Source organism: Neoarius graeffei, chromosome 22 (genome assembly GCF_027579695.1).
Source record: "Neoarius graeffei isolate fNeoGra1 chromosome 22, fNeoGra1.pri, whole genome shotgun sequence".
In the NCBI taxonomy this organism is placed as follows: domain Eukaryota; kingdom Metazoa; phylum Chordata; class Actinopteri; order Siluriformes; family Ariidae; genus Neoarius; species Neoarius graeffei.
Window position 1 is genome coordinate 20,912,802 of NC_083590.1, and position 144,179 is coordinate 21,056,980.

General features: G+C 42.3%; 1 protein-coding gene across 1 annotated transcript; it reads right to left on the reverse strand.

Annotated features, from left to right (window-relative positions):
* Window positions 1-4,904: 4,904 nt before the first annotated feature.
* rims3 (regulating synaptic membrane exocytosis 3) lies at window positions 4,905-103,309 on the reverse strand. The gene is made up of 6 exons (XM_060903932.1): window positions 103,069-103,309; window positions 9,460-9,601; window positions 9,206-9,318; window positions 7,355-7,456; window positions 6,979-7,118; window positions 4,905-5,117 (listed from the first exon to the last, which is right to left on the reverse strand). The coding sequence occupies exons 1-6, from the start codon at window positions 103,307-103,309 to the stop codon at window positions 4,905-4,907; spliced, it is 951 nt and encodes a 316-aa protein (XP_060759915.1).
* Window positions 103,310-144,179: the final 40,870 nt, after the last annotated feature.

Below are 144,179 nucleotides of genomic sequence, written 5' to 3' on the forward strand. Positions count from 1 at the left end.
TGGTGGACCTCAATCTCAAATATGCTGCAAAATGAACTGAAAAGTAGTGGAATAAAAATTAAACCATAATTTTATGATGACCAAATCGGTCTGTGGAGCTGGAATGTGCTTAATCATATGCAGAGATGGACAAATCTTAAAATTCATTGTACATCGTCAATGTACTGCCCAGTTTCATGATTTGGTTGAACAGAAACCTACAGGATATTTAAATAATATTGGCTGTATTTCGTCATACAGTATATCAGATATATTCCATTCTGCTAGCATGATATTGAACAAGTCGAAGATGAGTAGCTGAATGGAATATATCTGATCCACCATGAAAAAAGCCAGCCAATACTATTATTATTATCATTATGATTATACATGCACATTCCTTTTGGATGTTCAATGCATCTTTCTCTTTCAAAATTCTCTCAAAATCTTCTGTATTTAACGACGTGAACCTGGCAGCCATGTTTTTTCACAAATTGTCACAGTCGCTCGCTACCACGGAAGTTTTACTTCTCCGACGTGTGACGTCATGCTGTCTTGACAACCATGCAATATCGTAAACCATATTCAACACTCTCCATTGGGCAGAGTGACGTAATACACGTCGGATAAGCGATATGCTAACAATATTACATGCTATCAAACCAAATGAACGAAATCTGCTAGAAGGGAATAGAACCAGGGCTTTGAACCGGTTCAAGGAACGAAAACGAAAACCGGGAACTTTTTCTATTTCACATGGAACAGAAACGAAACCAGAAACTTTATTATTTTTTATGTTCCGGAACAGAAACGCTTATTAAAAATAATGGTAACCGGTTAATACCGGTTTTTATTTCGTTCCTCAAAGTTTCTGTAGCCTACAAATAAGTCATTCTTCTCCTGCGCAAGTTTCTATGACCCGCTGGTGTTCACTTCCTGTGTGACGTTTGCTGACTGAATGGAGAGAGCGGGAAGGTGGACTACTATCACGTCTCCACGTGATAATAAGTGAGTAAGTGCATTACTGAGTGTCTGAGCAAAGAAGAGCCTGAACGTTGCAACCTCCCTATTGGCTGTTTATTGGCTGTTTGTAAAAATGTATCAGTTGTTGCCCTTCCCACGGGAATCATCGCGGGCTCGAGAGACGAGACCTGACGAGTTAGTTCGTTGGTAGCAGAACAAAATGTCTGGACACAAATCGGGTTTTCAGAAAAGGAAAGAAAATAAACAGAGGGTCGAAAATACAAAAAAGGAGGCAGAAAATGCAAAACGAGTTTTAAGGTAGGACAAATGGTTACTTTTTAAGGCAGCCCGCCGTGGCTGCAGGCCTTCAGTTGTGTCATTGAATGGTTACTTTTCTGAGGCAGCCCGCCGTGGCTGCCTGCAGGCTTATTTATTATAGCCCATTTAGTTAAAATAGTTGATCTAAAATGTTTATAGTTATAGTTATGCGATGGTTGTCCTGATTTAGACTGTTTTTTTTTTGGGGGGGGGGGGTTGCGCGATGTTGCACCCGGGTCCAGATTAGGGCAGAACCGGCCCTGGCTACATTTCAGGTGTAGTTTGTTTTATGAATGTATGTACTTGCATAGATGTGTACTTGGTCTTCCAATATGGCGCCTAACAAAATCTCGCGGCGTGGTAACGTCATGCGGTAGCCCTCTATAGGGCCTGACTAGCCTTTGGTAACACACTAAACGAATTCTCTTTCATTTTTGGCACTTTTTCTGTTTGTGTAGATGGGAAGACATACTGAGAATCCAAATCGTCAACATTTGAAATAATAATTGTTTTGAATTATTTCTTATCTTATTTAATGAAGGTTGTAATAGAATTAGCCTACATTTGGCTTAAGCTGGATGAGACAGAGACATAATTTTATAGCCATTTGTTAAACAGCTGACAGGGAACGTAATTAACCGTTCCGGGAACGACATTTTTTTTGTTCTAACCGGTTCGGGAACGTCTATTTAATGGTGGAACCCAAAACCGGAAACGTTAAAATTCCGTTTCTGTTCGGAACGAACCAATAGGAAAAAAATTCTGGTTCAAAGCCCTGAATAGAACACACTTTTATTCCATCGAAAAAGAGTCCTGTATGTTTAATAATGTAAATTAACGATCCAGCTCACTGCACAAAATAAGGAAAGTTATTGAATACTCAAAATTCTTCAGAAGATTTTGCGTAGCCATAATCCTCAAGTGCTCCCGGTAATGTATGTTGCTGGACGCGAGTTGCACGACAGATTTGCACTGATGGAGCTATATTTTTGTAAATAAGTCATCTGTAAAAAGTCAATTTATTCAAATAGTTTCGACCAATCAACAGAAGAGAACTTGAGTTGATTAGGTCAAGTAGTGCATCATACATACAGTACCAGTCAAAAGTTTGTACACCTCTACTCTACTCATTCATAGCTTTTTCTGTATTTTCTACATTGTAGAACAATACTGAAGATATCAAAACTATGAAATAACATCTCATCTCATCTCATTATCTGTAGCCGCTTTATCCTGTTCTACAGGGTCACAGGCAAGCTGGAGCCTATCCCAGCTGACTACGGGCGAAAGGCGGGGTACACCCTGGACAAGTCGCCAAGTCATCACAGGGCTGACACATAGACACAGACAACCATTCACACTCACATTCACACCTACGGTCAATTTAGAGTCACCAGTTAACCTAACCTGCATGTCTTTGGACTGTGGGGGAAACCGGAGCACCCGGAGGAAACCCACGTGGACACGGTGAGAACATGCAAACTCCGCACAGAAAGGCCCTCGCCGGCCACGGGGCTCGAACCCGGACCTTCTTGCTGTGAGGCGACAGCGCTAACCACTACACCACCGTGCCGCCCCATGAAATAACATAAAGAACGTATATGGAATTATGCAGTCAACCAAAAAAAGTGCTAAAAAACCCAAACAAACTATGTTTCATATTTTAGATTCTTCAAAGTATCCAGCATTTACCTTGATGATGCTTTACACACTATTGGCGTTATCTTAACCAACTTCATGAGGTAGTCACCTGGAATGCTTTTCAATTAACAAGCACGTCTCGTCAAAAGTTAATTAGTGGATGAGTTTCTTTCCTTCATAATGTGTTTGAGATCAAACAGTAAATAATAAAAATACTAAATAAATAAATAGCCCTATTCGACAACTGTAGTCAAGAACCGAACAACTAAGTAAAGAGAAACGACATCCATCATTACTGTAAGACATTAAGAAGCGTCTTTTAATTAATAAAAATAAAGAAAACACACTGAATTAGAAGGTGTGACCAAACTTTTGACTGGTACTGTAGATAGCGAGTAAAGATTGCTTTGTGAAAGTCAGTCGAGCATTTTTTAATTTCTCGTAAAGCATACATGTCCACTGTAAATAAAAAATGAATAGCGCAGACATGAGACATCTCCCAGGCTTGTGATTTGTCCAGCCCTGATATCATACATCACAACATACAGCACACACCATAGTTATATATCACGGAGACTTGATGATATAATATAACTGTTTCATTTAAGAAAGAGGCTACTTGGCAAATCTTTTGGGCAGTGTTTGTGCTTCCGAGATAAAATCCTGACCCATTCCGGCAGCAGCACAGGGACAGTTGTCTTCTCAGGGACTATTTTTTGACTGTTTTGAGGGCAGCATTGCAGGCTCGGGGAAGGCAATCACATAATGTTGTAAACTGTGCTAAAGGCAATTACCAACGTTACATCGGGACACGCCAACTCTTAATCTGATTAAAGATGTTTCATGGGCTGAAGAAATCCAAAGGAGACCTTCTGGAAAATTCTGGGTAATTAAAGGGAAAGGCTCAGTGCTGGTGTGCTTGTTGATGGATGTCGCTCCATGTACAAAGAAAAGTGTCTGTGTGACAGCTGGACTTCTGAGGAATAAAATTAAAATGTATTTTGATGAGATTTTAAAACGCCATCTGTTCTGTTTATTTTAGACAGCTTTATCTTTATCAAGGGTGAAACAATTCCGGACCTGACTGTGTATACGTTAGACTAACTCTAAGTTGTTGTTTTTTTTTTTTCTTTTTGCATCTCACCTAAGTCGTTGACTCTGCTACATATCCATACTCTACAAACACTACATATAAGAAGAATTGCTTTGGTTTTAAAAAATAAACATTTGAGCAGGTTTGGCATAGAGTTTCAGGAAAACAGAAGTGAATTTTTTTTTTTTTTTTGAGTAAGCCGGGGTGGACTGTAAGCATGATGATCATAAGCATTCTGCTGTTTATGGGTTGTGCACGTTTAAATGCTACATCTTCTGGAAAACTTCTGCAGTGTGTGTGTGTGTGTGTGTGTGTGTGTGTGCGCTTGAACTTGCTACATATTGAGGACCAGAACACGTTTTTTGCCAACAGAGTTAGGGAAGTGAGGACATTTTGGCTGGTCCTCACGTTTTCAAAGGGCTGTTTGAGGGTTCAGACTTAGTTTTAGGGTTCAGGTTAGAATGAGGTTTATGTTAGGGTTAGGGTAACGGGTGGGGTTAGGCATTTAGTTGTGATGGTTAAGATTAGAGTAAGGGGCTAGGGAATGTACAGTATTATGTCAATGAGTCCCCACAATGATAGAAGTACAAGTGTGTGTGTGTGTGTGTGTGTGTGTGTGTGTGTGTGTGTTAGTTAGTGTTTCTGGATTAGCAGCCTTCCAGCTTGTGGGAGAGTTAGACAAAAAGATGTTTGTGATTTAACACTTATCTCTTGCTATATTTTAACAAAACAGGAAGAGACAAACAGACCGAATGAAGTGTGTGTAGTGTGAGCGCTGGACAATATAGCGATCTATGAGTGGATATATTTCTACTCATGGTGTCGGAGAGCTGCGCTTAAGAATGAATTGCACAAAAAAAAAAGAGAACGGGACCATAAAGACACAGAGAAAAGATGTGGAGGAAGGGCCTTAGGGACATGAGGGGCTGGTGGCGCTCTCGAGTGAGGACTGTGAGAGGCGTCGGGTCAGCTGGCCGATGCTGGGCTCGGCGAGAGAGGAAGTGGGAAACAACTTATACCAGCCGCCAATCATGGAGGACAAATCCAGCTCATCCAGGAGGATCTGGGCCATTCCCATGAAGCACTTGGTGTCCATGCGGCCGTAATCGCCCCACACAATCACCTAATGGACAGCGAGGCAAATGATTAGTGCTGGGGTTTCACCTCCAACAACCTCAGAAGAACTTCAGTTGTGTAACTGTTTGTCTGGTGATATTACACTACCGTTCAAAAGTTTGGGGTCACTTTGAAATGTCCTTATTTTTGAAAGAAAAGCACTGTTCTTTTCAATGAAGATCACTTTAAACTAATCAGAAATCCACTCTATACATTGCTAATGTGGTAAATGACTATTCTAGCTGCAAATGTCTGGTTTTTGGTGCAATATCTCCATAGGTGTATAGAGGCCCATTTCCAGCAACTCTCACTCCAGTGTTCTAATGGTACAATGTGTTTGCTCATTGCCTCAGAAGGCTAATGGATGATTAGAAAACCCTTGTACAATCATGTTAGCACAGCTGAAAACAGTTGCGCTCTTTAGAGAAGCTATAAAACTGACCTTCCTTTGAGCAGATTGAGTTTCTGGAGCATCACATTTGTGGGGTCGATTAAATGCTCAAAATGGCCAGAAAAATGTCTTGACTATATTTTCTATTCATTTTACAACTTATGGTGGGAAATAAAAGTGTGACTTTTCATGGAAAACACAAAATCGTCTGGGTGACCCAAAACTTTTGAATGGTAGTGTACATTCTAAAAGAAAAGAATAGATGAGCCAAAATAAATGTTTAATGGGACCTGAAACGTTACAAGTATGAATAAGTGGGCCTTAAAGTGGAAAAGGTTGAGAACCGATGGTAGCTATACACTACCGTTCAAAAGTTTGGGGTCACTTTGAAATGTCCTTATTTTTGAAAGAAAAGCACTGTTCTTTTCAATGAAGATCACGTTAAACTAATCAGAAATCCACTCTATACATTGCTAATGTGGTAAATGACTATTCTAGCTGCAAATGTGTGGTTTTTGGTGCAATATCTCCATAGGTGTATAGAGGCCCATTTCCAGCAACTCTCACTCCAGTGTTCTAATGGTATAATGTGTTTGCTCATTGCCTCAGAAGGCTAATGGATGATTAGAAAACCCTTGTACAATCATGTTAGCACAGCTGAAAACAGTTGAGCTCTTTAGAGAAGCTATAAAACTGACCTTCCTTTGAGCAGATTGAGTTTCTGGAGCATCACATTTGTGGGGTCGATTAAATGCTCAAAATGGCCAGAAAAATGTCTTGACTATATTTTCTATTCATTTTACAACTTATGGTGGTAAATAAAAGTGTGACTTTTCACGGAAAACACAAAATCGTCTGGGTGACCCCAAACTTTTGAACGGTAGTGTATGTACTGCAGTTAATTTTTACTATACACACTATCGGTACTGAAGTTACTTCCTGGATTCTTCTTCATATGTACCGTAGTATATACATGTAATGTTATTTTCACAGATTTTCTTAGCCAGCTAGCTACTATGAGCTAACCTGACAGGATTTCTGAGAGAATTTATGCCATACTTAGACATGTAAAGAATTGCTACTGCTAATATAAACAAGCTAACTAATAAGCTACCATGACAGGATCGACACAGTTATATTCCAATTACATTTACATTTATAATCTTATTTATAAATGTAAATAATCTTCACGGCTATTATGAGTCAGTAAACTAATATGAGCTAATCTGACAAGATGCCTGAGATTTTTTTAAGCCAAATTTATAAATGTAATTACTCTTCACTGCTAACGCAAAAATAAGCTTGTTAGCATGAGCTAATCTGATATGACTATTGAAGGGATTTATTTTTATTTATAAAAGTTACACCACAAAGAGACTCTTCACTCAGGATTCCCAAGGGACTGGAAACTGAGAAGGTTGGAGAAGAACATTGTTATGCAGTGAACAGGACAGCTGCTTGTGGTTCATTTTCTCACCTGTAACACTTTGCCCTGAGGGCTTTCATCAAACAGCAGTGTTTGCTGGTAGGTTGGGTCCAGAGTTTTCTTCACCACTTTGGTTTTCTTCTTGGAGAGACACGCTCCATTCTCCAGGACATACACCTTTGCATATGTTGCTGCAGACACAAAGTTTAAACCCATTCTTATTCAGGAAAAAAAAAACAGTGCCATATATTTCTAGATTTTGTTCTTTCTGTGGAAGCTTGGAGTTTTAAGTTATTTAAATCCCAGGGCTACATTGTTGGACCTGTTTGGATTGTGTTCTACCTTGCACTGAATGCAAATATACGCTTTATGAATTAAAAGGAATGCGAGTTGATGAGGTTAACCTCTTGAGACATCATATTTTTACCTGGAATGTTCTTTGAGCCTGGTTTAGGGGTTAAACCCCTGGCTTGGGTGATTTCCACCTCGATTTGACCACCTCGATCCATCACGCTGATATGAACATCGCCTACACACGTGGACATCATTATGTAATAGTACAAATGCAGTTTAGGTTCAATAAAATATCAATACATTAGCATATGAATGTATGCTTTTAATGGAGCACTGAGCTTCAGTGCTCCTATTTTGGCTTTATCATCACATAATATTACAGATTATACATTTACACGAAGGACTTGTTAGTAATGTAAATGATACTTGAACGAGATCTCATCTCATCTTATTATCTCTAGCTGCTTTATCCTGTTCTACAGGGTCGCAGGCAAGCTGGAGCCTATCCCAGCTGACTACGGGTAAAAGGCGGGGTACACCCTGGACAAGTCGCCAGGTCATCACAGGGCTGACACATAGACACAGACAACCATTCACACTCACATTCACACCTACGGTCAATTTAGAGTCACCAGTTAACCTAACCTGCATGTCTTTGGACTGTGGGGGAAACCGGAGGAAACCCACGCGGACACGGGGAGAACATGCAAACTCCGCACAGAAAGGCCCTCGCCGGCCACGGGGCTCGAACCCGGACCTTCTTGCTGTGAGGCGACAGCGCTAACCACTACACCACCGTGCCGCCCTGAACGAGATCTCATTCACACTAATTTTTTTTATACAAAAAAAATTTCTGGATGTCAGTTTGTATGGTAGGCGGCACGGTGGTGTGGTGGTTAGCGCTGTCGCCTCACAGCAAGAAGGTCCGGGTTCGAGCCCCGTGGCCGGCGAGGGCCTTTTTGTGCGGAGTTTGCATGTTCTCCCCGTGTCCGCGTGGGTTTCCTCCGGGTGCTCCGGTTTCCCCCACAGTCCAAAGACATGCAGGTTAGGTTAACTGGTGACTCTAAATTGACCGTAGGTGTGAATGTGAGTGTGAATGGTTGTCTGTGTCTGTGTGTCAGCCCTGTGATGACCTGGCGACTTGTCCAGGGTGTACCCCGCCTTTCGCCTGTAGTCAGCTGGGATAGGCTCCAGCTTGCCTGCGACCCTGTAGAAGGATAAAGCGGCTAGAGATAATGAGATGAGATGAGATGAGTTTGTATGGTTTTATAGTCAATTTTATTGGCTGTGATTTCCCCTACTGAACAGCAGATGGAGACACAGGATATTGTAGTTTAATACCAAATCATTAGTAAACTAGAAGGGCATTTGGTAGAGTGCAAACCTCTGCCAAGCCACATGTTATCAATAACAAAATCAAATCACTTGAACCGAGGATTATACTAAAGCTGTGCACCAAATTTCATCAAAATCTGTTCACTACTTTTTGAGTTACGTTGGGAACAGATAAAAAAAAATCCTGGATCTGAATACATATCCGGATTTGCATCAAAGTCTAATCAACTGTTCCTTGGCTCATGGCTCACCTTTCCTCCAAATTTCATCAAAATATGTTCACCACTTTTTGAGTAACGTTGGGAATAGGAAAACAAATAAACAAATGGAGGCGAAAACATAACCTCCTCCAACACAGTTGGTGGAGGTAACAATGACCAAAGTACTAAGTGTACTACTAATGCAAAAAATAAAAAATAAAAATAAAATTCTGATGAATTAAAGTTGTAGCTTAAAGAAGCAATCCACCTTAACATATATTCCTGAAGGCTTTGTTCAAGTTAAAAAAAAAAAAAAAACTCTCAGCTTTAATGTTAACCCTTGACAAATGAAAAATGTGATTATTGGGTATCAGGTATTCAAAGTTGATTTGACGCAACACATTTGGTATGTCTTGTAATAGGAAATACATTCCGTGCTTGAGTCTTACCCATTGGAGGTGTTGCTAATGTTTGACGGCCAACAATCTGGGCGGGGCCAAGGCCATCCAGGAAGTCGCTGAACTGGCTCTCTGGGCCCAGTCGGTTGGTAGGGAAGATGAAACTATTGGACATGAAACATTTTTTCTTGTAAACACAACAGAGCAAAATGCACAAATACGAGTCATACAGCACCAGTAACAGAACACAGACTCTGAATATGAGCCACTGTACACAGTTTAAAAATATACGCCTCTCCACTCACGTTCCTTCTGAGCTGTTACTGTTAGTACTTCCATCCGTTGACTCCTTACTGCCCTGCCGCGTCACACGGTTCCTCATCTCCACGGCGATGCCCGTCTCCGTGCTCCTCCTGATCGTGCTACGTAGCTTCTTGGTTGCTCCATCTGCAGAAATAAAAGAATATAGGTGTTGAAAAAAACTTCAACAAGCATCACAGATCAAACATGGGGAAGCCATGGCCTAATGGTTAGAGAAGCAGCTTTGGAACACAAAGGTTGCTGGTTTGATTCCCTGGACCAGCAGGAATGGCTGAAGTGCCCTTGAACAAGGAACCTTGCTCCCCAGGCTGTTCTGGATAAGAGCGTCTGCTGAATGAAATTATCTTAATAATCCATTCGCAATCAGGGAGGGCGGCATGGTGGTGTAGTGGTTAGTGCTGTCGCCTCACAGCAAGAAGGTCCGGGTTCGAGCCCCGTGGCCGGCGAGGGCCTTTCTGTGCGGAGTTTGCATGTTCTCCCCATGTCCGCATGTGTTTCCTCCGGGTGCTCCAGTTTCCCCCACAGTCCAAAGACATGCAGGTTAGGTTAACTGGTGACTCTAAATTGAGCGTAGGTGTGAATGTGAGTGTGAATGGTTGTCTGTGTCTATGTGTCAGCCCTGTGATGACCTGGCGACTTGTCCACGGTGTACCCCGGCCTTTCGCCCGTAGTCAGCTGGGATAGGCTCCAGCTTGCCTGCGACCCTGTAGAAGGATAAAGCGGCTACAGATAATCAGATGAGATTCGCAGTCAGGGTTGTATTTGTTGAGCTGACATCGAGTCAAGTTAAGCTTGAAGATTTGATATCAAAATTGTGTGCATCATTACTCAGACCTCTGAGTATTATTCAGAAGTCATGCAATAGTTCCGTGCTCAGGGTGGAGTTTGCCGAAAACAGAGCTGTATCTCAGTCATGCACAGCTTTTACCTCAGAATTCAGTTTGAGGAAAAACACTATTTGTTTCTTCAGTCCATATTTTCTATCCCTGATGCTTTTTCAGCTTAAAAGGCAAGTGCCTGTGTTACTACGCAAGAAAAATCTACCAACCTTGAAAGTGCACAGTTGCAACTGATTAGCATAGAATACCACAACCAGAAAATCGTCTTAAACAAGTGCCTAACTCTGAATACGCCTGACTCTCGCCACGTAAATAACTTTTGGACTTGAACTGCAGACGCGACCCTTAGATTCCAACTTGTAACAGAAAGCCAAGAAGCCTGTCCAGTTTACACTACTCAGACAGACTTAACATCAGCATGGGGTGAAATGTTAATTATTCAGCAGACGTGTTCAGCTTGGCTCGGCTTTTTTTCTCTCTGAGTCTTCAATATATACAGAGCTGAGCAGCATAATAAAAAGTCAGACACTGCTGCAGGCATCCAAAACCAAAAATGGAAAAGCAAATCGCCTCAAAACCCATGACAAAGGACTAAGTGGTTTTATTGGAAAATAGATATGAAAATATGAACAAACACAAGTAATAGCAGAGTGAGTCATATTTGTTTTAGCAGCCATGCTGACACGGAGAGTGAACTGCACTTTCCATTAAGATCCATCTTGGCGCAATTAGATGTTCATCTGTGTTGTGAGAGCTGGCCATAAGGCCTGCATTCCTAACCGACAACAGCACTGAGGGACTAATGGCATTTAGCTGATCTATTTTGGGTGGTCAACTAACGTATTGTGGACCTCAAGAAGAAGTGGAGGCATGGACTAATGGATGATGAAAGAAAACGAATTCCAAAAGGATGGCGTATGACAGTTGTAAGTCCTTTGAGAGTATGGTATTACTGAAAAGACAACACGATGATGTGTTTTAAGAGGCTATATAATAGGAATGGGAACCTGGCAACTAAACACTTGGCACGTACGGTATACAGTACTTCCACATAGGAGTAGAAAAGTGTTGGACTAATCAAAAAACAAAACAAAACAACCAAAAATAATAATACAGTACTACTGATGGTGAGCTGCATTTTTAAATAAAATCCTGGAGGAATTATTCACATTCATAAACCCCAACAGCAGTGATGGCATTTAGCTGAATTTTGGGTGCAAAGCTTATTTACGACTTTACCACAATGAGGTTTTTGAAAACAGCAATAAAACATTAACCCTCAGGTTAGAAAAAAAACAAAACAAAACAAACAAAAAAAACAACGATGAAGTTTTCCAGGAAACATCCTCCAAAAATGCTACTTGTTCCTCGCTAAGCCTTTTCTCATAAGGCTGGGCTCTCAGTACACAGTGATGAATATTGTGGTACACTGAGAATTACATTTTATAGAAATACCGAAAGACAGCAAAGTAGGACGCATCAATCAAACAGGTGTCAAACAACACTGGGAAGTAAATAAAAATAAATGAACGCAAGAAAGCAAAAGCATACAGTGTGTGTGTTCAGAGCTTTAGCTCTACAGGGAGGTATGGAAGGAAACAGGGCAGCATACTGATTCATACAAAGCCACATCTAATCGAAGAAACACTATGGGCTAAGACGCAACTCATAAATTAGACGTATTTTTAAATACACGTGCATTTCATCACTAGACCCTGTTAGCGCCAACACGATTACTGTAGATGTACTGCAACAGGCACTATTGTCTGAGAAATTGATCAACACTTTCTGACCAATCAGAATCGAGAATTCGACAGCACTGAAGTAGAATACTAAAGAAATGAAACCATGCACTGCTGCTTCCTTGTTGTACCTCTTTCAATATTTAAATAATATTGGCTGGCATTGAGTGGTCTATCAGATATATTCCATTCAGCTAGCATGATATTAAACGAGTTGAAGACGAGTAGCTGAATGGAATATATCTGATAGACCACGAAAAAAAGCCAGCTAATATTATTATTTTCTACATACACACTGTCTTCAGAGCAGCACGGTGGTGTAGTGGTTAGCGCTGTTGCCTCACAGCAAGAAGGTCCGGGTTCGAGCCCCGTGGCCGGCGAGGGCCTTTCTGCGTGGAGTTTGCATGTTCTCCCCGTGTCCGCATGGGTTTCCTCCGGGTGCTCCGGTTTCCCCCACAGTCCAAAGACATGCAGGTTAGGTTAACTGGTGACTCTAAATTGACCGTAGGTGTGAATGTGAGTGTGAATGGTTGTCTGTGTCTATGTGTCAGCCCTGTGATGACCTGGCGACTTGTCCAGGGTGTACCCCGGCTTTCGCCCGTAGTCAGCTGGGATAGGCTCCAGCTTGCCTGCGACCCTGTAGAACAGGATAAAGTGGCTAGAGATAATGAGATGAGATGAGACACTGTCTTCATATCAGCATTCTCGAAGGCCAACGTTAGCTTACCTGCAACTTGGTGCTGTTAGTGTGGCGGTCCAGTTACCTTCCAACTGGTGTAGCATTCATCATTAGTGTTAGCGAAGGCCAATGCTAGCTTACTCATGACTCAGTGCTGTTAGCTCGGCGGTCCAGTTACCTTCCAGCTGGTGTAGCATTAAGCAGTAGCGTTAGCGAAGGCCAGTGATAGCTCACCCACAACTCAGTGCTGTTAGCATGGCAGTACAGTTACCTTCCAGCCAGTGTAGTGTTAGCAAAGGCCAACGCTGGCGCAGTCAAGCCGAATATTATTATTATTATTATTATTATTTTCCCTGTGTAATTTACTTAGTTACTTTTAAAATCAACATCGACAGCTATACACAACAGAGCGAACTGGCAGCCAAAATTCTCTCAAAATCTTCCGTTTTTAACGAAGCAAACCCTGCCAGCCATGTTTGTTTATAAATTGTCACAGTCACTCGCTAGCATGGATGTTTTATGTCTCCGACATGTGACATCATGGTGTCTTGACCACATGCAATATTGTAACAATATTGCACGCTCATTCTCTATTGGGTAGAGTGACGTAATACATGGAGGATAAGCAATATGCGAACAATATTAGATGCTATCAATAAACCCGCTAGAAGGGAATAGAATACATGCTTTTATTCCATGGAATAAAAATCTCCTGTATGTCAATGGTGCTTGAACGTTTGTGAACCCTTTAGAATTTTCTATGTTTCTGCATAAATATGACCTAAAACATCATCAGATTTTCACACAAGTCCTAAAAGTAAATAAAGAGAACCCAGTTAAACAAATGAGACAAAAATATTATACTTGGTCATTTATTTATTGAGGAAAATGATCCAATATTACATATCTGTGAGTGGCAAAAGTATGTGAACCTTTGCTTTCAGTATCTGGTGTGACCCCCTTGTGCAGCAATAACTGCAACTAAACGTTTGCGGTAACTGTTGATCAGTCCTGCACACCGACTTGGAGGAATTTTAGCCCATTCCTCCATACAGAACAGCTTCAACTCTGGGATGTTGGTGGGTTTCCTCACACGAACTGCTCGCTTCAGGGCCTTCCACAACATTTCGATTGGATTAAGGTCAGGACTTTGACTTGGCCATTCCAAAACATTAACTTTATTCTTCTTTAACCATTCTTTGGTAGAATGACTTGTGTGCTTAGGGTCGTTGTCTTGCTGCATGACCCACCTTCTCTTGAGATTCAGTTCATGGACAGATGTCCTGACATTTTCCTTTAGAATTTGCTGGTATACGTAATTCAGAATTCATTGTTCCATCAATGATGGCAAGCCGTCCTGGCCCAGATGCAGCAAAACAGGCCCAAACCATGATACTACCACCACCATGTTTCACAGATGGGAAAAGGTTCTTATGCTGGAATGCAGTGTTTTCCTTTCTCCAAACATAATGCTTCTCATTTAAACCAAAAAGTTGTATTTTGGTCTCATCCATCCACTAAACATTTTTCCAATAGTCTTCTGGCTTGTCCACGTGATCTTTAGCAAACTGCAGATGAGCAGCAGTGTTCTTTTTGGAGAGCAGTGGCTTTCTCCTTGCAACCCTGCCATGCACACCATTGTTGTTCAATGTTCTCCTGATGGTGGACTCATGAACATTAATATTAGCCAATGTGAGAGAGGCCTTCAGTTGCTTAGAAGTTACCCTGGAGTCCTTTGTGACCTCGCCGACTATTACACGCCTTGCTCTTGGAGTGATCTTAGTTGGTTGACCACTCCTGGGGAGGGTAACAATGATTTTGAATTTCCTCCATTTGTACACAATCTGTCTGACTGTGGATTGGTGGAGTCCAAACTCTTTAGAGATGGTTTTGTAACCTTTTCCAGCCTGATGAGCATCAACAATGTTTTTTCTGAGGTCCTCAGAAATCTCCTTTATTCGTGGCATGGTACACTTCCACAAACATGTGTTGTGAAGATCAGACTTTGATAGATCCCTGTTCTTTAAATAAAACAGGGTGCCCACTCCCACCTGATTGTCATCCCATTGATTGAAAACACCTGACTCTAATTTCACCTTCAGATTAACTGCTAATCCTAGAGGTTCACATACTTTTGCCACTCACAGATATGTAATATTGGATCATTTTCCTCAATAAATAAATGACCAAGTATAATATTTTTGTCTCATTTGTTTAACTGGGTTCTCTTTACCTACTTTTAGGACTTGTGTGAAAATCTGATGTTGTTTTAGGTCATAATTATGCAGAAATATAGAAAATTCTAAAGGGTTCACAAACGTTCAAGCACCACTGTATAATAATGTTCATTATGAACCTATTTGACGTGTGATAAACATACAAATTATATGCTCAAAATTTAACTATTGGTTTGAGCAGTTATACAGAAAATTGTTCATAATGATCCACCCCTAATTAAAGTGAGAGAGAAACTGAATGGTGTACAATAATACTGTTTCCCTCACTAGTGGAGACGGAGTCACAGATCAAGGACTCGGCATCACTGCAGTCAGTGTGTGGTAATGAGTATACTGGGAAACTGAGACACATTCCTGACACACACTCGATGTCAGAGAGCTCTGAGTCACAGATCTCTGGCTTTTATATAACAACTGCAGATCTGTATGGTACTAAAAATACATGGTGAAAAATCAGAATGATTCACACAGGTGCTAAATTTGTCTCGTATTCCCAAATACACATGTGTAATATAATAAAGAGTAAAAATGGAACATTTATGATACAATTGTACTGATTTATAATCTCAGGTCCAGTGAAGGAGGCGTGGCCTATGCACCTTTCTGTTAAAGAGAAGGAGGCGTGGCCAATCTTGCTGACAGTGTCAAGGAAGGAGGCGTGGCCTATGCACTTTTCCCTTAAAGTGAAGGAGGCATGGCCATGTTGCTGTCAGCATCCATGAAGGAGGCGTGGCCTATGCACCTTTCAGTTAAAGAGAAAAGGGGTGTAGCCTATTTACTGTCAGTGTCAGTGAAGGAGGCATGGCCTATGTTATTTGTCAGTGTCAGAAAAGGAGGCGTGGCTTATGCACCTTTTAGTTAAAGTAAAGGAGGCATGGCCTATGTTGCTGTCAGTCTCAGTGAAGGAGGTGTGGCCTATATTGCAGTCTCAGTGAAGGAGGTGTGGCCTATGTTGCTGTCAGTCTCAGTGAAGGAGGTGTGGCCTATGTTGCTGTCAGTCTCAGTGAAGGAGGTGTTGCTGCTTGCTGTCAGTGTCAGTGAAGGAGGTGTGGCCTATGTGTTTGTAAGTCTCAGTGAAGGAGGTGTGGCCTATGTTTCTGTCAGTCTCAGTGAAGGAGGTGTGGCCTATTTTGCTGTCAGTGAAGGAGATGTGGTCTATTTTGCTGTCAGTGCCAGTGAAGGAGGTGTGGCCTATATTGCTGTTAGTGTCAGTGAAAGAGGTGTGGCCTATGTTGCTGTCAGTCTCAATGAAGGAGGTGTGGCCTATGTTGCTGTCAGTGTCGGTGAAGGAGGTGTGGTCTATTTTGCTGTGTGTCAGTGAAGGAGGTGTGGCCTATATTGCTGTCAGTGAAGGAGATGTGGTCTATTTTGCTGTCAGTGCCAGTGAAGGAGGTATGGCCTATGTTGCTGTCAGTGTCAGTGAAGGAGGTGTGGTCTATTTTGCTGTCAGTGAAGGAGGTGTGGTCTATTTTGCTGTCAGTGCCAGTGAAGGAGGTATGGCCTATGTTGTTGTCGGTGTCAGTGAAGGAGGTGTTGCCTATGTTACTGTCTGTGTCAGTGAAGGAGGTGTGGCCTATTTCGCTGTCAGTGAAGAAGGTGTGGTCTATTTTGTTGTCAGTGTCAGTGAAGGAGGCGTGGCCTATGTTGTTATCAGTCTCAGTGAAGGTGTTGCTGCTTGCTGTTAGTGTCAGTGAAGGAGGTGTGGCCCATGTGTGTCAGTCTCAGTAAAGGAGGTGTGGCCTATGTTGCTATTACTGTCAGTAAAAGAGGTGTGGCCTACATTGCTGTCAGTTTCAGTGAAGGAGGTGTGGCCTATGTGTTTGTACTGTAAGTCTCAGTGAAGGAGGTGTGGCCTATTTTGCCGTCAGTGTCAGTGAAGGAGGTGTGGCCTATGTTGCTGTCAGTCTCAGTGAAGGAGGCGTGGCCTATGTTGCTGTCAGTCTCACTGATGGAGGTGTTTTATTTTAATTAAAAATCTATTTTGAATACTGAATCGTTCTGTATAGTTCCATATTGCACCAAATCATACCGAAATGGCTTTAAATCAAATTGTATTTAATTTCTGTCTGCTTACTTTCTACATGGAATGGTTAAACATGGGTCATCTCAGAACAGGATATACACACTACACTACTAATAATCAATCATGAGTCCAGAGTATTACTTTGGGATCATCCTTTGCAGTGGATTAAGTGTTTCAACAAATACTGTCTCAGTAGTCCTCTTTGGGTCTGCAGTACTCCGTGTGTGTGTGTGTGTGTGTGTGTGTGTGTGTGTGTGTGTGTGTGTAGATCACAAAGACAAGGAGCTTATAGTTGTATAAACACAAGGTGACTGCTGCAGTACACAGGAGTGTTCAGAGAGAGTTATGGGAAGTGTGTACTCATACGGCGTAGTGACTTACAGATATTGATTCAGTGTGTTTGGGGAGGTGATATTTTTAACAATTTTCCACTGCAAAAATGAACTAGCTCTCGGTGGATAAGTTAAGAGGTTACAAAGGCTATAAAATGACTCCGTGCACTAGCTTAAAAGTTTGCTTAGTTCTAGTTCTTACCTTCAGTTCCAGGTTGTGGATTTTTATTTTACCGTGTCCCAATTTCTAATATATTTTCTGGTTTTGTCCCCTTGTTGAGCACACACACACACACACACACACACACACACACAGCAACAAGAGGTACTTACTTTAGACATATTTTGTTTTTAAAAATTAAAATCTAGTTTTAATTAAAATATTTTTAAGTTCATCTTGTAAAAAACCAAGTGCTTCGCAATATAGCCACACACTGGATCTACTCGTGCCTATTACAGAATTTTACTGATATTTTTAAAACCCTAAAAATGAGCTCCATCCACCAGCTGGAACAGAACTAAAAGGCTAAAACCATGTGTATTTTAACAGAGGCTTTGGGATTAAGCCAGTATCTCACTGGGCTGCGACAGCCTGCGACTAGTTGGAGACACAACATTTGTGATAAAATATGCGAATTAGCGACAATTTTCACTTGGAATCACACTGAATTGATACAACATGTTTGCGTACGTTGCACAAGTGTTGCACAAATATCACAAGAACTCCCGGCGAACTTTGGCCAAAAATTCGGCAGAAGTTCGTATACCTGTACAATCGCGAAACACAATTGCAATTTTTTCAAATTTGTGAGAGTCGTGCAACAGTCGCATAACAGTCGTGCGACAGTTGCACAAATGTCGTGCAATAGTTGTGCAACGGCTATGCGTGATGTTTGAGAAATTTGAACCATATAAATACGGAGCCCTCTCCAATCCAACGATCATATTTCCACCAGACGTCACGATGGACCTCAGGGAAGAAGTGCAGACACTACTGGATGATGATCCAAATTTGGATGAGGACCAGGTTGACATGCTGAGGGCTGCAACATATCTTCTTATTGTTGCTGCGATCAAGAAAGCCAAGGCTAAAGCCAGGGATAGGAGGCTTAGAAAAGAAAGAAAAAGAAAAAGTGTCTGGGTGAGAGAATGGCTCTTGAAGAGACAAAATTATGGCATGTATGAAAAGCTCATGAAGCAACTCAGAGAGGGGGATGCCAAGTCCTTCAGGAACCTTATCAGAATGGATCCAGATATGTTCAACCAGATGGCTGAAGATCTGACTCATAGACTTCAGAAAAAATCAACAAACTGCAGGAAGCCACGGTCACCTGGACTGAAGCTGGCCATCACTCTGCACTTCCTGTCTCACGGAAACTGACTTGAGAAGGGTTCGTGACGGCTTTGCGACACCAGCGACGCATTTGCGGCTATTTTGAGAGAAATTTTGTCGCACAAATTTTTTGAACATGTTCAAAATTTCAGCAACGAAGGAGCGACACTTTGCGACTCATGCGAGGAAACTGAGAAGCCCTGCGAATATTTCAAGACACTTTTGCACCTCTCTCGCGAATGACTACTCGTAATTGTCGCAAGCTGTCGCAGCCCAGTGAGATCTGGGTTTAGTCAGTCAGAAGAAAAAAAAATGTTTTTAAACTGTTTTCAATGCAATTGCATTTCACGTCACGGACAGCAGAGGGCACTATAAAATTCCAAACATCTCCTTTAGTGATGCCTTTCCCCCCAGCTAATCTGCATCCTCAGATTGATATTTCACCTGCCCTGATATCTCTCTGTCTGTCTTCTCTTGCCTTAAATCCACCTGTTTATTTCCGCTCTCTCTCTCCCTCCATCTTCCTCTTAAGTCCATTTCTCCTGAGTAAATCCTGCGAGACGCTTCAATGAAATATTAAAGGATGTGGCTCAGTTAGTGAGAGAAATGGACAGACAAATAGAAATGGGAACGGAGAGATAAATGTCGAGCTGTAGAGGGATGGGAAGGGGAAGTAGATGGGGAGAGGAAATATGTAAGAGAAGTGAGAAGAAAGAAAAGAGGGAATAGTACCGTGTGTTAAAATGGCTCGTGCTACAGCTGACCTCTCTCGTGCAGCTCCACCTGCTCATGGAGAACAGCAGATTTGAGTGGTCATGGAGGTGAAGACTAAAATTTGTTGCTTATTTTTGCAGTTTTGATTATAATTCAAGGTGCATGTTAACTTGGTACGGCGGCACGGTGGTGTAGTGGTTAGCGCTGTCGCCTCACAGCAAGAAGGTCCGGGTTCGAGCCCCGGGGCCGGCGAGGGCCTTTCTGTGCGGAGTTTGCATGTTCTCCCCGTGTCCGCGTGGGTTTCCTCCAGGTGCTCCGGTTTCCCCCACAGTCCAAAGACATGCAGGTTAGGTTAACTGGTGACTCTAAATTGACCGTAGGTGTGAATGTGAGTGTGAATGGTTGTCTGTGTCTATGTGTCAGCCCTGTGATGACCTGGCGACTTGTCCAGGGTGTACCCCGCCTTTCGCCCATAGTCAGCTGGGATAGGCTCCAGCTTGCCTGTGACGTTTTTGCATTTTGGGCAAATTCCCATTGAAGGTGGTGAGTTAGATTTATTCTGTTTTAATGCATTATTTTCCAATACACGTTTTTATATTTGCCAAAATCTCACAAAGAGGCCACGCCTCCTTCACTAAAATTAATGAACACTCCTTTACTTAAACTAATAAACAATGAGGGCACGCCTCCTTCACTAAAACTAATAAACACTCCTCCTTTACTTAAACTAATAGAGGCCACACCTCCTTCACTAAAACTAATGAACAAAGAGGCCACACCTCCTTCACTAAAACTAATAAACACTTTTCCTTCACTAAAACTAATGAACAAAAAAGTCACACATTCTTCACTAAGACTAACAGACAAAAAAGGGCACACCGCCTTCATTAAAACTAATAAACAGAGGCCACACCTCCTTCAATAAAACTAATAAACAAAGAGGCCACGCCTCCTTCACTAAAATTAATGAACACTCTTCCTTTACTTAAACTAAAAAACAATGAGGGCACGCCTCCTTCACTAAAACTAATGAACAAAAAGTCACACATTCTTCACTAAGACTAACAGACAAAAAGGCCACACCTCCTTCACCAAAACTAAAAAAGAGGCCACACCTCCATCACTAAAATTAAAACCAAAAAAGGCCACACCTCCTTCACTAAAACTAATAAATAAAAAAAGCCACACCTCCTTCACTAAAACTAATAAATACAAAAGGGCACACCTTCACTAAAACTAATAAATAAAAAAGTCACATGTCCTTCACTAAGGCTAACAGACAAAAAGGCCACACCTCCTTCCCTAAAATTAATAAAGAGGCCACACCTCCTTCACTAAAACTAATAGACAAAAAAGGCCACATCTTCACTAAAACTAAAAAACAAAAAAGGTCACACCTTCACTAAAACTAATAAACAAAAAAAGCCACACCTCCTTCACTAAAACTAATAAATAAAAAAGCCACACCTCCTTCACTAAAACTAAAAAACAAAAAAGGTCACACCTTCACTAAAACTAATAAACAAAAAAAGCCACACCTCCTTCACTAAAACTAATAAATAAAAAAGCCACACCTCCTTCACTAAAACTAAAAAACAAAAAAGGTCACACCTTCACTAAAACTAATAGACAAAAAAGGCCACACCTCCTTCACTAAAACTAAAAAACAAAAAAGCCACACCTCCTTCATGAAAACTAATAAAGAGGCCACACCTCCTTCACTAAGACTAACAGAGGCCACACCTCCTTCACTACAACTAATAAACAAAAAGGCCACACCTCCTTCACTAAAACTAATAAACAAAAAATGCCACACCTCCTTCATGAAAACTAATAGAGGCCACACCTCCTTCACTAAGACTAACAGAGGCCACACCTTCACTAAAACTAATAAAGAGGCCACACCTCCTTCACTACAACTAATAAACAAAAAGGCCACACCTCCTTCACTAAAACTAATAAACAAAAAATGCCACACCTCCTTCATGAAAACTAATAAAGAGGCCACACCTCCTTCACTAAGACTAACAGAGGCCACACCTTCACTAAAACTAATAAACAAAGAGGCCACTCCTCCTTCACTAAGACTAATTTTAAAAAAAGCACCATGTCTTTGGCACAAAAAGGCCACGCCTACTTTTCAGGCTACGCTTACTATTCAGGCTAACAGATACAGAGACCACACCTCCTTCACTATGACTATCGGATAAACAGGCCACGCCTCCTTCATTAAAACTTACAGACAAAGAGACCTCACCTCCTTCACAGACTTTATAACGACTTACCATGAATATAAAACACAATTCAGCAGTTTTACCTCATAACCATGTGTTCCTCAGTGCTCGAGTGCATAGTAATGAGAACTTATCTTCACAATCCACTGAAAGCACTGTTGGCAGTGTTATATGTGTGTTTGTGTGTATCATGAGAGCAAAGTCATGGCCATCTCCCTGTCTGGTATCTGTGGCAACAGCCTCATCCCTGAGATAGATGGCACAGGGAACAGACATTTTAGATTATCCAGAGCTAAAAATACAGCATCAGCCCCAACAAAACCGAACGAGTCAATGCTGGATATTCCGGGGAGATTTGCTCCTGGGCGATCTGCGCACAGCTTCTGACTTTAAAACTTCTTTAAACATTAAGAATATCAAGCCGTAATATAACATCCTCTCAGGTCAAAGTCACTCGCACCATCTCTGGAACAGGAATCGGACTTTTAAAGATGTTCTTCATGCTCCTTATGTAAACTAAGTCATAGAACTTTGTGCTGTTTTTATTATTCAGTATGATTCAGATGGGATGAGATTTGTTCAGCAATATTACTGGATGATGTTTGTAATCAGTTTATCTCATTCACACAGGATAATCAATCTCTTTATAAATGACAGGGATGGGAGTGCCATCATACCGAAAAGGGCAAGAAATACAACACCACGTCTATCAGTGCCACATTTATGAGTCATGCTCGAACTGTACACAAATATATCTGTAATGCAAGTTTGTTTATTTAAAAGATTTTTTGGGGGCTTTTTTCATCTTTATTGGATAGGACAGTGTAGAGACAGGACAGGAAATGAGCGGGAAAGAGAGACAGGGAGGGATTGGGAAATGACCACAGGTCGGAATCGAACCCGGGTCCCCGGATTTGTGGTATGGCGCATTAGCCACCTGAGCCATGACACCCCCATTTATTTAAATGTTACTGTATGTGCTGGCTGTAAGGAGTTTGTCAGCACAAAGGTGTGCTTGACCTATTGTAGGTCACATGACCGTAACATTTCTGTCGGCTGTGTCTATGCTCATCACCAGAAACACCATACCACTCCTCTCAGACTAACAGATAAAAAGGCCACACCTCCATCAGTAACAGACAAAAAGGCCACACCTCCTTCACTAACAGAGGAAAAGGCCACGCCTCTTTCACTAACACAGGAAAAGGCTACACCTCCTTTACTAACAGACGACAAGGTAATGCCTCCTTCACTAACAGAGGAAAAGGCCACGCCTCCTTCACTAACAGACACCTCCATCACTAACAGACAAAAAGGCCACGCCTCTTTCACTAACAGAGGAAAAGGCCACACCTCCTTTACTAACAGACAACAAGGTCATGCCTCCTTCACTAACAGATAAAAAGGCCATGTCTCCTTCACTAACAGATAAAAAGGCCATGTCTCCTTCATTAACAGACACCTCCATCACTAACAGACAAAAAGGCCATGCCTCTTTCACTAACAGAGGAAAAGGTCACACCTCCTTCACTAACAGAGGAAAAGGTCACACCACCTTCACTAACAGAGGAAAAGGTCACACCACCTTCACTAACAGAGGAAAAGGCCACACCTCCTTCACTAACAGATAAAAAGGCCATGTCTCCTTCACTAACAGACACCTCCATCACTAACAGACAAAAAGGCCACGGCTCTTTCACTAACACAGGAAAAGGCCACACCTCCTTTACTAACAAACGACAAGGTCATGCCTCCTTCACTAACAGATAAAAAGGCCATGTCTCCTTCACTAACAGACACCTCCATCACTAGCAGACAAAAAGGCCACGCCTCTTTCACTAACAGAGGAAAAGGTCACACCTCCTTCACTAACAGAGGAAAAGGCCACACCTCCTTCACTAACAGATAAAAAGGCCACGTCTCCTTCACTAACAGACAAAAAGGCCACGCCTCCTTCACTAACAGAGGAAAAGGCCACGCCTCCTTCACTTACAGAGGAAAAGCCCACACCTCCTTCACGAACAGAGGAAAAGGTCACACCTCCTTCACTAACAGAGGAAAAGGCCATGTCTCCTTCACTAACAGACACCTCCATCACTAGCAGACAAAAAGGCCACGCCTCTTTCACTAACAGAGGAAAAGGTCACACCTCCTTCACTAACAGAGGAAAAGGCCACACCTCCTTCACTAACAGATAAAAAGGCCACGTCTCCTTCACTAACAGACAAAAAGGCCACGCCTCCTTCACTAACAGAGGAAAAGGCCACGCCTCCTTCACTTACAGAGGAAAAGCCCACACCTCCTTCACGAACAGAGGAAAAGGCCACACCGCCTTCACTAACAGAGGAAAAGGCCACACCTCCTTCACTAACAGAGGAAAAGGCCACGCCTCCTTCACTAACAGACGAAAAGGCCATGCCTCCTAATCCCAGTTAACGCGGAGGGGTAGGGGAAGGGGGAGGGCTTCTGTACCCCTCCAAACGGAGATTTTCCTGGAGCAGACTCCGAACGAAGGGGTTTGAGTGATTTCCCACAATGCCATGCGGATTTCAGCGAGATTTCATGCGGATTTCATAAAGATGGCGGTTCCCGCGGCGAAAGATTGTCATAAATGTATTTTCTCCATTATTTACGTGTTTTAAGTTGTTATCCAGAGGAAACACGCCGCTTGATTCGCTTTCGAGCTGAGAATGAGCAGCGATTTCTGAAATCCAAGCTGCTGCTAAAAAGCTTTGGGAGTGAGTATTGTTTTCGGTTGCTTTACTGCGTACGTTTTGTTCTGTTATTCTCGCTTTTATTGTTTACATGAGTGTTCTGACACCTCATTCTGTCGGATGTGGTGCACGAAGCGCCAAAGGTATCCCATTCAGTGGTGTTAGTTAACAAATCACACCCTGCCAGCAGAGATTTCTGGCTCTGACTGTAGCGGCTGGTCGCAGCCAATGACGCATTTGGTTGCGTTTTGCTAACGTAAACGCTGACGGAGGTACGCGATGACGTATGCGATCGTTGAAGGGCTATCCCAATACGTAAGGGTTGAATTTCAAGCCCTATTCCTTGTAGCTCAGTTTCAAGGGGAAGGGCCAAGGGGAAGGCGGAGGGGAAGGGGGAGGGGTAGGGGTAGAAATTAGAATTGGGATTGGGCCCATATCTCCTGCACTAACAGAGGAAAAGGCCATGCCTCCTGCACTAACAGAGGAAAAGGCCACACCTCCTGCACTAACAGAAGAAAAGGCCACGCCTCCTGCACTAACAGAGGAAAAGGCCACGTCTCCTTCACTAACAGAGGAAAAAGCCACGCCTCCTGCACTAAGAGAAGAAAAGGCCACGCCTCCTGCACTAACAGAGGAAAAGGCCATGCCTCCTGCACTAACAGAGGAAAAGGCCACGCCTCCTGCACTAACAGAGGAAAAGGCCATGCCTCCTGCACTAACAGACAAAAAAGCCACGCCTCCTTCACGAACAGAGGAAAAGGCCACGCCTCCTTCACTAACAGAGGAAGAGGCCACGCATCCTTCACTAACAGAGGAAGAGGCCACACCTCCATCACTAACAGAGGAAGAGGCCATGCCTCCATCACTAACAGAGGAAGAGGCCATGCCTCTTTCACTAACAGAGGAAAAGGCCACGTCTCCTTCACGAACAGACAAAAAGGACACGCCTCATTCACTAACAGAGTAAAAGGTCACGCCTCCTTCACTAACAGAGGAAAAGGCCACGTCTCCTTCACTAACAGACAAAAAGGCCACGTCTCCTTCACTAACAGACAAAAAGGCCACGCCTCCTTCACTAACAGAGGAAGAGGCCACACCTCCGTCAACCAACAGAGGAAGAGGCCATGCCTCCATCACTAACAGAGGAAAAGGCCACGTCTCCTTCACGAACAGACAAAAAGGACACGCCTCATTCACTAACAGAGGAAAAGGTCACACCTCCTTCACTAACAGAGGAAAAGGCCACGCCTCCTTCACTAACAGAGGAAAAGGTCACACCTCCTTCACTAACAGAGGAAAAGGCCACGCCTCCTTCACTAACAGAGGAAAAGGCCACACCTCATTCACTAACGGAGGAAAAGGTCACACCTTCACTAACAGAGGAAAAGGCCACGCCTCCTTCACTAACAGAGGAAAAGGACACGCCTCATTCACTAACAGAGGAAAAGGTCACACCTTCACTAACAGAGGAAAAGGCCACGCCTCCTTCACTAACAGAGGAAAAGGCCACGCCTCCTTCACTAACAGAGGAAAAGGACACGCCTCATTCACTAACAGAGGAAAAGGTCACACCTTCACTAACAGAGGAAAAGGTCATACCTCCTTCACTAACAGAGGAAAAGGTCACACCTCCTTCACTAACAGAGGAAAAGGCCACGCCTCTTTCACTAACAGGAAAAGGCCACGCCTCCTTCACTAACAGGAAAAGGCCACGCCTCCTTCACTAACAGAGGAAAAGGTCACGCCTCCTTCACTAACAGAGGAAAAGGCCATGCCTCCTTCACTAACAGGAAAAGGCCACGCCTCCTTCACTAACAGAGGAAGTGGCCATGCCTCCTTCACTAACAGAGGAAAAGGCCACGCCTCCTTCACTAACAGAGGAAAAGGCCACACCTCCTTAACTAACACACAGGCCACGCTTTCATTAAGACTACCAAAGAAACCACACCTCCTTTACTAAAAGTAACAAAGAGGCCACCCCTCCTTCACTGATGATGATGTTGATGATGGATTCTCACATCGAAGGCAACGCATGAGTATCCTGTGACACATTTGCGGTGAGTCCTTTCATGGGAGTGAAGACCAATCCTTGAACGACAAGCTCGATTGCAGGTGCTGCAGATGTAAGAGGAGCATGTGGTAGCATTGCTGGAAATGACCTTTCTTTCTCTTTACCCTTTTCTCGTTGAGCTGTCTCATCCTGCTCTTCTCAAAAGTCTGAATCCCCTCGCAGCAAGTGAGGAGCAGCGTTTTCCCAGATGTCAGGGTTGATACTACATGCCTTGACGTTGTGTTCGAGGGTGTCCTTGTACCTTCGCCTTGGTCCGTCAACTGGTCAGTTGGCTGAAAAGAACTGCATTGGGCATGTTCATGTGTTCCATTCTGGAGAGGTGTCCTACCCAATGAAGCTGTGCCTTGATGACCACAGTGCTCTAGGACCTTGGTATTACAGACATGACATTAATGGTATTTAGCAGACGCTCTTATCCAGAGCGACATGCAATATACCCCGGGCATTAGGTGCCTTGCTCAACGGCAATTCAGCCATTCCTGCTGGTCCAGTGAATCAAACTGGTGACCTTTTGGTCCCAAAGCTGCTTCTCTAACCATTAGATCATGGTTACGGAGATCTTCTCCTGCCACTTAATACCACAGAAGGATCTCAAGCAGTGTTACTGAACCTGCTCCAGGAGTTTAATGTGGCGACGGTAGGTTGCCCAAGTTTCACAGTGAGAACCGCGGCCTTGTACACATTAAATGTTTGCACGCAATCTGACGCCATGCTCATCCCACAACCTCCACCTTAGCATTCCAAATGAGCTGCTAGCTTTGGAGATACATAAGATTTGACAAGATACTGCCCAGGTAACAGTTTGTTCATCCTTCAGTAAGACTAACAAAAAAGCCACACCTCCTTCATTAACAGACAAAGAGGCCACGCCTCCTTCACTAAAATTAACAGACATAAAGGCCACTGGCAAGTCCTTTTCAGTGTTGTAAATATTTTGTTGTTCAGCATTTGAAACTCAGTTTTGTTGTTCTTCTGGTAGATGACAAGAGTAGCGTGCGCTCCCTGGAGTGTCTTTATAATTAAGAAAAAGTGTAAACACTCTTCCCAAAGGACAGAACAGACTCTTTACCAACATGTCAGTGTGAGTGGGAGATATCTTACCTGGGTGTATTTATACTGGTCATTTTATCAAAGGTAACAGTGTGTATAAATGACTAACATGACGCATTTGCACAGAAAATTTGGAATTTTTTTGAGTTGTTTTAATCCGAACAGCGTTTTAAAGTTAATAACATCACACTGCTGCATTACACAGACATCAGAGTGATTCAGTCCCCAACACATCCTCATCCTCTCTTCATCTCTACTGCACTAACATGAAAGAGCATCACTGATTGTGTGTGTGTGTGTGTGTGTGTGTGTGTGTGTGTGTGTGTGTGTGTGTGTGGTGAAGGACTCATTTCAACAGGAGAAAGTCTGAACACACACCGCCCAGCTCTCCACTTCAGATGTGCTGAGGCACTGAGGGCGGGAGAGAAGGAGGGAGAGGAGAAGGGGAGGAGGAGAGGAACACTGAGACCCCGAAACGAACAGAGGAGTGCGCAGTGTCTATTTATAAACCTGTAGTCAGGAATATATCCACTGTGGGGGAGCAAGAGAGGAACAAAACACACACACACTATCTATCTATCTATCTATCTATCTATCTATCTATCTATCTATCTATCTATCTATCTATCTATCTATCTATCTATCTATCTGTTTCTATTAGTCTGTCTGTCTGTCTGTCTGCTAGTCTGTTTCAGTCTCTGTCTTAGTTTCTGTCTGTGTGTCTCTTTTAATGTTTCTGCATGCCTGTCTGTCTGTCTGTCTCTATTAGTCTCTCTTTTAATCTGTTTCTTTCTGTCTGTCTGTCTGTCAGTGACTTTAATCTTTTTCTGCCAGTCAGTCTGTCAGACTAACAGACAGTCTCTTTTAATCTGTTCCTGTCTGTGCGTTTGCCTGTCTGTCTGTTAGTCTGTTTCAGTCTGTCTTAGTTTGTCTTTCTGTGTGTCACTTTTAATATTTTTCTGCCATTCTGTCTGTCTGTCTGTCTGTCTGTGTTATTCTGTCTGTCACTTTTAATCTGTTTCTGTCTGTCTGTCTGTCTGTCTGTCTGTCTGTCTGTCTGTCTGTCACTTTTAATCTGTTTTTGTGTTTGTCTGTATCTGTTAGTCTGCCTTTCTGCCTGTCTGTCTCTTTTAATTTGTTCCTGTCTGTCTGTCTGTCTGTCTGTCTTTTTTAATCTGTTTCTGTCTGTTTGTCTGTTAGTCTGTCTGCCCCTCTCTCTTTTAATCTCTGTCTGTCTGTCTGTCTCTGTTAGTTTGTCTGCCTGTCTGACTCTTTTCATCAGTTTCTGCCTGCCTGTCTGTCAGTTAGTCTGTCTCTTGTTCTCTTTTAATATGTTTGTCTGTTTGCATGTCTCTGTCTGTCTTTCTGTCTGTCTCAGTCTGTCTACCTTTCTTTCTTTCTTTCTTTCTTTCTTTCTTTCTTTCTTTCTTTCTTTCTTTCTCAGTAAGTCTGTCTCTGATTTTCCATCTGTCTGTCTTTTCTGTCGAAAAAATATTTGTGAACAAAGCCAGTCACAAGTATTGGCACCCCTTTGCTTGTGCAGCCCCTGTGTGTTAACACAACAGCACTGAGACTGTAGAACATAGAGCAGGGATCTGAGTCACTTCTCAACACAGAATCGTGCCAGATCTTCCAGATTCAGCTGACACCATGGGTTCTCAGCAGGGTTTAGGCCAGCAGACCTGGATTTAGGTTTACAAAACATATTCAGCCACTTTAAAAATAAAAGGTTAATGGTAGCAGGGATCTTTTATTTCACATATGCGCTCAATTAATTAAAGAAAATTGACTCTTCTGGTAAAATTTAATCAACACATGAAGCCTCGCTCACTGACTGAGTGCACTTCAGAAGCTGTGCAGCTGATTGTCGTGGCTGTTTTACATTGCAGACAGACTGACTAACCTGTAATGCAGTTCTGCCTTTGCTTGTCCCTAATGGACCATTAGATATAGATTATCAGTCAAAACGCCCGAGCTACATCGGGTTCTGGTTCTCGAGCTGGGAAGTGGAATAAATCAGAAACAGAGAGGTGAAGCATCTCTTTATCAAACACTGGGAAACATGTAATGCTGCTTCATCGAATATCGAATTATAAACAGATCGTTCATGTGACAACTGAAAAATATTTTCCTGTAAAAATTTGTATAGATTTGTGTCAACATTGGTGCTGTGATAATATATTTTTATAACAATAACTGTCTGCTAGCATAGTTAATGATATCACAGTGATCTATTAAAGAAAAGAAAATGACAAAATATATTATTTTTAATAATCTTTTTTTGCAGCAAAAACACTGTAAATAAACAAAATGAAGCATCCTTGCCATAATAACTGTGCCAGACCTGGAGGTTACGATGTCAGATATTACAGTATGATGTTTCACCTGCTGTTTCAAATAATCCCACAAATGTTCTTTTCTTTTTTTTTTTGGATCTTCCCTCATTTTCCCTCCTATCACATAAGTGTGAAGGGTTAACGGATGCTTCCATAGGGTGAGCGTAACACACTCAGGGGAAATTTGCTATTTGCCCTCTTCCGCATACATGAACTGACGGACGCTAACGATTGACGAATGTCACTGTGATTGATACGGGAGAGAGAGTATGACATCACTCCTACCCTGAAAGCACAGCCAATTTTGCTTTCTTGGACTCCAGGCCACGCATAACAACCATGGCATTCAAACTCACAACCTCCGGATGATAGAAAAACATGATTTTGCTTGGACATCAAACCTCAGAAACTAGAGAACAAAACTAACCATTTGATTTTACTTTAAATGGCATTTCATCAGGTGAAAACCCTACTGATATAGCCCAGGTTGATGTGATTTTTTTTTTTTTTGCATGGGGAGCTTAAGAGATTTCAATGTCCTGAGGAACTCTGGGTGAAGGTCGCAGAACTGCACTGTGACTAAAGTTTTCCAGTCTTGAAATGAAGTATCATTACAACCACAGAACTTTTAAATCTGATTAGTCAGAAGGTACTGATGAATTATTTATAACAGCAGCTGTGACGTGTCATTCTTTAACAAATACAAAATGGAAGTGTTAGTGATGATTATCTTCAGGTTATTAACAGTAACGCCGTCGTTGATTATTTTCCTTTTACAGAACACCGTATTGGGTTTTATTCCATACGTCTTGCACTGGGGTTGTGTTTATTACCGCCGTCCACAATTGAGGCTTCCACTTTCTGTCCACCCACACTGATTCTCTCTCTCACCCTGTAATCCCTCTCTCTCTCCCCACACCCGTTTCCATGACAATGCTCTCTGCATTGCACCACAATTCCCAATGGCCAGGCTTTTCCTCCAACTCTCCTTCATCATCATCCTCACCATGCTCGCCATCATCATCCACCATTTCTCCCTCCTTCTCTCTCTTTTGTTTTCTCTTCCTTTCTCACTTTTTCTTTACATTTTAAATCACCTGCATGTGTTTTTTTTTTCCTTTGGATTTCTTTATCCATCGAGAGTATTCAACTTGTTTGCTATTCTCTTTGGACAAAGACACTCTGCAGAAGCTTTAGATACACATTTAATTAGACCTCACTAGTCATCAACATTTTAACCAATACGAAATTACATGGGCGGCACACGGTGGTGTAGTGGTTAGCGCTGTTGCCTCACAGCAAGAAAGTCCAGGTTTGAGCCCCGGGGCCGGCGAGGGCCTTTCTGTGTGGAGTTTGCATGTTCTCCCCGTGACCGTGCGGGTTTCCTCCGGGTGCTCCGGTTTCCCCCACAGTCCAAAGACATGCAGGTTAGGTTAACTGGTGACTCTAAATTGAGCGTAGGTGTGAATGTGAGTGTGAATGGTTGTCTGTGTCTATGTGTCAGCCCTGTGATGACCTGGCGACTTATCCAGGGTGTACCCCGCCTTTCGCCCGTAGTCAGCTGGGATAGGCTCCAGCTTGCCTGCGACCCTGTAGAACAGGATAAAGCGGCTAGAGATGATATGAGATGAGACGATATTACATAATTTTATTGACATTATTTCTGGAAGTTCAATTTTGCCAAGAGTTCTACTCTGTTTGAGTGCATCCGCTCATCTATTCTTGATTAATATCCAATTCCAAGACCAGTCTCAAGTATGACAACACTAGCTGTAGCATTACAGTTTCCCTTCACTGGAACTAAGAGGCACAAACATGATCTCACTAATGCTCTCGTGACTGAATGAACACATATCCACACAGCCATGCTCCAAAATTGAGTGGAAAACCTTCCCAGAAAAGTGGAGCTTATTATAACAGGAAAGGGGAAATCAGTCTGGAATGAGATGTTCAACCAAAACGTCAAGGACGTAGTCGCTCATCTGGCCTGCCATCAGAACAACCCTGACGACCAAAACATCAAACAGAACTGAAATGTGACAATATGAGAGAGGACCAACCTCCACAACAAATTGTTTACAACAGGAAAATCAACAGAGGACTAAATTTTGTTCCCAGAAGGAAGTTCGACCCAAAACATCGATCAGAACTGAATTCGCATGATAAATGAGAGAGGAGATACAATTCTAGTCAGAAGAAAATGTATGAAGTTGACCTGATTACTAATTTGTTTGCAAAAAATTTGACAATACAATGACCAAGTTTTGTGCAGAAGGTCTAGTGCTTTCAAATAAAACAATCAGAACTGAAATCCACTGAGAACTGAGGGAGGAGATATGATTGAAGTGAAAATAAACAAAGTTGTAAACAAATTGTTTACGACAGGGAATCAACAAACAAACGACCAAGTTTTGTTCCTCAAGGGAAGATCGACCCAAAACATTGATCAGAACTGAAATCGGATGAGAAATCAGAGAGGAGATACAATTGTAGTGATAGGCCTGGAAAATTTGTTAATTTGGCCTAATTACTGACTCGTTAGCAAGAAATTTGACAAAACTGACCAAGTTTTGTGTGGAGTGATGAGTTCTTTCAAACAAAACAATGAGAATGGAAATACGTGGAGAACTGACGGAGGAGATATGATTTAACTGAATTGTGGATGACGGACAGACGGACGGACGATGGACGCCACGCCATGGCAACAGTTCACTGGCCTTATGGTCAGATGATAATGATTTACCCAATTCATGATATTGGGTTCATGGTTCCATTTTCCCACAATATTTATGGGGAAAAAAATTAAGTAAAGGAAATTTTATTCCCAAAAAATGCAACACTTATTTTCCAATTCTTTATTAACTTAAATATTCCTTTTATTAAATTAAAAACCCTTTTGTTTCATTTTCATAATAACCAACAATAATTATTTACCTACATTTATAAAGGTTGGAGTAAAGTATAATAGCCTATTAATTAAAACATTCCTTTTATTAAAAATGAAAAATTTAATAACAAATAGGCCTTTTCTTAATAAACTTATGAATATTTGTACTTCCTCCATTTGCATCTCTTTTCTTTATCTTTCAGCAGTCTGTAAGAAGAGTGCTCTGATTTCTTGGTAATCTATTTGTACACAATCACACAACAGTTCTTTCACATTTTCAATCTTTTTTTTGTGTTTTCGTGTCATTAGAGCTGTGTTACTTCCGCCTACAGTGAAGCCACATGTATTCCCGCTATTATACGTTATTGCTCTCTCTGCTGTCTAAACAACACAGTTACAGCTAGGAAAAACTAAAGCCTCGGTCACAACCGGCCGTACATAATCCTACGGCTGGTCTACGTGCAAAAAAACCGCAAGAAACGCACGGAGGGCGCGCGTGTGACGTGCTGATTTTCGAGCCGTAGACTGGCCGCAGAGGTTCTTTGTCATGTCAAACAAACTCCTACGGGCGCTGACGTTTTTTTCAGGTTGCAAGACAAACTTACGGCCAATGTGCGTCTTTCTACACGAACAAAAAAAAAAACAAAACGCAGCGATTTGGGAAACGGCAAAAATCGCACAGCCAAAAAATCGTACGTCCGGTTGTGACCTAGGCTTTAGAGATGATGCAGCCTGATAATAATCACGATTTATTTTTAATGTGTCATCGTTTTGAATCGTCATACATTTTTATCGAGATTTATCGTCACACGATATGTTGTTCCATGGCGAGTGCTGACAGGTGAGTGACGTGTGAACTGTTTCACTAAAAAGCCTAAATTGCGAGGACGTTGTGTGTTTGTATTTTATTGCACCACATGACACAATTATGCAAGAGCAGAGAGAAGATATGCCGTAGTGTGGAGCAGAACACCTCGCTGACATTTACAGAGTATTAATTAAAGCCCTTCCTCTGCAAGTGTGTGATGGGTAATGTCAGGTAATCACTAGAGAAGGAGGGTGTGTATGCAGCAGGTCTGTCCTCTGCTGCAGAAAAACCGCAATATACTCTGTGTGTGTGTGTGTGTGTGTGTGTGTGTGTGTGTGTGTGTGTGTATGAGAGAGTGTACTGATCACACATTTGAACGCATATAAAACAAATAAAACACTTTGGGAAGTGCTGTTATAGGAAAATACTCAATATCAGGGTAATAATAACCATAAATCTGCTTAACTTCAGGCTTCATCACACTGCCCCATCATTGATTATTTTCCCATAACTGCATATCCTGAAGTGCTTTATTCCTCTTATACAACATTTCGCTATTACAATTTTTATTAATTAAAGAACACATCGATTAATTTCCTATAACAGCACATCCACAAGGATATGATTCCTCACATAAATATGTAAAATTAGCTCAATATACACCACTCGTCAATTTTTCTTTCATTTTTCACACCCCAGAGTGTCGCTAGAGATCTTTTGCTCTTGATCCAGTCAAGCTGTTCCGAGAGAAACTGGATCAAAACTGCAATATGAAATCACCAAAATGAAAAAAATGTCCTTCTTAAAAGCCTGCACTCTTATGAAACCATAACGTTATACTCCACATTTTAAATGCGATCAAACGTCCTCTAAATTATTTTAAAAGACGTATGCATGCATGATGTACGCCTGTGTGCGTCTGTGCATGGCCTCGAGTGATGCAAAGATCACGGTGTGTTAGAGGTGCAGTATTTCAGTCTGTCTGGTTATATAAGGCTCCAAGAGATTTGTTCTGTTCTGCTCAAAATAAAGCTTCAGACAGAGGTACAGAGAGAGATGCGGGGGGACGAGACCTACAAATGAGAAAACAGAGCTCAGCAGAGAGAAGACGAAGGACAGAATAAGAGTAAATGAGCTGAGGGAGAACTAAAACTACCAAACTCACTGTTCACACTGAACATTTTCTAATTGCCGTTTCATTCAGTTCAATTCATTTGATTAATATCATAGACAATAGATATAGATTTGGTATACAAGATGATATGAAAGTGTATTAGAAGTCAGAAGTATAAAAGATTCATTTGGATATGATTGTGTTTTGATGTGATACTTTTTTTTTCCAACCAAATGCAAGAATAAAATCTAGGATTGCTAAATTGACAAAACACACGAACATAAAAAGAGTAGGAAAGAGTGTGCGTGTGTGTGTGTGTGTATGAGACAGACAGAAAGACAAACACTATATTACACAATGAACTATGATGGACTCTTTCAGATGTTGATTATGATCGTGATTATTACTATAACAGTCCAACTGGACTCTCATCTGCTGTAATTTATGTAGCAGGTAATAAATCAGACTAAAAATAATTTTTAAGACTGTTTTGAAGACTGTGGGAATAAGGCTGTGGGAATAAGGCCTTCACTGGGACTGACAGGCACAGAGGCCACGCCTCCTTCACAACTTTTCTGGACTGAGAGGTATACAAAGTCTTCACTTCTTCACTGTGGCTGATTGGCCTTTTTCACTGCTTCAGTGGGACTAATAGACACAGAGGGCACGCTCACTTCACTGAGACTGACAGATACAGAAACCACACCTCCTTCACTAGGACTGATGGAGAGACCACACCTCCTTCATTGAGACTATGAGGCATCAAGGCCACACCTCCTTCACTGGGACTGACAGATACAGAAACCACGCCTCCTTCAATGGGACTGACAGATAGAAAAACCACACCTCCTTCACTGGGACTGACAGATACAGAGACCACGCCTCCTTCAATGGGACTGACAGATAGAGAAACCACACCTCCTTCACTGGGACTGACAGATACAGAGACCACACCTCCTTCACTCGGACTGACAGATACTGAAACCACACCTCCTTCACTGGAACTGACAGATACAGAGACCACACCTCCTTCACTTGGACTGTCAGGCATCAAGGCCACGCCTCCTTCACTGGGACTGACAGATACAGAGACCACACCTCCTTCACTTGGACTGTCAGGCATCAAGGCCACATCTCCTTCAATGGGACTGACAGATGGAGAAACCACACCTCCTTCACTGGGACTGACAGATACAGAGACCACACCTCCTTCACTCGGACTGACAGATACTGAAACCACGCCTCCTTCACTGGAACTGACAGATACAGAGACCACACCTCCTTCACTTGGACTGTCAGGCATCAAGGCCACGCCTCCTTCACTGGGAATGACAGATACAGAGACCACACCTCCTTCACTTGGACTGTCAGGCATCAAGGCCACACCTCCTTCATTGGGACTGACAGATACAGAAACCACGCCTCCTTCACTGGGACTGACAGATACAGAGACCACACCTCCTTAATTGAGACTGTCAGGCATCAAGGCCACACCTCCTTCACTTGGACTGACAGATACAGAGACCACACCTCCTTCACTGGGACTGACAGATACAGAGACCACACCTCCTTCACTGAGACTGACAGATACAGTGGGGCAAAAAAGTATTTAGTCAGCCACCAATTGTGCAAGTTCTCCCACTTAAAAAGATGAGAGAGGCCTGTAATTTTCATCATAGGTATACCTCAACTATGAGAGACAGAATGGGGGGAAAGAATCCAGGAAATCATATTGTAGGATTTTTAATGAATTAATTGGTAAATTCCTCGGTAAAATAAGTATTTGGTCACCTACAAACAAGCAAGATTTCTGGCTCTCACAGACCTGTAACTTCTTCTTTAAGAGGCTCCTCTGTCCTCCACTCGTTACCTGTATTAATGGCACCTGTTTGAACTCGTTATCAGTATAAAAGACACCTGTCCACAACCTCAAACAGTCACACTCCAAACTCCACTATAGCCAAGACCAAAGAGCTGTCAAAGGACACCAGAAACAAAATTGTAGACCTGCACCAGGCTGGGAAGACTGAACCTGCAATAGGTAAGCAGCTTGGTGTGAAGAAATCAACTGTGGGAGCAATTATTAGAAAATGGAAGACATACAAGACCACTGATAATCTCCCTCGATCTGGGGCTCCACGCAAGATCTCACCCCGTGGGGTCAAAATGATCACAAGAACGGTGAGCAAAAATCCCAGAACCACACGGGGGGACCTAGTGAATGACCTGCAGAGAGTTGGGACCAAAGTAACAAAGGCTACCATCAGTAACACACTACGCTGCCAGGGACTCAAATCCTGCAGTGCCAGACGTGTCCCCCTGCTTAAGCCAGTACATGTCCAGGCCCATCTGAAGTTTGCTAGAGAGCATTTGGATGATCCTGAAGAGGATTGGGAGAATGTCATATGGTCAGATGAAACCAAAATAGAACTTTTTGGTAAAAACTCAACTTATGTTTGGAGGAGAAAGAATGCTGAGTTGCATCCAAAGAACACCATACCTACTGTGAAGCATGGGGGTGGAAACATCATGCTTTGGGGCTGTTTTTCTGCAAAGGGACCAGGACGACTGATCCGTGTAAAGGAAATAATGAATGGGGCCATGTATCGTGAGATTTTGAGTGAAAACCTCCTTCCATCAGCAAGGGCATTGAAGATGAAACGAGGCTGGGTCTTTCAGCATGACAATGATCCCAAACACACCGCCCGGGCAACGAAGGAGTGGCTTCGTAAGAAGCATTTCAAGGTCCTGGAGTGGCCTAGTCAGTCTCCAGATCTCAACCCCATAGAAAATCTTTGGAGGGAGTTGAAAGTCCGTGTTGCCCAGCGACAGCCCCAAAACATCACTGCTCTAGAGGAGATCTGCATGGAGGAATGGGCCAAAATACCAGCAACAGTGTGTGAAAACCTTGTGAAGACTTACAGAAAACGTTTGACCTCTGTCATTGCCAACAAAGGGTATATAACAAAGTATTGAGATGAACTTTTGTTATTGACCAAATACTTATTTTCCACCATAATTTGCAAATACATTCTTTAAAAATCAGACAATGTGATTTTCTGGATTTTTTTTTTCTCATTCTGTCTCTCATAGTTGAAGTGTACCTATGATGAAAATTACAGGCCTCTCTCATCTTTTTAAGTGGAAGAACTTGCACAATTGGTGACTGACTAAATACTTTTTTGCCCCACTGTACAGAGGCCACACCTCCTTCAGTGGGACTGACAGATACAGAGGCCACGCCTCCTTCAGTGGGACTGACAGATACAGAGGCCACGCCTCCTTCACTGGGACTGACAGATACAGAGGCCACACCTCCTTCACTGGGACTGACAGATACAGAGGCCACACCTCCTTCACTTGGACTGTCAGGCATCAAGGCCACGCCTCCTTCACTGGGACTGACAGATACAGAGACCACACCTTCACTTGGACTGTCAGGCATCAAGGCCACACCTCCTTCACTGGGACTGACAGATACAGAGGCCACACCTCCTTCACTGGGACTAGTTACATATGAAACAGTGTTGTGAGTGAATACACTGTTCTCAGCTCCACTCCATTCTTTGGCTTATTCAGTGTAATACAGATTAGCGTTTAGCGCCAACTTTCCCTCTTCTCTCCTTATTGGCTTGCGGCGCAGCTGCAACATTGATCCCTGCATAGCAACAGTAACTATGGATTGTCTTATGGAAACCTTAGAAAGAGATTTCAGCCAACAAACATAAACATAACCCATGTTGGATTAAATTTGAAGAATGGCACCGAAATCGGTCTATAATATTTAGTCTTCTAGTAGAAGAGCTTTGGCGTCACAGGGGTCAGAAATGTGTGTGTGTGTGTGTGTGTGTGTGTGTGTGTGAGAGAGAGAGTTGGTATATATTTTAGTCCTTCAGTACTCTGGTTTATACCATCAAACCTTTCATCTTCAAAAGATAATAAACCAGAGGTGGCATGGCATTAAAGCTGAGCTCTTACAGCCATATCGAGAGCACACACTGAGCCGGAGCTCTTTCATGTGCACACATACTCGACGTGTTTACTAAAGTCAGCACAGTATAAATGCGAAACTGTTCACAAGACAGTTAACCCAGTTAGAACGCCAATACCTGGTAAATATTTCAGAAAATGACGAATCAGACCTGATGTGATTGAGCAAAACTCTAACATGCTATTTATTTTCATGTTAAAGTTATAAAGGGAACGTTTTGTTTATTTTCATCTGTTTTCTTTAAAAGTTTGTCTAATAAATGTGAAAACATAGACACAGGGAATGTAAGAGTATGACTATGAAACGATCTCATATTCAGTTGCTTCACCTCATGGTTGCATTATTTGCATTAGAATGGAATGGCGTTTTTTTTCCTCTCGCTGTAAAACTAGATTGAGTGCGAGAGGATTTTTATGTATGAGAGATTTCTTTCTTCATCTTTTTTTATTGATCCACCTTGTTTGCACCTTCTCCTTTCCTCTTTTGTGTGTCTATCACTGCTCTGTGCTGATTATGGGAAAAGGTGGCATCCAGAGAAACTGTAATGTGCCATTGTGTTGGACTGAGGCACTTCATATTCATTTCTGATACATTTTCAATGTCTTATAAGGGTGAAGCCAAGTACACGCATAACGTGTTCAAGTAAGGAATAAAACACTTGCTATTGGAAAATAACCAACCAGAACGTCAAGGATGTAGGAGCTCATCTGGCCTGCTATCAGAACAACCACGACGACCAAAACATCAAACAGAACTGAAATGTGACGATGTGAGAGAGGACCGACCTCCACGACAAATTGTTTGCAACAGGAAAATCAACAAAGAACTAAATTTTGTTCCCCAAGGGAAAAGCAACCCAAAACATCGATCAGAATTGAATTCGCATGATAAATGAGAGAGGAGATACAATTCCAGTCAGAAGAAAAGTTGACCTGATTACTAATTTGTTCGCAAAAAATTGACAAAACAATGACCAAGTTTTGTGCAGAAGGTCTAGTGCTTTCAAATAAAACAATCAGAACTGAAATCCATTGAGAACTGAGGGAGGAGATACGATTTAACTGAAAATAAACAAAGCTGTAAACAAATTGTTTATGACAGGAAATCAACAAACAAAAACAAACAAACAAACAAACAAGTTTTGTTTCCCAAAGGAAGAGCGACCCAAACCATCAATCAGAACTGAAATCGGATGAGAAACGAGAAAGGAGATATAATTCTAGTGACAGGCTTGGAAAATTTGTTAATTTGGCCTAATTAGTAAATCGTTTGCAAAAAAATTGACAAAACAGCGACCAGGTTTTGTGCGGAATGATGAGTTCTTTCAAACAAAATAATCGGAACGGAAATCCGTGGAGAACTGAAGGAGGAGACACGATTTAACGGAAAATAAACAAAGTTGTTGACAAATTGTTTACAACAAGAAAATCACAAAACAAACAACCAAGTTTTGTTCCCTGAGGGAAGATCGACCCAAAATATCGATCAGAACTGTAATTGGGTGAGAACTGCGAGAGGAGATACAATTCTAACGAGAAGTCCCAAAACTTCCTAAGGTGATTAGCAGCTCGTTAGAAAAAAATCACAATACAATAACCAAGTTTTGTGCAGAAGGTCGAGTTCTTTAAAAAAAAACAACAACAATGAGAACTGAAATCCATTGAGAACTGAGGGAGGAGACATGATTTAACGTAAAATAAACAAAAGTTGTAAACAAACTGTTTACCACGGGAAAATCAACAAACAAACAAGTTTTGTTCCTTGAGGGAAGATCGACCCAAAACATCGATCAGAACTGTAATCGGGTGAGAACTGCGAGAGGAGATACAATTCTAGTGAGAGGCCTGGAAAATGTGTTAATTTGGCCTAATTAGTAACTCGTTAGCAAATAATTTGACAAAACAGTGACCAAGTTTTGTGTGGAGTGATGAGTTCTTTCAAACAAAACAATCGGAACAGAAATCCGTGGAGAACTGATGGAGGAGATACGATTTAACTGAATTGTGGACGACGGATGCAACACCATGGCAACAGCTCATCGACTTTATGGCCAGGTGATCTAATAACAGCGTGGTGTGATTAAGCGGAGTTAACGGTACCACCACAACATTAATTATCTTCCTATAAAAGCATGTTCCTGGATGTTTTATTACTTTTATATCATAGTAATGTATCGATGCGGGGCAGTACGGTGGTGTAGTGGTTAGTGCTGTCGCCTCACAGCGAGAAGGTCCTGGGTTCGAGCCCCGTGGCCGGCGAGGGCCTTTCTGTGTGGAGTTTGCATGTTCTCCCCGTGTCCGTGTGGGTTTCCTCCGGGTGCTCCGGTTTCCCCCACAGTCCAAAGACATGCAGGTTAGGTTAACTGGTGACTCTAAATTGAGCGTAGGTGTGAATGTGAGTGTGAATGGTTGTCTGTGTCTATGTGTCAGCCCTGTGATGACCTGGCGACTTGTCCAGGGTGTACCCCGCCTTTCGCCCGTAGTCAGCTGGGATAGGCTCCAGCTTGCCTGCGACCCTGTAGAACAGGATAAAGCGGCTAGAGATAATGAGATGAGATGAGATGTATCGATGCTTTAAAAAAGCTAAAGGATGTCAAACTTTTGATCCATTTACAGTTACATCTGTATTAATTCATAGAACATCCAGGAAACAAGTTAATCCTTGTAATGTCTTCTGTTATACAGTAGCTGTTGCAGTCTCTAGAGTTTACACATAATGGTGTGAAAAACAAAAAAACCTTGAGCGAGTGACAGTTCTGTGGGTGGAAACAAACGTTTTGTTGATAAGAGAGGTCAGAGGAAAAAGGGCAGATTGGTTCGAGCTGCCAGGAAGGATATAGTAACTCATAGCAACTCTTTACAACCGTGGTGAGCAGAAAAGCATCTCAGCATGCAACAGCAAAAGAACACATTGGGTTCCAGTCCTGCAACCAAGAACAGGAATCTTAGAATCAAGAACAAGTTCCTATTAAAGTGGCCGGTGAGTATATATTATTCGCTGTTCCCCAACCAAAACCATTTACCACCAGCTGCTACTGCAGCCTTTTGGTGCACAACGATGTTTGTCTCAAGTGAAAGTGGCCTTTAATGCCACTTCGAACTTTTGGCCTGAGGAGAATTGCTTCTGAAGGATGTTGGGACATTGCAGGTTAGCATTTAGACCGCTGCTTTGGTGAATCTTTGAAGCAGGTGGAAAAGTGCTTGGGACTAAATGTCAGCTGGCATTAGCGAAGCCTTCCAGGCAGCAGGGATGAAGTAACGGCTGAGAGGCTGGGAAAAGAGGAGAGTCTGCTGCTAGAGTCTTTAAGATAAGAGCTGGAGTATAACATCAAATTCCTCATTCAAATTATGATAGAAAAGTATAAACTCTTAAATTTACTAAGTGTTAAACTAAAACTACAAGGAAGGGTCACAAAGGAAAACGTCTGCCTCGATGTTGACCTCAAATCACACACTGATTTTAGTTACTGATTGTAAAGTAGAGCTTCTTTCACCAAGGAACCAAGTTCGCCAAGTAAGCTAGTTTTTCAAACACTAGCTAGCATGATAATAACTCAAGCCAGACAAACCAACTGAATGCTCATAGCAAGCTGTCAGAATAGAAACACTCTTGGTAAATACAAAGCGTACGCACCAGCAGACAGACTACACTGATGAGTATCAGACCTCATTCTCAATGTCACATCTGTAAAATTTCCTGAAATTGCTGTAAACAGCACGCAGCTGCGTTGATGAACCTCCCATACGTTTGTATGGGAGAACAGCATGTTTTCGTTTGGTCTTTAAATAGCGTGACCAGACGTCCCGGTTTGACCGGGACAGTCCCAATTTTGAGTTGCGTGTCCCCAGTCCCAACAGAGGTCCGTCGGGACACTGAAATGTCCCGGTTTACACCAAACACTAACAAACTGTCCCGGTTACAGCCATCATACATAGCCAACGAGATATCAATAAAGCTTCTAGCAATTCAGCATCAATGTGCGTGTGTGCGCAGTCAACCTTACAATGTATCTATTTGTACAATGTTGCAATATAGAGGCCGCGTTATAACGTTTTTTTTTTTGCTAGCAGCTGTCAACTACTACGCAACAATGCCGCATGGATGAGCGCTGGGTGGAGATGTTCGCGCACTTCAAGAGTAGGGAGATTCCTTACAGCAATGTCAGCCAGCTTTGCCATGTGCCTACCTGGCACCAGTGCTCCAGTTGAGCGAATATTTTCGCTCATGAGCAATACCTGGACTGACGAGAGGAATCGCATGACAGTGCCTACTCTCGAAGCTTTGCTCATTACCCGGGCCAATTTCAACGATACTTGCTGGCAGTTTCACAGCAGGATCTCGGGCAACAAAGCGCTACTGGAGCAAATTCACTCATCATGTAAATATATGCGATAAAATGGCATCTTCTTTAGGGTGGGTGGGTTGTGTTTCTGAAACATTTTTTGTTGTCTTTCATCTGTTTCATCTGTCTTTAATCTGTATCACAGATTGTCTTGACTTGTTTGATGCTGTTGTCAACTCAGGGTTCACCTTTTCAAAATAGTTAATAGCCGACACTGGTTAAGATTAAACAGAGGCATTTTGGGTAAAGGTTCGGAGGTGACAACGATTAGGCTCATGCACTCATTCCTGTTACAATGCATAGCCTATTGTTTAAAAAACAAGTTCATCGCATAAAATGTTGATGTTAATATAGAAGCAATGCATTTTCTTGGCGTTTTCACAAAGGTGAAATAAATCAGTTGAAATTTAGGCTATTGGCCTATTCCCTATCATCACATCTGTTGTCTGATTTTCTTACTTTAACTGAATTGTGATAGAAGTATAGATAACAAGAAAATACTTGATTGTTCTCTGAAATGTTGATAAAAGTGAGCTTCTACGGTACAAAATGATAAAAGCACCTGTCTGAGCCATGGTTTGAGCCGGCGCATGTTTACATCAAAACACGTGTGCGTACACGAGTATCACGGTCACGCGCAAAGTGTCCTGGTTTTAGACTCGGGAAATCTGGTCACCCTATCTTTAAAGACTTTTAAAAGTGTTTACATAAAACTAGTGTCCATTCAAGAATAAATAACCTTTATGGAATATATTGTTAATTTTGTGCGGCATTGATGAGTTTTTACTTTAAGCATTTTTTTTAACGTTGTGTAATGCAATCAGAGGTGGACAAAGTACCTAACTTAAGTCAAAGTACAGATCCCACTGGTCGAATGTTACTCCGATACAAGTGAAAGTTGTCCAGTCAATTTTTTACTTAAGTTAAAGTACTGAAGGACTTGCTTTTAAAAATACTTGAGTATTAAAAGTACATTTTCTGTCAACGCATCATTGTATTATTGCCACAACACTTACAAAACCTAACGCCGTTACCAAAGACAGAAATGTGAATTCACAAAATGAACGCGTGCTGTGCCATCATGGTGGTTTAACGTTAAGCTAGCTAGTCAGTGAAATTCCACCTGACATGCTAGCAAACTCTTTTCAAACTTGAAATCATATTGGGTAGCTAACGCTACTAGAAAAGAAAGATTCCTACATTCTGTTTATTTGGCAAGATTATGCTAAAACATATTTCTGAAAGGACTTCAGATAAGTTAACGTTATTCATGTTAGCGTAACTCCATTTTTACATGCTAACTAACAGTGTCCAAGTTAACTAGCTATGTGCTAACGTTAGCCGTGGACAAGACGATGGCAACTTGCCGGGCAAATCCATAGAAAGTCATTTGACGAACCAGACTGCATAGCTATTGCAATGTTATCGCTAGCTCTAAAAGCACAGACAACTTCGTTGCAAGCTTTGTCTCGGAATAAAACGTTTATATACCTCAATATGCTTCCGCAGATTGCATAGCGAGTTTTTGTAGGCCGTGATGTGGTTCATTTTCGGCAAACAAAGCAAACATTTACAATGAAACGAATCTTTAATCCTTTCAGAAAACTGAAACATGGGTTCTAGGTATGACCACAGGTGCGTACATTCTCCCGAAGAACCGCCTCCTTCCATTCTGCCATCAACTGATTGCGTTAAATAACGCTGCTGAGAAATCACTGAACTTGATTTTATACAGTCTATGGACGTGACGTGACCCTAGTGATTACTGACCGGCTGTCTCAGTGTCGCCTGCGAAAAAATCGATCATGTTTTAGAAAAGAAAAGAAAAGAAAAAACATCCGCTTTCAAAGCTGCTTCATAGTAACGAGTAACAAGGACCTTGACAGAAATGTAGTGGAGTGAAAAGTACAATATTTGTCTTTCAAATGTAGTGAAGTTAAAGTCATAAGTTTAAAAAAAAATACTCAAGTAAAGTACAGATACTCAAAAAGTGTACTTAAGTACAGCACTCAAGTAAATGTACTTCGTTACTGTCCACCTCTGAATGCAATACACCAAACTCACGGACGCCGCCATCTTGGATTTTTCTTTTGTGATATTCGTCACTGGTTTGTGTGTTTTGTTGTTACTCCCAGCTCGCTCACTGTTGCTTCAATCAGCTTGAAATTCATGATTCCCACCTAGTGGTCGAATCTCTCATGTTGACTTGATTTTCCAATAAAATTGGCTGAACACTTTGATGTCGAATACCCACGAAAGATCGGCTCGCTGAGGAAAATTTTGTATCCTTCCTAAAAATCAATGATTTTCCAATTTTTTTTTTCATGGAGAAAAAAAAAAATGAGAAGGTGTATATCAGTAATACTGTTTTGAAGAGAATTAACAAAATGTTTACCCTCTTATACACCGTGTATTCGAGCGCTACCATCGTTAGTCATGCTAGGTATCCACAACTTAAAAGTGAACAAATTCTGGCTTTTATGTTTAAACACAAAGGATGCTGGTTTGTGACCGGACCAATGGACAGAAATAGAAATTTTATAAAACACTGGATTTTCAAATGTCCATACAAAATTAAACAAGTTTCCAAATTCACACTCTTTAATTTGATACACTACACAAAACTATGACAGCTAATCATGGGTGAAAGTAACTTTTATTTCTTGCCGGTATATTATTTTGAGTCATAGTGCGTGCGCGCAGCGTGCGCCGAAAAATACACCTAATTATTTATTATTGTATACTTACCAAGCATTCACTAGGACTTCTTATCACTCAGTAGTACTACTGTAGTATAGTACTTTTTATCACACTATCACTCTTTCATCTACCTGCATCAGTTTTTGATTATAAATAAATTGCAAACACATCATTTCAACAACACGATCGTTTTAATAACATTTTTTAGCTGAACAGTAAGTGTGTGTGTTCTCAGTGCGCGTGCCATGCACTGGTAGCCTAGTTACTCTGCTCGCTCCAACCAGACAGTAATCTAGAATCTTTGCCCCAACTTCCACTTGATTTACGAATTCTGATCAAAGTAATTTTTAAATAACCTATCATGAAACATTAACATGTTTCTTTATATGCCTTTTTATTTGGGAGACTTTGCAACTAACGTCTGTCTGCTAAAACACTTTGATTACCAGCTGCGCACGTTGTAGCACAAGATCTGGTTAAGCCGTACGCGCGCTGTAGCTCACTCGTTGTTTGTCCAGTGAAACACTGCACACATAATAGAATATTAAAACATCAACATATGTTTCTGTATATGTTGTTTTTATTTGGGAGACTTTGCAACAGGGCGGCACGGTGGTGTAGTGGTTAGCGCTGTCGCCTCACAGCAAGAAGGTCCGGTTTCGAGCCCCGTGGCCGGCGAGGGCCTTTCTGTGCGGAGTTTGCATGTTCTCCCCATGTCCGCGTGGGTTTCCTCTGGGTGCTCCGGTTTCCCCCACAGTCCAAAGACATGCAGGTTAGGTTAACTGGTGACTCTAAATTGAGCGTAGGTGTGAATGTGAGTGTGAATGGTTGTCTGTGTCTATGTGTCAGCCCTGTGATGACCTGGCGACTTGTCCAGGGTGTACCCTGCCTTTCGCCCGTAGTCAGCTGGGATAGGCTCCAGCTTGCCTGCGACCCTGTAGAACAGGATAAAGCGGCTAGAGATAATGAGATGAGATGAGACTTTGCAACAAACGTCTGTCTACTAAAACACTTTGGATACCAGCTGCGCACGTTGACGCAAGATGGGTAAGCAGTGGGCTCCGCGCACTCTCTCGCACGCTGTCTGTCGGAAGGAATTCACTTCAGACATAATTCAGAGACAGGTTAGAACGAGTTATATGCAATGCATATTGAGGAAAACGTGTTGCTTTTGGTAAATTGACGTTAGCAGGTGTGTTGTTATGCTGAAAGTGCATTTTTTTTTTCAGAGACAGTATATTTTTCTTTCCGGGACGGCCAAATCTTTCAGTAGCACGCCGGACCGGCCATGACCGGCTTACTTTCACCCCTGCAGCTAATTTAAAAATGGCCCGTCGTTGCTACTGTAAAGGAGTTATGTTACAGAGATTAGCTTTAAAAAATGCTAGAGTCCTTCATTAAGAGCATTTTGTAATTTACATCAATTTCCAAAACACTGAGGATGAAAATATTTTTTTGTTTTAAGCTCGCTATCATCAGCTTAAGAGCTAAACCTTGTTGCTTTATTGTGCTAGCTGGATATCAACATCAACCCAGTTTATTAGCATGCTGTTTAGTTAGAAAACTACCTACTTAAGCTGGGCATACACTGTGCGATTTTTGGCCCGATTTTGACACGATTTTCACTCGTTCGACTATTTTGGAGATCGGGCCGAGTTTTGGCTCAATCGTGCGTCTCGGATCGTGTAGTATACATGGGGTAACGACAAGCGATTAACACCTCACGACCTCCTCCCGATCGATCGGATGAAAATCAAACCTGTTTGAAATCCTGAGCATCAGATCCGAGCATCGCATCCGAACAGGAATCGTACAGTGGTGCTTGAAAGTTTGTGAACCCTTTAGAATTTTCTATATTTCTGCATAAATATGACCTAAAACATCATCAGATTTTCACACAAGTCCTAAAAGTAGATAAAGAGAACCCAGTTAAACAAATGAGACAAAAATATTATACTTGGTCATTTATTTATTGAGGAAAATGATCCAATATTACGTATCTGTGAGTGGCAAAAGTATGTGAACCTCTAGGATGAGAAGTTAATTTGAAGGTGAAATTAGAGTCAGGTGTTTTCAATCAATGGGATGACAATCAGGTGTGAGTGGGCACCCTGTTTTATTTAAAGAACAGGGATCTATCAAAGTCTTTATCTTCACAACACATGTTTGTGGAAGTGTATCATGGCACGAACAAAGGAGATTTCTGAGGACCTTAGAGAAAGCGTTATTGATGCTCATTAGGCTGGAAAAGGTTACAAAACCATCTCTAAAGAGTTTGGACTCCACCAATCCACAGTCAGACAGATTGTGTACAAATGGAGGAAACTCAAGACCATTGTTACCCTCCCCAGGAGTGGTCAACCAACAAAGATCACTCCAAGAGCAAGGCGTGTAATAGTCGGTGAGGTCACAAAGGACCCCAGAGTAACTTCTAAGCAACTGAAGGCCTGTCTCACATTGGCTAATGTTAATGTTCATGAGTCCACCATCAGGAGAACACTGAACAACAATGGTGTGCATGGCAGGGTTGCAAGGAGAAAGCCACTGCTCTCCAAAAAGAACATTGCTGTTCGTCTGCAGTTTGCTAAAGATCATGTGGACAAGTCAGAAGGCTATTGGAAAAATGTTTTGTGGACGGATGAGACCAAAATAGAACTTTTTGGTTTACATGAGAAGCATTATGTTTGGAGAAAGAAGAACAGTGCATTCCAGCATAAGAACCTTATCCCATCTCTGAAACATGGTGGTGGTAGTGTCATGGTTTGGGCCTGTTTTGCTGCATCTGGGCCAGGATGGCTTGCCATCATTGATAGAACAATGAATTCTGAATTATACCAGCGAATTCTAAAGGAAAATGTCAGGACATCTGTCCATGAACTGAATCTCAAGAGAAGGTGGGTCATGCAGCAAGACAACGACCCTAAGCACACAAGTCATTCTACCAAAGAATGGTTAAAGAAGAATAAAGTTAATGTTTTGGAATGGCCAAGTCAAAGTCCTGACCTTAATCCAATCGAAATGTTGTGGAAGGACCTGAAGCGAGCAGTTCATGTGAGGAAACCCACCAACATCCCAGAGTTGAAGCTGTTCTGTACGGAGGAACGGGCTAAAACTCCTCCAAGCCGGTGTGCAGGACTGATCAACAGTTACCGGAAACGTTTAGTTGCAGTTATTGCTGCACAAGGGGGTCACACCAGATACTGAAAGCAAAGGTTCACATACTTTTGCCACTCACAGATATGTAATATTGGATCATTTTCCTCAATAAATAAATGACCAAATATAATATTTTTGTCTCATTTGTTTAACTGGGTTCTCTTTATTTTCTTTTAGGACTTGTGTGAAAATCTGATGATGTTTTAGGTCATATTTATGCAGAAATATAGAAAATTCTAAAGGGTTCACAAACTTTCAAGCACCACTGTAAGCTGCGTGCTGTTTACCCCTGCGATTCACTCGTACAGTGTGAGCAGCAGCTGAATACCGCGATTGAAAAAATTGCACAGTGTATGCCCAGCTTTAGCAGAAACAAGTGTAAGATAATAGTACAAAGAGTACAGAAGCACAAAACAAAATGGTGTCTGCAAGCACTTAGCCCATTCACACTTTCACAGCATTAGCATAAATCTAAGCAATGTGCTTAACTGACTAGTCTAGCCATGCTAACCATCAGCAAACTCTATACACGCTGTGAATCATTCTACTAGATCAGTTATGAGTGCATAGTGATTGAGACCTAGTAAAATAAAGATGAAATAATGAGGAGAAAGCAGAGGGCGGATGAAAGGAGACAGATTTGTTGGTGAAATGATATGTAGCCTTGTCTTGGCTTCTGTGTGTCTCAGCACCCCTCACATATGGCACCCTGTGGGAGCTTTAGTGCAGCTTGTGTTGGAGCGAAATTGAGTTTGTGTGTATGTGTGTGTGTGTCAGATTACATCGCAATTCTGTGTACTTGTTTTTGCCAGCATTGTCCTGATGTATATATATCAGCTAAGAGCTTGTATCTGTGTCTTTGTGAGTGTGTATGGGAGCTGAAGTTTGGGTAATGGTTAAAGGGGGCATGCTGTGGACAACTGTTTTTTCTTGTTCCTGAAATAAGATGTCAAGGTGACTTGGGGTCATACTGAGCCTTTCAAAATGGACTGTTACCTTCCCAGTCTGTAATGATCATAGAAAGAAAATAGCAGAGAGAACAGGCCAATTACAAAAGTGCATGTTTCTGATGTACGGTAGGCTCTTCTCTCATTTGTTATGGTACCACCCCTCATTAACATATGACCACACATAGCAATCGGAATATAAACAGTGTAATGGATATTGTAATAGATTTCTCCTTTTCTCCTTCGCTTGCTTGCATGACCAGACCAAGCCCTTGAATACCTGCCAACTCTACCGATTCACATGGTAGTCTACCGCTTTTGACAGGTGAAAACCACCTACCTACCTACCTACCTACCTACCACATTTTACAGTAGTTCTAAAAAATACCACATTACAAAATAATGCGGGCGGCACGGTGGTGTAGTGGTTAGCGCTGTCGCCTCACAGCAAGAAGGTCCCAGGTTCAAGCCCCGTGGCTGGCGAGGGCCTTTCTGTGCGGAGTTTGCATGTTCTCCCCGTGTCCGCGTGGGTTTCCTCCGGGTGCTCCGGTTCCCCCACAGTCCAAAGACATGCAGGTTAGGTTAACTGGTGACTCTAAATTGACCGTAGGTGTGAATGTGAGTGTGAATGGTTGTCTGTGTCTAAGTGTCAGCCCTGTGATGACCTGGCGACTTGTCCAGGGTGTACCCCGCCTTTCGCCCGTAGTCAGCTGGGATAGGCTCCAGCTTGCTTGCGACCCTGTAGAACAGGATAAAGCGGCTAGAGATAATGAGATGAGATGAAAATAATGTAATGGGAAGCCATGGCCTAATGGTTAGAGAAACAGCTTTGGGACTAAAAGGTTACTGGTTTGATTCCCTGGACCAGCAGGAATGGCTGAAGTGCCCTTGAGCAAAGCACCTAACCCACAACTGCTCCCCAGGATGCTCTGGGTACATTGTATGTTGCTCTGGATAAGAGTGTTTGCTAAATGCCTGTAATGTAATCAGTGAACACTGTTGGATTTGATCTCACTTCAGCTGTTTCTGGCACAGGGGATACAAGTAAATAGTGTCAAATAGTCATATTATGTGAAGTCAAGAGCCAACAGAATGGTGCAATAATGATGTTGAATGTAAATTGTATCGCTTTATCCATTGAGCGCCATTCCATTGGTTCTCGTTATAGTTCTAGCCAATTGGCAATGAGCTCACACATTACAACAAATTGCGGCAATATTTGTAAAAACCAAATGCACTTTGGTGATCATGAACAGTGAAAACTCTGAAGAAAAAAAAGATTCGCTATGACAACAAATTCAAGGTGGCTCGGTCATCGGATCATCCAGCATCAAAGCATCGAGGCGAGGTGAGAAGCAACATTTTGTGAAGTACATTGGTCCAATTTCCCGATCAATTTTCTTCAAATATGGCAATCAGAATGCAGGTGAATGCCCTGTTTTACACTGCTTCCCCCCCCCCCCAGAATTTTCAGGGTCAGCATGCCCCCGGACCCCCCTACAAGGGTGCAACTGTATCGCATAATCTGATCCTCCACTTTTCATTTTCAGGGGATTGGCAAGTATGCCCTTGGGTAACATTAGCCAACCAGCTAACATTAAAATTTTTTCCATGACACTAAACTTTAAAAGTTTAAAAGTACAAAAAAGGATGGACATAGTTTGCTGAGCTACCCATACATGATCTTTTATGACTACAGTGTTGGAATAACTCCCTGTTGTGTAATTTTGACTGTTTTTTTTTAGCCACCATGCACTGAGGTGAGCTCCCATAAGCACCTTCATTACCCTCATTCATTTTCACCACTTCGGGCAGTTAGCTGTTGTTAGTTTGTGCTAGCTTGGCAAGCTAGCTTACCCAATGTTAGGGATGTGATAGGGCACACAAGCTATAAATATTATATGTACACAGTTTCAGGAATATTTGTTTCATATATTCACAAACATCTGGATGTCATCGTAAAAACAGCAACATGACGACTGTCGCAAAACAATTCCGTGGGTGTGGATGACAAGAGCTCTGGTTTAAAGATATCAGCCAGTCGGAGCAAATCCATTTATATATTTAATATTTAAATCACAGCTGCAAAACTCAGCTTGTATTATCCTATAGGGTTTTCATACCATGCTAATAGGGCACAAGAAAAAAAAAAGGCTTTTTTTTGTTTTTTCAATTAAAAAAAGTCACAAACTTTACAAAAGCATCTCAGGGAATAGTATAAAATAATTGAAAATTGTATGCCGTCCACTTTTAATGACATCAGGTATGCTATATAAAGAACAAAACATGGCTGTGAATGAAAATTAAATGTTAAAAGGATAATTATTTCATGAACAAACAATTGTAATTGGCAAATTGCTGTGGTATAAGAGGAATAAAACATTTCACGACATGCTGTCACTGGAAAACGAGACCATCAGTGACGGTATAGCTCGCTCTGGCTCCGTCTAGTCCAGAAGGAATGATCTGAAGTGTGCAATAAATGTTGCAAGCTATATACACGCTATATACACCCTAGGAATCCAAAATGGCAAGGAATTGACCGAGAAGAAGTGATTTTTGTTGAACTGTTCATTAAGGTTTAATTAGTCCATAACTTAATTAATAATTGTAATGTAGCAAATCTGGGTAGACGTTATATGCACCCTAGGTCCCCCTACCTTCATGCCAGAAAGAATCAAAATTGGTGAAGAATTGAGGGAGAAGAAGTGATTTGTGTGGAAACTGCTCGTTAGGGATTGATTAATTACTCCATATCTTCATTATTCATTGCAATCAAGGGCGCAGATAGGATTTTTGAACTGGGGGGGACTGAGCTGTCAGCAAATGATTCCATTATATATATATATATATATATATATATATATATATATATATATATATATATATATACTACCATTCAAAAGTTTGGGGTCACTTTGAAATGTCCTTATTTTTGAAAGAAAAGCACTGTTCTTTTCAATGAAGATCACTTTAAACTAATCAGAAATCCACTCTATACATTGCTAATGTGCTAAATGACTATTCTAGCTGCAAATGTCTGGTTTTTGGTGCAATATCTCCATAGGTGTATAGAGGCCCATTTCCAGCAACTCTCACTCCAGTGTTCTAATGGTACAATGTGTTTGCTCATTGCCTCAGAAGGCTAATGGATGATTAGAAAACCCTTGTACAATCATGTTAGCACAGCTGAAAACAGTTGAGCTCTTTAGAGAAGCTATAAAACTGACCTTCCTTTGAGCAGATTGAGTTTCTGGAGCATCACATTTGTGGGGTCGATTAAATGCTCAAAATGGCCAGAAAAATGTCTTGACTATATTTTCTATTCATTTTACAACTTATGGTGGTAAATAAAAGTGTGACTTTTCATGGAAAACACAAAATCGTCTGGGTGACCCCAAACTTTTGAACGGTAGTGTGTATACATGTTGTTTCACCTCCCTCACTGCCATCACCAGGAACTACCTGCAGGCCAGGACAATGATAACATTTTAACATAGCCTATGGAAATCCAAAGTTTACACATTATCATCACGCACAGAAATTGCAAAACTGCAAAACTAGTTTTAAAACCGCTAAGTTCCAACTGTTAAACATAGCGAGAGGCTGGGCTGTGTGTGTGTGTAAAGTGTAAACCAGTGCATCCTGACTTTCTAACTATGCCTGTGTGTTGCGTGAGCGGCAGTCAGTCAACAACTCTTCGCAAAGTTTCCTTATGAAACAATATGCTCGCTGAAATTATGGCAGGGAACGCCAGATTAAACATTAAAACTGCCTTCTGAGCACTGTATCTACAGGCTGCCACCGAAAGAAGGAGGCTACCAGAAAGGCTTCTCTACTCCGTACGATTTTACTTTCACTACGACATTACTTTGAACAGACTATCAAAAAATTGCAAGGTGATATGATAAAGTAAGGCACAGTTTACTTACAGTCTTTTTTTTTTTTTGAAAAAACGATGCAATCGTTTTCTGCCTTTTGGCACCCTTCATCATGCCGTGTTGGGGTCCTGAACTAGGAGGAGCTGTCCCCGATATGCCTGTCAAACTTGTTGTGGGTAACCATAGCAACCAAGCTCGAGCTCGCAACCTGTGCAGTCTGCGCAGTTGCAACTATATGTACTGCTGTGCACCTCAATAAACTGAATGGTAATTAGTCTTTTGATTTTTCCGTGAGGTTTGCCTTATGCAAAGAAAGACAGACGTTTTTTCCTCCCTATAAGTGGGGGGGACCGAATGAGGTGAATTTAAATCTGGGTGGGACGAATCCCCCCCGTCCCCCCCTCTATCTGCACCCGTGATTGCAATTATGCAAATGTGGGTAGAAGCTATATGCACCCCAGACAGACCTACCTTCCTGCCAAAAAGAATAAAAATCAGTGAAGAATTGAGAGAGAAGAAGCGATTTTTGTGAAATGTGGATGACACCGGATGGACGACGGACAAGACACGATGGCATAAACTCATCGCCTGTCGGGCAGATGAGCTAATAATCAATGTCAGGGTGGTAAGAGTAACCCTGCTTCATGCTGGGCCACATCACACCACCTGAATCTTGATTATTTTCCTACAACAGCATGAGAAAGAGTCCCTGTGTCAGCTGTTACTATAGAAACAATATCATAATTAGAAAGAGCGATTTTAATCGAAACGTGTGATTTGTCTTGTCGTTGTGGAACTACGACCAGAGTTGCTCTAATGCCTCGGTCACAACCGGCCGTACGTGCTCCTACGGCCGGTCTACGTGCAAAAAATGCAAGAAACGCACGGAGGGTGCGCGTGAAACGCATGGAGGGAGTGCGTGTGACGTGCTGATTTTCGAGCCGTAGACCAGCCGCAGAGGTTCTTTGTCACGTCAAACAAACTCTATGGGCGCTTACGTTTTTTTCAGGTTGCAAGACAAACTTACAGCCAACGTGCGTCTTTCCCCACGAACAAAAAAAAAAAAACGCAGCGATTTGGGAAACGCCAAAAATCGCACGGCCAAAAAATCGTACGTCCGGTTGTGACCTAGGCTTAATAGAAACTTTTGAAATATAAGAATTGCACTTTCAACAAGCATTGTAGAATAATTTGGTCAAAATAATGACATCAGAACCATATCCTTATTTGGAAATGGGACGCTATGAAGATCCCATGATACACTGAAAAAGTACGATACTGACTTCTGTACCATTCCAGTCCAAATCACATCATCACAAAACTCACACTCCTCCATAAGAGCCTCAGAAATGTCTGAGCTTTTTGACTTATCAGCTTATCAGAGCTCAGCTGCATGGAGACTCGGCTAATGCACAAACACAGCAGTAAGAGAAGAACTTCACAAGCACTCGGTGCAGCTTAAAATACACAAACTCAGCTGCGAGACACATCAGCAAAAACACTTTGGACATGACCGCACTGGCGACGATGTTCAGTTTGGACCAAAAATAACCCGCTTTCAAGGATCACTTTTGCAGTTTTCAACCTAATGACCTAATCACCACATGTGATGGTGTGGTTATCGTGCACCAGTTTTTATAAGTGTTTTTGACCTTGTCCTGACAAAGGAAGAGAAAGTCTGTTGAGTGGGCAGTGGCTGAATTCAGTGAACTCTTTACCGAAGTGAGTAAACAGCTCGGTTCTTCTAGAAGTCAAACTTCTAGTCTAAGGTAATCACACATACTTGATCCAGATGGACTGGATAAAGATGAGGTTAAACCTCCTGGCATATTTCTTTAATCGATTTTTAAAAGTCATTTTCAATATTCAACTTGTGAAATCTCATTTTTTTTATATATACATACTGTACAGTACGGTGCACAAGTCTTAGGCACCCTGTTTTTTTTCATACAAACTTTGTAACAGATTTCTATTTTACGACTTCTACATTATCGAGTCAGTACAAAAACATTTTAGAGTTCCAAACATTCATTTCATTTTCCAGCACAAAATTAAATGTTACAGGAAAAAAATTGTATCTGAGTAACATGTATAAGAAAAAAAATATTATTTACCAGCTGGGAGGCCCGTATCATGAAATACCGTGACCAAGGTCTTGAAAGTACTGAGCGAGGCCCTCTGGGCCGAGGTCAGTATTCAAAGCCGAGGTCACGGTATTTCACCATACGGACCGACCTTAAGCTGGTAAATAATATATTTATTTTTTTCTTTACCAAATTCTAACAGAAAACGAGAGCGCCCAAAAGGGAAAACCGAGCCGAGCTGCCATTTTGAATCCTCATTCACGGCTGTAATGTAAATGGCTTCCTCCTCGGTATACAAGTGCACTTCCATGGCAGGAAAAAAAACTACATTTTGCCGCCTATGTAGTCCCCTATTTATACAAATAGGAATCATTCAGGATTCAGCCATGTTTTTGTTCGGCGTTACAGTAGCAACAGTTACAGGTTTTTAGCTTTCTCCTGAAATGTTTCCTTTTATTTTTTCTTCCTCAGGGTAGTAAAACTCGCTTTCGCTGTGAACACTGTCGTTATCGCTATCCATGCTGTAAAATTAATGCTATTCTCCTGAGAAATGCTGGCAAAAATGTATAAGATTTTTGATAATATTATAAATAAATCTTATTAAAAAAAAGATAAATGTTGACAAAAAATGCTACTATGTTTGTTGTTGTTGTGAACGAGCGAGTCGTCAGAGGTCCGTACCGTAGGATACAGACCCGTTTGCCAGCCAATCAGAGTGCAGGATTTGGACCGCAAAAAAAACCCAACATATTATTCTATCCACATTCACTGGATATGAGCAATCCTGTACTCTGATTGGCTACTCTACTACTAGGATATCAGCTCATATAGCATGAGTAGAGGAAAAACAAAATGGCAGAGCGTGTTGCTGAACCAACCGAGGACGAAATAAAAACTCTACTCGAAAACAAAACCCTGAAAAATAAAAAAAGCAATAAAATATTAAATAAAAGTATCTGATGGTAATAACATATCTTTTTTTTATTTTACGAGGATCATTATTATCGCATTTTTCACAAATTGCTCCTGTCATTTAGCCGGTTTGTTTACATTCTGACCTGAAATGATTTTGTCAGACGTTTTGTATCAAGTTTTTTACTGATTGAATTTGCAAAAAATAAAAAAAAAAATTGCTCTGCTTCTCAAAATCCAGTGAATGTGGATCGAATAAAACAGTTATTCCACTCAATCTTGTCGTACATGGCTTGTAGCCAACTCGGCGCGACGCACTTCATCAGCTCTCAGCTCATGTACGATTCGAGTTCATGGAATAGCTGTTAAAGAGAGCACTTTCCAGATTAAAAAAGAAAACATAATGAAGGCTGCTGGGTTTTGGTGCAAAATGAAGAAGCGAGTGTGACAGTCAAAGTGTCCAGAAGAACTGTGGCTGGTTCTGTAAGATGCTCAGTAAAACCTACAGCTCATTTCCGCATAAAACTGCACTCACTGGACCTCAGACTACTATTTTTTTTTTTAAACCAAAGAGTCATCTAACATGGCGGCACAGTGGTGTAGTGGTTAGCGCTGTCACCTCACAGCAAGAAGGTTCGGGTTCGAGCCCCATGGCCAGCGAGAGCCTTTCTGTGTGGAGTTTGCATGTTCTCCCCGTGTCCGTGTGGGTTTCCTCCGGGTGCTCCGGTTTCCCCCACAGTCCAAAGACATGCAGGTTAGGTTAACTGGTGACTCTAAATTGACCGTAGGTGTGAATGTGAGTGTGAATGGTTGTCTGTGTCTATGTGTCAGCCCTGTGATGACCTGGCGACTTGTCCAGGGTGTACCCCGCCTTTCGCCCGTAGTCAGCTGGGATAGGCTCCAGCTTGCCTGCGACCCTGTAGAACAGGATAAAGCGGCTAGAGATGATGAGATGAGTCATCTAACACCAAATATTGACTTTGTTTCATTTATTATGGCTTACTGATTACTGTTTATAGTTTTTTTTAATATTGAAACATTTCGTTTCATTTTTTTTTAAGCCATTTTTGGTCGACATCATTTCTTTACATGTGCCTAAGACTTTTGCACAATACTGTATATTTTAATCACAGCGGTCTTGAGTTTGGACTGAGAATAATAACAGTAACTCAATGTCTGCGTTTGGCTGGAGATTGCTTGATGCTTTTTCAAGACATTTAAAGAACTCGTGAAATGGATAGTCAGTGAAATGGGTAGGAGGGCCTTTGTTTCCGTCCATTAGGATACAACTGGCTTGTGAAACGTGGCTGATCCAAAACAAACATGGAGACTCCAGCCAGCAGTTGATGAAGGAGAAACACTTGCATCCCACATCATCACCAGCAATTGAGGAGGTGGAAGCAGACAAAATCCTGCTAATGGAGGAGACAGAGATGAAGGAAGAAGACAAAAATGTATGACCTTTTTTAGTCATATTTATTGGAGTCTGGTGGTAACTCAAATCCTGAGGCCAAAGGTTGTGCTCAACCACACCAACATCTCAGGCAATTGAGGGGGGAGACAGAGGTGAAACATCATAAAATAACTGGTTATTTATTTAATTAGTTAGGCAGTCTTGCCCACGGTTCACAATTCCACAAATCTGACCAAGGACATGAGCTAACAATGTAAACGGTCAGATTCTTTTTGTCTTTAGAGAAGTGTGTAGGTTACCGGACATGATGAGACTCTTCAAGTAGGCATATCAAGTGTACATTCAAATTCAATCCAAATTGCTTGAAACTACTCTCAGTGAATTCAGAACTGAATGCAGAACAATATACTTTTTACAGAATTAAAATATGTTTATCCGTTCTTGAGATATTACAAATCAAAGATTGAAGAAATGGCTTAATTTTTTGAAAACTGCCGTAATGTTCTGTATGAGGATCACATGGTCCAAAATGGGCCTCATTAACCAATGAGATCAAACGTTTTTTCTTTTTTTAAAAGATATTTTTTAGGCTTTTTTCACCTTTATTGGATAGGACAGTGTAGAGACAGGACAGGAAATGAGCGGGAGAGAGAGATGGATCAGGAAATGACCTTAGGTCGGAATCAAACCCAGGTCCCCAGATTTATGGTATGGCGCCTTAGCCACCTGAGCCACGATGCCCCCAAACGTTTTTTCTTAATAACTTTTCTACTTTTCAAGATATTTACATGGAAATTGGCAGGAACATAGATGGTTGGATACTGAATACAAAGTTTGAAAAATTAGTAAAAACAAATTATGCAAATTAGCATTTAATTAGAATTTATGCTGCTAACTAGGTAAACCGTTAAATTGGTACACTCTCTACTTCAAAGTTTCACCAAATGGATTTTCCATATTTGCTCATTATCTCTAGCCACTTTATCCTGTTCTACAGGGTCACAGGCAAGCTGGAGCCTATCCCAGCTGACTACGGGCGAAAGGCGGGGTACACCCTGGACAAGTCGCCAGGTCATCACAGGGCTGACACATAGACACAGACAACCATTCACACTCACATTCACACCTACGGTCAATTTAGAGTCACCAGTTAACCTAACCTGCATGTCTTTGGACTGTGGGGGAAACCGGAGCACCCGGAGGAAACCCACACGGACACGGGGAGAACATGCAAACTCCGCACAGAAAGGCCCTCGCCGGCCACGGGGCTCGAACCTGGACCTTCTTGCTGTGAGGCGACAGCGCTAACCACTACACCACCGTGCCGCCCCAAATGGATTTATTTGTGCAATATAAAGCTGATCTTAACTCTCATTTATACATCACAAAGATAGAGAAATCATTGTTACTTACAAGTAGTTATAAAATATGCATAAATTGACATTTCAATGCTTTTCACGTCTACCATTCTCTATCAAAATTTAAAAAAAGTAATAAAAGTATTTCTAGTCCCCTCTTTGTGCTCTGTAGGCCTTTGGATTTCTCCAAAGTCGGGCCTACTAGTGTTTATACAAAAGAATATAAATGATTATTTTGATTAATATTCACAGCTTTCAAGGGAAACCTCAAAAAAACTATGTGATCCACATCCAATAAACAATTCACATTAACTGATTTGAAATTGACCCTCGCATTTCTGACTTCCGGTTTTTTAAAATCTCATTCCAACCACTAAGATCTCGACATTTTTCATCAAAACAACTACAGTTATATTCTAAATTAGTTATTCATTTACATGAATCAGTTCGATTTGCAAAAATAAGTAGGTAAAGCTATGAAAACTCGCTTCAAAGTCTCCCATGAATCATAACAGCAAAACTAGCAGACGGAAATTTTTGCTGAATCCTTCATCAGAAACAGTGAGAGCGAGAGAACATCCCTACAAATGTTATCTGATTGATATTGACAAGTAATCCAGTCGGAAACCGATCAGAAGAGAGAGAGCCTGACCGCTTTCCCGTGACTCAAAAAGAAAAGCACTGGCAGTTTCCTGACGTCCCGTGAGCAGAGTTTTTACTCTGTTGTACTGACTTCAACCTGCCGTTACTCCCAAAGTACTGAACAGATCTTAACCAGATACATTTCTTTGGAAAGCAGAAATTATAAGCTTTTTAATGAGGGTATTCAGGACAGAAAATATTCAAAAGTTAAGCAATGACAGGTTTGGAAACTTAGATGAGCGTCTGCATGCCCTAATTTCACAGCACGGCCAGTGAGCTTCTGATATGCCGACTTCAAGTTCTCACAATCAAATGAACTCAGAGTTCAATTGGCTCACAGCAGCTCTGCTTATATTTTATGCATCATTGATTTATGCCACTGAACACGTAGCTTAAAAGTTCTTTAAAAGTGTGTGATGAAATAACATCCATATATACAGACTGGTGTGTGTGTGTGTGTGTGTGTGTGTGCGCAGGTACATCTCAGAGTGTACCATTATTTAAGCAATCTCAAGTAGGAGCATTTGCATATAAGTGCTTCCTCCCAAGACTCAGGAATGAATCATAGTGAGATAAAGCATGGTAGATATCGAGAGCCTGTCATAACTTACTCGTCGCGCTCTCCAGACAGCCGATACCACAATTCTCTCGAGAGTGACGCATAAGCTAACATTTATCCAACATCATATTTGTCTGTATAAACCGTTCAGCGGCTCGCTGAGGGAGCAGCGAGCCTTATGTTCTGGATACAAGCAGAAAAAAGCACAACGCTCCATTTTTATATCAATATAACTTCCAGGAAGGTTTTTTTTTTCAACCATAAAAAAATTTCTTGAATAAAGTGTAGTAAACTCAGGTCAGCTATGATTTCAAGTAACCAACAAGAAACAACAAAAGCCACAGAAGTCATGCTCTACTGGGTACTAGCATGACCTTTGACCCCCATTTCCAGTTAACTTCTTTACAGTTTTCAGTACTTTATTGTGAAGTCTTGCCAGTTCTCTACTGGTGCAAGTTCTGAGTTCTTGTTCATCCCTGTTCACCTTGAATGTATCGAGACTGTTTGCCTGATCATCTGGCTAATCTTTGGAGTATCCTCTAGCTTTCTGGCCATTTTCTGACCCTTACTTGCTCCACCATTTTGAATTTTGTCTTGTGTATCAGATCTGTCAATAAATCCTTCCTGCACATGGATGCAAAAGCATCTACTCTGGCAAATGCATCATTATTTAAGCTTGTTTATCTCATCTCATTATCTGTAGCCGCTTTATCCTTCTACAGGGTCGCAGGCAAGCTGGAGCCTATCCCAGCTGACTACGGGCGAAAGGCGGGGTACACCCTGGACAAGTCGCCAGGTCATCACAGGGCTGACACATAGACACAGACAACCATTCACACTCACATTCACACCTACGGTCAATTTAGAGTCACCAGTTAACCTAACCTGCATGTCTTTGGACTGTGGGGGAAACCGGAGCACCCGGAGGAAACCCACGCGGACAACATGCAAACTCCGCACAGAAAGGCCCTCGCCGGCCACGGGGCTCGAACCCGGACCTTCTTGCTGTGAGGCGGCAGCGCTAACCACTACACCACTGTGCCGCCCAAGCTTGTTTATTATAGTGGAAATTTCTATCACGATAATGTTAAAAATATGTTTTATTACAAAGACCTACACAGTTAACCCTTTGGTGCCAGACGCTTTAAATATTGTTCCTCCAGGAATGATGAGGTAATGGTTGCTATGACAAAATAAAAATCCCTTGAAAACAAAAAAATTGTCTAACAATACTTATTATTACATCTACATTCACTGGATATGAGCAATCGTGCGTTCTGATTGGCTACTCTACTACTAGGATATCAGCCCATATACCCTGAGTAGGGAAAAACAAAATGGCGGAGTGTGTTGCTGAACCAACCGCAGACGAAATAAAAACTCTACTTAAAAACGAACCCCCCCCCAAAAAAATACAAAAAAAGCAGCAAAATATGGAATGAAGTATTTGATCGTAAGAATGTATCTTTTTTATTTTTCAAGAATTATTATTATAACATTTTTCACAAATTGCTCCTGTTATTTCACCAGTTTGTTTACATTCTAAGTGGAAATGATTTTGTCGGACGTTTGGTACAAAGTTTTTATTTATTGAATTTGCAAAAAAATAAAAAATAAAAATGCTCTGTTTCTCAAAATCCAGTGAATGTGGATAAAACAGTTATTCCACTCAATCTCATCATACTTGGCTAAGAGCCAACTTGTCTATAAGCGTTATCGTTGCCTCATCGGCTATCAGCTCATGTACGACTCAATTTCGTGGAATAACTGTTAAATACTGACTGAAACATAAGCTCATAATTACAAAAATACAAAACTACGTCCAGGTGTTTCTTCATCTGTGTAGGCTTTAGAGGTTCAGTATTGTTTTTGTCTACTCACAGTATATGAGCTGATATCCTAATAGTAGAGTAGCCAATCAGAGCGCGCGATTGCTCATATCCAGTGAATGTAGATAGAATAATAAGTGTTTATAGAAAGTCCCTTAGGTGTGGGTGGAGCACAGAGGACGGCAGGACAGAGATTTAGGTGATTATAAGGCTTTATTGGCACACTTTTCAGTCTAACAATAATTACGGCAGAGAAACACACACACACACTCTGTGTTCTCATCCGGGGAAGAGCGCTCCCTCTGCTCTCCCTCTGTCTCCTTAAATAGGGTGCAGTTACTGGGAAGACACACAAACACAGGTTAATTACCGTCAGGTGTAGTGATTCTGCCACTCACCTTCCCTGGCTCCACCCTCCTGTCACAGACCTGCTTGACCACTCCCCCGCTGCCACATACCCCCACCGCCCAACTCAGGCTGGGCGGCCGTCCGGCCCGCAGCCGACTCCCCCCCTTGGCAGGAGAGGAAGTCCGCCACGACCATCTGCGCCCCCGGCCTGTGGACCACCTTGAAATTGAAGGGTTGGAGTGCCAGATACCAACGGGTGATCCGCGCGTTGGCATCTTTCATGCGGTGGAGCCACTGGAGGGGTGCGTGGTCCGAACAGAGGGTGAAAGGGCACCCCAGCAGGTAGTAACGGAGGGCGAGGACCGCCCACTTGATCGCTAGACATTCTTTTTCAATAGTGCTGTAGCGCCCCTCACACACCGACAGCTTCCTGCTAATATACAGGATGGGGCGGTCCTCCCCCTGCACCTCCTGGGACAACACCGCCCCCAGCCCTCTGTCCGACGCGTCGGTCTGTAACACAAAAGGGAGAGAAAAGTCAGGGGAGTGTAATAGTGGCCCCCCACACAGTGCAGCCTTTACCTCAGAGAAAGCCCGCTGGCACTGCTCCGTCCACTGGACCGGATCTGGTGCCCCCTTTTAGTGAGGTCAGTCAGCGGGCTGGTGACGTCCAAATAATTAGGTATAAACCTACGATAGTAGCCAGCCAGCCCCAGGAACTGTCTCACCCCCTTTTTGGTCTTGGGCCTCGGGCAGGCCACAATCGCTGCTGTCTTATTAATTTGGGGACGCACCTGCCCGTTGCCCAAGTGGAAGCCCAGATACCGTACTTCCACCCGCCCAATCGCACACTTCTTCGGGTTGGCAGTGAAACCCGCCTGCCTCAGCGACCTAAGGACGGCCCTCAGGTGTTGCAAGTGCCGCTGCCAGTCGTTACTATAAACGATTATATCGTCCAGATATGCGGCCGCGTAGGTGGCGTGGGGCCGGAGGACCCTGTCCATCAGCCGCTGAAACATAGCAGGCGCCCCAAACAGCCCAAAAAGAAGTGTGATGAATTGGTGTAAGCCGAACGGAGTGGAAAAGGCCGTTTTTTCCTGGGATAGTGGAGTCAAGGGGATCTGCCAATATCCCTTCGTCAAATCCAGTGTCGAATAAAAGCGAGCCGTGCCTAGTCGATCGAGCAGCCCGTCAATACGAGGCATTGGGTATGCGTCGAATTTAGACACCGCGTTGACTTTTCTATAGTCCACACAGAACCGGACCGACCCATCGGCCTTGGGGACCAAGACCACCGGGCTGCTCCAGTCACTGTGGGACTCCTCGACGATGCCCATTTCGAGCATGGTCTGAAGTTCTTCCCAAACCACCTTTTTTTTGTGTTCGGGTAGCCTGTAAGGGCGGCTACGCACTACCACCCCCGGGGGGCATCTCTATGTGGTGCTCTATGAGGTTAGTGCGACCGGGCAGGGGCGAGAACACATCCGAAAACTCGGCCTGCAACTGGGCAACCTCCGTGAGTTGGGTCGAGGAGAGGTGGTCTCCACAGGGGACCGGAGAGGTACGTGATGCCAATGTCCCTTTTTGAACCTCCGGCCCCAGCTCCGCCTTCTCCGGGAACTACCGACACCAACGCCACGGGGACCTCCTCGTTCCAGAGTTTAAGCAGATTGAGGTGGTAAATCTGTAGCGCCCCACCCCTGTCCGTTCGCCTCACCTCATAGTCGATGTCCCCAACTCGCCGTGTGACCTCAAAGGGTCCTTGCCACTTGGCGATCAATTTGGAGCTCGACGTGGGCAACAGTACGAGTACCTTATCTCCCGGAGTGAACTCTCTAAGGCGCGTACCCTTGTTGTACAGGCGGGCTTGCCGTTCCTAGGCCTGCCGCAAATTCTCCCGAGTTAGGTGGGTGAGAGTGTGGAGTTTTGTGCGCAGGTCCATAACGTATTGGATTTCGTTTTTGCTTTGTGAAGGTCCCTCCTCCCAATTTTCCCGCAGCATATCTAGGATGCCGCGCAGCTTATGCCCATATAACAATTCGAACGGGGAGAACCCCGTGGAGGCTTGGGGGACCTCTCGCACTGAGAACAGCAAGGGCTCGAGCCACTTATCCCAATTATGTGCGTCCTCACTTACGAATTTTTTAATAATATTCTTGAGGGTGCGGTTGAACCGTTCTACTAAACCGTCCGTTTGTGGGTGATACACACTGGTGCGGATCGGCTTAATCCCCAATAACCCATACAGTTCGCGCAGTGTCCGTGACATAAATGTAGTGCCTTGATCAGTCAGAATCTCTTTCGGGATTCCAACTCTGGAGATGACGCGAAAGAGTGCCTCCACAATACTGCGTGCGGAGATATTGCGCAGAGGCACTGCTTCCGGGTATCGCGTTGCATAGTCCACCAGGACTAATATAAAGCGGTACCCTCATGCTGACCGATCTAATGGCCCGACGAGATCCATCCCAATTCTTTCGAACGGGGTCTCAATTAGAGGTAGAGGGCGCAAAGGCGCTTTTGGAATGGCCGCTGGATTTACTAATTGGCATTCGCGGCACGCCGTACACCACCTACGGACATCACCGCGAATCCCCGGCCAATAGAATCGGGCCATTATTTGGGCTAGTGTCTTATCCTGCCCTAGGTGTCCAGCCATGGGATTAAAGTGAGCCGCCTGGAATACCAATTCCCGGCGGCTCTTTGGAATTAAAAGCTGCATGACTCGCTCTTTTGTCTGAGTGTCCTGTGTCACTCGGTATAATCTATCCTTCATAATAGAGAAATAGGGGAAGGATGGGGTGGCGTTCGGCTGGAGCGTTTGACCATCGATTACTCTCACTTGGTCAAACACATGCTGCAGAGTCTTGTCTTGCGATTGTTCTAATGGGAAATCCGCGAGGGATTCCCCAACAGAAGGAGGAGGAGCCGGCGGCTCCTCACTCTGTTGCGGAGATGACGTAGATGGCTCTGCGACAGCAGCTCCAGCCAAAGCGACACCGGGACCTCCCCCTGTCAAATGGCAGGACCCACTCTTTACTAGGCGCGTCATTAACCCCCGAAATCTCGGCCAATCAGTCCCCAAAATTAAAGAGTGGGTAAGGCGAGGATTAACTGCCGCCTTCACTATAGATTTTTCCCCTCTGAAAAATATGTGGACCGACACCAAAGGGTAGCTGTGAACATCCCTGTGCACAAAACAGCTTCACCCCCTGTGCTCCCCCCAATGCCTCGTCTTGCACCAGGCTTTGGCGGATCGAGGTCTGATTGCAACCAGAATCCACCAATGCCTGATATGTAGCCCCTTGGACACTCACCGGTATGCGATACGCTCCGGCCCGATCGAGGGCGGCCTCTGGCGCGTCGGGGATCCGTACCACCGCGCCCGCCTCCATTGCTGTGCACTGTTGTTGCAGGTGGCCCAGCTCCCCGCAGCGCCAGCAAACCGGCCCAGGCTTTCCCTCTGCACCGGTGCTCTGGGGCTCACCCACCTGAGGGGGGGGAGAGACAGACACAGAAGGGAGAAACGGGAGGGCACCACGGGTGCGGCGGGCCGGCTGGGGTGGAGCCGGCCCCCATCTCCGTGGTGGGGGAATGGGGCGAGGATGGGACACAGAAGGGAGGGGAGAAAGAGAGAGAGAAGAGGAGAGAAGAGAAGACGTCGTCGGCTGTCCTGCCGCCGGAACAGCTGCCAAATGATCCTCCGCCGGTCCAACTGCCTGATCCAGCGACGCCGGGCGGTGGCACTGGACCCAATTCCGCGGTTCCTGCTGGTAAGCGGGCGATGAACTGTTCCAGCACCACCTGATCGACGATTCCCTCGGCGTCGCGATCGTCGGCCCTCAGCCACCGCCAGCAGGCGTCCCGGAGCTGCTGGCCGAACGCGAACGGCCGGCCGACTTCCTCCAATCGCAGCGCGCGGAAGCGCTGGTGCTGTTGTTCTGGCTTGCGCCCCACGCACTGGAGGACAGCCCGGCGGAGGTCCGCGTAGGCCAGTCGGCGGGGAGCTGTAGCGCGGCCAGCTGCGCCTCTCCCGTCAGGAGGGGGAGGAGGCGCGCCGCGCGCTGCTCCATCGGCCACCCCGAGGCTTCGGCGACCTGTTCAAACAATGTGAGGAACGCCTCGGGGTCGTCCTGCGGGCCCATCTTGGTGACAGTGAGGGGAGACGGGCCCGCGGCCGGGGCGCTGGTGGACCCCGCTGACGCGAGGAGATGCTGGAACGCCTCGCGATCTTCCTGCTGGGCCAGCACCAGGGCTTTGAAGCGCTGCTCTTGTTCCTTTTCGGAGCGTGACGAGCGCCTGGTGCTGGCTTTGCTGAGCCGTGGAGAGGGCGTGGACCAGGTCGGCGAACGGTGAGGATTCCATGGGGCTGCTGGGTTGGTGCTCCACCTTTCTCCCAGGTTTCGGCACCACTGTAGAAAGTCCCTTAGGTGTGGGTGGAGCACAGAGGACAGCAGGACAGAGATTTAGGTGATTATAAGGCTTTATTGCCACACTTTTCAGTCTAACAATAATTACGGCAGAGAAACACACACACACACACTCTGTGTTCTCGTCCGGGGAAGAGCGCTCCCTCTGCTCTCCCTCTGTCTCCTTAAATAGGGCGTGGTTACTGGGAAGACACACAAACACAGGTTAATTACCGTCAGGTGTAGTGATTCTGCCACTCACCTTCCCTGGCTCCGCCCTCCTGTCACAGACCGGCGCTTGACCATGCCCCCGCTGCCACAGTGTTATACAGCATATGATTCAGAGGAACCTATTTTTTTTCTTTCTAGTGCATTGTAAAGTCACCATCATTAGGGTGCATCAATGCCCCCTAAAAATGAAAAGTTCCTCCGATCATGATGCATTTTTGTTTTTATGTTCCTTTTGGTAAGAAAACACACTGGGTGAAATATTTTGACAAAATTCAAAAGTTTAATGGTGGCACCAGGAGCTCAAAGTTATGGAAAAAGCTGCTATTTTATGACTTTTATGACAAAATTTCGATCACTTTTCATGAAACATTATGGCACCTTATAGAGTATACGAAATATCTTAGATACATATTTTTAGTGCATATTCTAAGCACAGTTTGAGTCTTAGCTGTTCACTGAATCATTGAATCATTGTTCAACTACTTTTAAACAATACAAATGTATTATGAATCACATTAATGCTTCTCAATCCCTTGCAAATGTTCTTAACATGATCTCTGGCTCACAAGAAATCAATAAATGGAGTCCAACATTGTGATTCAAACCTTACGCGAAAACATAAAATAAGTGTTTTTTGGCAAAAAATGAACCTCATGGTGCCACCATTAGACTTTTGAATATGGTCAAAAAATTTTACAGGATATCTTTATTGGTGAAAAGGAACACCCAAACAAAAATGCATCAGATTTTATGAAAGTGAGGGCAACTGACGCACCCTAACCATCATGCATTAGCTTTATACGAGCATTCAATATTTGACATAAAAAGAAACACCCAGTGAAAAAGCTTGTGTTTTGTTGAATAACTCCAAAAGTCAACCAAGGAATTTCTTTTTTTTTTTTTTCCCCCAAAGTGAAAAGTTATATTTAGGTGTTTTAGAGCTCCATGTGAAGTTTAGTGCAAATACACTTCTTCCTCAGTGAGTTACAGCTCAGTGACTTCTCGATTTTGATACGAAGAGGCACTTTTCCTCGAGTTATTCAGCAGAAATGCTGCGCACTCCTACAAAATGTGGGAGTCTGTGTGCGGAAACTTCCCCTCCAGTAAGCTTCTGTTCCCGTACCACATGATTGCATGCACCGTAAATCAGCCCTGGTTATTGTAAAAGCGCCATTCAAGCTGCATCAGAAAGCAGAGAATCTCTTGGTTCAGACACAATTTAAAGCTCTTCTCGATCATAAACACGTCTAAAGTTATTTAATGTTTGGTAAATTGGTAGATGTATCTGCTTTGCATCGATGTAAGGGTTTAATGCGTGCATGTCATCCTTGTATACAGTCCTGTGCAAAAGTCTTAGGAGAATGTAAAGAATGCCGTCGACAAAAAATGGCTTAAAATTAATGAAATGAAATGGTTCAGGATTTTAAAAAATACTATAAACAGTAATCAGTAAGCCATAATAAATGAAACAGAGTCAATAGTTGGTGTGAGACGACCCTTTGTTTTAAAAAATAAAAATAGTAGTCTCAGGTCCAGTGAGTGCAGTTTTATGCGGAAATGAGCTGTAGGTTTTACTGAGCATCTTCCAGAACCAGCCACAGTTCTTCAGGACACTTTGACTGTCACACTCGCTTCTTCATTTTGCACCAAAACCCAGCAGCCTTCATTATGTTTTCTTTTTTAATCTGAAAAGTGCTCTCTTATGGAATACGCTGCTCAGATACAAACTTTTTTTTCTGTGACATTTAATTTTGTGCTGGAAAATGAAACGAACGTTTGGACTCTAAAATGTTTTTGTACTGACTCGATAAAATCTCATCTCATCATCTCTAGCCGCTTTATCCTGTTCTACAGGGTCGCAGGCAAGCTGGAGCCTATCCCAGCTGACTACGGGCGAAAGGCGGGATACACCCTGGACAAGTCGCCAGGTCATCACAGTGCTGGCACATAGACACAGACAACCATTCACACTCACATTCACACCTACGGTCAATTTAGAGTCACCAGTTAACCTAACCTGCATGTCTTTGGACTGTGGGGGAAACCGGAGCACCCGGAGGAAACCCACGTGGACATGGGGAGAACATGCAAACTCCACACAGAAAGGCCCTCGCCGGCCACGGGGCTCGAACCCGGACCTTCTTGCTGTGAGGCGACAGCGCTAACCACTACACCACCGTGCCGCCCCCTCGATAAAGTAGAAATCTATAAAAAAAAGTATGTATGAAAAAAAAACAATAGGGTGCCTAGGACTTTGGCACCAGACTATATTATTTTAGCAATTTGCAGCAATTTGATTTGTAGCACCGATTTATACTTTGCAACACCCAGTCAGTGAGGTGCACAAGCCAGTGCATTCTTAGCGCCGGTCCCAAGCCCAAATAAATGGGGAAGGTTGCGTCAGGAAGGGCATCTGGTGTAAAATCAAATATGAAGATGATTAAGGGAAAAGAATGCTGGAGACGTACAGTAGTTGCCCGGTAGAAGGAAAAGAGGAAGAACAAAGATGAGGTTTAAGGATGTGGTGAAGGGGGACATGAGGATGGCTGGTGTGACAGAAAAAGTTACAGAGATGAGGAGAGGAGATGGAGGGACATTATCCACTGTGGCAACCCTGAACAGGAACAGCTGAAAGAAGAAGAAGAAGAAGACCCAGTATACAGGGTGCTTCAAAAAATTTGATATCATTTCACAGTCTAATAACTTCGCCAATTCTCATTCAACTGACCTCAAATTTTAACAGCATGTGTGAAAACAGGTCAAAATTTTATGTTTAATGTTTTTTGTGGGGGCGGCACGGTGGTGTAGTGGTTAGCACTGTCGCCTCACAGCAAGAAGGTCCTGGGTTCGAGCCCAGTGGCCGACAGGGGCCTTTCTGTGCGGAGTCTGCATGTTCTCCCTGTGTCCGCGTGGGTTTCCTCCGGGTGCTCCGGTTTCCCCCACAGTCCAAAGACATGCAGGTTAGGTTAACTGGTGACTCTAAGGCTACATCCACACGACAACGGCAACGAGATGTTATTAAAAAAAATATCGCGTCCACATGGGCAACGGATCAGTAAAATATCAGGTACATATGGCAACGCAACGCTTGCTGAAAACGATGCAATACACATGCCACACCTCTAGGGGCGCTGTAAGACGGTCCCTTCGGAGACACCAGAACAATAGAAGAAGTAAGGACGCATGTGCATAAACTATTATGCGCGAGACTTCATATTAGCCACAAAGTCAGAAAAATCTGGTCGTAAAATTACATTATAATGACCAAATACAATGAAAAGTATTTTTCCAGTCTCACCTGTGAAAGGTAACCCCATGTGATCTCGTTTGGACGGCAAACCTGTTGGTACAGTTAAACGCAGCACATGAATGAGGTATCTTTATTCTCCGCTTTGACCCATCCAATATGGCGGAGAGGATGACGTATGATTCTACGTGGAAGGTGGCGTCTTTAATGGTCCGGAATAAATTGAATGCTACACGTTGATGGATTAATTTGTTCTTCTATGCCCTTTTTGAGGAATGTATTGTAGGACTTAAACCAACATCTGAAGAGGTGAGATCGTTCATTTTTTTCCCTATTTTTGCTGGCGGGATTGACTCTCTCTCTCTCTCTCTCTCTCTCTCACTTTGCACCATTACACAATAAATATTCACAGTGAAAATATTTTGTAAGCGTGTTTCATGAACCAAGTTATAGGATTTGTTGACAACTCGCATCGAGTTCGTTACACTTCGACCTGGCGTGAAGCACATGTGGTTGTGACGTCATCATAAACAAATCCGTTCTACTCATCCAGACGACTTTGCAACGGCTCTGTTGCCAGATTTTTCCACTCTGGAACCCGTTCTCAAAAGATTTTGTTTTGGGGCACCCAAAACGCCGGTGCCGTGTGGACGCCAGGCCGAAATGATAAACAATTTTATTGGATTCACCTGAATCTGTTGCCGTGTGGACAGGGCCTTAATTGACCGTAGGTGTGAATGTGAGTGTGAATGGTTGTCTGTGTCTATGTGTCAGCCCTGTGATGACCTGGCGACTTGTCCAGGGTGTACCCCACCTTTCGCCCGTAGTCAGCTGGGATAGGCTCCAGCTTGCCTGCAACCCTGTAGGACAGGATAAGCGGCTAGAGATAATGAGATGAGATGAGAGATGAGATCTTTTTAGGTATAGAAATGCCATTCACTGGAAACGAAAAGGTGTTTTGTGTGTTCGAGTACGCTCAAACACAGTCGAACAAGACTGTGCAGCGTGCATTTATGAGAGAATTCTCGAAAAATGCACCAACCGCAATGCAGATTTGGACACGGCACAAAAAGTTCAAAGAGAAAGGCTGTGTGTGCAGGACGAAAGCATCTGGACAACCACCAGCGACGGGTGAGCGAGTGGGTTCGCAAATGTTGAAAATTTGTGAAATCGTTCATGGAATCCACATACGGTACCTTTGAATTTCTCATTCAAATTTTGAGGAATAAATCTTAAATTGCTCAACATTAAGCCTGTTCAGTTTCATTTGCCTGGACGATGTAGTTTCTGGGATATTTACATCTCAAATTTTTTGAAACACCCTGTATATTATTTTTATTTCATTAAGTAGGAATAAAAATAAAAATGGTGGAAACAAATCCGCCAAAACAGATCTCTTCCTGATGGCAGGTGTGTGTACAGGTTGGAGTGTAAATAAGAGAGGGAGAAATTAGCCAGGCACTGACGTCAAATTTTTTTTTTTCGACTTTCAAACATGTGTTACGAATGCATTAATGGAAGAGTCTTTCCTTGCACCATCTGTTGCTGTAAGAAAATATCCATTTTGACTTTAACACACATACATGAAATCACTGTCTTCATTCCTTAATCAGTTATATTTTTATGCAGTAAATCCACAGACAGACCTCATGTAAGGAAAATTCATTCTGTAATCCATGTGTGTGTGTGTGTGTGTGTGTGGTGTCCATGTAGTAAAGACCAGCAGTACTTAATTTAGAATAGCTGCATGAGATACACTTGAAAACACTCACCTGCTCTGTAATTTCCTCCATCACGGCCTTTAAGAGCTCTTCTCTCACATACATTAGTTAAAAGCCAAACCCAGGCAAAGACAGCGCAGTAGCAGATATCTAGCAGACAGCACACCGGTCCACACCGATAATCTACTGTATGTCAAGGTTCATGGGTCTGAGTCGTTGCACTGGTTTGAGTACTCTCACTCAGGCAAAAGTTGGGAGGAGATGGATGTGGATGTGTTTGTGTTTGTTCATTTCTGTTTTTAGGCCAAAAGTGAGTTTTTCTGTCCATCATACTTTGGCACCAAGTTTCATCTCATCTCATTATCTGTAGCCGCTTTATCCTGTTCTACAGGGTCGCAGGCAAGCTGGAGCCTATCCCAGCTGACTACGGGCGAAAGGCGGGGTACACCCTGGACAAGTCGCCAGGTCATCACAGGGCTGACACATAGACACAGACAACCATTCACACTCACATTCACACCTACGGTCAATTTAGAGTCGCCAGTTAACCTAACCTGCATGTCTTTGGACTGTGGGGGAAACCGGAGCACCCGGAGGAAACCCACGCGGACACGGGGAGAACATGCAAACTCCGCACAGAAAGGCCCTCGCCGGCCACGGGGCTCAAACCCAGACCTTCTTGCTGTGAGGCAACAGCGCTAACCACTACACCACCATGCCGCCCGGCACCAAGTTTAAGAAACCATAAATATATTTCACCAAAATGACGTGGAAATGTTTTATCAACTTGCCTTGGCTATCTTCATGTAAAGATCATGATTACCTCAAACAGTCAATGTCACACTTTGATCAAGTGGTTGGACAGCTAATTGTTAAACCAGTAATTAATCAGATACCGACTGCCAAAATGGCTGCGATGCTCCTGCGCTGCAGTCCGAATAAAATCGTTAATGAAATCTTCTTAGCTGTGATTAGATTCCACATGTTGACATACTTCCTTCTAAAACAGGAACTAAGAAGGAGGTTGTGTTGACTTACACAACACCCGAACACATTCAAAATACAGAGATACTGATTACAAACTGAATTAATCAAATATATACACTACCATTCAAAAGTTTGGGGTCACTTTGAAATGTCCTTATTTTTGAAAGAAAAGCACTGTTCTTTTCAATGAAGATCACTTTAAACTAATCAGAAATCCACTCTATACATTGCTAATGTGGTAAATGACTATTCTAGCTGCAAATGTCTGGTTTTTGGTGCAATATCTCCATAGGTGTATAGAGGCCCATTTCCAGCAACTCTCACTCCAGTGTTCTAATGGTACAATGTGTTTGCTCATTGCCTCAGAAGGCTAATGGATGATTAGAAAACCCTTGTACAATCATGTTAGCACAGCTGAAAACAGTTGAGCTCTTTAGAGAAGCTATAAAACTGACCTTCCTTTGAGCAGATTGAGTTTCTGGAGCATCACATTTGTGGGGTCGATTAAATGCTCAAAATGGCCAGAAAAATGTCTTGACTATATTTTCTATTCATTTTACAATTTATGGTGGTAAATAAAAGTGTGACTTTTCATGGAAAACACAAAATTGTCTGGGTGACCCCAAACTTTTGAATGGTAGTGTATTAATCAAAGTATGACATTCACTGTGTGAGGAAATCATACTTAGCCAACAAGGTTTTAGACACCTTTAGGCAAACTGACTGCTTTTACTGTTGTTTACAAATGATGGCTCCTTTCACAATATAATTTTTAAAGGAAAATTCAAATAACTGGGAAAAAAAAGTCAGTTTGGTGAAATATACACCGATCAGCCATAAAATTACAACCCCAATTCCAAAAAAGTTGGGACAAAGTACAAATTGTAAATAAAACCGGAATGCAATAATTTACAAGTCTCAAAAACTGATATTGTATTCACAATAGAACATAGACAACATATCAAATGTCGAAAGTGAGACATTTTGAAATTTCATGCCAAATATTGGCTCATTTGAAATTTCATGACAGCAACACATCTCAAAAAAGTTAGGACAGGGGCAATAAGAGGCTGAAAAAGTTAAAGGTACAAAAAAGGAACAGCTGGAGGACCAAATTGCAACTCATTAGGTCAATTGGCAATAGGTCATTAACATGACTGGGTATAAAAAGAGCATCTTGGAGTGGCAGCGGCTCTCAGAAGTAAAGATGGGAAGAGGATCACCAATCCCCCTAATTCTGCGCCAACAAATAGTGGAGCAATATCAGAAAGGAGTTCAACAGTGTAAAATTGCAAAGAGTTTGAACATATCATCATCTATAGTGCATAATATCATCTGGAAGAATCTCTGTGTGTAAGGGTCAAGGCCGGAAAACCATACTGGGTGCCCGTGATTTTCGGGCCCTTAGACGGCACTGCATCACATACAGGCATGCTTCTGCATTGGAAATCACAAAATGGGCTCAGGAATATTTCCAGAGAACATTATCTGTGAACACAATTCACCATGCCATCCGCCGTTGCCAGCTACAACTCTATAGTTCAAAGAAGAAGCCGTATCTAAACATAATCCAGAAGCGCAGACGTCTTCTCTGGGCCAAGGCTCATTTAAAATGGACTGTGGCAAAGTGGAAAACTGTTCTGTGGTCAGACGAATCAAAATTTGAAGTTCTATAAGGAAATCAGGGACGCCGTGTCATTCGGACTAAAGAGGAGAAGGACGACCCAAGTTGTTATCAGCGCTCAGTTCAGAAGCCTGCATCTCTGATGGTATGTGGTTGCATTAGTGCGTGTGGCATGGGCAGCTTACATATCTGGAAAGACACCATCAATGCTGAAAGGTATATCCAGGTTCTAGAGCAACATATGCTCCCATCCAGACGACGTCTCTTTCAGGGAAGACCTTGCATTTTCCAACATGACAATGCCAAACCACATACTGCATCAATTACAGCATCATGGCTGCATAGAAGAAGGGTCCGGGTACTGAACTGGCCAGCCTGCAGTCCAGATCTTTCACCCATAGAAAACATTTGGCACATCATAAAACGGAAGATACGACAAAAAAGACCTAAGACAGTTGAGCAACTAGAATCCTACATTAGACAAGAATGGGTTAACATTCCTATCCCTAAACTTGAGCAACTTGTCTCCTCAGTCCCCAGACGTTTACAGACTGTTGTAAAGAGAAAAGGGGATGTCTCACAGTGGTAAACATGACCTTGTCCCAACTTTTTTGAGATGTGTTGTTGTCATGAAATCTAAAATCACCTAATTTTTCTCTTTAAATCATACATTTTCTCAGTTTAAACATTTGATATGTCATCTATGTTCTATTCTGAATAAAATATGGAATTTTGAAACTTCCACATCATTGCATTCCGTTTTTCTTTACAATTTGTACTTTGTCCCAACTTTTTTGGAATCGGGGTTGTAAAAACATTGACAGGTGAAGTATATTACATTAGGTTGCTACAATGGCACCTGTCAAGGGGTGGGATATATTAGGCAGCAAAGTTAGTTCTTGAAGTTGATGTGTTGGAAGCAGGAAAAATGGCCAAGTGTAAGGATCTGAGCGATTTTGACAAGGGCTAAACTGTGATGGCGAGATGACTGGGTCTGAGCATCTCCAAAATGGCACATCTTGTGGGGTGTTCCCAGTGTGCAGTGGTTAATACCGACCAAAAGTTGTCCAAGGAAGGATATCCGGTGAACAGGCGACAGGGTCATGGGTGTCAAAGGCTCATTGATTCGTATGGGGCACGAAGGCTAGCCCATATGGCCCAATCCCACAGAAGAGCTACTGTAGCACAAACTGCTGAAAAAGTTAATGCTGGCTAAAACAGAAAGGTGTCGAATAGGTTTTCCCAGACCAGCATGTAGACGCCTATTAAGTAAAGATGTATACTACATTACAGTATTATATAATACTATACGTTTGTGAAGCTGTGACCTAACGACTGTATTTCCGGGGCCAAGCTTCGTCTTCTCAACATGCCACAGTGCTTTGTCCCTCATTGTTTGAACAGATTTGAGTCCAAAAATACTATGCAAGTGCCATGAAGGAAAACGTTTACTCACTTTTAGTAGATATAACATGTAATATCTCTGAAAAGAAAGTTTAAAAAGAAGAACTAAGAGGTGAGAAGGTGAGACAAATTGTGGTGATCATTGATTGGTTGGAGGGGGAACATGGTGATCAGTGATTGGTGGAGGAGGGCATGGTTATCAATGATTGGTTGGGGGGGACTAAGGTGATCAGTGATTGGTTGGGGGGGACTAAGGTTATCAGTGATTGGTTGGGGGGGACCATGGTGATCAGTGATTGGTGGGGGAGGACATGGTTATCAATGATTGGTTGGGGGGGACTACGGTTATCAGTGATTGGTTGGGGGGGGGACCACGGTGATCAGTGATTGGTGGGGGAGGACATGGTTATCAGTGATTGGTTGGGGGAACATGTTGATCAGTGATTGGTTGGGGGGACCATGGTTATCAGTGATTGGTGGGGTGGGCCATGGTTAATAGTGATTGGTTCGGGGACCATGGTTATCATTGAGTGGTTGGGGGGGGACTATAGTGATCAGTGATTGGTTGGGGGTGGTGCATGTTATCAGTGATTGGGGGGACCATGGTTATTAGTGACTGGTTCGAGGGACCATAGTTATCAATGATTAGTTGGGGGAGGGACTATGTTATCAGCGACTGGGGGGGGAGGGGGAACCATGGTTATTAGTGACTGATTCGGATGACCATGGTTATCATTGATTGGTTGAGGGGGGAACTATGTTATCAGCAATTGGTTGGGGAGGCATGGTGATCAGTGATTGGTGGGAGCGGGGTGTCCATGGTTATTAGTGATTGGTTCAGGGGACCATAGTTATCAGTGATTGGTTGGGGGGACCATGGTTATCAGCAACTGATTTGAGTGGGCATGGTGATCAGTGACTGGTGGGGGGGACTATGGTTATCAGTGATTGGTTGGGGGGGACTATGGTTGTCAGCAATTGGTTGGGGGGCATGGTGATTAGTGACTGGTGGAGGAGGTTATCAGTGATTGGTTTTAAGCCCAAGTCAGACGTTATACTGTGAGTCAAGTGAACCTGCTTTCTTAGCTTGTATAACAGTGGCTATGATGTCAGCTGGAGAGCCATATTGAGTTCAAGACAGTCACTAATGTGTGCTGAAAAAATCACTAGATGTGTCATAAGGCTTTTTTTATAAAGTTGCTAAAGGGGTCTAAATAAATCACCAGATCTTGCGACAAAGTCTCTACGTTTGCAACACTAAAGGGGCGTTTGGCCCCGGACATGGCTGCTGACGTCAGATTTAACAAGCGGGTATTAAGTAATAAAGTATATTACATTATGAAAGAACGCACTTTTCTGAGTAGGAAGATCTGATTTTGTGTGTGTGTGTGTTCTCCCAATAATTGCCTTTTGCTTGGCTAAAACTTAATTTTGTTGCACATGCAGCATCAGCCTGTTCCTTTACCAGCTCTGTGTTTGTATTCTTTGAATAAAATCATCTGCTAACTGAATAAATGTAACAGTGACCTAGTAAACAACTCAACAATCATTCTGCCTAATGTGTTGTGCCTGCTCTAATGTGATCCTGGGCTCAGTGGCTGATCTTAGCACCGCTGGTTTGTGGTGATTCGTTCCCTTTGGCCCTTTTTAATGCATGCGTCTTTCACTCCTTGTCACTTACCGGGCTATATTTAGCGCTCGCTGGCTCTGGCGTGAGCCGCTGTACCAGCGTTCCTAAGTGAATTCCCAGATCTGCTCAGTAACATGTCAGAGCTAAAAGCTTATTGCAAAGCTAAATCCTAGAAAGGAACATTAGAATGTATAGATGTGTGTACATTCACCAATATGGCAGCAGACATATAATTTATAGCAGAAAAGTATCACATTAAGGACACAATTATGAGCTAAACAACTGCAATCATGGCTGCGTTTCAGTGCCACACAAGGCACTTGGCAGATTTCAGACTTGTAGAGCAACAGCTTTGAAAGTTATTTCTAAAAATATAATCCAAACCCCTGAGCTGTGTGTGTGTGGTGGGTTTGTATTATAGATTGTATTCTGCTACTCCCTGTTATTTGTCTGTTTAGATATTTTCTTATTCAAAGTGGCTGGTTGATTGACAGACACTCCCCCAAGGCTCTGAGTGCGCTGAGTAAGAGAAGCTTGAGGAAAAGATTACTGAGCGTGCTAATAATTACATTAACTATTCATTTCTGCACTGAGCTGTAAACTGAGAAAATGTGATGCAGTTTCCGCTACAAAACTACAAATATAACTCGCGTGTTTGATCTAAATATTAAGTATTCAATTGTTTCTGAAATTGTTCAGTCTGATTAGCTAAAGTCTGTGAGGGAAGAAAGAGAGCATCTCTGCAAAAAAAAAAGTACTTAGCTTACAGTTAACTAGCTAGTTTTAACATTGACTAGCTAAAGAACCAATCTAGCTGGCTATTTTTGGGGAAATTACTTTGCAATTATAACTCATCAAGCTGCAAGCTAATGTTTTCAAATAGCTAAGCGACAGCCAAATTACTATTTTGATAAATTTGCTATCTACAACATAAGATATTAAGAAAAAAAGCAGCTCACTACACTGCGGTTACTTTGACGAACTGAGAAAAAGCAGCATTGTGAAGCTAATTTATTGCACAAAATAGTTTATACACTAGTCTTAGTACAACCCTGATTCCAAAAAAGTTGGGACAAATTGTAAAGAAAAACGGAATGCAATGATGTGGAAGTTTCAAAATTCCATATTTTATTCAGAATAGAACATAGATGACATATCAAATGTTTAAACTGAGAACATGTATCATTTAAAGAGAAAAATTAGGTGATTTTAAATTTCATGACAACAACACATCTCAAAAAAGTTGGGACAAGGTCATGTTTACCACTGTGAGACATCCCCTTTTCTCTTTACAACAGTCTGTAAATGTCTGGGGACTGAGGAGACAAGTTGCTCAAGTTTAGGGATAGGAATGTTAACCCATTCTTGTCTAATGTAGGATTCTAGTTGCTCAACTGTCTTAGGTCTTTTTTGTCGTATCTTCCGTTTTATGATGCACCAAATGTTTTCTATGGGTGAAAGATCTGGACTGCAGGCTGGCCAGTTCAGTACCCGGACCCTTCTTCTACGCAGCCATGATGCTGTAATTGATGCAGTGTGTGGGTTGGCATTGTCATGTTGGAAAATGCAAGGTCTTCCCTGAAAGAGACGTCGTCTGGATGGGAGCATATGTTGCTCTAGAACCTGGATATACCTTTCAGCATTGATGGTGTCTTTCCAGATGTGTAAGCTGCCCATGCCACACACACTAATGCAACCCCATACCATCAGAGATGCAGGCTTCTGAACTGAGCGCTGATAACAACTCGGGTCGTCCTTCTCCTCTTTAATCCGAATGACACGGCGTCCCTGATTTCCATAAAGAACTTCAAATTTTGATTCGTCTGACCACAGAACAGTTTTCCACTTTGCCACAGTCCATTTTAAATGAGCCTTGGCCCAGAGAAGACGTCTGCACTTCTGGATCATGTTTAGATATGGCTTCTTCTTTGAACTATAGAGTTTTATCTGGCAACGGCGGCTGGCACGGTGAATTGTGTTCACAGATAATGTTCTCTGGAAATATTCCTGAGCCCATTTTGTGATTTCCAATACAGAAGCATGCCTGTTATGTGATGCAGTGCCGTCTAAGGGCCCGAAGATCACGGGCACCCAGTATGGTTTTCCGGCCTTGACCCTTACGCACAGAGATTCTTCCAGATTCTCTGAATCTTTTGATGATATTATGCACTGTAGATGATGATATGTTCAAACTCTTTGCAATTTCACACTGTCGAACTCCTTTCTATTGCTCCAATATTTGTCGGCACAGAATTAGGGGGATTGGTGATCCTCTTCCCATCTTTACTTCTGAGAGCTGCTGCCACTCCAAGATGCTCTTTTTATACACAGTCATGTTAATGACCTATTGCCAATTGACCTAATGAGTTGCAATTTGGTCCTCCAGCTGTTCCTTTTTTATACCTTTAACTTTTCCAGCCCCTGTCCCAACTTTTTTGAGATGTGTTGCTGTCATGAAATTTCAAATGAGCCAATATTTGGCATGAAATTTCAAAATGTCTCACTTTCGACATTTGATATGTCGTCTATGTTCTATTGTGAATACAATATCAGTTTTTGAGATTTGTAAATTATTGCATTCCATTTTTATTTACAATTTGTACTTTGTCCCAACTTTTTTGGAATCGGGGTTGTAAGAAGCAGTTACAATTACTTAAGTAGAAAACATCAATTCAAAAAAAGGTACATATATAATAAGGGCTCACTCTACTCATGTTGTTTCGGTTCACTTCTGGAAATATCTAGATAGCTAGACAGTAGGGGATTAACAATACGCTCTGGTCACAATTCAGTTCGATTCATGATTCGATTCTCAGAATATTTCAAACAAAATTCGAATGAAAAGGCTCTTACACTACCGTTCAAAAGTTTGGGGTCACTTTTTGAAATGTCCTTATTTTTGAAAGAAAAGCACTGTTCTTTTCAATGAAGATCACTTTAAACTAATCAGAAATCCACTCTATGCATTGCTAATGTGGTAAATGACTATTCTAGCTGCAAATGTCTGGTTTTTGGTGCAATATCTCCATAGGTGTATAGAGGCCCATTTCCAGCAACTCTCACTCCAGTGTTCTAATGGTACAATGTGTTTGCTCATTGCCTCAGAAGGCTAATGGATGATTAGAAAACCCTTGTACAATCATGTTAGCACAGCTGAAAACAGTTGAGCTCTTTAGAGAAGCTATAAAACTGACCTTCCTTTGAGCAGATTGAGTTTCTGGAGCATCACATTTGTGGGGTCGATTAAATGCTCAAAATGGCCAGAAAAATGTCTCGACTATATTTTCTATTCATTTTACAACTTATGGTGGGAAATAAAAGTGTGACTTTTCATGGAAAACACAAAATTGTCTGGGTGACCCCAAACTTTTGAACGGTAGTGCATTCCTGAAGCCAAAACAATGAACGATTGTTGTCTGTATAATTGTCTAAATATAAATAAATCAATGATTGTAACTGGAATTTTTTAATATTGTAAACAAAATGTACTTCAGGTTCACCATATCTTAAATATAAAGAAACAAATACATTTAGAAATTCTCCCCAAAAATATGACTGAATAAACAAAATCCATGACATGGGGATAAATGATCAATCAGGCACCGTCGCAGTGCGTGAGGCATCATTTTCAGTAGAAATAGAGCTCCAAAGTCGGCTAAAATGACCGTAGTGGTGTTAGGGCTGGTGCCTTTTGAAAGCTACTGAAAAGCTCTTTTTAACTCCTATAACATGGCTGTGTAACCATATAATCTATAATGTGTGTCTGTCATTGTGATCTGGAGCTATCGGTTAGCATGCTCTCTGTGCGTTAACCAGACTGGGATATCTGGTGTTCAAACAGTGCGACACACACAATTAATAGCATTCTGATTCCCACAACGTGAACTGGACATTTCCACGATGCACGTCGTCAAACTTTTAGCATGTTTGCTTGCAATTTTATATTAGTTATATTAGTGCTGGATATTAAGCCAAATCATACATTTCATGCTCTGTCGAAACCTTTACTGATTTTTACTTTATTGCATTAAACAACCTGATCTACTGCTTTTCATTCTCTGGGGGTTGGCAAGTATGGTATATATCTATATATACTTACTGGCCACTTTAATAGGAACTTGTTCTTGATTCTAAGATTCCTGTTCTTGGCTGGCAGGAGTGGAACCCAATGTGTTCTTCTACCAGTTAACCACCAGTTAACCACCAGTTAACCTAACCTGCATGTCTTTGGACTGTGGGGGAAACCGGAGCACCCGGAGGAAACCCACGCGGACACGGGGAGAACATGCAAACTCCGCACAGAAAGGCCCTCGCCGGCCCCGGGGCTTGAACCTTGCTGTGAGGCGACAGCGCTAACCACTACACCACCGTACCGCCCCAACTTGAACCAATCTGATCATTTTCCTCTGACCTCTCTTATCAACAAGGCGTTTGTTTCCCCCCTACGGAACTGTCGCTCACTCAAGGTTTTTTGCACCAAACTCTAGAGACTGTTGTGTGTGAAAACCCCAGGAGATCAGCAGTTTCTGAAATACTCAAACCAGTCCATCTGGCTCAAACCAACACCCACGCCACAGTGAAAGAAAGTCACACTCTGAGATCATAATTTTTCCCATTCTGATGTTTGAAATGAACATTAACTGAAGCTCTTGGTTTGTATCTGCATGATTTGATGCATCGTGCTGCTGTCAAGGGATCGGCTGATTAGATAACTGCATAACACAGCAGGAGGATGGGTATACTTAATAAAGTGGCTGGTGAGTGTATACTGACTGCAGAATGTCAGTTTCACTTCAAGGTGAATAACATTTACCCACCGTTACTGTTTGTAAAGGATATTAGCATTAATTTATCCATAATGCCATAGCTGTTATTTCTCATACCACAGCTCACACTAATGCACCAGAAGGCTGTTTCAGGATTAAGCAGTGAATAATACTGCTATTAACTTTGTCATGCGATGTTTCTTATACACAGTGCTAACTAATGAGTGTTTGTGCATTGCTGGTTCGACTCCAAGCTCCTCGAGTGGCATTACCCCTCTTGTGAGTGTCTTAACTCCTCAGGGTATTATCATTCTTTAAAGCCCTATGTGAGAACTCATATGAATTGTTTTTAGGAACTCAGGGCTCATCAGGAGATCAGGAATGGAACAGTGGGAGGATGAGTCACCACTCTGCTGCTCTATTCTGTCTGTGCATTTTCTTTTGCATGCTCAGAATAAATCTGAACCAAAAAAAAGTCACACTCCACTGTATCTCTGTACCTGTTACTCAACCACATATAGTGAGAAATTATGTCACTCTTGACGCAAACCATCGAATACAGACACGTTCAGCAGTTATTGAGGATGGTATAGTGGATTAAAGTCTCTCTCAGAAAGAGGAATGAGAGGTGAAAAGTGGGAGAGTCATACAGATATACAGTACTGTGAAAAAGTCTTAGGCACCCTATTCTATTTTTTTTTTTTCCATACAAACTTTGTCGTAGACAGAGGTGGACAAAGTACCCAACTTCATTACTTAAGTCAAAGTACAGATCCCACTGGTTTAGGGTGACCAGATTTCCCTAGTCTGAAACCGGGACACTTTTGCGCGTGACCATGCTCGTGCTCGCACACCTTTTTTTTACGTAAACGTGACATTCAGAGAGGTGCTCTTATCATTTTGTTGAAGCTCACATTTATCAACATCTCACATGAAATAAAACAAACAGGCATGTTGTTATCTAGTAGCATAGTGGTATACAGATCAGTTAAATTATGGTCAGACAACAGATTTTGTAATGGCTGAGAATAGGCCAGGCTATGTCCATAGGCCAAATTTAAACTGATTTATTTCACCTGTTTGTGAGAACACCAAGAATGCATATGCACATGTAGGCTATATCTCTAAAATTGTATGCACTATAGCATGAAATTAAAAAGTAGATATGTGACCTCAACATAGCCTAGGTCAGAATCAACCTTACTAACCATTCCCCACAACTGAATGAATAAAGCAAGAAGATGTGTACAAAAGTGAACACTTTAATGGAAGGTGCACATACATGTCAACCTTTGTTGAATCAAACCTGTATAACCAACCTCCAAAATCTGTATTTCCCTTATAAAATCCGTATAAGATGCAAATTAAAATAATTTACCTAAAATTTGAATGATAATTAGCAATGATGTATCCCAGTTACTTTTTATTCAATATTAATAACAATAAACCTTCAGAATGAATACAAAGTATTTTTCCAGTCGCGCCTGTGAAAGGTAATCCCATGTGATCTCGTTTGGACGGTAAACCTGTTGGTACAGTTAAATGCAGCACATGAATGAGGCATCTTTATTCTCGGCTACTGTCTAGACGCTATACCAGAGACGGCTGAAGAATCTCCACTTTGCCCCATCCAATATGGCGGCGAGGATGACGTATGATTCTACGCAGAAGGCGACGTCTATGTTTATATGTCTATGACTTCCCGGTTGGCGGGATTCTCGCAATGCGGTGTGCGCATGATCAAAAGTGGAACGAAGTCTCGCTACCACAAGATAACGCGCGATTTCATAAGACTCTTTACTGGCTGTCTGTGGTGTACAGTACGTTTATCATCGTGGGAATTGATTATAGCTCTAAATAAATATTGAAGTTTTTTTTAAAGAATCCATATAACTTTATTTATACGCCCGTATACTACGTTTATTGAATCAAATCCGTAAAAAATACGGACATTCCGTATAGGTTGACATGTATGGGTGCAACAAGCTGTTCAATATGGCCAAACTGTCAGAATGGTATGTTAAACAGAAACAAAAAAGAGACAAGTGATTTGAGAATATATACTACGCAAGCCGAGAGAGGCCCTTCATATAATCTTTTTTTTTTATTCACTTTGTTATCCCGAGATAACAACATAATTAATTCAGGATCTCGAGAAAACAGCACAACTAATTCGAGATCTCGAGAAAACAAAACCGTTATTCCGAGATCTCGAGAAAACAAAACAATTATTTCATGATCTCGAGTAAACAGCTGAGAAATGGTTCATTCAGGTGCGCCAAGAGACTTGTGATATGCTGACTTTGGGGCTATTTCTCATTCTGTATAGACGCAACTTTGGTCATTAGAATGTCTGGAATAATCGATCACCTAATAAGGCAATATTTTGATCAGGGGTTGACACAGGGAGAGATTGCATTAAGTCTTTTAATAAGGGATCATTTCAAAATTAGTCCGCGGCACCTCCGCAGAAGACTGGCCCAGCTTCGTCTCTACCGACGGAGATATAGTGATCCAGCTGAGATCATGAAATAATTGTTTTGTTTTCTCGAGATCTCGAATTAGTTGTGTTGTTTCCTCGAGATCCTGAATTAATTATGTCGTTATCTCGGGATAACAAGGTGAATAAAAAAAGATTATATGAAGGGCCTCTCGCAGCAGTAAAGGAGGAGAGGGGCGACAGCCCAAGGAAAGCCCCCACAGGAGCGCACAGCATTTGCTACCCAACTCAGTACAAGAACAAAGCACTTACAGTGTGTGCAGTAGGCTTCATGCGCATTGTTCTGCACCTCTTGGAGGAAGGGGTAGGTGCCCTGTAAATCTTTGGAAAAGTTACAGTTTCTTTTCGGCATAATTGCTGTGGCATTACTGCTGCTAGCTGCTAGTCAAAGAACATTCACGCCAGTTAATGTTTATTTTATTGTTGCATGGCAACACGTTCTGTTGCCTGGAATAATGTGGCTAAATAAACACCCATGCCACAGGGCCAGGGGGCAGTAACCAGGAAAGTTTGTGATTCCTGTCAATTCATCAAAATAGTAAATGCAGACATTTCTCCGCTAATGATTCCCACGCTGCTCAGTCGCAAACGTCGCGAGTGGCGAAAACCGGGACATATCTGTGTCCCGACAGACTTTTGTCGAGACTCGGGACACACAACCCCAAATCGGGACTGTCCCGGTAAAACCGGGACGTCTGGTCACCCTACACTGGTTAAATGTTATTCTGATACAAGTGAAAGTTGTCCACTCAATTTTTAAGTACTTGCTTTTAAAAATACTTAAGTATTTTTAAGTATTAAAATTGCATTTTCTGTCAATGCATCGTTGTATTATTGCCACAACACTTACAAAACCTAACGCCGTTACCAAAGACAGAAATGTGAATTCACAAAATGAACGCATGCTGTGCCATCATGGTGGTTTAACGTTAAGCTAGCTAGTCAGTGAGGCTCCACCTGACATGCTAGCAAACTTTTTTCAAACTCGAAATCATATTGGGTAGCTAACGTTATTAGAAAACAAAAATTTCTACATTCTGTTTATTTGGCAAGATTATAAAAAAAATGTATTTCTGAAAGGACTTCAGATAAGTTAACGTTATTCATGTTAGCGTAACTCCGTTTTTACATGCTAACTGTGTCCAAGTTAACTAACTGTGTGTTAACGTTAGCCGTGGACAAGGCTATGGCAATTTGGTGGGCAAATCCATAGAAAGTCATTTGACTAATCAGACTGCATAGCTACGTTTGCAACATTATCGCTAGCTCTTAAAGCACAGACAACTTTGTTGCAAGCTTTCTCTTGGAATAAAACGTTTATATCCCTCAATATGCTTCCACAGGTTGGATGGCAAGTTTTTGTAGGCCGTGATGTGGTTCGTTTTCGGCAAACAAAGCAAACATTTAAAATGAAACAAATCTTTAATCCTTTCAGAAAACTGAAACATGGGTTCTAGGTATGACCATGGGTGCGTACATTCTCCCGAAGAACCACCTCCTTCCATTCTGCCATCAACTGATCGTGTTCAAATAATGCTGCGGAGAAATCATTGAACTTGATTTTATACAGTCTATGGATGAGACGTGACCCTAGTGATTACTGATCGGCTGTCTCAGTGTCACCTGAGGGGAAAAAAAACAATCACGATTTAGAAAATAAAAGAAAAAACAACCACTTTCAAAGCTGCTTCATAGTAACGAGTAACGAGGACTCTGATAGAAATGTAGTGGAGTAAAAAGTACGATATTTGCCTTTCAAATGTAGTGAAGTTAAAGTTGTAAGTTTCCAAAAAAAAATACTCAAGTAAAAGTACAGATACTCAAAAAGTGTACTTAAGTACAGCACTCAAGTAAATGTACTTCGTTACTGTCCACCTCTGGTTATAGATTTCTATTTTATGACTTCTACATTATTGAGTCAGTACAAAAACATTTTATAGTCCAAACGTTCGTTTCATTTTCCAGCACAAAATTAAATGTTACAGAAAAAAAGTTTGTATCTGAGCAGCGTATTCTAACTAACAGTGTCCAAGTTAACTAGTTGTCTGTGCTTTAAGAGCTAGCGATAATGTTGCAAACGTAGCTGTGCAGTCTGATTAGTCAAATGACTTTCTATAGATTTGCCCATAAGAGAGCACTTTTCAGATTAAAAAAAGAAAACATACCCGGGTTCGGTTCCGACCTGAGGTCGTTTCCCGATCCCTCCCCGTCTCTCTCTCCTGCTCATTTCCTGTCTCTACACTGTCCTATCCAATAAAAGGTGAAAAAAGGCCAAAAGAAATCTTTAAAAAAAAAAAAAGAAAACATAATGAAGGTTGCTGGGTTTTGGTGCAAAATGAAGACGCGAGTGTGACAGTCAGTGTCCAGAAGAACTGTGGCTGGTTCTGGAAGACGCTCAGTCAAACCTACAGCTCATTTCCGCATAAAACTGCACTCACTGGACCTGAGACAACTTTTTTTTTTTAAAGCAAAGGGTCGTCTCACACCAAATATTGACTTTGTTTAATTTATTATGGCTTACTGATTACTGTTTATAGTATTGCTTAATGTTGAAACATTTCACTTCATTACTTTTAAGCCATTTTTGTTCGACAGCATTTCTTTATATGTGCCTAAGACTTTTGCACAGTACTGTGTACGTTTTCTTTTCTTCCCCTCAGACAAAACTCAACAAAGGTTGACTATCGGACTTCACACTGCAGCAGAGATTAGATAAACCAAAGGTTGTAAAGTAAATTAAAAGGTCTTGATGATCTGATACCAAGGGTACCATCACTTGTAATATCCTACAAGTAGTTTTTTTTTTTAAATGCAGCACTCAAACAAAGACTATCTCTGGCGTACTTGATGGACAGTACAGGCAATGATATGATCTCACACCAGCTGAGAACTCGACCACTTCTGATGGAAATGGAAGCGCAATTTGTAGGTGTGGCAGCGGGGGCGTGGCCAAGCGTCGGTCTGTGAATGGAGGGCGGAGTCAGGGAAGGTAAGTGGTGGAATCATTGCACCTGAGGGGAATTAACCTGTGTTTGTGTGTCTTCCCCAGTGACCACGCCCTTTAAAAGGAGAGGAGAGCAGAGAAAGGAAGCTCTCTCCCCAACCAGAACACTTTGTGTGTGTGTGTGTGTGTGTGTGTGGCTGGGAATTTGAGAAAGGCTGAAAAGCAAAGAAAATTAAAGAGTTTGTTGAGAACTCAGTTCTGGCCTGCCGTGCTTCTGTGCTCCACCCACCTGGTCGAATACCATAGTGGTGCTGAAACCCGGGAAAGTGCAGAAGGGAACGGCCACATGCAGTCCTCCCCCTTCAAGGACCTGGTCCATGCCCTCGCCACGGCCCAACAGAGCCAGCACCAGGCGCTGATCGCCCTCCGGAAGGAGCAAGAACAACGCTTCGAAGCCCTGGTGCTGGCGCAACAGGAAGATCGCCAGGCATTCCGGCACCTGCTCGTGTCGGCGGGAGCCCCGATCACCACCGCCGCGGACCCTCCCCACGTCACCCTAACGAACATGGGTCCGCAGGACAACCCCGAAGCCTTCCTCGCTCTTTTTGAGCAGGCAGCTAAGGCGTGGGGTTGGCTGGTGGAACAGCGCGTGGCGCGCCTCCTCCCCCTGCTAATGGGCGAGGTGCAGCTGGCCGCGCTACAACTCCCCGCCGACAGCTGGCTGGTCTACACGGACCTCCACAGGGCTGTCCTCCAGCACGTGGGTCACACTCTGGAGCAGCAGCGGCAGCGCTTCTGCGCACTGCGCCTGGAGGAGGTCGGCCAGCCGTTCGCGCTTGGCCAGCAACTCCGGGATGCCTGCCGGCGGTGGCTGAGGGCCGACAACCGCAACGCCAAGGGAATCATCGATCTGGTGGTGCTGGAGCAATTCGTCGCCCGACTTCCGGAAGGAACCGCAGAGTGGGTCCAGTGCCATCGCCCAGCGTTGCTGGATCAGGCCATCAAGCTGGCGGAGAACCATATGGCGGCTGTTCCGACAGCAGGACAGTGTGTCTCCCCCTCTCCCCCCTTCTGTTCTTCGTCCTCGCCCCATTCCCCCACCACGGAGGCGGGGGCCAGTTCCACCCCAGTTGGCCCGCCGCACCCGCAGTGTCCTACCGTTTCCTACTTCCGTGTCTGTGTCTTCCAGCAACTGGAAGTCCCACAGCAACTGGAGCAGCCCGGTGGTCTTGGTTCCCAAGGCCGATGGGTTGGTCCGGTTCTGCAGGGACTATAAGAAAGTCAATGCGGTGTCTAAGTTTGACACATACCCAATGCCTCGTATTGACGAGTTGCTCGATCGACTAGGCATGGCTCATTTTTATTCGACACTGGATTTGACAAAGGGATATTGGCAGATCCCCTTGAGTCCACTATCCTGAGAGAAAACGGCCTTTTCCACACCGTTTGGCTTACACCAGTTCATCACACTTCCTTTTGGGCTGTTTTCGGTGCCCGCTACGTTCCAGCGGCTTATGGACAGGGTCCTCCGCCCCATGCCACCTACACGGCTGCCTACTTGGACGATATTATTATTTATAGTAATGACTGGCCGCGGCACGTGGAACACCTAAGGGCCATCCTTAGGTCGCTGAGGAGAGCGGGTCTCACAGCCAACCCAAAGAAGTGTGCAATTGGGCGGGTGGAAGTACGGTATCTGGGTTTCCACTTGGGCAATGGGCAGGTGCGTTCCCAAATTAATAAAACAGCAGCGATTGTGGCCTGCCCAAGACCAAAAAGGGGGTGAGACAGTTCCTGGGGCTGGCTGGCTACTATCATAGGTTTATACCTAATTATTCGGACGTCACCAGCCCGCTGACTGATCTCACCAAAAAGGGAGCGCCAGATCCGGTCCAGTGGACGAAGCAATGCCAGCGGGCTTTCTCGGAGGTAAAGGCTGCACTGTGTGGGGGCCCACTGTTACACTCCCCTGACTTTTCTCTCCCCTTTATTTTGCAGATGGACACGTTGGACAGAGGGCTGGGGGCTGTTCTGTCCCAGGAGGTGGGGGGGAGGACCACCCAGTGCTGTACATCAGCCGGAAGCTGTCGGTCCTTGAGGGCAGGTACAGCACGATAGAAAAGGAGTGCCTCGCCATCAAATGGGCGGTCCTCACCCTCCGCTACTACCTGCTGGGGCACCCTTTCACCCTCTGTTTGGACCACGCGCCCCTGCAGTGGCTCTACCGCATGAAGGATGCCAACGCGTGGATCACCCGTTGGTATCTGGCACTCCAGCCGTTTAAGTTCAAGGTGGTCCACAGGCCAGGGGCGCAGATGGTCATGACGGATTTCCTCTCCTGTCAAGGGGGGGGTCGGCTACAGGCCGGATGGCTCCCCGGCCTGAGTCGGGCGGTGGGGGTATGTGGCAGCGGGGGCGTGGCCAAGCATTGGTCTGTGAATGGAGGGCGGAGTCAGGGAAGGTAAGTGGTGGAATCATTGCACCTGAGGGGAATTAACCTGTTTGTGTGTCTTCCCCAGTGACCGCACCCTTTAAAAGGAGAGGAGAGCAGAGAAAGGGAGCTCTCTCCCCAACCAGAACACTTTTTTTTTTTTTTTTGTGTGTGTGTGTGTGTGTGTGGCTGGGAATTTGAGAAAGGCTGAAAAGCAAAAAAATAGAGTTTGTTGAGAACTCAGTTCTGGCCTGCCTTGCTTCTGTGCTCCACCCACCTGGTCGAATACCACAGTCGGCATTTATAAAATCTATAAAATATATTTGTGTTGGTAAATTCTGGTTATTTGTAATGTCATATAGTTGTGTACTTTCATATAATTGGTGTAGAATTACATCTATTATTTTTACAGGTTCAACCTTTGTATTTTACAAATATATTTGTTATAGTCCACAAGTAAAAATCATTGCTGCGAAGTCACAGATGAATGGCATTAAACTAGCTCGAACATAGGGTTAAAAAAAATTTCATGGAAATACAAAAGGCACATAAAATTCATTTCAGGAAACAAAACAGTGCTGAAATACAGCACAAAAACTAAATTATTCTGTAACAACAGGATTTTCCCCCCCATTAATGTCTCCAACATGATCACATCATGCTTCAGCATATATACACTCACTACTTTATTAGGTACACCCATACACCTGCTGTTTTACACAGTTAACTAATCAACAGCAGTACGATGCATCAAATCATGCAAGTACAAATCAAGTGCTGCAGTTAATGTTCACTTCAAACATCAGAATGGGAAAAATTGTGATCTCAAAGTATGACATTCTTTCACCATGGCATGGGTGTTGGTTTGTATTTCAGAAACTGCTGATCTCCTGGGGTTTTCACACACAACAGTCTCTAAAGTTTACACAGAGAGAATGGTGCGAGAAGCAAAAAACATTGAGTGAGTGAGCGACAGTTCTGTAGGTGGAAACAAATGCCTTGTTGATAAGAGAGGTCAGAGGAAAATGGCCAGATTGGTTCGAGCTGCCATCAGCTTATAGCAACTCTTTACAACCGTGGTGAGCAGAAAAGCACCTCAGCATGCAACAGCAGAAGACCACACCGGGTTCCACTCCTGCCAGCCAAGAACAAGGACCTTAGAATCAAGAACAAATTCCTGTTAAAGTGGCCAGTGAGTGTAAGTCAAATAATGCAAATGGCAGATCACTGCTCCAGTGAAAACACCGATCCTTTAGATGGTTAATGATGCTAGCTTTCTAAAGGAACCTTTTCTGAAAGGTTGTAGAGTTCCACGTCTAACCTTTAAGGGATCCCTTGAGAGGCAAATGATAGCATCATTTCGACCACTAGATTAAAAGTTGTTTCCCCCCTCAAGAGTGCAAATTTCTTCTCACACAACAAACTACTGTATTTTTGTCTCTGTGAAGTACAATTTTAGCATGAATTGGTAGCGGACAGAGATGTTTGGACTTGGCTGTAACCTAAGAGTTGCCTGCAGTGTGATGTGAAATGCTTGTGGACACCTGCTTTGACCTTTGAAATGATAAATCGATCGGTGTGTCGTCTGCCAGTGTAATTTTACACCCTGACTGCCACAAGTGAATACAGGCATTAAGGCTGTGGTTATAAACAGGGAATAGAGGGATTTCTTTTGAAAGGCTTTACAGTACTTATGGTGAATAAGTAACCAATAAACTGCTGTTACAAGAAAATAATCAAAGATGGGGCGGTGTGATGCGGCCGAATGCAAAGTTGAGTTACTGCTCCCATCTTGGAGCTGAGTATTTTCCAATACCATCAAACTCCAAAGTGTTTTACACTGTATACTATACTACACTATACTATCATAAGGTTTTATTCATTAAAGAATTACAGCTGGAACTACTGTCAGAGCAACTGTTATAGAAAATCAATCAACATCTTACGACCAATCAGATTTGAGAATTCAAACAGCACCAAGTTGTGAGTGGTGTCTATGCAGTCATGTAATCCTGTTAATTATATTGTGAATTATATAAAGATTAGTTTTTTCTTGTTCTCGTGATATATAGACATGTTAAACGACCTTTTAGTATTTTTTTTAAGTTACGCTATAGCCAAAGCCACATATGGGTATTTTATCACCTCTCATTAGACCACTGTATATCCACTTGATAGAGAAGAAAAAAACTGATTCAAGATTTTTCCCCCTATTTGCACTTACAGTAGGTGTGAACCAGTTGAAGGAGTGGGACTTGTGGAGAGAATGTTATTAAAAACAGATAGACCATGAAATTATTGTGCAAATATTCTACTTAAAATATGAGCACACATTTAATAAACCCACTGAGGTCTCAGTTACAGCAAGGCCAGATTAAAAAAAAATAAAAAAGCACACAGCAAATTTCTAAGTCATATTTATAAATGCTGATAATCTCAAGGCTAACACTTGCCAAATAATGAACATGCGCTAATTTAATATGATTTCTTTTTAAAGATATTTTTGGGCTTTTTTCACCTTTATTGGATAGGACAGTGTAGATCAGAATTGAACCTAGGTCCCCGGATTTATGGTATGGCACCTTATCCAACTGAGCCACGACACCCACTAATTTAATATGATTTCTAAGAGGATTTTTAGGTCATATTCATAACAGTTAACAATCTCAAGGCTAATACTAGTGGGCTAGCTAACACGCTAACCTGACAAGATTTCTGAAAGGATATTTAACTCGTATTCATAAAAGTAAATACTAACACTAACATGACTAGCCTGACAAGTTTTCTGAAAGGATTTTTAGATCATAATCATATAGTTAACAATCTCAAGGCTAATGCTAGTCAGCTAGCTAATATCTGCTAACCTGACAGGATTTCTGAAAAGATTTTTAACTCATATTCATAAAAGTAAATGCTAACACTAACATGACTAGCCTGACAAGTTTTCTGAAAGGATTTTTAGATCATAATCATATAGTTAACAATCTCAAGGCTAATGCTAGTCAGCTAACTAATATCTGCTAACCTGACAGGATTTCTGAGAGGATTTTTAACTCATATTCATAAAAGTAAATGCTAACACTAACATGCGCTAATCTGACAGATTTCAGAGAGGATTTTAAGGCCGTATTCACAACAGTTAACAATCTCAAGGCTAATGCTAGTCAGCTAGCTAATATCTGCTAACCTGACAGGATTTCTGAAAAGATTTTTAACTCATATTCCTAAAAGTAAATGCTAACACTAACATGACTAGCCTGACAAGTTTTCTGAAAGGATTTTTAGATCATAATCATATAGTTAACAATCTCAAGGCTAATGCTAGTCAGCTAGCTAATATCTGCTAATCTGACAGGATTTCCCAAAGGATTTTTAACTCATATTCATAAAAATGCTAACACTAACATGCGCTAATCTGACAGATTTCGGAGAGGATTTTAAGGTCATGTTCATAACAGTTAACAATCTCAAGGCTAATACTAGTGGGCTAGCTAATGTGCTAACCTGACAAGATTTCTGAAAGGATATTTAACTCGTATTCATAAAAGTAAATGCTAACACTAATATGACTAGCCTGACAAGTTTTCTGAAAGGATTTTTAGATCATAATCATATAGTTAACAATCTCAAGGCTAATGCTAGTCAGCTAGCTAATATCTGCTAACCTGACAGGATTTCTGAAAAGATTTTTAACTCATATTCATAAAAGTAAATGCTAACACTAACATGACTAGCCTGACAAGTTTTCTGAAAGGATTTTTAGATCATAATCATACAGTTAACAATCTCAAGGCTAATGCTAGTCAGCTAACTAATATCTGCTAACCTGACAGGATTTCTGAAAGGATTTTTAACTCATATTCATAAAAGTAAATGCTAACACTAACATGCGCTAATCTGACAGATTTCAGAGAGGATTTTAAGGCCGTATTCACAACAGTTAACAATCTCAAGGCTAATGCTAGTCAGCTAGCTAATATCTGCTAACCTGACAGGATTTCTGAAAAGATTTTTAACTCATATTCATAAAAGTAAATGCTAACACTAACACGACTAGCCTGACAAGTTTCTGAAAGGATTTTTAGATCATAATCATACAGTTAACAATCTCAAGGCTAATGCTAGTCAGCTAGCTAATATCTGCTAATCTGACAGGATTTCCCAAAGGATTTTTAACTCATATTCATAAAAGTAAATGCTAACACTAACATGCTAATCTGACAAGTTTTCTGAGAGGATTTTTAGATCACAATCATACAGTTAACAATCTCAAGGCTAATGCCAGTCAGCTAGCTAATATCTGCTAACCTGACAGGATTTCTGAAAAGATTTTTAACTCATATTCATAAAAGTAAATGCTAACACTAACATGCGCTAATCTGACAAGATTTCTGAGAGGATCTGAGAATCTTTTTTGGTTCTGTTCATACAATTAACAATCTCAAGGCTAATACCTGCTAACCTGACAGGATTTTTGAAAGGATTTTTAATCTATATTCATAAACGTAAACGCTAATACTAACATGCGCTAACCTGACAGGATTTCTGAGAGGCGTTTATGTTATGTTCATAACTGCTAACAATCTCAATGCTAATATGTGCTAATGTGACAGGATTTCTGTGGTGATTTTGAAGGCATATGCACAAAAGTTAAAAATCTGAATTCTAACACTAATGTGCTAACCTGACAGGAGTTCTGAGAGGATTTTAAATTAGATTTAAAACTGCTAACAATCTCAATGCTAACACTAGCCATCCACCTAACATGCTAACCTGACAGGAGTCCTGGGCAGCTTTTAAAGTATTCTTAATGTTAACTGCAACCTGTCTAACATAAGTTAACTTGACACATATGCTGAGAAAACTATTTTGAGCTATGATTTAATAGCTATAGTTTTATTTCTGTTCAGAATTATTTTCAGGAACATGAAACAATCCTGCTTAAAATGTGACATAAAGCAGCACAGCAGAAATTATTCACATTTTCATTATTGTTTTTGTTTAATATTTGTTCACTTGGTCCAATTCAGGTATTTCAGATTACTTCAACTTGCTTGCTAGTGATAAATTAGCTAGCGAATGTTAGACAACTAGCTCTATAGTACTTTTTTTAAATGCTTTCTCATGGTTTAATCTAACAGGTGATCATGACATTTTATAAATCTGAAAGGAACATAACACCTGAGATTATCATGATAACATCAGGAACTGTGATAGAAGGTTAGGCATTGCTTTTTACTGTGATAAAATAAATTTATCAGCGCATAACTGCATGGGTGGTACGGTGGTGTAGTGGTTAGCGCTGTCGCCTCACAGCAAGAAGGTCCTGGGTTCGAGCCCAGCAGCTGGTGAGGGCCTTTCTGTGTGGAGTTTGCATGCTCTCCCCATGTCTGCGTGGGTTTCCTCCAGGTGCTCCGGTTTCCCCCACAATCCAGGTTAGGCTAATTGGTGGCTCTAAATTGACCATGAATGGTTGTTTGTCTCTGTAGCCTAGGTCACAACTGGCTGTACGTGCTCCTATGGCCGGTCTACATGCAAGAAACGCACGGAGGGCGTGCGTGTGACGTGCTGATTTTCGAGCCACAGACTGGCCGCAGAGGTTCTTTGTCATGTCAAACAAACTCTACAGGCGCTTATGTTTTTTTCAGGTTGCAAGACAAACTTATGGCCAACGTGTGTCTTTCTCCACGAACAAGAGAAACGCCAAAAATCGCACGGCCAAAAAATTGTATGTACCTAGGCTTAAGTCAGCCCTGCGATAACCTGGTGACTTGTCCAGGGTGTACCGCGCCTCTTGCTCATAGTCAGTTGGGATAGGCTCCAGTTTGCCCGCGACCCTGTAGAACAGGATAAGTGGCTACAGATGATGGCTGGATGGACATAACTGCATGAGCTGAGCCTGCAGAATGTGTGTGTTACATTTTGGAGCAGCCTGGCCTCATCTTTGTCGCCTCTTTCTAAATTTAGCAGGCACCCTTCGTTAGCGGGATGAGAATATTGACAGATCTTTTTGACAGGCGTGTTCGTTGGGAACCGATCTTGCCGTTGCCATGGGAACAGAGGCGGGTGGCATGCAGATATAGGTTGCATCCTTATATACCACTAAGCATTAATGTCTGCTCGTCACTTAAGGCACTCATTATAGATGACTGCCTTAACAAACATGTACTACAGTGTTTTAGTTTGTGTATACTCAATCCAGCTCATTCATTCCTGATATAATGCACATCTTAAAGGAATACTTCAAACCTGATCTTCTCTCTCCACTGCATCTGTCTGTACTGAGAAAAGAAGAGATACCATAAAACCCTAAGGAATATGTAAACAGATTTATTTATTTACTTCATTCTACTGTATTGCTCCAGGATAAATGTAAAAAGTAAGTGTTTTCAGAACAGCTTTTACGCTAAGACTTTCTCTCAGGTTTGTGATTAGATTAAGTAACCTTCACTGCAGAACAAAAGGACCATGCGGTGCAGTCAGACCTGATCCAGCTCCTCTTACCTAGGCGGAGTCTAACCAAAAGTCCAGGGACTGGAGACAACTTCATGTTTCAGGCTGAGTTTTGTGTAGTTGCGTGTTGTACAGCATGGTGTGGGTTAGGCTTACAGGAGGAGTTGGATCAGGTCCAGTCCCAACCCCTGGACTTTTTTTCTGCAGCAGTAGATATCTTAATTAGACAGCTGTAGCTGGACCACGGAATGCTGTACGAGGAAGTCGGACCAGTCTATGACATCACATGCTAAATTATGTCCCAGAATGAACAAACTTGTTATTTCAATGTTGAAATATTAACATTTAAATATCCCGACTGGACATATTGTTAAGTTCCTCATATTTGCTCACTTATAAGGTGTCCCCCCCACTGACACAGTCCTGTCCTCCTCTAAGATGCAACCTGATTGTTCAGGAGACAAAAATTACTTGATGTCACTCTGCACTTTTCTGAAAAGTAATACTTTTTTGTTTTTTTAAATCAGCAGTCTCGTATGAAAAAGGGTGAAGTTTCGTAAATTCCTGTTTTATACAAACCCCAAATGGATACATGACAAAGTGAAATATGGAGCAGTGTAAGGGCAAACACAAACCAGGCCAAGGCTCTGATGCCCCAGACAGGTTAATCACACATAGGCCAGATATCCCTCGGGCTCCTGTAACCTTCGGGCAGTGCCTGGGAGACTCTGAAAAGGTCAACCAGTCTCGAGCAGACACAGACGAAAACAAGGGTCACTGAGACAAACCAATTTAGACCCCAGAAAGAGCGATACTGAGAGAATTACAGAAAGAGTCTAGACAAATAAGAGAGCTGCATTTTTTCTACTAACATGCCAAAATATCAATGTGAAGATAAAGAAATATCAGAAAGTGAAGTTACGGTATTCCACATTCTCACTAATAAAATGCAGAATGTCTCGGATACATGTTTATGCAGTCGTAACTTTACGAATTCAAAGCCCAGGATTGCTAGAAAGTCATTGTTGGACTGTTGAGCAGGATTGTGCCTTACTTATAAATGTGAATGAATAAACAGACAAACACACAAAAAACTAACTAATTAATGGCTTATTTAACAGATGTCAAGGCAAAGTTTGAAAAATATTACTCCATACTTAAACAATAAATGAATGAATGGATGGATGGATACAGAGATATCAAGGCACAGCTCTAAAAGGTTACTCCATACTCAATTTAATGTTCCTCGTGGTCCCTTTTCTTCATCCACTTAATGAAGAAATATTTCATATCTTTAATAATGGTTTCTTCAGTATTAAAAGGATGCGGGAGTGCAAAACCTAACACCACCCCATGTGTTAATACAATGTTCCCCATGGTCCCTTTGATTCATCCATTAAATTAAGAAATAATAATACAATCTTAATAAAACATATCTGTAACTCATTGTTATGCAGCTCACAAAGGAATAGTACCCGAGTCATTAATCATTTGTTTTAAATTATGATTCTCCAGGCGCAGATTCACGCTACACTTTCTTATAGAGAACAACTGCTTAAAATTTATGATACAAAAACATCTCCGTGCTCATTTCACCCTCTCCCATGAGGCCATGCCCTGCTGTGTGCCGCAGAGACACATATTTACTGTTTTACAGTCGTTCGTTTAGGGAATGTGAGAATCTAACCCAAGCACAGAGGGTTAAGAACTTTGCACATGGGCTCAGTGTCAAAACAAGGTCCTTTATGCCATCAACTTATCAAGTCAAGTCAAGTTTATTTCTATAGCACTTTTAACAATAAACATTGTCGCAAAGCAGCTTTACAGAATTTGAACGACTTAAAACATGAGCTAATTTTATCCCTAATCTATCCCCAGTGATCAAGCCTGTGGCGACGATGGCAAGGAAAAACTCCCTCAGACGACTTATAGCAACTCTTTACAACCATGGTAAGCAGAAAAGCACCTCAGCATGCAACAGCAGAAAACCACACCGGGTTCCACTCCTGCAGCCAAGAACAGGGATCTTAGAATCAAGAACGAGTTCCTATTAAAGTGGCCAGTGAGTGTAAGTCAAATAATGCAAATGGCAGATCACTGCTCCAGTGAAAACACCGATCCTTTAGATGGCTAATGATGCTAGCTTTCTAAAGGAACCTTTCCTGAAAGGTTGTAGAGTTCCACGTCTAACCTTTAAGGGATCCCTTGAGAGGCAAATGATAGCATCATTTCGACCACTAGATTAAAAGTTCCCTCAAGAGTGCAGATTTCTTCTCACACAACAAACTACCGTATTTTTGTCTCTGTAAAGTACAATTTTAGCATGAATTGGGGAAAATTGTGATCTCAAAGTGTGCATTTCTTTCACTGTGGCATGGGTGTTATGATACAAAAACATCTCCGTGCTCATTTCAACCCCTCCCATGAGGCCATGCCCTGCTGTGTGCCGCAGAACCACATATTTACTGTCTTATAGTCGTTCGTTTAGGGAATGTGAGAATCTAACCCAAGCACAGAGGGTTAAGAGCTTTGCACATGGGCTCAGCGTCAAAACAAGGTCCTTTATGCCATCAACTTATAGCAACTCTTTACAGCCATGGTAAGCAGAAAAGCACCTCAGCATGCAACAGCAGAAGACCACACTGGGTTCCACTCCTGCAGCCAAGAACAGGGATCTTAGAATCGAGAACGAGTTCCTATTAAAGTGGCCGGTGAGTGTAAGTCAAATAATGCAAATGGAAGATCACTGCTCCAGTGAAAACACCGATCCTTTAGATGGCTAACGATGCTAGCTTTCTAAAGGAACCTTTCCTGAAAGGTTGTAGAGTTCCACGTCTAACCTTTAAGGGATCCCTTGAGAGGCAAATGATAGCATCATTTCGACCACTACATTAAAAGTTCCTTCAAGAGTGCAGATTTCTTCTCACACAACAAACTACTGTATTTTTGTCTCTGTAAAGTACAATTTTAGCATGAATTGGGGAAAAATTGTGATCTCAAAGTGTGCATTTCTTTCACTGTGGCATGGGTGTTGGTTCGAGCCAGATGGATTGGTTTGAGCATTTCAGAAACTGCTGATCTCCTGGGGTTTTCACACACAACAGTCTCTCAAGTTTATACAGAATGGTGCTAGAAACAAAAAACATTGAGTGAGTGACAGTTCTGTGGGTGGAAACAAACGTCTTGCTGATAAGAGAGGTCAGAGGAAAATGGACAGATTGGTTCGAGCTGCCAGGAAGGACATAGCAACTCCTAGCAACTCTTTACAACCACGGTGAACAGAAAAGCATCTCAGCATGCAACAGCAGAAGACCACATTGGGTTCCAGTCCTGCAGCCAAGAACAGGAATCTTAGAATCAAGAACAAGTTCCTATTAAAGTGGCTAGTAAGTGTATATGCATAATGATAATGAAATAATTTAATAGGTGGGGAAATACTTTGCTTTTCATATTATGAAAGCCAGAATTGAGCACTTAGACATGGGGTAATTTTTCAAAATCTGTATGTTTTATTGCATTATATTTTAGGAAATGAAGCTCTCACTGTCTTGGAAATCACACTGGTTATCACCTCTCTCTCTCTCTCTCTCGCTCTCTCATTCCCACTGGGTCACTGTTGACACTGTTGGCTCGGAGCATGTCACTGTTGGCCCTGTGACAGTTATACCATGTGTGGTTTACTCGCTCTGTGTAATTAGCCCACACATAATAAACATATAGCAGAGCACTGAAATTGCCATCATGGAGCATTAAAAAAAAAAAACTAGAAAGAGCAAAGTTCAGAACAACACCTTCCTCCAGACACGATGTTCACTGTACAAGTTCCTCCATGTAAGATTAAGCCAAGGAGAAGCCAAGGTTAGCACTGATTCATTGCCAAGCTGGACAACACACACTCTCAGCATGACTTACTTGGACTAGGCAGAAGGTTGGCCTGTCCCAGAACCTGACTCATGAGCTGTATGCGTTATACACACTCGATACAACAGAACCAATTCCAGTCTTCAAACAGTAATCAAATGTTAATAATATTTCGTACTGGAAAGCAGAAAACATGCACTTTTTATGGCATGTGTTTTCATATTCATGTATTTTTCATGTACTAGGTCACAGTTTTCGAAATATACAAAAGATTAAAAATAAATAAATAAAGTGTGATCCTAAAATTGGATATGGTCAAAATGTGAATCTCCGGATGCCATACTATATATATATATATATGCCAACATTTCATGAATTACAATGAAGTGACACTCTTCTATCATATCCCAAAATAAGCACTGATTGAATCCTCTGAAAACCATCTCTGGAAATAAGCTCATCTGAGAGCAACTATTGAAGAGGGCCAAGGACAGAAGGAGAAGAAATGGAAAGTGTTTTATAAGAGGTAGAAGAGGCTGTGACGAGGAGACGATGAGGGTGAAAGGAGAAGATAATGAGACAGAGGAAGATGAAGAGTGTGTTGTCACACTGACCTGTAAATCTATGAGAGGACAGGTGCAGATGGGTGCTAACAAAGCAAGGACATGACAAAAAAAAAAAAAGAGTGGAGTTCAGGAGGAAAAGAAAGATGAAAATGATGATGGGTGACAAAGTGGGGAAGAAATCGACACACAAATGCAGATGGGAGCTATAATCATTTCTAGTCACCATTAGACATGCTAATAAGTCACAGTAATTGCCTAATCACATTCATATAATTAACAGTTATTCCACAAAATCGAGTCGTACATGAGCTGACAGCTGACGAGGCGCGTAGCACCGAGTTGCCTATAAGCCATGTATGACGAGATTGAGTGGAATAACTGTTTTATTCTATCTACAATCACTGGATTTTGACAAACAGAGCATTTTTATTTTTTGTAAATTAGATCAATAATAACTTCATGCAAAACGTCCAACAAAATCATTTCCGCTTAGAATGTAGACAAACCAGTGAAATGACAGGAGCAATTTGTGAAAAATTGGCACGGTGGTGGAGTGGTTAGTGCTGTCGCCTCACAGCAAGAAGGTCCTGGGTTTGAGCCCCGTGGCCGGCGAGGGCCTTTCTGTGTGGAGTTTGCATGTTCTCCCTGTGTCCGCGTGGGTTTCCTCCGGGTGCTCCGGTTTCCCCCACAGTCCAAAGACATGCAGGTTAGGTTAACTGGTGACTCTAAATTGACCGTAGGTGTGAATGGTTGTCTGTGTCTATGTGTCAGCCCTGTGATGACCTGGCGACTTGTCCAGGGTGTACCCTGCCTTTCGCCCGTAGTCAGCTGGGATAGGCTCCAGCTTGCCTGCGACCCTGTAGAACAGGATAAAGCGGCTACAGATAATGAGATGAGATGAGATGTTCTTACCATCAAATTTTGTTGCCTTTTTTTTTGTATTTTTTGGATCCTTCTTCTTCTTCAGGTTTTTTTTTTTGGCAGTTGGCAAACCAACTTAAATGTGCATTACCGCTACCGACTGGGCTGGAGTGCAGAACAAGAGATATTAGGGGGAAAAAACTATATTCTTTTTAGCTATTTCTGTTTCTTTTAAATACTTGATAACAATAGTGGGGGTTTTGTTTTCAAGTAGATTTTTTATTTTGTCCTCGGTTGGTTCAGCAACACGCGCCGCCATTGTTTTTCTCTACTCACGGTATACGAACTGATAGCCTAGTAGTAGAGTAGCCAATCAGAGCACGCTATTGCTCATATCCAGTGAATGTGGATAGAATAATTTACGATATCATCCAATTGCATAAAAGAAACATAAATAAAGGAAGAATTTAACCAAAAAGGACCCAGATTAAGTTTATTAGTAAACACAGCTACTTGCAATTGCTAGTTATGCTAGCTAAACTTCAGAGAGAAAGAAACTTGGCTAGTTAGCAAACAGACTACATCATGGCCAAATCTGAACTGTTGTAATGACTGATCAACACAATGTGAGATTTTCCTCAAGAAGTGAAAAGGCCGGATGAGTTGGAGTGTCCAATCCTACCTTGTTGGTTGAGTTGCTGTGTACTCTTGCTCCACTGTGAAAGGCCCACGATGGCCACCATCTTGGCCCCAAGGCTGGAGCGGCGTTTTTTATTCCCGCCAGTGTCGGGTCCGGTGCTACTCGGGCTCTTCTCCAGGCTGTACATGGTGCCACTGATACTTGAGCTGCGTATCACATTGCGGCCCGAAGCCACACTCATCCCCCCGGGGCTGGGCATGTCCACTGAACCGCTGAGCATCATGGGCCGGCACGTGGCCTCGAGGCAGGGGGACTTGGTGCTGAGACAGGACAGAGCAAGAAGAGAGGAGGTCAGGCATTGACGCTAGAAAAAAAAACCTGCTCAGTTCAATGTATTACGTAATTCCACTTCAAGGAATTACTTATCAGAAGGCTGTGAGTTCAAATCCCAGCATTGTCCTGCTGTTACCCAGCATTCACCCTAGCATGACACAAAGTGACATGTAAGTGTTCATTTGCTTGTAATTGCAGTGATGATAACAAAACACAAAACGAAAATCTGATAATGTTATTAGATTTGATCAGCGTGCATCATACTCTGTCACACCCTTGTGTGGCGGTGACAGAATATGATACACGCTGTACAGCTCCTGAAGCCACTACTTCAGTGGTACAAACCACACTGTGAACAGAGACTCTGGATAGGATTTGGGTATCATTGGGTTTGTATTCAAGTGCAACCTTTTAAGGCCAAACAAAGCCCAAAAAATAAACTCCGTTTGCCGATTATGGAAAGTGCTCTGATGTGCCTCTGCATGTTTTAATGACAAATTTAAACATTATAATAACAATTTATCCATTTTAAAAGTTGTGATATTGCTAAAAATAGGCTTACCTGGACATGGCCATTTGTACTGAAATCACAGAGGGGAACCAGCAGGCCTTCTAGGCCTTCAGAGAAGACCCAGCATTTCAAATGTTATATTTCATTTCTTTCATTCTTTCATAATTTCATTATAATTATTCTCTTCTAATTCTAATTCAGCCTCATTTTCTGTCAAATTTGCTTCAGAAATGAAAGGGTTACTGTCCTGAAAACATTAAAATCGAGTTATCCAATGAGAATGTTTTGTTTGTTGTCTCTAGGCTGAGAAGAGTTTAGAGCTGCTCACTCATTGGTTAGGACTTTATTGCCAGGACAGAAGGCCATGGCGGTGTATGTTTATGTAAGAAGTGACAGATGAATTAACCAATCAGGTTTTGATTTATAGTGGGAGGGACCAAAAATGTATCGCCCTAGACCTCCTCGAAGGCCAATGCGAGCTTAACCGCGAGTCGGCGCCGTCAGTGCAACAGTGAAGTCACCTTCCAGCCGGTGTAGCATTCATCAGTAGTGTTAGCGAATGCTAATAAACTAGTCAAGCCAGTGCTATCAAAAGCAAGTAGCACAGGCTAACGACCGAGAAACTAAGACTTCTGTCTCCAGACTCTTCTTCCACGCTGCACACTTGCCACAGTATTTTTCACTCAGACTTAAGCATTCATTTCCCTCTGTAATTTACTTAGTTACTTTTAAAATCAACATCGAGAGCTACACACAATGGAGCGACCTGGAAGCCCGCTTCTCATCCCTTGCAAAATCCTTTGCCCTGTTGCTTTTTTGGTGTATCTGGCTAAGTTTTGGCTGAGCTGAAGTCCCAGCTCGAATAGTAACGGTTCGCCACCGTGAAACCGGATATCCGCTTGTAACGTTGCTTGCACTCTACTACACAGTTTTAACACAGTCATCGACTCAGAAATTTTCTGTAATTTTTTTTGTAGTTTTGCTGTGCAAACATGGAAAATGTTCCTGAACAAAACGCGATTCAACTGCATATATGTCTGTACCAGAATATGAGCTCAGAGAGAAAGAAACAAACAGTGAAAGTGATTCCAGTGATACAGGAAGTGATGAAATGCAGCCATTTCACTGCTTGTTCTTTCAAAGTAATAATCTTTATAGAGTTAGAGATGGCAAAAATCTATTTCCCTTTGTGAATATTTTTATATCCAAACTCTTGAGGCATCTTCAAGGTTGTTTACAACAGTATAGAAGCAATGTCCACTAGATCTCAGCCTCGGTAAGTCATGTAGCGTGTAAGTGGCGTCACAATCTCAGATTTTCTCTGTACTCAGAGCGCAATATTTGAACCTCGGAGAAAGTAAGAAGGCAGTGCCCAGGAACGTTTTATTTTAAAAGAAGTACAATCTGTACACACTATACAGGTACAAATATGAACAAATGAATAATCAAACATGTCTAGTATGGATATTATCTGTCAGTATAAAGGAGTTTCTTTTTTGGAGTTTTGTTTGGTTTTAAGCAAGTCTATGGTAGCATGGTTCAGTAATGTAGGTATTTTTCTAGGTATCTGTGAAGATACTCAGTCATCCAGGTACATAGTAATCTGTGGTTGGTAGAAGAGCGCAACTGAACTTGCTTGAAAAGTCTTGAAGACGTTTCGCCTCTCGTCCGAAAGGCATCCTCAGTTCTGTCTGACTAATAGGGAGTATCAAGTATTTATCCTCTCATGGATCATCATAGAATCCGAATCAGAATGCTGATGGCTGCATTGTAGGTGGCTGATAGATGTCATAGACACCATGGGTGTCTATTAGACAGACAGAACTGAGGATGCCTTTCGGACGAGAGGCGAAACGTCTTCAAGACTTTTCAAGCAAGTCCAGTTGCTCTCTTCTACCAACCACAGATTACTATGTACCTGGATGACTGAGTATCTTCACAGATATGTTTCTACGCACTTTGGGATGAGTTCCCTTCGACTGGTGTGGGAGTATGAGAGGACTTCCAGAAAACTGGCAGACATCTTAGCCAGAGAGGATCGTTCATTTTTGTCAACCTGGAACGACCATCACTGAACAGAGGTGGGTGTCTATGACATCTATCAGCCACCTACAGTGCAGCCATCAGCATTCTGATTCGGATTCTATGATGATCCATGAGAGGATAAATACTTGATACTGCCTATTAGACAGACAGAACTGAGGATGCTTTTCGAAAGAGAGGCGAAACATCTTCAAGTATTTTTCTAGGGTGACCAGATTTCCCTAGTCTGAAACCGGGACACTTTTGCACGTGACCATGCTCGTGCTCGCACACCTTTTTTTTACGTAAACGTGACATTCAGAGAGGTGCTCTTATCATTTTGTTGAAGCTCACATTTATCAACATCTCACATGAAATAAAACAAACAGGCATTTTGTTATCTAGTAGCATAGTGGTATACAGATCAGTTAAATTATGGTCAGACAACAGATTTTGTAATGGCTGAGAATAGGCCAGGCTATGTCCATAGGCCAAATTTACACTGATTTATTTCACCTGTTTGTGAGAACACCAAGAAGAATGCATATGCACATGTAGGCTATATCTCTAAAATTGTATGCACTATAGCATGAACTTAAAAAGTAGATATGTGACCTCAACATAGCCTAGGTCAGAATCAACCTTACTAACCATTCCCCACAACTGAATGAATAAAGCAAGAAGATGTGTACAAAAGTGAACACTTTAATGGAAGGTGCAACAAGCTGTTCAACACAGCAATATGGCCAAAGTGTCAGAATGGTATGTTAAACAGAAACAAAAAAGAGACAAGTGATTTGAGAATATACACTCAAACAAAACAGCAATAAAGGAGGAGAGGGGCGACAGCCCGAGGAAAGCCCCCACAGGAGCGCACAGCATTTGCAACATAGGCTACCCAACTCAGTACAAGAACAAAGCACAGGAACAAAGCTAAGGTGACTGTCAATCCACCCACCCTAAACAAAATGCATTAGTCTACGTATATTTACAAGAAGAGTGAATCTAATGTGATCCTGTATATCGGCGTTACCACCGTGGGCTACGGAGAAGGAACACTTACAGTGTGTGCAGTAGGCTTCGTGCGCATTGTTCTGCACCTCTCGGAGGAAGGGGTAGGTGCCCTGTAAATCTTTGGAAAAGGTACATTTTCTTTCCGGCATAATTGCTGCGGCATTACTGCTGCTAGCTGCTAGACAAAGAACATTCACGCCAGTTAATGTTTATTTTATTGTTGCATGGCAACACGTTCTATTGTCTGGAATAATGTGGCTAAATAAACACCCATGCCACAGGGCCAGGGGGCAGTAACCAGGAAAGTTTGCGATTCCTGTCAATTCATCAAAATAGTAAATGCAGACATTTCTCCGCTAATGATTCCCACGCTGCTCAGTCGCAAACGTCGCGAGCGGCAAAAACCGGGACATATCCGTGTCCTGACAGACTTTTGTCGGGACTCGGGACACACAACCCCAAATCGTGACTGTCCCGGTAAAACCGGGATGTCTGGTCACCCTATATTTTTCAAAACACTGAAAGTCTCTATAGTCTAAAGTATTTACAGCGTAATGAGTTTGTGTTTTGAACCTACTGTTACTGTATAATGTAGCCATGTGACTTATAACCCTGAGTGTATTTGCAGAGAATAGAAATTAGGCTTAATTCCCCATGTGTGTGTGTGTGTGTGTGTGTGTTCATCATGCTGCCAGCTCATTCAGGCTCTTGACTATTTTGCCACTATTAACACACCAGAACATGTACAAGCTCCAGTGTCAACACTCAATATAGTTTGATAGCACAGAGACAACTCCAACACAACAGGGTGTGTGTGCGCGCACGATAAACTGAGTGTGTGCCACGTTTCTATAGGCATCCAGGGTTCAATTCATCATGGAAATCACAGCTGAAAACACACACAATTCCTCATGCTTAGCCAGTAGAACATGCTGTAACTAAATTACATTCTCCAGTAACACCTATACAAAAACAACTAATATGCTCTCTGTGTGTGTGTGTGTGTGTGTGTGTGTGTGTGTGTGTGTGTGTGTGGAGTGAACTGTTCACAGGAAACAAAACTCACACTCTGACAGGCACACAGAACCGAAATCCAGCCTGCTGGCTCCGTCCTTCTGTTCAGAAATTAGCCGAGCTTCATTAGCTAGGATTCCATCCTTCTTATCAAAATAAATTAGCAAAAGTATTAAAGTTTGTTTCAGTCAACTACTCCGCAAAGTCATCGAAAGCATAACAGCCAACCCAACCCACCCAAAACACACACACACACACACACACAGTCAAATCCACTGTAGTACTGTACTATAGTATTACACTAGCTAACATTAATGCTAACACTAACAAATTAATTAATTAAGTAAGGAATCAATCTATTATGCAGTCTCTTTAGTTTTTACATTTTACTTTATCAGTTATGTTAACCGGGCGGCACGGTGGTGTTGTGGTTAGCACTGTCGCCTCACAGCAAGAAGGTCCGGGTTCGAGCCCCGTGGCCGGCGAGGGCCTTTCTGTGCGGAGTTTGCATGTTCTCCCCGTGTCCGCGTGGGTTTCCTCCGGGTGCTCCGGTTTCCCCCACAGTCCAAAGACATGCAGGTTAGGTTAACTGGTGACTCTAAATTGACCGTAGGTGTGAATGTGAGTGTGAATGATTGTCTGTGTCTATGTGTCAGCCCTGTAATGACCTGGCGACTTGTCCAGGGTGTACCCCGCCTTTCGCCCGTAGTCAGCTGGGATAGGCTCCAGCTTGCCTGCGACCCTGTAGAACAGGATAAAGCGGCTAGAGATGATGAGATGAGGTGAGAGTTATGTTAACCCACAGACACTTTTTCTCATGTTTGTTTCCCAGTAACAGCTTAACATAACTACAAAAAGCAGCTTTGCATGCTAGCTAGTTAAACATAGGATGAATATCAAAGGGCATTAGCAGACACAAAAGCATTATTAAGCATTGTGTGTGGGTTTTTTTTTAATTATAATTATAGATGGAACCAAGCAGTCAAGAAGGAAAAGGACCACACTGTTCCTTTGTTTCAAAAATATTTTCCCATTAACCTTTAAACACGTCATATCCCATTTTAAAGAATTATCACAAATCATTCTGGGTTTTCATATGCACAAGTTCAGAATTCACATAAAAACTGCTGGACAACAGAAAACAATAATAAAACGGACCATTATTTTTTAATCTAGTTACAATTAATCCAACTTCAAGCCTAGTGTCCTAGGAACAGGCTCCGGATCTACCATGACCCTGACCAGGATAAAGCGCTTACTGAATGTAAAGTGAATTTACAATCAAAACACAATACAACCCAGGCACAGAGCTGAGGGATTTGCTCAAGTGTCCAGTAGCAGCAGTTGAAGGATTTGAACTAACAACCTTATGAGCTTTAACTACTAAGCTTTAATCAATCACTGGAGTAAATTCTGCTACCACTCCTCCTTCAGACTAATGGGTGCAGAGGCCACACCTCCTTCATTTTGACCGATGGGCACAGAGGCCACACCTCCTTCATTTTGACCGATGGGCACAGAGGCCACACCTCCTTCATTATGACTGATGGGCATAGAGGCCACAGCTCCTTCATTATGATTGATGGGCACAGAGGCCACACCTTCTATATTATGACTGATGGGGACAGAGGCCACATCTTCATTATGACTGATGGGCACAAAGTCACACCTCCTACATTATGATTGATGGGCATAGAAGCCACAGCCCCTTTATTATGATTAATGGGTACAGAGGCCACACCTCCTTCATTATGATTGATGGGGACAGAGGCCACACCTTCATTATGATTGATGGGCACAAAAGTCACACCTCCTCCAGTGTAATTGATGGGCACAAAGGCCACACCTCCTGCAGTATAATTGATGGGCACACAGAGGCCACACCTCCTATATTATGATTGATGGGCACAGAGACCATACCACCTTCATTATGCCTGATGGGGACAGAGGCCACACCTTCATTATGATTGATGGGCAGAGAGGCCACACCTCTATTATGACTGATGGGTACAAAGGCCACACCTCCTATATTATAGCTGATGGGCACAAAGGCCACACCTCCTTCATTATAATTGATGGGCACAGAGGCCACACCTCCTCCAGTATAATTGATGGGCACAAAGGCCACACCTCCTATATTATAGTTGATGGGCACAAAGGCCACACCTTCAGTATAACTGATGGGCACAAAGGCCACACCTCCTCCAGTATAATTGATGGGCACAAAGGCCACACCTCCTCCAGTATAATTGATGGGCACAAAAGCCACACCTCCTTCAGTATAATTGATAAACACACAGAGGCCACACCTCCTTCATTATGATAGAGGGCATAGAGGCCACACCTCCTATATTATGATTGATGGGCACAGAGGCCATACCTCCTTCAGTATAATTGATGGGCACAGAGGCCACACCTCCTTCATGAGGACTGACAGGTAGAGAGGCCCCCTCTCATTTTCTGGCATTAACATATACAGAGGTTATGCCTCCTTCATTAGAATTGGCAGGTACAGAAGTCACAACTCCTTCAGTATGACGGGTAGGAAGAGAGACCACACCTCCTTCATTAGGATTGACAGACACAGAGGTCATTCTTCCTTCATTAGGATTAACAAAGAGAGAGGCCACACCTCCTTGACTGAGAATGACAGGTACAGAGGCCAATGAGCTACCGATGCACTAGAAATAGTTTTAGGTAAATAATACAAATAATTATAGATCATTAATGTAACTTATTTTGCTATGGTTATTTCATTTCACTGTAAAGTGTTAGTCCCCAGTCTAAAGTGAAATGATAGATACAGTGCCTTGAAAAAGTATTCATACCCCTTGAATTTCTTCACATTTTTCCACCTTACAACCACGAACTTAAAAGTTTTTTATTGAGATTTTATGTGATAGACCAACACAGAGTAGCACATACTTGTGAAGTGAAACGAAAATGATAAATGGTCTTCAAAATTTTAAACAAATAAAAATCTGAAAAATGTGGTGTGCATTAGTATTCAGCCCCCTGTACTCTGATACCTCTAAATAAAATCCAGTGCAATCAATTGCCTTCAGAAGTCATCTAATTAGTTAATAGAGTCCTACTGTGTGTAATTTACTCTCAGCATAAATACACTTGTTCTGTGAAGGCCTCAGTGGTTTGTTAGAGAACACTGAAGAACAAACAGCATCATGAAGACCAAAGAACTCACCAGACAGGTCAGGGATAAAGTTCTGGAGAAGTTTAAAGCAGGGTTAGGTTATAAAAAAATATCCCAAGCTCTGAACATCTCAAGAAGCACTGTTCAATCCATCATTCAAAAATGGAAAAAGTATGGCACAACTGCAAACCTACCAAGACATGGCCGTCCACCTAAACTGACAGAGCGAGCAAGGAGAGCACTGGTCAGAGAAGCAGCCAAGAGGCCCATGATCACTCTGGAGGAGCTGCAGAAATCCACAGCTCAGGTGGGAGAATCTGTGCACAGGACAACTATAAGTCGTACACTCCACAAATCTGGCCTTTTTGGAAGAGTGTCAAGAAGAAAGCCATTGTTGAAAGACAGGCATAAGAAGTCCCGTTTGCACTTTGCCAGAAGCCATGTAGGGGACACAGCAAACATGTGGAAGAAGGTGCTTTGGTCAGATGAGACCAAAGTTGAACTTTTTGGCCTAAATGCAAAATGCTATGTGTGGCAGAAAACTAACACTGCTCATCACCCTGCACACACCATCCCCACTGTGAAGCATGGTGGTGGCAGCATCATGCTATGGGGATGCTTTTCTTCAGCAGGGACAGGGAAGCTGGTCAGAGTTGATGGGAAGATGGATGGAGCTAAATACAGGGCAATCCTGGAAGAAAACCTGTTGGAGGCTGCAAAAGACTTGAGACTGGGAAGGAGATTCACCTTCCAGCAAGAAAATGACCCTAAACATACAGCCAGAGCTACAATGGAATGGTTTAGATCAAAGAATATTCATGTGTTAGAATGGCCCAGTCAAAGTCCAGACCTAAATCCCATTGAGCATCTGTGGCAAGACTTGAAAATTGCTGTTCACAGACGCTCTCCATCCAATCTGGCTGAGCTTGAGCTATTTTGCAAAGAAGAATGGGCAAAAATTTCAGTGTCTAGATGTGCAAAGCTGGTAGAGACATACGTACCACAAAAGACTTGCAGCTGTAATTGCAGCAAAAGGTGGCTCTACAAAGTATTGACGCAGGGGGGCTGAATACTAATACACATCACATTTTTCAGATTTTTATTTGTTTAAAATTCTGAAGACAATTTATCATTTTCGTTTCACTTCACAATTATGTGCTACTCTGTGTTGGTCTATCACATAAAATAAATAAAATAAAAAACTTTTAAGTTCATTGTTGTAAGGTGGAAAAATGTGAAAAAGTTCAAGGGGTATGAATACTTTTTCAAGGCACTGTAACTCATGTTAAACCAAGGACAGAACTTATCAGGATGAGCCATGATAAATATTACATCTAAGAGCATTGAGTCATTCTATTGAGGCTCTTTCGCTCTTCTCGGCCCAGAATCAGGAGGCCCAGCGGCGAGCACAGGTCCACATTAAGGGATAGATATATATATATGTGTGTGTGTGTGTGTGGGAAATCAGGTTAACAGGACAGTGATGAACAGCCTGAGCCATTCTGTCCTGTGAATAATGATGACCCATTCACCTCCCCTGGATCTAGGCTCCTCCACTAGGGAGTTTGTGAGAAGTGTGAGGAAACTTAAGTTTTGTGTAATTTCATATAAAAAGCAGTTTTTTTTCTTATGTTCATTCATTTGTTCATTCGTTCATTCATTCTCTATACCACTTATCCATTGCAGGTTGCAGGTGGGCTGGAGCCAATCCCAGCTGACATCAAGCAAAAAGCGGGGTAAACCCTGGACAGGTCGCCAAGCTAGTGTGGCGTCTATTGTAGGTCAGAGAGACAGATAGACATTCACACTCACATTCACACCTATGGGCAATTTATAGTAGCCAGCTGACCTAATCTGCATGTATTTGGACTATGGGAGGAAATCAGAGCACCTGGAGGAAACCCATGCAGGCACAAGGAGAACACGTAAACTCCACACAGAAAAGCCATGCTCAACCACCAAGTTCAAAACCAGAACCTACTTGCTGACAGTGCTAACCACTACACCACCATGCCACCCTTCTTATGTTCAACTTGCGTTTAATAAAATTTGAACAGAAACCAAATTTGAAAATAAACGTATCACAAAGTCGATTTGAATTTGTCAAATGTGTGTTCCAGTGTTTTGGCTAGCACTCTTTTTCATTTAAATGTATCCACTTGGCAGACGTGGGTATCCTCATCTCATCTCATTATCTCTAGCCGCTTTATCCTGTTCTACAGGGTCGCAGGCAAGCTGGAGCCTATCCCAGCTGACTACGGGCGAAAGGCAAGGTACACCCTGGACAAGTCGCCAGGTCATCACAGGGCTGACACATAGACACAGACAACCATTCACACTCACATTCACACCTACGGTCAATTTAGAGTCACCAGTTAACCTAACCTGCATGTCTTTGGACTGTGGGGGAAACCGGAGCACCCGGAGGAAACCCACACGGACACGGGGAGAACATGCAAACTCCGCACAGAAAGGCCCTCGCCGGCCACGGGGCTCGAACCCGGACCTTCTTGCTGTGAGGCGACAGTGCTAACCATTCCACCACTGTGCCGCCCCGTGGGTATCCTGAGTGATTTAAATGTGAGGCAAAATTGAATCCAACCACAGAACCGAGCAGCTGAAGGATTATGTGTTAAGTTTAAGGACTACATGCTGCCTATCAGGCATGATACTCCATTACTACTCCAGTAACTAGTAGCTGGACAGTTTTCTCATTTTTCTTCTACCAATCATCCCATTTTCTTTTTTACTGAACACATTATTCTTTTCGACAAATTGCATTACTGCCACTTTGTTAGCAAATCCAAATTTTGTTATACAAAATATTGGTTTAAAAACGATTGACACCTGCACAGTTCTGTTGTATATGGTTTCTGTGCTGTGGTTTTTTTTTTTGGTTATAGTGATAAATGAGAAAGCAATTTTAAACGTGAAGGCATGGCCTAAAGGTTAGCGAAGCAGCTTTGCAGTCAAAAGGTCGCTTGTTCAATTCCCTAGACCAGCAGGAATGGCTGAAGTGCCCTTGAGCAAGGCATCTAACCCCCAGGTTGCTCTGGGTATGCTGTATATCACTCTGGATGAGAGTGTCTGCTAAATGGCATTAATAATCTAACCTAATAATAAATGTGTGACCACCTAGTGGTAGTGTGTCCGCCTCTCGATCAGAAGATCGTGAGTTCTATTCACGGTCGGGTCATACCAAAGACCATCATAAAAATGGTACCTGCTACCATCTGGCAAGGCATGCTGCAATACAGATGCGAGTGGGGAGTTAAACTCTCGTGGTTACCGGAGGACTAGCCCCCCACTGTAACCCTAGCTATGTAATAGGCGAGAGGCCGAGGGCTGCGGAAACGGAGATCTGCGCCACACGGCACGGGAAGGACTTTAACTTTTTAATAATAAATGTGTACATGTTTATTAAAAGGTTTCTGGACACTTAAAAGTAGAACATTTTATAAAATATGTCATTTGTTTGCTTTTTTAAGATTTGTTTGAGGTCATTTTGGCATGTTTCAGGAAAGATATTATTGGATTAATAAAACTGTCACATCAGCACCGGAGTCCATTATGGACTCTGATTCCCAGGACACCCCATGGAATACGGACACGGCTGCCGCGGACTCCAACTCCCAGCAACCACTGCAGCAATCATCATGAACAATCATCAAGGAAAATGTTTCACAGTGGAATGTGCACTGGAGTTCAGAACACTAGCACCAGGTAGCAGGTGGAATGAGCCTGCAATGAAAGCTGCATTCCATCAAGGTCTTAATGTTAAGATGCTCAAAGAACTGGTGTGCTGTGAAGACAAAGTGTCCCTCCATTAATTCATAGAGCTATTCATTTATCCAGATAACTGCTCAGACACAAGCAGTCCTTCCCAGAAGCAGTCAGCCCCGTACCCCTGTTCACCAAGTTGAACCCATGCAGCTTGGAAGAGCCAAACTCCATCCTACTGAACATGAGAAATGCAGGAAGGAAGGGCTGTGCTTCTACTGCGACAACCCCAGTAACCTTGTGTTTCACTGTCCCAGTGCATCTTGTAAGGCTGAGCAGACACCCACATCCCCAAGTAAAACATTCACAATAAAAGCCCTGATAAGGCACTCTGGATCTGTTTCTATTCCCCTAGCCCTGATCAATTCTGGAGCTGCAGGCAACTTTGTGGACCATGATAGCATTCCCACACAGCCAGAGGGCCCCCTAAAGATCAAAGCCACTGACAGAGGGCCTATCGTCACCAGCTCAGTCACGCTTTGTACCAAACCACTACTTCTCCAAGCCAGTGGCATCCATGAAGAGTTCATCTCCTTTCTGGTCATAGTCACCACAAACCACCCAATAATTCTAGGACTCCCCTGGATGCACCTTCATGACCCTCAAGTTTCATGGCTGGACAAAGAAATCACCAAGTGGTCCGAACACTTCTTACATGGTTGTCTGCACTTCCTACAGCTTTTTGCAGTAGAAGATGGCCTTTAGCACCACTCCTGGCCACTATGACTACTGTATCATGCAATATGGGCTCTCTTGCACCCCCTCATGAAACCCATGTTTCTCATGCCAGGAAAGTTCTGTCCTATCTCCTAGATAACCAACTCTATGTTCGGGGGGGGGATGCAAGTTTCATATGCATAATCTCATTCCTAGGGTACATAGTCAACCAAGAGTGTGTGGCTATGGATGAAGCCAAGCTGGCCACTGTGATGGAGTGGCCCATTTCCAGAACAGTCAAGGACCTGCAATGCTCTCTGGGCTTTGCCAGTTTTTACAGGAGGTTCATTCAGGGCTTAAGCTCCATCACTACCCCCCTCATGATTCTCCTGAAGAAGAGCCCAAATGCCTGGCTTGGAACCCCACAGCTGACAAAGCTTTTGCCAAGCTCAATACAGGGTTGATCAAGCTATAACATGGGATTTTGGCAAAGAATTTGGCAAAGCTTCCTCTCACCGAGTTCCCACCTCATGCCCTGCCAGTCACAGCTGTAGTCCTAGATCTCTCAGAAGGAAACATATAACCTGGACTCACACCATTCCAGCCATGGGCCACCCAGGCACCCAGTGCACATATCACTTCCTCAGGTCCAAAGTATTGGTGGCCAAATATGCTCAGAGACATCCACAGATATGTTTCCTCATGCACAGCCAAGGTTCCCCATATCCTACCTGCTGGAAAGCTCATGCGACTGCCCACTCCTCGGCATCCCTGATTGCCCAAGATTTCCTCACAGACCTTTCTGAGTCCCAAGGCAATACAACCATCGGAGTCATCATTGACTAGTTTTCCAAGTCCCTGTGCCTTGTCCCTCTCCCTGGCCTGCCCACCACCTTTGTAATGGTAAAACTCCTTTTTAATCAGGTGCTTCACTACTTTGGAGTCCCTGACAACATTGTCAGTGACTGAGGCCCACAGTTCATGTGCAGGGTCTGGAAGAACTTCATGGACAAATTGGGGGTCTCCTTGAGTCTCACATCTGGTTACCATCCCCAGGCTAATGGTCAGGTAGAGAGAGTAAACCAGAAAATCTGTCAGTTACTAAGGACCTTCTGTTTGGAGAATGCAGGTGAATGGGCACAGTCTCTCCCTTGGTCTAAGTATACCCAGAACTGTCTCGGTGACTCCACCACCCTCTTGACCCCATTCCAGAGTGTGCTGGGATAACTCTACCAACTCACCTGCTGTGAACCATGGGTTTAGGGTAAGTGAGCAAGTGTGGCAAAGAACCCATCTGTTCCTGGAACAAGCAGTTGAGAAGACCAAGCAGTTCAGTAACTGCCACAGAGGAGAGACACCCCAGTACAATCAGGGAATCAGGTCTTTTTGGCCACCAAGGACCTCTGAAGTTTACAGGGGGCACCAAACTAACCTCCAGATACATCAGCCCTTACAAGGTGCTCAGGAGGATCTACAAGGTGACCTACAGGTTCGAGCTCCCATGCGACAGCCATGTCTTCCTTTCCTTCTACGTGTCCTGCCTCAAGACATGGCCACCATGGACTCCAACTCCCAGCAACCATTACAGCAATCATCACAAACACTCTCTCATTCAGGTTCCCCCACGTACTGATTGCACACACTTGGATTCACTCACACAATCATGCCAACAGTACATAAGCACACACCACCACAGAGACTTTGCAAAGTATGCACTCTACGGTATGTTGATTAAGCTTTATTATGTTTCCAAGCCTGTTTATTGTCACGATTGTTATTCTGGTTTCAACTCAAGTTCTGGTTTCTGGGTTTCTAATTATTGCTCTGCCTGGTTTCTCCTCTTTGTTGGTCACCTGAAATCTGCCTGAACTTTGACCTTGATTCTGCTTCGCGATTTGGACTTGTCTGTTTAAAAAACAAACGTTTTACTGCAATTGCATCCAACTCCAGTGTCTGCCTGACAAAAATTAACAAATACAAGAAAAAAAATATACCATTAAAAAATTAACATAAAAACTAAACTAGACAGGGACACTCTAACGAGTGCAAACCCCGCCTTTTCCCTATTAAAATACATTGGGCGAAAATTTCGAAGTTCTGCCATGACCTTGACCTTTGACCTCCAAAATTTAATGGTTTCCTTCCTGGGTGATTGGCAACACGTACAAAATTTGGTCCAAATCGATCCATTGGTTCTTGAGATATCTTGCAGACACACAGACAGACAGATACACACACACACAGACTGACGCAGGTGAAAATAATAACCCCTCCGACTACTGTCGGCGGGGTTAACTAGGAAAAAAAACTAAAATCTAAAAAATCTAAACTAAGACTAAAGTAAATTATTTTAGAGTTGTTGTAACTACTGCTGATGGAAATATAATGACACTTGGTTCAACAGCTGAGTGTAAACAGTGCATTTTAAATCGCTGTTTAAATCACTGAAAGTGCCTACTTTAATCTTCTCAAGCGTCTCGTGCACATGGTTCACTGTGATTGGTCTGCATTTGTGAAAAGTGCATAGGTTGCATCTCCACTTCTCTTTGTTCATCAGTTAGAGGTGTAAGTTTTAACAGGCCTTGAGATGTTCCTTTGATAAGGTTCTCTCCCCTTCATTTACACCTATTAGGACCACACACGTGGACACGGGCTCAAACCGAACTCATCACTATGATAAAACATTCTATTTTCATTTGATTTTCATTTCAAAGGCACGTAAGCGAGGCGCCAACTCGTGCTTATGATTATTATCAGTCAGCGAGGCAGAGTGATTTATTTCCAACACGGAGGTCCACAGCACCAGGCCTAAAAGCACTTCAGCTCAGACTTCAGATCAAAGATGTGTATAGACACACACACACATACACACAGACGAAAGGTAAGAGGTTGTGTGACAACCTCTCCACTCCTACTCCATAAATCTATCCACACTCATCTGCTCTCTTTTTATCACTCTTACTATCTTCTCGCCGGTTAGATAAGCGCTGCTATTAAAATTGAGAGAAAACATTAAAAGAAGGTACGGAAAGAAGACTCATTTCACTTCGACATAATAAAAGGTCAGACATAGCTTAACCTTTAACTAAACGATCCTGATGGCAATAAAATCACATTTTCAACTGTGTGTTTTTCAACTGCAAAGGACTGGAGTGTTATTCAAAGTTTTATTCACCTTTACAACAAATAAAAGACAATTTAGTTGAATGATTTTGCTTAGTGGATGCATTTAACTGCTAAGTAAATGATGTTAAATCAATATTCTGGATCGAATTATTTCTTTGCTACACAGCGATATAAGAAACAGGATAATGTACAGCTAACATGCCATTATTGTTAATTATACCAAAGCACTATTGAGTTTTTTTTTAAATCAGACTGATCAGAAAGTGTTGATTAATTTTTCTATAACAGTAATGCAGCTGCAAGACTAATCACAAGTTTAGATATACAGTGACTTGCAAAAGTATTCATCCCCCTTGGTGTTTGTCCTGTTTTGTCGCATTACAAGCTGGAATTAAAATGGATTTTTGGGTTGTTAGCACCATTTGATTTATACAACATGCCTACCACTTTAAAGATGAAAAAACTGAAATCTGGAGTGTGCATCGGTATTCACCCCCTGCCAAAGTCAATACTTTGTAGAGCTACCTTTTGCTGCAATTACTGCTGCAAGTCTCTTGGGGTATGTCTCTATTAGCTTAGCACATCTAGCCACTGGGATTGTTGCCCATTCCTCAAGGCAAAACTGCTCCAACTCCTTCAATTTAGATGGGTTGCGTTGGCATACAGCAATCTTCAAGTTATGCCACAGATTCTCAACGGGATTGAGGTCTGGGCTTTGATTAGGCCATTCCAAGACATTTAAATGTTTCATTTAAACCACTCCAGTGTAGCTTTAGCAGTATTTTACCCAGGGCTCCTATTGATATTTTACCCAGGGCTCCTATTGATATTACCCAGGGCTCCTATTGATAGCAGGTTTGCTCTTGTGGCTACCTGATTGGACTACCCTGGGTGATTTATCTTTTATTTTTAAATAAAGGTGTTATCTAATCTATCTATGTTTAGGGTCATTGTCCTGCTGGACCGTGAACCATCGTCCCAGTCTCAAACCTCTGGCTGACTCAAACAGGTTTTCCTCCAGAATTGCCCTGTATTTAGTGCCATCCATCTTTCCTTCAGTCCTGACCAGCTTTCCTGTCCCTATAGATGAAAAACTTTTTTTTTAAAAAGAAACCTTTATTTGTCACATGCACACTTCAAGCACAGTGAAATTCATCCTCTGCATTTAACCCATCTGAAGCAGTGAACACATGCGCACACACACTCAGAACAGTGGGCAACCACACCAGAGCGCCCGGGGAGCAGTCACGGGTCAGGTACCTTGCTCAAGGGCACCTCAGCCCAAGGCCGCCCCACGTCAACCTAACATCCCCACAGCATGACGCTGCCACCACCATGCTTCACTGTAGGAATGGTGTTCTCAGGGTGTTGGGTTTGCACCACACATGGCGTTTCCCATGATGGCCAAAAAATTCAGTTTTAGTCTCATTTGACCAGAGAATCTTCTTCCATGTGTTTGGGGAGTCTGCCACATGCTGTTGGGCAAACTCCAAATGTGTATTCTTAAGCAATGACTTTTTTCTGGCCACTCTTCCATAAAGCCCCACTCTGTGGTATGTATGGCTGAAAGTGGTCCTATGGACAGATACTCCCATCTCCACTGTGAATCTTTGCAGCTTCTTCAGTGTTATCTTTAGTGTCTTTGTTGCATCTCTGATTAATGTCCTCCTTGCCCAGACTGTGAGTTTTGGTGGGCAGCCTTCTCTTGTCAGGTTTGTAGTGGTGCCATATTCTTTCCACTTTGCTATAATGGATTTAATGGTGCTCCCTGGGGTATTCAAAGTTTGGGTTATATTTTATAACCCAACCCTGATCTATACTTCTTCACAACTTTGTCTCTGATATGTTTGGAGTGGTGGCATGGTGGTGTAGTGGTTAGCACTGTCACCTCACAGCAAGGAGGTCCTGGGTTCAAGCCCAGTGGCTGGCGAGTTTGCCTGTTCTCCCCGTGTCTGTGTGGGTTTCCTCCGGGTATTCCAGTTTCCCCCAAAGACATGCAGGTTAGGTTAATTGGTGGCTCTAAATTGAGTGTGAATGGTTGTTTGTCTCTGTGTCAGCCCTGCGATACCCCTCCCCCCTTGCCCATAGTCAGCTGGGATAGGCTCCAGCTTGCCTGCAACCCTGTAGAACAGGATAAGTGGCTACAGATAATGGATGTTTGGAGGCTCCTTGGTTCTCATGTTGGTTGCTTAGTAGTGTTGCAGAGTCAGGGTCCTTCTAGAACAGGTTGATTTATACAGACATCATGTGACCCTTTGATTGCACACAGGTGGATCTTAATCAACTAATTATGTGACTTATGAAGTGAATTGGTTGGACCAGCTCTTATTTAGGGGTTTCATATGAAAGGGGGTGAATACCTATGCACACTGCAGATTTCTATTTTTTCATCTTAGTTATTGTGTCAAAATAAAACAACAGTTTTCGCCTTTAAAGTGGTAGGCATGTTGTGTAAATCAAATGGTGCTAACAACCCAAAAATCCATTTTAATTCCAGCTTGTAATGCAACAAAACAGGACAAACACCAAGGGGGATGAATACTTTTGCAAGATACTGTAAGTTATTGTTCCAATATGTTATGTTTTCAACATAAAAAGGTTTTTAACAACTATATAATTGTTTATACAGTGACGTTTTCCACCACGGGAATGTTTTCAGGACAGATGAGTTTACACTTTGGTTGCTCATTAACATGAGCTCATTTTCTAGTGTTATTAATTGAGAGAGTGTAAAAACAGAGGCTGGTTGGGGAATGGCTGTTCCCATGTTATGTGGAGGTTGTACAACATTAAATTACGGATGAGCGCATCCCTAATGCAAAGCAGTGTTCTGGATCGGCCTGCGAGGGTTTGTTTTAAATTAATGACTGGCTGTTTCAACGTTATCCCATTTACTATATGGCTGCTTACCAAAGAAATAAATCTGACCCAGAATATTGAGCTTAAATTATTATTACTACTAGTTGCATACTTCTGTTAAGCAAAATAGCTCAATTGAATCGTCATTTATTGCAAAAAGAGATAAGGAGAATAAAATTATTCATATTAAGACTTTCATGGCGGTCTTAGCAGATCAGGTTTATTCAGACATAACAGATCTCCAAATGCCTTAGAATAGGGCATTCAATTGAGCTGTGTTCTAAATCAAACAATACAGTAGATGGGATGAAGGATGGGTCTCTTTTAAGCTATGGTCACACTATAGCTCATGAATACTTGATGATAAAAAATTGGTAGCATCACCACCAATCGTGCGATGTACAGTGAATGGTCTCCGAGCTTCATAACGTTTTTTTTTTTTTGTGCGTCTCCGCCTCGTGAGTGGCCAAAAAAATGTCGTGAAAAATTTCAGTCCATGCTTTGAAATTTGGTGGTGATGTTTTCGTCAGCAAACTGAGTGCCAAATACTCACAGATGGGTTTGGGAATACTTCCCAAAGCTCAGGGAAGCATCGCCACCAAACGCCTAATTTTCATCGATAAACCATTGCAAAGCATCGCAAGCTGTAGCATGACCGTAGCCTTAGAGTCTGGTTCCTCTTAAAGTTTCTTCAAAATCTCGTCTCAGAGAGGTTTTCCTCACCACTGTTGCCTTTTTTTTTTGGGGGGGGGGGGCTCATGAGGGCATGGTGGTGTAGTGATTAGCAAAAAAGCAGGTAAGGAAATGACTGTTCACAGCTGTTGTGGCACGGTGGTTAGCACGGTCACCTCACAGCAAGAAGGTTCCAGGTTCAAACATCATGGCTGACGTGGGCCTTTCTGTGTGGAGTTTGCATGTTCTCTGCGTGGGTTTCCTCCGGGTGCTCTGGTTTCCCTCCACAGTCCAAAGACATGCAGATTAGGTAAAATACCCAGCCACTGGGGTTGCACAAACCTGTGCATACTTAGTGCCGGTCCCAAGCCTGGATACATTGGGGAGGATTGCGTCAAGAAGGGCATCCAGTGTAAAACCTATGTGGAACAGATCTGCTCTGGTGACCCCTAACGGGAGCGGCTGTAAGAAGAAGAAGGATTCTTGGACTTTTGGGTTCTACATCTGGATTTCTTTAAAGCTGCTTACGATGACCATGTCTATTGTTCAACGTGTTATAGAAATAAATTTCATTTGCATCAGTATTCAATGAGATACACCCATATTACACACTGGGAATAATCTCAGCATCAGATGCTTAGTCAGAAGCTTGAAAATTGCAATGAGATTGACTGACTATTTCTATATCCAAAAAAAAATGCAAAAACAAATCTTTGAACACTGTGATGCAAAAAGATTTTGACATCAAAACATAGTCACTGGATTGGGAAATGTTCACAGCATCGTGAATAAACGAGGGTTCAGGGTAACAGCCTTTTCACATGACCACATATCATAATAAACCTGTAATATACCACTTTTTTGTGTTTTCTTTTGATATTTTCTCACAAACAACTTCTGCTTGAACTCAAAAGTCTTATTGTAAAGTGAAAACTGTATTATGCATAAAGGAGCATACTGAGTTTATATCAAATGATATTTCAAATGTACTAAAAATATGTTTTTTTTCCTCAAAGATTATGTATCAGGTGTGTAAAGTGTATTATTCTATCCACATTCACTGGATATGAGCAATCGCATGCTCTAATTGGCTACTCTACTACTAGGATATCAGCTCATATACCGTGAGTAGAGAAAAACAAAATGGCGGCGCGTGTTGCTGAACCAACCGAGGATGAAATAAAAACTCTACTCGGAAACAAAACCCCGAAAAATACGAAAAAAAAAAGCAACAAAATATGGAATAAAAGTATTTGATGGTAAGAACACATCTTTTTTATTTTTCATGAATTATAATAATTATTATTATTATAATAGCATTTTTCACAAATTGCTCCTGTCATTTCGCCGGTTTGTTTACATTCTAAGCGGAAATGATTTTGTCAGACATTTTGTATAAAGTTTTTATCTATCGAATTTACAAAAAATAAAAATAAAAATGCTCTGTTTCTCAAAATCAAGCGAATGTGGATAGAATAAAAAACAGTTATTCCATTCAGTCTCATCTGTGGCAGATCACAGAATCCAGGGACACATGTCGGCCCGGGGGCATTTTGAGTTATTGACAGATTCAGAAAGTACAGTTTCTAAGCTTTCCAATGATGCCTTCCATGTGGAGATCTGACAATATTTGAAGAATGTGTGGCCTTTTGAAAGTGTATAGTACTTCTTAAAACAGAAAAGGGAGAAAATCGCCCTCAAAGTTTTCCATCTCAGCTACTCTGGGTGCAGGGCGGGCACATAATGCTGCTCATTTGCATGACATTAAGGAAAGCCCTACCCCCTACGAGCTAGCACGATACTACTTTCATGTAAACAAAGATCACCACGTCAATTTTCCTTCTATGCAAAGTATGCCCAACACAATTATGAAGTACAAAAATAAGTCCTAAAGTATACTTTAACGTTTTGTGGTTGAAAAATTACTCACACCGTAAGAAAGAAAGATAGCACGATGATGACACAACTAACACAACACTAGTTTCATGTAAAGCCTCGGTCACAACCAGCCGTACCGTGCTCCTATGGCCGGTCTACATGCAAAAAACGCAAGAAACACACGGAGAGCGCGCATGAAACGCACGAGAGCGCGCGTGTGATGTGCTGATTTTCGAGCCGCAGACCGGCCGCAGAGGTTCTTTGTCATGTCAAACAAACTCTACGGGTGCTTACGTTTTTTTCAGGTTGCAAGACAAACTTACGGCCAACGCGCGTCTTTCTCCATGAAAAAAAAAAAAAAACGCAGCGATTTGGGAAACGCCAAAAATCACACGGCCAAAAAATCGTACGTCCGGTTGTGACCTAGGCTTAACCAAACCACAACACTCTCCGTTACATGCAAAAATAACCACACAGCCTTAGATTAATAAACTTACCCCATCAGAAAGAGAAACGGCGTCTTGCACACACCAATGCCTCCGATGGAATGTAATCCTAGAACGGTCCGTGTATCATCCGATCATTCAAGTATTCCATTCAATCTGGAAAACGAGGTTGCGGGTTTTTTTGCTAGAAATGGTCATCTCCGATGTGTGTCAGCTCCTCTGTGCTCTGTTTAGTAACTCATTCCATAGTGAAATCATACGCCTGTATGCAGTTAAGTAGCCATGCGCTCAGCTCGGATCATACAGCTGATTCGCGGAAAAAAAAAAAAAAAGACTTAAATCATCATGTGAATGGCCCATATGGTAATTTACCCACACCCCCCAGCAGGCTAGAGTCCTGACAAAAACGAGACAATTTGCAACAAAAAATGTATGCTTTTCCAACAAAACAATCTATTATCTGAAATACTGATTGCATTCTTCAAGATCTCAACTTGCACATGATGGAAAAAAACAAATCACAAATTTCGAAAAAAAAATGCTTCTTTTGCGATTATCTCGGATTCGTTTCGGCCGACATGTGTCCCTGGATTCGGTGAGGGGTCACAGCTGACTCGGCTCTACAGGCCTCATCGGCTATCAGCTCATGTATGACTTGATTTCATGGAATAACTGTTAATTAACTTTTGCTAAGTTACAAAGTCAAAACCAGTCATCAGAAGTAATGCACTGAGGATAAGTTGGATCCTAAAACATCAGATCAGCAAACCAAGACCGAAACGCAAGGACAAAAATGAATGGAAATGACCAAGAAGAGAACTGTAATTACTGTAATTACTGTTATTAGTCCTCCTATTAATATTAACGGCAGCCAATGGGTAAGTCATACTCCCACTAAAATGACTGAAGACTACTTAGTGCACGCTGAATGTCTAATACAGAACAGCTGAAATAAAGCTCTTGGCATGAGTCACCCCATTAAACCTTCAGCCACCTTTAACCCAACATTATCTCATAAGTGGTGAACAGCGCAGCGGCTTCAATCTGAATCATAAATTCATTTCCTCATACAAAAACCATCAATAAAGAACCTCGGTAGCAGCAGTAACCTCGACAAAATGACCTCAGTTCCTGAATAGAACTGCTGCAACAGTTGCACAAATATAACACCTACTACATACATCAATGACCTGCACTTGAATGACCATAAATACAGTAGACGGTTCAGATTTTCACACTCTGTTTGTAGTTTTAACTCTTGAAGTCACACACATGTATAAATACAATGTGTGAGACGGATATAAGACGAGTGTGTTCGGGTCGATGACAGCTAATCAGGGACTGCTGGTATAAATGTGTTAGAATCGAGACATCAATATAATTTCATTTTATACACCAATAATCGGGCTATTTGCTGTTAACAAATGTCTTGCAAAAAAAACGGAATATTTTGGATTTTTGTAGAACCATGAACAACAGCGCCACCAAGAACGTTATGAAGAAGTGAAGCTGGGACTGATTTCTTCCTAGCCCAGGCTATAGACTTATGCCTCTAATTAAGCCTCTAATTAAAACTTGGAAAACATTTTTTTCCCCCAACATAAAGGTATTTTCAGGTATTTGTTTCCTGTAGTTATCAATGACCTGATGTATTTCTTGTGTTCAAGTCCAATAATTTAGTAAATACACACCATATGTATGTCACATTAATCTAAATATCCCTGTTATGTGAATACCTTTTAACTTCATTAAAATAAAAATTAATTTTAGCCATTTTTGCCTCCTGAAATCTAAACCGTGAGTGTCTGACCACTATTTATTAAAAACGCCAATTTCGTCAAAGAGAATTTTAAATAAAATTGTTTAGAATTTTATGTTTGAAACCTTCAAAATTATATTATATCCTCCTGAGAACCAACCCATAGACTTGTGTCCTCTGTAGTTGACATTTGTTTTACATGCACACTCTCTTTCAAGCTATTCACTTGAATCCTGGTGTCTTGTAAAGAGTACATCCTGGACTTTCCAATGATATATCATGTGACTAGGAGGGTTGCTGGGAAATTCCTAGTAAGGAAATCACAACAAAAGAGAAATTGAGAGATACATTTTTTTCTTAGTTCCCAGGAGGATATACGGTACAAAACAGGCATTCAGACACTCTTATCTAAAGTGACATACAACATACTCAGACCAGCCTGGAGAGCAGTTAGGGGTTAAGTCCCTTGCTTAAGGGCACTTCAGCCATTCCTGCTGGTCCAGGGAATCAAACCAGCAACCTTTTGGTCTTAAAGCTGCTTCTTTAACCATTAGGCCATGGCTTCTCCATATTATTTAGCTTTGAATTATTCAACTCAATTAAAAAAAAACATTTATTTTGGCATACTTTAAAGAAAAAGTGTGCCATGTATAGACATCCTCGGACTCAAGATCACGGGATCTGAAATGGGTAAACACAAATCCAAAATGGCGGTTGCTAATAGCTCTACTAGTACGGCCAGAGATACAATTTGGACCAAAAAAAAAACCTCGATAAAATGACAAAAGTGTCCATGATTACTATTGCAAATCATCTTTCAAAGTGTGCTAAATGAAGGTTTCAATGCTACAGCGCAGACAACTACCAAACAATGCAAATTCAGTGATAAATTTAATACTTTATTACCTCCTGAAGTCTTTTATCGCTCAGAAAAGAATGAAATGATGGACTACTCTCAGTTGAATTGTTATTGCAGCCATAAGCTGCGCAATAATGTGCCATTTTGAGCGATATCTCAGACTTTGTAGTTCATGAAGACAGATAACCCATACAAACACATGAGGCGTGTAGGCGTTTGTTTACCCATTTCAAACCGCGTGACCACAGCACTCCAAAGGAGCCGAGGACGTCTATTCCATCAAAGTAGACCTCAAGTGGCCTTAATGATGCAATGACAAGGTCTGTAGCAAATATACAATACCTTTTTATCAATATTGAACTAATTGTCATGTCATTTTTGTCCCATTGGTTCAGTTTACCATGTCATGTGGTAAGGCCCTAAAAAAACCACTATGTGTCATCATTATTATATATATATATATATATATATATATATATATATATATATATATATATATATATGAGTGATTCCACGCTTATGGGTACTGAAATGGGGACATGAACTTATTCACCTAAAACCATTTCTTTTTTTACCATCAGGTCACAAAACCTGTAATCTTTAATGAATGATATGTTAAAAGATAACTTAAATTTTCTGAGATGTAATGAAAACATATTTATATGCCAAAGTCAAGCCTATGAGTTCCAAAATGATGTCTGTTACATTACTTCTGTTAGGATTGTCCATCTCGCGTCTGTTACAAATTAATTACAATCTAGCTATATACCATGTTAATCTTATTGAAAGAATGTGTATGTTTATTCTACTACACATGTTTATTAGTTATGTTTGCTAAAACATCACCTTCCTATGTTTCAAAAAGTAATTCTACATTGTTAAAATTGAGAATCTATATGTCCACAACACTTCTGTTACGTTCTGACTTTGGCATATAAATATGTTTTTATTACATCTCAGAAAATTAAAGTTATCTTTTAACATATCATTCATTAAAGATTACATGTTTTGTGACCTGATGGTAAAAAAAAGAAATGGTTTTAGGTGAATTTTTAAAAATAAGTTCATGTCCCCATTTCAGTACCCATAAGTGTCCAACCAGAGAAAACGTATTGAAACATTCAATTTGATGAAAATGTTTGAAACAATTTAAACTCATTGTACAGTGGTGGTTGAAAGTTTGTGAACCCTTTAGAATTTTCTACGTTTCTGCATAAATATGACCTAAAACATCATCAGATTTTCACACAAGTCCTAAAAGTAGATAAAGAGAACCCAGTTAAACAAATGAGACAAAAATATTATACTTGGTCATTTATTTATTTAGGAAAATAATCCAATATTACATATCTGTGAGTGGCAAAAGTATGTGAACCTCTAGGATTAGCAGTTAATTTAAAGGTGAAATTAGAGTCAGGTGTTTTCAATCAATGGGATGACAATCAGGTGGGAGTGGGCACCCTGTTTTATTTAAAGAACAGGGATCTATCAAAGTCTGATCTTCACAACACGTGTTTGTGGAAGTGTATCATGGCACAAACAAAGGAGATTTCTGAGGACCTCAGAAAAAGCGTTGTTGATGCTCATCAGGCTGGAAAAGGTTACAAAACCATCTCTAAAGAGTTTGGACTCCACCAATCCACAGTCAGACAGATTGTGTACAAATGGAGGAAATTCAAGATCATTGTTACCCTCCCCAAGAGTGGTCGACCAACAAAGATCACTCCAAGAGCAAGGCGTGTAATAGTCGGCGAGGTCACAAAGGACCCCAGGGTAACTTCTAAGCAACTGAAGGCCTCTCTCACATTGGCTAATGTTAATGTTCATGAGTCCACCATCAGGAGAACACTGAACAACAATGGTGTGCATGGCAGGGTTGCAAGGAGAAAGCCACTGCTCTCCAAAAAGAACATTGCTGCTCGTCTGCAGTTTACTAAAGATCACATGGACAAGCCAGAAGGCCATTAGAAAAATATTTTATGGTTGGATGAAACCAAAATAGAACTTTTTGGTTGAAATGAGACGCGTTATGTTTGGAGAAAGGAAAACACTGCATTCCAGCATAAGAACCTTATCCCATCTGTGAAACATGGTGGTGGTAGTATCATGGTTTGGGCCTGTTTTGCTGCATCTGGGCAAGGACGGCTTGCCATCATTGATGGAGCAATGAATTCTGAATTATACCAGCGAATTCTAAAGGAAAATGTCAGGACATCTGTCCATGAACTGAATCTCAAGAGAAGGTGGGTCATGCAGCAAGACAACGACCCTAAGCACACAAGTCGTTCTACCAAAGAATGGTTAAAGAAGAATAAAGTGAATGTTTTGGAATGGCCAAGTCAAAGTCCTGACCTTAATCCAATGGAAATGTTGTGGAAGGACCTGAAGCGAGCAGTTCACGTGAGGAAACCCACCAACATCCCAGAGTTGAAGCTGTTCTATATGGAGGAATGGGCTAAAATTCCTCCAAGCCGGTGTGCAGGACTGATCAACAGTTACCGGAAATGTTTAGTTGCAGTTATTGCTGCACAAGGGGGTCACACCAGATACTGAAAGCAAAGGTTCATATACTTTTGCCACTCACAGATATGTAATATTGGATCATTTTTCTCAAGAAATAAATGACCAAGTATAATATTTTTGTCTCATTTGTTTAACTGGGTTCTCTTTATCTACTTTTAGGACTTGTGTGGAAAATCTGATGATGTTTTAGGTCATATTCATGCAGAAATATAGAAAATTCTAAAGGGTTCACAAACTTTCAAGCACCACTGTAAATGCAATGCAAACATGAACAAGAATAATTTGTGGTCAGTTTCTCATAATATGTACATTTGTGGACGTTTTGCTTTTTTTTTTTTTCCACAAGTGATCACATAGTGTGTTATTCACGACATCACACGGAGTGCATAATATGCTTAATCGCATGTCGAAAAACCTGTAATGACACCTGAAATGCATGCGATTTTGTCAGGGGTCGTAGTTTTACCCTCTGTAGTGCTCTTTATGATTAAATTCAGGGTTCATTTGGAAGCTTTCAGGAAACAGATGGTGGCTGAAACAGAGGAGGGCCTGAAAAGAAATCAAGGAGCATTTCTACACCAGGATGAACATTTCTATCACCTGATGACCATTAGACTGCATTGTCTGGTCTGAAGACCTGTAGAATCCTCAACATGGCGTGTAAACGTAGCAAGACTGATGGGAGAGAATCAGGATCTAAATGAACTCCAGTTACACAGTGTGTTGAAATGATGAAGAAGCAAACGGACAAACTAAGAGACTCGGTTCATTTATAAAATGCCGACAGCCGAGACTTCACGCTGTGTCACCTTTTTTTTATTTATGAAGGAAAACCAATTTGCTATTTAAGCTTAAAGAATTTTTTTTTTTTGAGAAATTCTGGAAGCTCTAGTGCTAATAGATTGTGAATCCATATACAATATAAACAAAATGTTACGGCGAAGAGCTTTGAGTCAGTTTTACGAGAATGCATCACTGACACCTAAAATGTTCAAACACTGCGTGTAGTGTGTGACCAGGTCCATTGAAACACACAGTAGGAGTTCATCATTCAGGATGGGATTTTGCATGTTTATCTTATGCATATGCATGTGCACGTGCATGCGATATAATAAATACATAAATAAATACATCCTGTGTGTTAGATGTGAATGCAATTCAGTCTGAATGCAAATGGAGAACAGAAGGAACTGAAATCACATGCAGAGAGGATCTGTGGAAAAACACAACAGTGCCAAGGATGGCTTTACAATCCATTACCAGAAATAGACAAACTATTGTGCATTGCATATTGTCATGTTGTGCATCACTGAGGATAATGAACACACCAGAATACAGCAAGATACTTTCGAAGAAAAAAAAAAAGATTGATAGATTTTAATATTTTTTTTGTTTCTCTGTGCTGCAGAGTGCATTGCATATTTATACACATCATACAGTAACATGCATAGCCACGCCTGAGCCATGAGTAGCAAGAAATGGACAAAAATAATCACTCAATATAATTTGTTTAATAGTGCAGGATATAATGGATAGAACGATTCTCTTCCCCTCCACACACACACACACAGCACTGTCATCTAATTAGTGCATGTGAAGCAAAGGAGCGCACGCTCACCGGTGAAAAGCAGGCTGCAGCTCAGGCACCGGATCTTCACGAGCCGTCAGATGAAGCTGTGTGTCCGTCCCGGGGCTGTCAGGGTCATTATTTAGGGTTTTTCCTCGCGGTGTGCTTGGGTTTGGATGCTGGCGTGCGGCTGAGGTGCGCCGTGGTGCAGCTGCAGAACCAGAGAGAGAGAGAGAGAGAGAGAGAGATGCTGAAGGGAGGAGCACACTGAGATATGCAGGGAGAGAAGGAGCAAAATTTCTTCCCAGGGTCTGAGTCGAAACCCTTTCTATTGGCAAATTCTTCATGTGCAATTTCAACCACGTGACAAAACCAGGGTTCGAAATTCATATATTTTTTTCACCAGCCAGCCGGACTAGTTACCTTCCAAAGTAAGGCTACTCATTTTATATTAAGCCTAGGTCACAACCGGACGTACGATTTTTTGGCCGTGCGACTCTTGGCGTTTCCCGAATCGCTGCGTTGTTTTCATAGGCGGTCTTTCCATTGGGCAAAGTCGGGCAATTGCCCTGAGCCTCGTCCAATCAGGGGCCTCGTCATCGCGTTACGGTATTCCTGTTTTCCTGCATGCTATACATCATCATTTACTATGTAATAATTCATTGTGATTATACATATTTTCCACTCGACATGAACCACATTGCTACGAAAATAATAAAAGCAATAAAGCATGATTCACGCGTAATCCTACAGCTAGATTCACAAGCAAAACCACCAGTATGTGACGTGATGTCACGCACAGCTATCCGGCTTCGCTCTTTCTCAGAGCCGTAGTGTCTGAAGTAACCTAGGCAACGACGCGAGCGGGCTGAAGACATGCACCAGCACCGTCTAGCTCTAGCCGCAGAGCCCTCGTAAAATGTTTTGTTAAGTAAAATCAGAATGAAACGATTTCTAAGTGGCAGTGAGAAACGGAAGAGGAAAAAGGATAGCGAACAGTTTGTTGAAAAGCTACCGAAATTAACAACCTTCTTCCACACAAGTTCTTCCACCACCCATGAGACTGATAGATGGGCACACCGACAGCAGCGCACATAGACAGACAGGCAGACACACACACACACACTCTCCTCTACTGACACACACACACACAGCTTATATTCAGATATTCAGTGATCTTTATTGGGTTTTTTTCAATCATTTCCATGTGTTCACAATAAATATTGTTCGTCAGTACGTATGATTCATCATCTCATTATTATTACAGATGTATGGGTTGGGGTTGAGGGGGGCCTCCAAATTGTCCTTTGCCCAGAGCCTCAGATTTCCTAAAACCGCCCCTGGTTGTTTTTGTTCGTGGAGAAAGACGCACGGGCGGCACGGTGGTGTAGTGGTTAGCGCTGTCGCCTCACAGCAAGAAGGTCCTGGGTTCGAGCCCCGTGGCCGGCGAGGGCCTTTCTGTGCGGAGTTTGCATGTTCTCCCCGTGTCCGCGTGGGTTTCCTCCGGGTGTTCCGGTTTCCCCCACAGTCCAAAGACATGCAGGTTAGGTTAACTGGTGACTCTAAATTGAGCGTAGGTGTGAATGTGAGTGTGAATGGTTGTCTGTGTCTATGTGTCAGCCCTGTGATGACCTGGCGACTTGTCCAGGGTGTACCCCGCCTTTCGCCCGTAGTCAGCTGGGATAGGCTCCAGCTTGCCTGCGACCCTGTAGAAGGATAAAGCGGCTAGAGATAATGAGATGAGATGAGATGAAAGACGCACGTTGGCCGTAAGTTTGTCTTGCAACCTGAAAAAAATGTAAGTGCCTGTAGAGTTTGTTTGACATGACAAAGTACCTCTGCGGCCGGTCTGCAGCCAGTAGGGTTGCCACCCGTCCCATAAAATACGGAATCGTCCTTTATTTGGCAATTAAATCTTGTGTGTCCCGTATTGAACCGATATGGGACGCGATTTGTTCCGTATTTTCATAAATGTCCAATACACATGTCTGTCTCACACATATCAACACTAAATCTAACAATAATGAACAAAATAAAACAGGAAATACTCCGTTGCGGGATCTACCCAGGACACAAACCCCTCCACTCTGTGTCACGCTCTGTGCGTCTGTGCCCGGCTGCCTGCGTCACTGTGTGTGGCGCTGTCACGGTTGCCTAGAGACAGACAACACACACCGGCGCTGCTCAAAAAACCCGGGCCTTTTAAAAATGTCTGCTGCACCCGGGACTCCACCACGTCCTCAAAAGCGTAAACACTTACAAAAATACAGACGTGAGTGGGAAGAGGCACATCCTTGGCTGGATGAACTCAGGACTGTTGAGGGAAGGAGTAATGTTTTGCACTTTCTTGTTTTCTGCATTCTTGAATAAGCAGACATACATGTTTGTTGTGTTTTTGTTGTTTTTTGTTCTCTTTTTTCCTCTCTAAGTAAAAATGTCCCCAAGGTTCACAAAGAGAGTCCCTACACCAAGAACCGTTATGCACTTACATTTACAGTGATATTAAGTTCTCAATATATTTAGATTATATTTTAAAAGTTCATTGTTGCCCACTTGTACATTATACATTTTTACAGCATTTCAAGCTTTAAGTATGAGTAATTGCTTTCTTGATCACCCCTTTACTAAAAACACCTACAAAATAAAACATACCACTGCTGCAGGCACCCCACACCATGGGAGTCGTGCCCGTGGTGGTCATGGCCCCAAGGAGCCATGGTGGGCGTCCCTTATTTTCATTTCTGAATGGTGGCAACCCTAGCGGCCAGTCTACGGCTCGAAAATCAGCACGTCACACGCGCGCCCTCCGTGCATTTCACGCGCGCCCTCCGTGCATTTCTTGCGTTTTTTGCACGTAGACCGGCTGTAGGAGCATGTACGGCCGGTTGTGACCGAGGCTTAAGGCCACTCATTTTATATTATCTGGTTGACGGATCCACCGAAGTGCTGAGAAAAGTGCCGCTTGAAAAAAAATATTCAACTTTATTTATTTTTTATTTCCCCCCGCCGATCTCTCAAAAGATGCCGATGTGAAAATAATTGTATTCAGTGGTGGTTCTAGACCAAAATTACTAGGGGGGCCAAGGTGGGGCCAGTGTTTTTTCAGGGGGGCACATATAAGGACAAAACATGGCAATATTTAAGCATTCAAAATGTTTTGTTTAGTTTATTTAAAACCAAAACAAAATACATTGAGCATAAATACAATGAGATAAACATTCTGTCTCAATAGCCTAAACATAAAATAAATTGTGCTCAATAAATCTTAAAACCATGATTCTCTTTTTTGTAAAATAAGATTTCTATTTTTGCATACAATGAACCTTTTATCTGTCCAATGACACTTTTAAATTCACAGCATGAATGAATTTTCTTTTTCACAGCATGAGACTTGAATGTACAATCACTATCTTTATCTAAATCACACTGTCATCATCTCACTCTTTCTTTATGTACAGCAGGGGGGAAAAATAGAAAGAAAAAATAAATTCACATACAGTGGTCTCAGAATCACCCTATAGCATTCACAGCAGGCTGAAACACTACAACAACAAGATTCTGCGATTGTGACTCAATTGCCCCTTTTCCACCAAAGCAGTTCCAGGGCTGGTTCGGGGCCAGTGCTTAGTTTGGAACCGGGTTTTCTGTTTCCACTGACAAAGAACTGGCTCTGGGGCCAGAAAAACCGGTTCCAGGCTAGCACCAACTCTCTGCTGGGCCAGAGGAAAGAACGGCTTACGTCAGCGGGGGGGCGGAGTTGTTAAGACCAACAACAAGACCGCGAAAGATCCCCATTTTTAAGCGACGAGAAGCAGCAGCTGTACAAACGCGAAGTCAGCCATTATTATTATTATTATTATTGTTGTTGCTGCTGCTTCTCCCGCGTTGTTTTTGCTTCGATATTCGCGCCAAGGTTTAAGCAAACGTAGCGACGTAACTGATGTATACAGCGACGTAATGACATGGCTCCGCTTAGCACCACGAGCTATGGAAAAGCAAACTGGTTCTCAGCTGGCTCGCAAGTTGAACGAGTTGTGAACCAGCACCAGCACCAGCACTGGCCCCGAACCAGCCCTGGAACTGATTTGGTGGAAAAGGGGTACTTGAGAAACGGTCTACAAATGCATCAAGGTTCAAAGCCTTGGACCTTCTGGATTCAATGCTGAGCACACCAAGATTGCTTAGACGCTCCTCACTAATGGTGGATCGGAGGTAGGTCTTCACCAGTTTCAAAGTGGAGAAACTCCGCTCACAAGAGGCAGAGCTCACTGGGAGTGCCACAGCTATTTTGCATAGTCTAAAGAGCTCAAAAAATACTTCTTTATATGGCTCAGTGAAACGTGTCAACACTACTGTATCTGATGGCTTTTCAATCAAAAACCTTCGGACGTGACAGCTGTTATCTCTCACGTCCGAAGTTTACAATTCATGCTGCTGCTGGTCTTTCTGCTGCAGGTAACAGTGTGCGTGTAGCGCTTTAAGGAGTCCGTGTAGAACACTCCGTCGCGTCAGTTCCGATCTTCGAGCCAGTGCACGTCGAAATTAATAAATCTTATTATCTGTTCAGCACAGGGGCCACAACAGGGGCCAGGAGCAATTTTACAGGGGCACTGGCCCCCTCTGGCCTCCGTTTAAAACCGCCTATGATTTTATTTAATCTAAATTAATCATTAAATCGCATCTTTATCATGACCATTTGATACCTCGTGATACAACTTGCCATTTTTTCGGTCACTGTATTGACCCCACTGTATTTGTGTCTCGTGTCTCGCGTCTCCAGAGTTCCCAAAGTGTATTGCGAATAATGGCAGCGTCCAGGAAGCGTGTTCATGCCATGTGAGAAGAATTGAATAACAAATCACAATGACTTCGTTCGTGCAGGTTCATTTAAATGGGGGACAAGTTGCATTTAAGCAGTCTGCCGAAGGAGAAACTGTCGGCGAGTTTATTATGCATGTGGCAGACTGTGCTCTGGCCGTTAGAGTCGGCAACGATGGTCATCGAGCAGATTGGACACAAGCCGACCTACAGATGCCCATGACAGTTGTAGTGGACAAATTTGGCTACAAATTTTTACAGCGAACATAAGAACTGATCCAGTTGCAACAGATAAAAAAAAATGACAGTTGCCCATCAGCATTTGATGTCCTTATGAATGTTCATCGAAAGTACACATCCTTGCCTGCAAAAAGGTATGATGAATGGCTGAACTTAAATTAATAATAAATATTTATTATTAGAATCTAAGTGTATGTGTATAGACCTGGAATATATTGATACCAAAATATGCATGGTAAGTGTTTAATAATAATGCATTTAAGTGCATTATTATTATTTTTTCCTCCGACACATTTTTTTTCATTTAAAGAAAATAATATTTTTTTCAATCTTGTAGCCTTATTTTTTTTCTTATTTCACCCTACATCACACAATTTGACCTGAAAAATCCGTCAACCAGAAAATAAAAAATGAGTGGCCTAACTAGCCAAACAGAAAATGAACTAGCCAAAATTTGTTCATGTATGAATTTTACTTCTGTCAAAAATAATGCAAAAGAGAATAGTTACCGGGTGGCACGGTGGTGTAGTGGTTAGCGCTGTCGCCTCACAGCAAGAAGGTCCGGGTTCGAGCCCCATGGCCAGCGAGGGCCTTTCTGTGTGGAGTTTGCATGTTCTCCCCGTGTCCGCGTGGGTTTCCTCCGGGTGCTCCGGTTTCCCCCACAGTCCAAAGACATGCAGGTTAGGTTAACTGGTGACTCTAAATTGAGCGTAGGTGTGAATGTGAGTGTGAATGGTTGTCTGTGTCTATGTGTCAGCCCTGTGATGACCTGGCAACTTGTCCAGGGTGTACCCCGCCTTTCGCCCATAGTCAGCTGGGATAGGCTCCAGCTTGCCTGCGACCCTGTAGAAGGATAAAGCGGCTAGAGATAATGAGATGAGAGATGAGGATAATATATTGGAAAACTTGGCAACTTGGTGTACAAGTATTGAAAACAAATATACTTACTATCATGACTATAGCATCCAAAATATGTCCAACATGCTTTCTGTATTTAACCATTTATGAGAGAGAAAGCATTAGGAGCTTCATATTGACTAGGAATCAATTTGAAAAAAATTTATTATTCCATAAAAATCGTATCGCAGCCAAGGCCTACCCTGCTCCCACGTTTTCTTAAGTCCTTTGTCCTTTCTCCTCTTCAGACCGAGGTCGCTTTGTCCCCGTCTCTGGCGGTTTCTGTACACCTTTCAGAAAATTCCACATCGCAATGTAGCTTTGGCAGATGTAGATGTAAACAACAACAAAAACACGTGTTTAAATGGGCGATAATGTGGCCACATCTACTGAATTTGATAACATGATGTGGCAGCGGGGACGTGGCCAAGCGTCGGTCTGTGAATGGAGGGCAGAGTCAGAGAAGGTAAGTGGTGGAATCATTGCACCTGATGGGGATTAACCTGCGTTTGTGTGTCTTCCCCAGTGACCGTGCCCTTTAAAAGGAGAGGAGAGCAGAGAAAGGGAGCTCTCTCTCCCCAACCAGAACACGTGTGTGTGTGCGCGCGCGCGTGTGCGGCTGGGAAGTGATAAAAGGCTGAAAAGCTAGCAATAAATAGTTCAATGAGAACTCAGTTCTGGCCTGCCGTGCTTCTGTGCTCCACCCACCTGGTCCAATACTACACGTGATTACCGTGATATTCAACGAGATGCGTTATATGCATGCGTAGTAGTGAAAAAACTGACAGCCTGAATCGTACACAATATGATTCGGAATTCTTTGGTAGTTTCCGTCCTGCCAATAAACACATCGATTAACACAGACACGGCACACGCTTAATATGTGGCGGCTTTAGTTGACGGTATGTCTGAATCTTTGCTTCATTTATATTTTTTATTTTGACAGGAATTACCCGCCAAATGAAAAATTAAGTCGCCTTGGGCGACCGGACCACTGCGAATTTCGAGCCCTGCAAAGCAGTGTGATGTATGCATCCGCCAGCATGTTGGATGATACACAAATCCAAAATGCTGTCTCGAGCGAATGATAACTGTGATGCATCTCCAACTTTCTCGAAATATTACTAATATGAGGGCGGCACGGTGGTGTAGTGGTTAGCGCTGTCGCCTCACAGCAAGAAGGTCCTGGGTTCGAGCCCCGTGGCCGGCGAGGGCCTTTCTGTGCGGAGTTTGCATGTTGTCCGCGTGGGTTTCCTCCGGGTGCTCCGGTTTCCCCCACAGTCCAAAGACATGCAGGTTAGGTTAACTGGTGACTCTAAATTGACCGTAGGTGTGAGTGTGAATGGTTGTCTGTGTCTATGTGTCTTTTAATGCAAAGAGTGTTTGCATTAAAGCTCAAAAGTTCAATCTAATCAGCAGAAAGCATAGCTTTAATTAGCAACAAACTCTTACCAGATATAAAGTGGTCGCCACATGCAAACGGGTGTAATTAGCTTTTTCCTCAGTTATGTCCTCATGATGTATGTTTTTGAACCACAGCATACACATGGTGTTCTCTGGATAGTTCATCTGTTCAGTTGCCGTTTTTGATTATTTTGGGAATCCTGAAGAAGCGTTTGTCTTTGTCACAAGTAGCATTATTACCGCAATTATATCCCGCACACAAAGTAGGCACTGTCTTTCTTCAAAGGCAAAGAAATCAAAAGGAAATCACGAAGCATCGCAGCAGCTCACACATGAAGCACCGCTATTTTGGTTGTTATCATCCAACATGGCCGACTTCCGGTTTGGAAAATAAGCCTGACATCACGTGCACATGAAGAATACAACCCCAATTCCAAAAAATGTAAATAAAAACAGAATGCACCTAGAAGACCAATCAGTAGAGTGACTAGAGTACTGTACAAAAGTCTTAGGCACATGTAAAGAAACGCTGTCGACCAAAAATGGCTTAAAAATAATGAAATTAAATGTTTCAACATTAAACAAATACTATAAACAGTAATCAGTAAGCCATAATAAATAAAACAAAGTCAATATTTGGTGTGAGACAACCCTTTGCTTTAAAAAAAAAAGTAGTCTGAGGTCCAGTGAGTGCAGTTTTATGCGGAAATGAGCTGTAGGTTTTACTGAGCATCTTACACCAGCCACAGTTCTTCTGAACGCTTTGTCACGTTCACTTCTTCATGGAGGATGGAGGGTGGAGGATTATGGAATCAATTTTGTGCCAAAATGTTCATACAATGTTTTGAAATATCAAACAAAAATGATAAATCAAAATTCAAAAAAAAAATTTTTTTAAGTAAATTTTTTTTAGACTGGCAAACAAATTATTCATGTAATCGTGCAAAATATCAGTCTATTACTCTTCAGAAACCTTTTATTTTTGTTCCGCGTCTTTCTCAGTTTTGTTTGACGTAATTTATTTTGGTTGCGATTCCAGCTTTCTCGTTTGCGCTCCCTGACTTTTTGCTTGCAGTTTTGGCACAAACTTGACGTGTGGGTGGGCTGTCCAGGAATGCATTCCCATTGGCTAACTTGTGTTTGACTGACAGCTACACTCAGCCATTTCCTACTTGGATTTTGGCGGACTGTTTGACGAGTGACCGATCCATTGACGGTAAACAAGGAGACTTGAGTGGACTTGTGTACTACTGCAACACATACAACACATTTGTCCCATACTTACACTTTGTTGAATTAATTCAATATCATAGTCGCCACTGAAGTCCACTCGATCCTTGTTTACCGTCAATGGATCGGTCACTCGTCAAACAGTCTGCCAGAATCCGAGTAGGAAATGGCCGCAACAGCCTCCGGGGGAATCGCTGAGCGTAGCTGTCAGTCAAACACAAGTTAGCCAATGGGAATGCATTCCTGGACAGCCCACCCACACGTGAAGTTTGTGCCAAAACTGCAAGCAAAAAGTCAGGGAGCGCAAACGAGAAAGCTGGAATCGCAACCAAAATAAATTACGTCAAACAAAACTGAGAAAGACGCGGAACAAAAAATAAAAGGTTTCTGAAGAGTAATAGACTGATATTTTGCACGATTACACGAATAATTTGTTTGCCAGTCTAAAAAAAATTGACTTTAAAAATTTTTTTTTTTGAATTTTGATTTATCATTTTTGTTTGATATCTCAAAAGTATTGTATGAACATTTTGGCAGAAAATTGATTCCATACAGGATGAACAAGACAGATACCCCTTTTCCACCAAATCAATTCCAGGGCTGGTTCGGGGCCAGTGCTGGTGCTGGTTCACAACTCGTTCAACATGCGAGCCAGCTCAGAACCAGTTTGGTTCTCATAGCTCGCGGTGCCACGTCATTACATCGCTGTATACGTCATTACGTCGCTGTATACGTCAGTTACGTCGCTACGTTTGCTTAAACCTTGGCGCGAATATCGAAGCAAAAACAACACGGAAGAAGCAGCAGCAGCAACAACAATACTAATAATAATGGCTGACTTCGCGTTTGTACAGCTGCTGCTTCTCGTCGCTTAAAAATGGCGATCTTTCGTGGTCTTGTTATTGTTGTTGGTCTTAACAACTTCGCCCCCCCGCTGACGTAAGCGGTTCTTTCCTCTGGCCCAGCAGAGAGTTGGTGCTAGCCTGGAACCGGTTTTTCTGGCCCCAGAGCCAGTTCTTTGTCAGTGGAAACAGAAAACCCGGTTCCAAACTAAGCACTGGCCCCGAACCAGCCCTGGAACTGCTTTGGTGGAAAAGGGGCAAGAGAAGCATCAGGCATCATTTCAAATTGATTGAATTCTCATTGGGTGGCATAGTGGTTAGCACTATTGCCCCACAGCAAGAAGGTTCTGGGTTCGAGCCCAGTGACCGACGAGGGCTTTTCTGCATGGAGTTTGCATGTTCTCCCCATGTCTGCGTGGGTTTCCTCACCTGAGACAGCAGTTTCCCAGTTTTGAACTCACCCTACTTCTTACACGTCCATTTTGTACCATCCACCCCTGCATACAGGCCAGCGTGACTGGGAGCGACTCCTTCGACTCCATGGTTACAATCCCTGACCCACTTCCTCTCCTGTTCGAGGGACTCATAAAAAGCAGGGATTAGGAAGCTTAATGAAGTTAATTCTGATCAACATTCACTGATCCATATTCCACAGGAAGCGGATCATCAGTGTTAGTTCAGCAGAAAACCAGCCTCCAGCCTCCAGGCTCTTCAAAACATCATTTACAACCACAATCTGAGATTTCAAATTGCATTTCTGTCAATATTAATGTAAACTAGATATAAAGCTTGGAATAAACTGGATACAGTTCAGCCTACATTTTGCGGATGAGGCTGTGAGCTCACAATATTGTACACAATATTTCTCATGTCAAAAGAAAGTGCACCAGTGATATGATGAGTTTTCTATAAACTGTGCACACAGTAATAGTAGGAAAAAAACATAATAACAACCTTTTTAGATTTTTTTTAAAGATTAAAAAAAGTATCTTCTGATTGGTTGGAAGGTGTTGATTAATTTTCTATAACAGCACACTTTGAAAGTAGTTCCAGCCACAAGGCAAATTACAGGATTTTATTTTTTCCGCGATCCGGTTTCCATCAAATCCTGCGCTCTGATTGGCTGGTGAGCGGGTCCGTATCATATGGTATGGACCCCAGTTCCGGACCCTGGTTACGGACCTCTGGCGACTCGCTCGTTCACAACAACAACAAACATGGTAGCAATTTTTGTCAACATTTATCTTGTTTTTATAAGATTTATTTATAATATCAAAAATCTGATACATTTTTGCCAGCATTTCTCAGGAGAATATCATTAATTTTACAGCCTGGATAGCGATAACGACAGTCTTCACAGTGAAAGCGAGTTTTACTACCCTGAGGAAGAAGAAATAAAAGAAAACATTTCAGGAGAAAGCTAAAAACCTCTAACTGTTGCTAACGCTGAGCAAAAACATGGCTGAATCCTGAATGACTCCTATTTGTATAAATAGGGGACTACATAGGCGGCAAAATGTAGTTTTTTTCCTGCCATGGAAGTGCACTTGTATACCGAGGAGGAAGCCATTTGCATGACAGCTGTGAATGAGGATTCAAAATGGCGGCTCGGCTCGGCTCAGTTTTCCCTTTCGGGCGCTCTCGTTTTCTGTTAGAATTTGGTAAAGAAAAAAATAAATATATTACAACCCCGATTTCAAAAAAGTTGGGACAAAGTACAAATTGTAAATAAAAACAGAATGCAATAATTTACAAATCTCAAACTGATATTGTATTCACAATGGAACTTAGACAACATATCAAATGTTGAAAGTGAGATATTTTGAAATTTCATGCCAAATATTGGCTCATTTGAAATTTCATGACAGCAACACATCTCAAAAAAGTTGGGACAGGGGCAATAAGAGGCTGGAAAAGTTAAAGGTACAAAAAAGGAACAGCTGGAGGACCAAATTGCAACTCATTAGGTCAATTGGCAATAGGTCATTAACATGACTGGGTATAAAAAGAGCATCTTGGAGTGGCAGCGGCTCTCAGAAGTAAAGATGGGAAGAGGATCACCAACCCCCTAATTCTGCGCCGACAAATAGTGGAGCAATATCAGAAAGGAGTTCGACAGTGTAAAATTGCAAAGAGTTTGAACATATCATCATCTACAGTGCATAATATCATCAAAAGATTCAGAGAATCTGGAAGAATCTCTGTGTGTAAGGGTCAAGGCCAGAAAACCATACTGGGTGCTCGTGATCTTCGGGCCCTTAGACGGCACTGCATCACATACAGGCATGCTTCTGAATTGGAAATCACAAAATGGGCTCAGGAATATTTCCAGAGAACATTATCTGTGAACACAACTCACTATGCCATCTGCCGTTACCAGCTAAAACTCTATAGTTCAAAGAAGAAGCCGTATCTAAACATGATCCAGAAGCGCAGACGTCTTCTCTGGGCCAAGGCTCATTTAAAATGGACTGTGGCAAAGTGGAAAACTGTTCTGTGGTCAGACGAATCAAAATTTGAAGTTCTTTATGGAAATCAGGGACGCCATGTCATTCGGACTAAAAAGGAGAAGGACGACCCAGGTTGTTATCAGCGCTCAGTTCAGAAGCCTGCATCTCTGATGGTATGGGGTTGCATTAGTGCGTGTGGCATGGGCAGCTTACACATCTGGAAAGACACCATCAATGCTGAAAGGTATATCCAGGTTCTAGAGCAACATATGCTCCCATCCAGACGACGTCTCTTTCAGGGAAGACCTTGCATTTTCCAACATGACAATGCCAAACCACATACTGCATCAATTACAGCATCATGGCTGCGTAGAAGAAGGGTCCGGGTACTGAACTGGCCAGCCTGCAGTCCAGATCTTTCACCCATAGAAAACATTTGGCGTATCATAAAACGGAAGATACGACAAAAAAGACCTAAGACAGTTGAGCAACTAGAATCCTACATTAGACAAGAATGGGTTAACATTCCTATCCCTAAACTTGAGCAACTTGTCTCCTCAGTCCCCAGACGTTTACAGACTGTTGTAAAGAGAAAAGGGGATGTCTCACAGTGGTAAACATGGCCTTGTCCCAACTTTTTTGAGATGTGTTGTTGTCATGAAATTTAAAATTACCTAATTTTTCTCTTTAAATGCTACATTTTCTCAGTTTAAACATTTGATATGTCATCTATGTTCTATTCTGAATAAAATATGGAATTTTGAAACTTCCACATCATTGCATTCCGTTTTTATTTACAATTTGTACTCTGTCCCAACTTTTTTGGAATTGGGGTTGTATTTACCAGCTTAAGGTCGGTCCGTATGGTGAAATACCGTGACCTAAGCCTTGAATACTGACCTCGGCCCAGAGGCTTCAGTCAGTACTTTCAAGACCTCGGTCACTGTATTTCACAGTACGGACCTCCCAGCTTGTAAATAACATATATATATTAATGCGCTCACTCTGATATGTTAGCTTTGCTCCAGTAACAACTTACACAGGAACACGGACTACATAGTCTATGACATATGTTTTTAAGCACTATTAAACAAAGATAAA

Excerpts from the sequence above, each read along its gene's own strand:
- rims3 (XM_060903932.1), bottom strand. The coding sequence starts at position 103,309 with ATGATGCTCAGCGGTTCAGTGGACATGCCCAGCCCCGGGGGGATGAGT. Across the intron at positions 9,602-103,068 it reads ACAGCAACTCAACCAACAAG|ATGGAGCAACCAAGAAGCTA; the intron begins GTAGGATTGGAC and ends TTATTTCTGCAG. Across the intron at positions 7,119-7,354 it reads AGGCTCAAAGAACATTCCAG|CAACATATGCAAAGGTGTAT; the intron begins GTAAAAATATGA and ends TTGTGTCTGCAG.